General features: G+C 43.8%; 14 protein-coding genes across 16 annotated transcripts; 6 read left to right on the top strand and 8 right to left on the bottom strand.

The window, feature by feature from the left end:
• Window positions 1-1,010: 1,010 nt before the first annotated feature.
• Window positions 1,011-3,295, bottom strand: bfsp2 (beaded filament structural protein 2, phakinin; the record flags this gene model as incomplete). The annotated part of the gene is made up of 7 exons (XM_079214123.1): window positions 1,011-1,092; window positions 1,177-1,418; window positions 1,617-1,745; window positions 1,830-1,991; window positions 2,219-2,375; window positions 2,515-2,597; window positions 2,855-3,295. The coding sequence occupies 7 exons, from the start codon at window positions 3,293-3,295 to the stop codon at window positions 1,011-1,013; spliced, it is 1,296 nt and encodes a 431-aa protein (XP_079070249.1).
• Window positions 3,296-6,277: 2,982 nt separating this feature from the next.
• Window positions 6,278-8,615, bottom strand: ccr9a (chemokine (C-C motif) receptor 9a; the record flags this gene model as incomplete). The annotated part of the gene is made up of 4 exons (XM_079214110.1): window positions 6,278-8,166; window positions 8,267-8,285; window positions 8,367-8,371; window positions 8,574-8,615. The coding sequence occupies 4 exons, from the start codon at window positions 8,613-8,615 to the stop codon at window positions 7,084-7,086; spliced, it is 1,149 nt and encodes a 382-aa protein (XP_079070236.1). The 3' UTR covers window positions 6,278-7,083.
• Window positions 8,616-11,326: 2,711 nt separating this feature from the next.
• Window positions 11,327-16,182, top strand: LOC306744006 (uncharacterized protein). 3 transcript variants are annotated; one of them, XM_079226566.1, is made up of 8 exons: window positions 11,327-11,379; window positions 11,906-12,304; window positions 12,947-13,598; window positions 13,685-13,745; window positions 14,074-14,238; window positions 15,001-15,134; window positions 15,668-15,791; window positions 15,944-16,182. In XM_079226566.1, the coding sequence occupies exons 2-8, from the start codon at window positions 11,918-11,920 to the stop codon at window positions 16,101-16,103; spliced, it is 1,683 nt and encodes a 560-aa protein (XP_079082692.1). In that variant the 5' UTR covers window positions 11,327-11,379; window positions 11,906-11,917; the 3' UTR covers window positions 16,104-16,182. The 3 variants fall into 3 exon arrangements, with proteins under 3 accessions (XP_079082692.1, XP_079082691.1, XP_079082693.1); XM_079226565.1 differs by lacking the exon at window positions 11,327-11,379 and adding an exon at window positions 11,584-11,712; XM_079226567.1 differs by lacking the exon at window positions 11,327-11,379 and adding an exon at window positions 11,584-11,712 and having other exon boundaries at window positions 15,668-15,820; window positions 15,944-16,070.
• Window positions 16,183-20,462: 4,280 nt separating this feature from the next.
• On the top strand, window positions 20,463-27,840 carry LOC306732922 (protein disulfide-isomerase tmx3a-like; the record flags this gene model as incomplete). The annotated part of the gene is made up of 14 exons (XM_079214098.1): window positions 20,463-20,505; window positions 22,167-22,290; window positions 23,403-23,448; window positions 23,622-23,702; window positions 23,978-24,077; window positions 24,211-24,288; window positions 25,574-25,640; window positions 26,249-26,347; window positions 26,685-26,742; window positions 26,823-26,876; window positions 26,955-27,011; window positions 27,281-27,410; window positions 27,502-27,570; window positions 27,652-27,840. The coding sequence occupies exons 1-14, from the start codon at window positions 20,467-20,469 to the stop codon at window positions 27,838-27,840; spliced, it is 1,191 nt and encodes a 396-aa protein (XP_079070224.1). The 5' UTR covers window positions 20,463-20,466.
• Window positions 27,841-29,119: 1,279 nt separating this feature from the next.
• On the top strand, window positions 29,120-35,131 carry cdyl (chromodomain protein, Y-like). Its single transcript, XM_079223151.1, has 7 exons — window positions 29,120-29,206; window positions 29,767-30,490; window positions 30,695-30,930; window positions 31,256-31,428; window positions 33,314-33,524; window positions 33,614-33,757; window positions 33,926-35,131. Exons 1-7 carry the CDS (start codon window positions 29,183-29,185, stop codon window positions 34,082-34,084), a joined length of 1,671 nt encoding a protein of 556 aa, XP_079079277.1. The 5' UTR covers window positions 29,120-29,182; the 3' UTR covers window positions 34,085-35,131.
• Window positions 35,132-35,694: 563 nt separating this feature from the next.
• Window positions 35,695-38,675, bottom strand: rpp40 (ribonuclease P/MRP 40 subunit; the record flags this gene model as incomplete). The annotated part of the gene is made up of 8 exons (XM_079218310.1): window positions 35,695-36,409; window positions 36,647-36,781; window positions 36,861-37,038; window positions 37,159-37,281; window positions 37,469-37,564; window positions 37,639-37,707; window positions 37,822-37,966; window positions 38,559-38,675. 8 exons carry the CDS (start codon window positions 38,673-38,675, stop codon window positions 36,211-36,213), a joined length of 1,062 nt encoding a protein of 353 aa, XP_079074436.1. The 3' UTR covers window positions 35,695-36,210.
• A 609-nt stretch (window positions 38,676-39,284) lies between these two features.
• On the top strand, window positions 39,285-46,483 carry riok1 (RIO kinase 1 (yeast)). Its single transcript, XM_079219246.1, has 17 exons — window positions 39,285-39,395; window positions 40,610-40,802; window positions 40,888-40,969; window positions 42,182-42,251; window positions 42,331-42,373; window positions 42,827-42,919; window positions 43,100-43,212; window positions 43,339-43,419; window positions 43,913-43,999; window positions 44,180-44,317; window positions 44,387-44,490; window positions 44,673-44,779; window positions 44,895-44,960; window positions 45,031-45,147; window positions 45,622-45,675; window positions 46,064-46,189; window positions 46,268-46,483. The coding sequence occupies exons 1-17, from the start codon at window positions 39,343-39,345 to the stop codon at window positions 46,376-46,378; spliced, it is 1,638 nt and encodes a 545-aa protein (XP_079075372.1). The 5' UTR covers window positions 39,285-39,342; the 3' UTR covers window positions 46,379-46,483.
• Window positions 46,484-46,856: 373 nt separating this feature from the next.
• LOC306734058 (inositol monophosphatase 1-like) lies at window positions 46,857-55,446 on the top strand. Its single transcript, XM_079215388.1, has 9 exons — window positions 46,857-46,872; window positions 50,469-50,552; window positions 51,758-51,891; window positions 52,088-52,192; window positions 52,532-52,577; window positions 53,046-53,154; window positions 54,721-54,829; window positions 54,934-55,085; window positions 55,161-55,446. Exons 2-9 carry the CDS (start codon window positions 50,490-50,492, stop codon window positions 55,286-55,288), a joined length of 846 nt encoding a protein of 281 aa, XP_079071514.1. The 5' UTR covers window positions 46,857-46,872; window positions 50,469-50,489; the 3' UTR covers window positions 55,289-55,446.
• Window positions 55,447-60,783: 5,337 nt separating this feature from the next.
• Window positions 60,784-68,774, bottom strand: LOC306740131 (mitofusin-1-like). The gene is made up of 18 exons (XM_079222240.1): window positions 68,641-68,774; window positions 68,340-68,508; window positions 68,083-68,218; window positions 66,104-66,266; window positions 65,801-65,925; window positions 65,596-65,704; window positions 65,292-65,399; window positions 64,585-64,738; window positions 64,107-64,174; window positions 63,900-64,021; window positions 63,690-63,816; window positions 63,365-63,469; window positions 62,551-62,653; window positions 62,232-62,452; window positions 61,851-61,952; window positions 61,431-61,627; window positions 61,229-61,363; window positions 60,784-60,908 (listed from the first exon to the last, which is right to left on the bottom strand). Exons 2-18 carry the CDS (start codon window positions 68,452-68,454, stop codon window positions 60,842-60,844), a joined length of 2,157 nt encoding a protein of 718 aa, XP_079078366.1. The 5' UTR covers window positions 68,455-68,508; window positions 68,641-68,774; the 3' UTR covers window positions 60,784-60,841.
• A 1,705-nt stretch (window positions 68,775-70,479) lies between these two features.
• Window positions 70,480-77,033, top strand: LOC306743763 (erythroferrone). The gene is made up of 8 exons (XM_079226321.1): window positions 70,480-71,112; window positions 73,248-73,364; window positions 74,149-74,245; window positions 75,129-75,256; window positions 75,354-75,465; window positions 75,560-75,641; window positions 76,352-76,430; window positions 76,551-77,033. Exons 1-8 carry the CDS (start codon window positions 70,888-70,890, stop codon window positions 76,647-76,649), a joined length of 939 nt encoding a protein of 312 aa, XP_079082447.1. The 5' UTR covers window positions 70,480-70,887; the 3' UTR covers window positions 76,650-77,033.
• A 2,554-nt stretch (window positions 77,034-79,587) lies between these two features.
• On the bottom strand, window positions 79,588-87,716 carry cyp7b1 (cytochrome P450, family 7, subfamily B, polypeptide 1; the record flags this gene model as incomplete). The annotated part of the gene is made up of 6 exons (XM_079227509.1): window positions 79,588-80,588; window positions 81,836-82,014; window positions 82,096-82,302; window positions 83,120-83,722; window positions 83,798-83,934; window positions 87,640-87,716. 6 exons carry the CDS (start codon window positions 87,714-87,716, stop codon window positions 80,292-80,294), a joined length of 1,500 nt encoding a protein of 499 aa, XP_079083635.1. The 3' UTR covers window positions 79,588-80,291.
• A 21,291-nt stretch (window positions 87,717-109,007) lies between these two features.
• LOC306733437 (E3 ubiquitin-protein ligase TRIM39-like) lies at window positions 109,008-111,457 on the bottom strand. Its single transcript, XM_079214670.1, has 2 exons — window positions 111,329-111,457; window positions 109,008-110,799 (listed from the first exon to the last, which is right to left on the bottom strand). The coding sequence occupies exon 2, from the start codon at window positions 110,786-110,788 to the stop codon at window positions 109,142-109,144; it is 1,647 nt and encodes a 548-aa protein (XP_079070796.1). The 5' UTR covers window positions 110,789-110,799; window positions 111,329-111,457; the 3' UTR covers window positions 109,008-109,141.
• Window positions 111,458-125,302: 13,845 nt separating this feature from the next.
• LOC306733446 (E3 ubiquitin-protein ligase TRIM47-like) lies at window positions 125,303-127,553 on the bottom strand. Its single transcript, XM_079214681.1, is given in 3 exon segments — window positions 125,303-125,758; window positions 125,760-126,903; window positions 127,425-127,553. Coding segments are annotated over 2 exon segments (1,464 nt in total). The 5' UTR covers window positions 126,893-126,903; window positions 127,425-127,553; the 3' UTR covers window positions 125,303-125,427.
• A 6,140-nt stretch (window positions 127,554-133,693) lies between these two features.
• On the bottom strand, window positions 133,694-140,061 carry LOC306733464 (armadillo repeat-containing protein 1-like; the record flags this gene model as incomplete). The annotated part of the gene is made up of 6 exons (XM_079214706.1): window positions 133,694-134,008; window positions 134,508-134,582; window positions 137,216-137,332; window positions 137,713-137,896; window positions 139,721-139,812; window positions 139,900-140,061. The coding sequence occupies 6 exons, from the start codon at window positions 140,059-140,061 to the stop codon at window positions 133,817-133,819; spliced, it is 822 nt and encodes a 273-aa protein (XP_079070832.1). The 3' UTR covers window positions 133,694-133,816.
• Window positions 140,062-141,986: the final 1,925 nt, after the last annotated feature.

Genomic DNA, 141,986 nt, shown 5'->3' with positions numbered 1-141,986 from the left:
TTCCTTACGGTGGTGGTAGATGCCAGAGCGATGCCATCCAGAGAAACCATATCATCAGCTAATTCATTTCTGAGGTGTTCTGTTCCGAGTAGAATAACTTCAGTCTTGTCCGAGTTCAGCAGCAGGAAGTTGCAGGTCATCCAGGTTTTGATGTCTTTAAGACACACTTGAAGTTTAGCGACCTGGTGGGTTTCATCTGGCTTGATCGGCAGATATAGTCAGAGACAAACAGACAAAACAAACAATGGAAAGACAAAGCAAACAAAAAAAAAACAAACGGAACATTTTTGGTCACAAAAAAAAAGAAAACTGGAGAAACTGTGTGGGTCAAAGTGAAGGATAGTCATGGTCAATGGTGTCGAATGCAGCACTAAGGTCTAACAAGACAAGTACACTACTAACATATGAAGATAAGATCCTTTATTATTATTATTATTATTAATAATCATTTTATTAGCTGATCACAGAAGCAGAATCCAACCAGTGACATCACTGAGTGAACTTTGACAGGTAAGTTGACCAATAACAAGCCTCCTGCTGGACTCGATTGGCTGTCTGGGCCAAGTGTGACATTGACAAGTAGTGTGACTCTCCACCTGGTGGTGGGAGGTTGAGATTATGTAATCTTTTACGTGCGTCTAGAAAACCAGTCCAGGACAAGTGTTCGCTCATTAGCTCTGAGCAGCAGAACTCTTGAGGTCACCTGACTTCCTGCTGCGTCATCATGAGCTCCGAGGAGATCTGTGCTCCCTGAACGCACCTTTCACTCAGTTCATTGACTGTTTTTCTGGTTTCATTGAGTCCAATCTGATCCAGAACCAGAAGCTTATACACTCTGGACCCTTTCAGAGGTCCTCCGGTAAACCAGTTCCCAGAAGACCTGAGGACTTCTTCTGGTATCACACCACATTCATACTTCTGCTGCAGGTTCTCAGCATCACTCACACCTGCACAAGTCCCCAGGTAGAAAATCCTCCACTGCAGTCTGCTCCTCAGATCCTCCACTGGTATCACTGGGCTGGAGGTCCAGGAGGTCCTGCAGCAGCAGAAGCCATGGTTGCCCCCTCAGGCTCTGCATGTAGACCTGAAGACCTGGACAGGTATTTGTTGTAATTAATTAAAGGTAATTATAGGATGTATTATCTTATAACCTGGACCCTGGTCTGATGGACTCACAAGGTCTCTGTGGGCTGGAAGCGGCTCTCCTCTCCGTCCAGGATGCCGTGGTACAGGCCGATCTCCTGCTCCAGGCGCTGCTTGTTGCTTAGCAGCGCGTCGTAGTCGCGCCGCTGCTGTTCAATCTCGCCGTGCACGTCGCCGAGCTCTGCCTCCAGCTTGGCCACCACCGAGCCCAGGTTCTGCTGCTCCACGTCGTGCCAGTGCCGGGCGTCGCCAAGAGAGTTCTCCAGACCACGTCTCTGTAGGACGCAACAGACATCATGAGGCTAGTGGTGGATGCTAGTGATGGGTGGAGGCTAGTGGTGAAGGCTAGTGGTGGAGGCTGGTGGGTGATGGATGGAGGCTAGTGGTGGAGGCTGGTGATGGATGGAGGCTAGTGATGGAGGCTAGTGAAGGAGGCTAGTGATGGAGTGATGGAGGATGGAGGTTATTCTCACTAGCGCTCTGATGGACTCGTTCTCGGCCTGCAGACTCTGGATCTTGCAGCCGGTGTCGTGGCACTCGGCCTTCAGCGTCTCCACCTGCTGCTCCTCTGGACTCAGTCTGCTGCTCACACACTGCGCCTCCTGCAGCAACACACACACCATCAACACACACCTGTAAGAACCGTCCCACGTGAGAGAACACCTGTGCAGGTGAGCCGTCCTCACCTTACACTCCAGGTAGCTGTCCGTCTCAGCTCGGTTCCTCTCTGTCACCTTCTCCCAGTGGCTCCTGATGTAGGCCAGGATCTGGTCCAGACTGGTTTCTATGGGAGCATCGGGTTCGTCCACCTCAAGTCCTGCCATCTGACTGTAAAGGACTCGAACGTCCTGTAAGAACAGACGGAAATGAAGTAGACAGGTCACATGACAGACGGACAGGAAGTAGACAGGTCACATGACAGACGGACAGGAAGTAGACAGGTCACATGACAGAAGGACAGGAAGTAGACAGATAAGAGGACAGACGGTCAGGAAGTAGACAGGTCACATGACAGACGGACTGAGCTGTTGAAACGTTCTGCCCGGTGGAAGGTATAACATGCTTTTGGCGGGACCTGCTCGTGGTTGCGCTCCAGGTTGCGTAGCTCCGCCCTCATGTTCTCCATCTGCTCCTCCAGCTCGGCCTTCGTCAGGTTGGCGTCGTCGATCACTTTGTAGAGAGAGCTGATCTCCTCCTCCACCGCCTTCCTGAACGGCTGCTCGTTCTCAAACCTGCACAACCGAAGTACATGTTGCAACTTCCTCTGAACCTAGACCTGGTATAACTGATGTCTACTGAATGTACGTCAATGTAATGTCCCCTAAAGTCATGTAAACCTGGCTGTGTGTGTGTGTGTGTGTGTCCTCTGACCGGTCCTTGAAGTCCTCTGCGTTGGCCTGAACGTTCTCCGTCTGCAGCATCAGCTGAGCGTTGTCCAGGATCGCTTCGCTGACCTGCAGGAAACGCAGGAAATCGGAGAGCTGAGAGATGCTGGAGCCTGTCCTCACCTGTCTATAGACGTCCTCCTCACCTGTCTATAGACGTCCTCCTCACCTGTCCTCACCTCCCTTTAGACGTCCTCCTCACCTGTCTAAAGACGTCCTCACCTCCCTATAGACGTCCTCCCCACCTCCCTATAGACGTCCTCCCCACCTGTCTATAGACGTCCTCCTCCCCCCTCCCTTTAGACGTCCTCGTCACCTGTCCTCACCTGTCGGTAGACGTCCTCCCACTCCCTCCTGAGGGGCCCCCAGGCTCCGGCGCTGGAGGCCTTGCGGTCCAGACAGAGCCGGATCTGGTCCTCCAGCTGCTGGTTCAACTGCTCCAGCGCTCTGACCTTGTCTCTGTACTCCATGAGGCAGCTGTTGAGTCCGGCCGCTGCGGCGCCGTGACCCGCCGGCCGCTCCCCGGCCCGGGGCAGCACCGGGCCCACGCTGCTCCTCATGCCCTGCAGGAACACGCTGCTGATGCCCAGCGCCCGCCGGGACACCCGGGTGCCCAGGCAGGAGGCCCCTCCCATGGGGGGCGCAGAGCCCACGAACACACCGCGGGGGCCGGCGGTGAGGGCCGAGCCGATCCGGGGCCGATCCGAGGCCGATCGCTCGGAGGACGGCTGTCCCAGGAAGGATGAGCGGCGTCGGGGCAGAGGCATGATGGTCGGTAGCTCCGGGGGTCAAACCACCCGCAGCCGCTCGCTCCGGGATTTATGGGAGGACGGAGTTCTGGAAACATGGCCGCCTTTGTTCAGGACCCGTTTGTGTTGCTGCAGACACAAGTCTTTGTTCTCTGGAAATACAGAGTCTGATTTCAGCTGCATCAGCAGAAGGGGGGTCAGGAAGAGTCCTGAAGCTGAGAGGTCACAAGAGCGCACACACACACACACACACTTTGTGTTGGCAGACAGTGATGTTGACATGGAGGCAGATGAGGAGGGGCTTAAAGTCGCCCGTCTGAAGAGAAAGAGTAGAAGTTCTCATGCAAAGAAAGGAACAGCGGGCTCAAAAACGAACAGCGGGTTCAAAGAAGGCAGTGTTGTAAATAACCCCATGGAAGGTTTTGGGTTGATTGCCTGCTTTGTATTTGCCTTATTGGTGTTTGACGTATGCCTAGATGATATTGTATTGTATGTAGTGATGGCGAGATGAAGCTTCCTGAAGCATTGAAGCTCATGGGCCGAAGCTTCATGGAGCTTCATTTGCTCTACTGCGCCACCAAGAGGACACTACATGTAGAACAGGCAGAGTGATCATAACGACAACATGGCTTTGGTGTGTGAAACTTTAAATTGAATAAATTATGTTTGTGACGCCAATACATCAATTATTAACTTACTAATATTGTGTCTATCTTTATGATATAATGGCGGGGTAAAAATCAAAACTCGAAAGTGGTTAGAATATTCGACTTTCAGTCAGAGGATCGGTGTTTCGAGCCTCGGCTCCGCTAGTCCATGTTGACGTGTTACATTTTTTAAGTAAAAATAAGAACTTTTCCACAGTGCTGGGCTTTTTGAGACTATTTCGCCTGCTTTATGAAATACCCTTTCACAGGCACAGATGAAGCTGGGTACAGAGAGGAGGGGGAGGAATCCATTGAGTTTCGCTGCCTCTTATTTTTCAAATTGCACGGCAAACCCACGAACCATTTTCTGAATCAGTCACGTGGTGCGGCCGGCTCGCGAGGCTTCGAACGTCACCGCATACGTCATCGACACAAGCCACCAAAATCTACCTGGATTACTCGACACGCGCATCGAAGCCTCAACACGAAAGGACACATCATAAATTTGACTTTTATTTTGAAAAGGTAATAGGAATCGCAGATTTGTTTGAATGTGAGCTTGACAGTATGGTTACAGACGCTTTTATTCAAAAAGTGTAATAGTTTAATGGCCCCGTATGAGGCTAAAGCTTTACGGTGGTGATAGTTTACAAGTTTAATGGATGTATTTTGACCCGAAGGAAGGAAATAAAGGAGTAATTTAACCAGCAGTAAGTTTCATGCCACTTCATATACGGGGATCCGTTACAACTATTCTTTCTTAAACCTGATGCCATATGAACTCGTATCTATCTCCCATCAGACTGCTCGTGAGACGCCACAGGAAACTCACTCAGGACCTCAGTCGTCAAACATCCACAGAACAGAGAGTTTGGATCAGAGTTCAATTCACGTAGATTTATTTGTAACATACAGTTTACAAATAAAACAAGTTGGGTCCGGAAAATAGACAACATCCTCCTTCCACATCTGTCTTTCCCAACTCGCGAACAAACAAACAGACACATTATTTTAACGTAACATTCAGGTACAGCCCCCGTCCAACCCCTAATTTCGTTCTGTCACTCACCCTTCTCACGAACACCAGTTTATGCCGGTGACTTTTGCTGACGTCTCACACCCGGAGGGTTTCATATACACCTCCATCAGAAAGAGGACTGGGCCTTCAGTGGTGGGTTTCATATACACCTCCATCAGAAAGAGGACTGGGCCTTCAGTGGAGGGTTTTATATGAACCTCCATCAGAAAGAGGACTGGGCCTTCAGTGGTGGGTTTCATATACACCTCTATCAGAAAGAGGACTGGGCCTTCAGTGGAGGGTTTTATATGAACCTCCATCAGAAAGAGGACTGGGCCTTCAGTGGAGGATTCTAAGTGGCAGCTCCTGAACCTGGTGTACTTCCTGTCTTCAGGTCTCTGGTCAAGGCCAGAGTCTGGGTTCACTATAGTTTTTGTTAAAGCATGAACAGCATGGAGGACTTCATCCAGAATTAGTGCTATGATGCATTGTGTGTCTGGGGAGGATTTAACATGTTATGCATGTTATTGCCCTGAGACGCTGATTGTTAAATAAAGTTTTTAAAAAATCAAAATCTCTCTGGCTGTCTCTTTCTCTCTCTCCCCCCCTCTCTCTCTCTCTCTCTCTCTCTCTCTCTCCACCTCTCTCTCTCCCCCTCTCTCTCTCTGTGGTATATTGTTGTCTTTCAAGTTTCACTTCTCTTTCTGTCACATTTTGTTTTTCACTCATGAAATCAAACCACAAACATCTTGTTGACTTCTTCTTGTCGTGTCTGCTGACGTGAAAACATTAACCCAGGAGAGTCCAGAGCCAAGACTAGCAAGTCTAGAGTCGAGCCCAGCAAGTCAAGACCAGCAAGTCCAGAGTCCAGACCAGCAAGTCAAGACCAGCAAGTCTAGAGTCCAGACCAGCAAGTGTATCTTCAAAGACCTTCAAGGTTTCCAGATTGATGGTAGCAGCAGGAGATCTGGAGCTTGTGTTTATGTTTTATGTGTGTGATACAATCCGTTTATGTCTATAAGGTTTTTACAGTTTTAAATCTGAATCTATAAAATCTATCATATAATATACTAAAGAATTATATAATAATGATAATATATCTGTGTATTCTCTTTTACACAACAATCAGCGTGAGAAGAGGAAGGATGTGACAAAACAACTGTTTATCAACTTCCTGCTGTTTTATGTTCACACAAACTATGTAAGGTTTAGACACTTTAATGTTTGTCATGAAACAAAACACTTCACTTCAGTCTGAGACACGCTTCATGTTTATATTCATTCAGTCCGAGACACGCTTCATGTTTATATTTATTCAGTCTGAGACACGCTTCACGTTTATATTCATTCAGTCCGAGACACGCTTCATGTTTATATTTATTCAGTCTGAGACACGCTTCACGTTTATATTCATTCAGTCGGAGACACGCTTCATGTTTATATTCACTTGACTCCATCAAAACGCCTAATAGCATCTGTTAGCATCTGTTAGTAGCAGATACGTGTACTGATCCTTCACATTATCATAGATCACTTTCATGTCACATATGTTCTGACTCACTTTTACTTCCTGTTCAAACAGGGTGATGCAACACAGTGATCAACTGAGAGGTCACATGACCAAACCCTCTCCAACAACAGCAGCAAAGCTCACATTCAATATACAGGCCAGTGGATCCAGTTCTGCAAGTCTGCTGATGTTCAGATGATGCGTTCAAGGCATTCACTGTTGAGATCAGCTGTTTCCACTGCTTACCAGGATGAGGAACTCAGTCAGTTCAGTTCAGCAGCAACAAGACTTTAACCTTTTATCTCCCTGAAAACACACCGACATCTGAACAGAGATCTGTGTGTTTGCAGCCAGAGATCCTTCATGTGTCTTTTATTTTGAAAAATGAAACCCTTTAAGTACACCTAATTGGAAGAATCATGCATGAAAAGTTGATTTTAAAAGGGCCAGTGTGTCCGGTAACATCTAATGGTGAATGCCCCGGTCACGGTTTAGTGTGTCCGTTCTGGGCTCCTGTAAAAAGTAGATAGTTCGCCCTGAAAGCTACGCACCGTTCCTTTCAGGGCTTCATGAAGCAGTGCTGAAGATCGAAGGTCGCAGCACAAACAGGAAGCTGCGGTCGTGGCCGTCTCTACAGCGACAAAGCCTGTGAGGTGTCGCCGTCAGAAGTCACGGAGGCTCTGGTCAAGCCCGACGGACCTCTGCAGGACTTACTAAGCGAGCTCTGATTGGCCGGCCGGCAGCGGCACATGTGAAGCAGCTTCAGCAAGTCGCGGCGGAAACGCTCGCCCACGAAGGCGTAGAGGAAGGGGTTGAGGCCGGCGTGCACGTAGGCCAGACTCTTCAGCATCTGGCCCGCCTTGTCGAAGCGCTTCCTTTTCTCGCAGTCCGTCATGGACATGTTGGAGGCCTGCGCGGCCTCCGTCACCAGCACGCCGGTGTACGGCAGCTGGGTCACGAGGAACGCCGCCACCACGGCCAGGATGACGCGCATGGCCTTGTGCTTCTGGAAGTTGCGGGTCTTCAGCAACTTGGCGACGATGACGCTGTAGCAGAAGGCCATGACGACGAAGGGCAGGCAGAAGCCCATGCTCACCTGCAGCGACAGCACCAGAACCTTGGTGCGGTTCCCCAGTTGAGCTGGGAACACCATCCTGCAGTACTCCTGCGCGTCCGGCTGGGAGGTGGCGGTGGCGAACGCGAGCTCGGGCGTGGCGAGCAGCAGGGCCAGCAGCCACACCCCCAGGCACACCAGCCGGCTGCTGCGCCGGCGCTCCGCCTGCGAGTTCTGCGCCTTGGCGGTGTGCACGATGACAACGTAGCGGTCGACGCTGATGCAGGTGAGCAGCAGCGTGCTGCTGAACAGGTTCACCTTGTAGAGGGCGGAGTTCAGCCTGCAGAGGACAGTGCCAAAGCTCCAGTGGCCGCCCGCCGCCTCGGCCGCCCACAGCGGCAGAGTGACGAGGAACAGCAGGTCAGCCACCGCCAGGTTCAGCAGGTACACGTCCGTCATGGTCTTCAGCCGCCGCCGGAAGTTCAGGTAGATCCACACCACGGCCAGGTTCCCGGTCCCGCCCACAATGGCGATCAGCCAGAAGAGCGGCGGCTCAAAGTGACTCCTGAACTCCCGCACTGATGAGCGGTCGCAGAACAGGTCGTCAGTGTACTCGTACTCACCCTCAGTGGTCTGTGAGGAGTTGATGTAGAACGGGTCCTGCAAGCAGAGAAGACACACCTGAACACACCTGAACACACCTGACCACACTTGAACACACCTGACACACCTAAACACACCTGAACACTCCTGAACACACCTGACACACCTGACCGTACCTGAACACATGTGACACACATGGACACACCTGAACACACCTGACACACCTAAACACAGCTGACATACCTGACACACCTGACCATACCTGAACACATGTGACACACATGGACACACCTGAACACACCTGGACACACCTGAACATACCTGTAGCTGAAGAATTGTTCTATCATGCATTTCTATTCTGACTTCACAGACAGCAGAAAACCTTGTTTCTAATTCATGGTTCCTGTTAAATCAATCAATTATTCAGATCAATAACTGATCAGAATTATCATCTGGTGTGTTACCTCGGTGGTGGAGGTCATCATGATGTCATCTATGGAGGTCATGTACTCTTTGTTTATGGTGATGAGATCATTCAGCAACCTTTTCAGGAAACAAAAAGACAAACAGGTTCAGACAAACAGAAGCTGTGACATTACACTGTGACATCATACTGTGACATCACACTGTGACATCACACTGACACATCATACTGTGACATCACACTGTGACATCACACTGACACATCACACTGTGACATCTATGTGATATCTATGAACATGAAAGTATTCAACATGAATTAATATTATTCTAACTATTCAAATAGAACACAGCGATGGTATTATTCTAATATTATGGCCACTTCAACATGTTTCATTAATTAAATGTTTCTCATAAACCACTGTGGAAAGGTACAATATTTAGGTACTTGTACTTTACATGAGTATCTCCATTTTCTGCAACTTTATACTTCTAATCTACAACATCTCAGTGGTCGTTTTGTACTTTTTACTGTATTAATCAACTCATAAATGATGATGTAATATTATAGATTAAACTACCAGCAGTAGTCTATAAAATAAGCTCCACCTTTAGGGTGAACACACTAAATGTACATTTAAAAATTACTACTGCTGTATGTACATACAACAAACACTAGTAAAGCACAATGTACACACAACATCCAGTAAGAAGTACAAAATAAAACAAATACTAACAAGTAAATGAAACAGAAGTGGACTCACAGCGATGCGTCTTCTTCTCAGATTGACTTTCCGTCCGTTAAACCACAGAAAGACGTTCAGAGTCAAAGCAGAAGTTAATTCAGAGGGAGGAGCTGCCTGACGCGTTTACCCTCATTTAACCCTTAATTTACCCCTAATTTAACCTTTAATTTACCATTATTCAAACCTTAATTTAACCTTTAATTTTGCCCGTATTCAACCCTTAATTTACCATAATTTGACTTCTACTTTACCCTTATTTAACCTTTAATTTAACCTTGATCAACCCTAAATGTACCCCTTAATTTAACCCGTAATTTATCCTTATTGAACCCTAAATTTACCCTAATTTAACCCTTATTTAACGCTTATTTAACCCTTAATGTACCATGTAGTAGAGTAGCGATGAGGTGTCTGTAGTTGAGCACACTGAACTGTTGTTTTTGTTTGCTTCCTGTCAGTGACACACAAAAACACACACACCACATTTTTCAGCGGTAAACTGAAAAATAACCTTCTCTTGACCACTTATGTACAATAATTTGACCTCTTTTTTCCATTCCACACCTTCACTGTGCGTGTTTGTGTGTTCATGTGTGTGTGGTTGTGTGTGCGTGTGTGTGTTCATGTGTGTACGTGTATGCGTGTGTGTTTGTGTGTGTTCATGTGTGTGTGTGTGTGTGTGTGTGTGTTCATGTGTGTGTGTGTGTGTTTGTGGTTGCAGCTTGGCATGCGACACTGTGCCGTGTGAACCCGCTGGCACGCAATGTGGTTGATTCCTGTTTCGATGTCGTCACACACACACACACACACACACACACACACACACACACACACAGCTTCCTGTCTTGTCAACACAACAGTTTCATGTCCAGATTAAAGGACGTATCAGCAGACACGTGCTAATGCTAAAGTGCTAATGCTAACAAAGTCCAGATTTATAGATGTAAAGTCTGTTAGGGCGGGGCATATATATATATATATATATATATATATATATATATATATATATATATATATATATCATCTCGTGAGTAAAGAGCCTGAAGACGTTAAATCAGGAATAAAAATATAAAATAAATACCCACAATGCACCATATTGATTTATGTAGTCATGGTAACATGATATGTCGCAGCAACGGGTCCGTTCATAGCTCTACTGCGATGGCGTGGCCCAGTGCATGATGGGAAACGCCTGCTGTCCTACATCAGAGAGCTGATTGGCTCTTAGATCTGACACAAACACCACGTGTTGTAGAACATTATTATTTATGTTTGGTTTAATACTTAACGCTGGATTGTTGACTATTAGTCTCATGTTTAATATGAAGACATATCTTGTGTGGTTGATAATAATAAATAGTATTTATAACACACATTAAACCAGTAGTAATGTATTTCACATGCAGACATAACAAGAACAAAGGATGCAGCTACACACACATTTATATTAATATATATTTATAAACACATATGAATGAATCAGAACGAGGTCTGAAAACTACAAGTAGCCTACAGATCTAACAGGAAGTGGCTGTTTTCTGACTTCCTGTGTGATGTTTGAAGGAGGCAGTATTCCTTTATTAAGAAGGAATAGAAGTGAAAGTTTATGAAACACAACTCAACTCGACTTGATCGTGTTTTATTGTAATGTAACTTCATGAAGTTATGAAGAAATGTCTGCACATGTTTTAACAAAATGTTGGACAAAGATTTTGCATTATTTTATGAACATGTTATATGTGATTCTTCAGCTATGAAAGACTATTTTAGGAAATGGTGATTATCATAAATGTGAGTATCATAAATGTATTGATTATCTTTGTATGAACTTGATTTTCTTTGTATGTTTTTTCCAAAAGTTTGAAATGTAGATTAAAAACTCTTAAATGCAAACAAAAGGCATTTATGAAAGTATACACGTGCAATTATTGAATAAAGAATTATTAAAAAAATGAGAGACTTCATTTCACTCAGTAGGACCTTCCGCTTCCATTCGGAAGTACCCGGATGCACCCAGAGACGGGTGAATCTGCCGGACGTTACGTCAGCGTGGCTCGGAGGCGAAGCGGAAGTAAATAGCCGCGTCGCGTCGCAGCAGGACGAGGTGAGTTGTAGCTCCACTCACCTGCTTCCTGTTCACCTGAAGCTCACGCGCCTCATGCGCCGCGGAACCCGGAAGCAGCGATGACGCCGAAGAGCCGGCTACAAAGCTCCGGTTAGCATCACTTTTGCTCTCTGCGATGCTACTTTCGTTTTTTTTCTGGATTTATAGAGTTTGTTTGATATTTAATTAAAATATTGAATGAACTTTCTTCATAGATGAGTTAAAACAATCTACGAGTGAGATTCTGTCATCAACATGTATTTGATTTATTAAAACATCTTCATCTTCAAAGAAGACGAGGTTCAACCAGAAAGAGCAGCTGACGTTACTCAGGTACTCTGTAACTGTGGTAATATGTAACTGTGGTACTTTGTAACTGTGGTACTCTGTAACTGTGGTACTATGTAACTCAGGTACTCTGTAACTGTGGTACTATGTAACTCAGGTACTCTGTGGTCCTTGTGGTCCCATGTGATCCATGTGGAGCAGGACCTGGACTCCTCTGAAGCTCCTCTTGTGCTTGCAGGTATGTGTCCTGATGTCGTCGGTGAAGCGTTACCATGACATCAGCCCTGTGACGCTGCAGCTGGTGGGCGGGGCCGTGAGCTCCAGCCTGTACTGTGGGGAGGTGGAGGGTCTGGGGGGTCTGGCCGAGTCCTTCATGGTGGAGCTGTATCGCTGTAAGGTCTGTCAGTTCACCTGCGGCCTGAAGGCCTCCATCAGCAGCCACCTGCAGGCCAGGCACCTGGAGGAGGGCAGCGCAGGGGGCGGGGCCGACGACGGAGAGGAGGCGAGGCTCCGGAGGGGGGCGTCACCCTATCAGGACGAAGACGAGGACTTCCTGCTCTACAACATGCTGGACATGAGCCCGCCCACCTGTGACATCAGCAGCGAGGGGGGGCTGCACGTTGCTCACACCTGTGAGGTGACACACACACACACACACACCCATGTGAGGTGCACACAGAACAATTCACAAATATATTACAATGCACAAATTACGATTCATATAAATGTACAAAAAAATCAGAAAATATATTTCTGCATTTGTGTGTGGATTTTTCTATTTGTTTGTGGATCGCACTGCCTTTGTTTGTGGATGGCTCCACTTTTGTGTGTTTTTTTATTTATTTTTTTATTTATTTTTTAGACTCTCCTGATGTGGCTGGATTTGCAAATGTGTTTTTTTCAACATGGACCTATTGTAGCCAATCAGATGTCGACCTAATTTTCACCACCGCCGTCCTGCTGGTGCTGAATCAAACTGCTGCTGAAGTAGCGCTGGCCACGCCCCCTTTCCAGCACAAACGAAGCAAATCACGCGCCCATGTGATTGTTTGAAAATGAAGGCGACATCTGATTCCATGTTGAAAAAAACGCATTTGCGAATCCAGCCACGTCAGGGTTGTCTAAAAAATAAATACAAACAAATGCAGTGTGATCCACAAACAAATAGAAAAATCCACACACACACACACCTCTGATGTGGCTCCAGTGAGATCCCTCCTGGTCTGGTCTGATGTGATCCTGTGCTGGTCTCTAAAAGTCCACCTGTGTCTGTCTGCAGGTGAGCACTCTCTTCGAGGAGGAGGCCTCCATGTCCCCTCTGAAGGGGGGTTCAGGTCTGTCTGGTCCCCCCATGTCCCCTCTGAAGGGGGGTTCAAGTTCAGGTCTGTCTGGTCCCCCCGAACCCTCCGCCACCCAGGAGCAGATGGCGCAGTCCGCTCACCTCATGACGTTGGGTCTCTGTCGCACCTCTGCTGCTAAGCCCCGCTCCTCCAGACCCCCACCTGAAGACTCGCCCTGCCTGCCTCAGCCCGGCAGCCTGAAGCAGAGCGAGGCCCGGACCAGGACCAGGACCAGGACCAGGACCAGGCTGGCGTGCCTCCTGTGCCCTGCGGTGCTGCCTTCCAGGCGGCTGCTGGACGTCCATGTGCGGTCTCACCGGGCGGCCGGCGGCTTCAGCTGCGTCTGCTGCAGCCGGGCGGCCGCCAGCTGGGAGGAGCTGGAGCCGCACTGGAGGGGCCACTGTAGGAGGAAGAGGAGGAGGAGGAAGAGGAGAGAACAGGAGGAGGATAAGGAGAAGGAGAAGGAGAAGAAGAAGAAGGAGAAGAAGAAGGCAGCATCCGGGCGCTTCGTCTGTCCGGTCTGTCTGAGGAGCTTCAGGAGCGCCGCCTTACGGAGAACTCACCAGCAAACACGCCACGGAGACCAACCAGGTCTGGCCCCGCCCACTGTCGCTCTGGCCCCGCCCACTGCCGCTCTGATGACATGACCTTTGACATGTTTGATTTATTTCCGCCAGGCGGATGGAGGACCCGGCTGATTGGACGAGCAGGAGGGAAGGAGGCGGAGCTTCCAGACAGGTAGACGCTCAGAAGCTTTTATTGCGAAAGGTTTTAGCTTTTATTGTGAAAGGTTTTAGCTCAACAGCGTCACCACTGAGCTCTAGAGATGCACAACAACCGTAAAGTAAGAGATAGTCTAAAAAATCTGACAACAAATATTGAAATGAAATATTGTGTTGGATGGAAACATGTTGCCGTTATGGCAATGAAGACGAGATCTTTATATTGAATAAACGTTAAGAGGAAAGATGGCCGCTCTTATGAGTGAAAAACACCAACATGTGAACTCTCATGGCTGCGCCCTCCAGCCAATCAGAAACCAGTATGTGTGTGTGTTTGTTCCCAGTCAGACCAGCAGACGGCCGAGTGTCACGGAGACGAAGAAGACGACGACGAAGAAGAAGAAGAAGACGAAGAAGAAGAAGACGACGACGACGAAGACGACCAGGAGTAAGGAAGAAGAAGAGGGGCGGGGCCAGGAGAGGGCTTTCTGCTGCTCTCTGTGCCACAGGTGAATACATTACCCACAATCCATCACTCCACATGCTGGCATTAGGCTCGTTCGAATAAGCTGCTTCTCGCCTGGAATGCCGACGAGGGCAGCGTCAAGCCAAAAAACTGGTCAAGTCGGACAATTTTCAGATGCCTTCAAATATCACACAGGAAGTCAGAGAACAGTCACTTCCTGTTAGATCTGTAGGCTACTTGTAGTTTTCAGACCGCGTTCTGATTCATTCGTGTTTATAAATATATATTAATATAAATGTGTGTGTAGCTGCATCCTTTGTTCTTGTTATGTGTGCATGTGAAATACATTACTACTGGTTTAATATGTGTTATAAATAATCTTTATTATTATTATCAACCACACAAGATATGTCTTCATATTAAACATGAGACTAACAGTCAACAATCCAGCGTTAAGTATTAAACTACACATAAATAATAATGTTCTACAACACGTGATGTTTGTGTCAGATCTAAGAGCCAATCAGCTCTCTGATTTGGGACAGCCAGGTGTTTCCCATCATGCACTGGACCACACAGTGGTGGAGAGATACTGCGGCGCCTGGCTCTGAAACTTGCGCCGCCTTGCTCTCGTGAGATCATCGTTGACCACGTGTGCACAACGTCAGAGCAAGTCGGACACAAATCTACCCAGCATGCATTGCACGGCGATCGATTCTGATCAAGACCGGCTCATCTGGAACAAACCTTTTGTTTTCAGCAGGTGACGATTGGACGATTTACCTGTCACGTGTTTCATAAACAGGAAGTTCTCCACCAAGTTGACTCTGAGGCGTCACCTGGGGACGCACGGGGGAGCGCGACCTTTCACCTGCCCGCACTGCGCCTACTGCAGCAGGCTGAAGGCCTCACTGCTGCAGCACCTGAGGACACACACAGGTAACACTCGCCTGAGGACACACACAGGTAACACTCGCCTGAGGGGACACACAGGTAGCACTCGCCTGAAGACACACACAGGTAACACACTCACTTCGAGGACACACACACACAGGTAACACACTCACTTCGAGGACACACACACACAGGTAACACTCACCTGAAGACGCACACAGGTAACACACTCACTTCGAGGACACACACACACAGGTAACACACTCACTTCGAGGACACACACACACAGGTAACACTCACCCGAGGACACACACAGGTAACACACTCACCCGAGGACACACACAGGTAACACACTCACCCGAGGACACACACAGGTAACACTCACTTGAGGACACACACAGGTAACACACTCACCTCAGGACACACACACACACAGGTAACACACTCACCCGAGGACACACACACACACACACAGGTAACCCACTCACCCGAGGACACACACACACACAGGTAACCCACTCACCCGAGGACACACCTTTCAAGCTGTCAGCTGACTGTACATTGTGTCTCTCTCTCAGGTGAGAAGCCGTACAGGTGTACCGAGTGTCCGTATGCTTCCATAGATCGCAGCTCTCTGCTCAGACACAGTAGAACTCACAGTCAGGAGAAACCGTACAGCTGTCAACACTGTGACTACAGCAGGTAACGCCGCGCTGTGATTGGCTCCTCATGTGAGTGTCTGTGCTGTGATTGGCTCCTCATGTGAGTGTCTGTGCTGTGATTGGCTCCTCATGTGAGTGTCTGTGCTGTGATTGGCTCCTCATGTGAGTGTCTCTGCTGTGATTGGTTCCCAGTATCCAGAAGAAGAGTTTGGACCTCCACGCTCGCCGCCACCACAGCGGCGAGGCGTTCCCGTGCCAGCAGTGTGATTACTCGAGTCCAGACCGCCAGCTGCTGCTGAGGCACGTCCGCCGACACCACGCCTGTGACCTCACAGGGGAGCGGACACTATGATTGGACTGTCAGTTTGTGGGCGGGTCCACTGTGTCGCATTTGATTGTTTTTTTATCTGCTGGATTTTTACAGTAAAACATGTAAAAAAAATTTAACTGTGTTTTTATTTTTTTACTATATCCACAATGTTTCCACTGTGACTTAACAGACCGACAACCTAGAAACGTTACAAAATGACTTTGTAGAGAGAGAGACTGCTCTGATGTTTGCACTCTAGATTCAAAATGGCCGATTTCCTGTTGTGGCTCAGCTATCGAGCATTTCAAACTCTAGTTATCTGCCTCCATGAAAGTCTTTCAGGCTTCAGTAATGCTCAGTGCTCCTCCTGATGGATATAAATAATAAAGATAAAGAATATCAAAATGACCTTATATTTAGAACGCTGCAGCTCGTCCTGATGATAATAGTAATACTTAAATCTTATACTGTGCTTTTCTAAGTACCCAAAGACCTCACCTTCCTGCTAATCAATCGCTTAATGATGAAAAGCTCTTCAGGCTGATGGAGTCCTGCTGCATTCTGGGACAAAGGAGGTCGCTGTTGAGTCAATATCAGTTGCTCCACATTTGCTGAGGTTCATGATGGTTAACTAACCCTTAATTAACCATTAACTAACCCACAATGAATCATTAACTAACCCTTAATTAACCAGTCACTCCTGCAATGCTGCACAACGTTGGGGCTGATGTACGTCCGAGCTCTGTTGCTGGACGTGGAGACCTTCACAGACCCGCTGTCCCTCTTACTAAACTGCAGTGACGAAGCAGAGGCTACTCAAAGCTTTCCAAACTGTCAATCATGCAAAAGTCTTATGGGATACAAAGCTGAAACCGAGGTGCTATTTGGTGCATTTTAACATCATGAGAGCAATCAGCTGACTCGTCTTCTCTCTGACTCAAATCTGGACTTTCTCTGTCTAACCGAAACGTTAAAACCGACAACTCCCGACACTCCTGAGTTGAGTTGTGCCCGGATATCAGTGTTTTAGGCGAGATCCTGGGGCTCATCAAGGGGGGACGAGTCAGAGTACAGGACTAACCCTGACCAGGTAAACACCATTCAGAGTACAGGACTAACCCTGACCAGGTAAACACCATTCAGAGTACAGGACTAACCCTGACCAGGTAAACACCATTCAGAGTACAGGACTAACCCTGACCAGGTAAACACCATTCAGAGTACAGGACTAACCCTGACCAGGTAAACACCATTCAGAGTACAGGACTAACCCTGACCAGGTAAACACCATCCTGGCCTACGAAGAGGAGAACGACCGCATCCTCAACACAGACAAGACCAAAGAAATAATACTGGACCTCTACAGCCTCTTGTCATCAAAGGGACTGAGGTGCAGAGGGCCGACAGCTACAGATTCCTGACTGCAGGTTACATCTAACCTGAGCTGGACTCTCAACACCACGGTCACAGTGAAGAAAGGCCAAAGGCTTTATTTCATCAGGCTGCTCAGGAAAGCTGGTCTGAACCATCGCCCTCTCACCCTGGCCTACAGAGGACTGATAGAGAGCATCCTCACTGCAGGCATCACTGTCTGGTATGGGAACACCACACAGGCATATATATATATACATATACACACACACACACACAGTATGGGAACACCACACAGGCAGAGAGAAAGACTCTGCAAAGAGTCATAAAGACTGCAGAGAGGATTACAGGGACAAAACTTCCCTCCATGGACTCCATGTATGTGCAGCGCTGTAGGAAAAGAGCAGAGAATCACTCTCTGCAGCAAATGGACCCGTACTTGTAAAGCGCTTTTCTAGTCTTCCGACCACTCAAATCGCTTTAACACTACATGCCATCATTCACCCACTGATGAGAGGAGCTACATCAGATTATCAACCATTCATACATCGTAGAACAGCTACAGGAGACATGTAGGGTTAAGTGTCTTGCTCAAGGACACATCGACATGGGCTAGCCGAGCCGGGGATCGAACCGCTGATCCTCTGCTTGAAGGACGACCCTGCTCACCACTGAGCAAATTTATTATGGTTTGTATTACTTACTTTTAAAGGTTTTTATTACTTATTTTTAATGTGCTGTACTGTAAATTTGTACAGATATAATGTTGTATTGTGTCTTTTAGCACGTACAGTTTGCTCTTGTTTTATGTTTGTTATGGTCTGTCAAGGGACTACAGATGTGAATTAGCTGTAGCTAAAATCTGGTACAGTGCATCAAATGGTGACATTTATGTTTTAACTGTACATGGTCCCTTTTAAATAAAGATATATATATATATATATATATATATATATATATATATATATATATATATTAACTAACCCTTAATTACCATTAACCATAAAGTCTTTCCCATGAGTCTTCTGTTCTTCAGGGCAAATGTGGCTCAGTGGTGAGCAGAGTTGTCCTTCGGCGGTTCGATCCCCAGCTCCTCTAGTTCATGTCCTTGAGCAAGACACTTAACCCCTAATGTCTTTCGTAGCTGTTCTACGGTGTATGCATGTTAGCTACCTGATGGACAGGTGGAACCTTAGCTCCTCCCATCAGCGTATGAATGTTAGCTACCTGATGGACAGGTGTAGTGTGAAAGCGGTTTTGGGCGTAATACTAGAAATAGAAGTACAGGTCCATTGACTGTTTTTCGTAGCTGATCAGAGAACAACATACTCAGTATTCATTCTGTATCATTGGAGACTTTATTTAACATTTAATTAGTCGGTAACTTAAACCCACATTTCCCATCTGGTCTCTGATCATCTGTTGACACAACGAGGGAGTTAAAGCACATTAACTGTGAGCGTTGCTCCTGATGGATCTTAAACAATCAGGTCACATCAGTCTGAGCCGACTCTGATCCTCTTCCATGGATCCCATATGTTTCCTTCCTCCCTGTTTCCTTTACTATGTGTCTCTTGTGCGCAATGCTGCTGTAATCCTGCAATTTCCCCACTGCAGGACTAATAAAGGATTATTTTATCTTATCTTCCTCCCGGTTTCCTTCCTCCTCACTTCCTTCCTCCTGGTTTCCTTCCTCCCTGTTTCCTTCCTCCCCGTTTCCTTCCTCCCGGTTTCCTTCCACCTGGTTTCCTTCCTCCTGGTTTCCTTCCTCCTCATTTCCTACCTCCTTGTTTCCTTCCATCCTCGTTTCATTCCTCCCTGTCCGTCCTCTTGAATCGTTGTCCACAGACGACATGTTTGTGTGTTGAGGCCGATGTCAATAAAGCTTCGGTGGTTGAATGATAATCTCTCAGATTAGCGCCGCGTCAGCAGGGAGCAGATTAGCCGTTAATCCGCCTGCTGGTCCTGGTCAGGGTTCTCCATCAATCGCCATGTGGAATCGAAGAAACGCGGTCCTGCTCTCAGGTACGTCTCCCTTCTCACTCTGGTTCTGAACCAGATCGTCCAGAGGGTCCAGAGGGTTCAGGGGTTCAGGGGGTCTAGAAGGTCTAGAAGGTCTAGAGGGTCCAGAGGGTTCAGGGGTCCAGGGGATTCAGGGGTCCAGGGGGTCCAGAGGGTCTAGAGGGTCTAGAGGGTTCAGGGGTCCAGGGGGTTCAGGGGTCCAGGGGCTCCAGGGGGTTCAGGTGTCCAGGGGGTCCAGGAGTCCAGGGATATTTGAGGGTCCAGAGGGTCCAGACCAACCTTCATGAGACTATCATGATTTAATCTCAGACCACATGAGAAGCTCCATGCTGGGACGTCGTACAGGTTTTTTAAATCCTGCACCAACTTGTGTTTTATTCTGACAGTCCAGGGAGCAGCTTCCTGTCTGTTACTCAGACAGGAAGCTGCTAACTGAGACCAATCAACCAATCACAGCTCTAGTTGGTATGAAGGGAGGCGGACGAGAGTAATTGAGCCTGAAGGAGGAATCTAAATGTGTTGTTTGTTTGTTTGTTTGTTTGTGGATCAGTGCTGCTGGCTCTATCAGCGTCGGCCTTCGTGGAGGAGCTCGATGATACGTGAGTACAACGTCTTCAAAAAGATGTTCTAGTCTATTAATAAGACGAGAAGAAACCAGCGAGATGCTTTGATTTAAACAGGAACAGCTTCCTGTTTCAGTGTCAAGAGTTTCACAATAAAAGCCTCCCAGCACAAGCAGGAGGTAACTTTATCAAAGCTCTTCTTCAGACTCTTCATTCAATATTTCATATCTCAGCTTCAGTGAAGATTACAACTTAAAACAGTGAAGGCTTGTGTTAGTTCATGGAAGCTGCATGTTAACTTAGTTATTGACATAGTTATTAACACAGTTATAAACACAGTTATTACTGAAAATGAATGAACAACTCATTACCACAGTGGTGTGATTATATGTGAACATGTGAACATATGATGTCAGAACATTAACATGAAGAAACCTATTTTCAGCTTCATGGAGACAAGAGGAGACGACGACGTCTGGCTCATCAAAGTACGTCCAACACTATTATTCATTATGTATTATATATATCATATTTATTATATATATATATTATATATATCATATGTATTTCATATATATATCATATTTATTTATTATATATCATATTTATTATATATATAATAAATATGATATAAATATATATACATACACTACCGTTCAAATGTTTGGGGTCACCCAGACAAATTTTCAGTTTCTTTGCAATTTCCTGCATGGAATAGCTTTCATTTCTAAGAACAAGAACAGACTGGCAAGTTTCACATGAAAGTTCTCTTTTTCTGGCCATTTTGAGAGTATAATGGAACCCATAAATGCGATGCTCCAGATACTCAACTAGCTCAAAGGAAAGCCATTTGTATAGCTTCTCTCACCAGCATAACGGATTTCAGCTGTGCATAATTCAGCTGTGCATAATTGCACAAGGGTTTTCTAATTAAGCAATAAGGTACTCGAGGCAGTACTGTATCGTCAATAATGTACTGTTCAAGGGTGTTGTTAGGCAAACCCTTGAACAGTACATTATTGTAGATACAGTACTGCCTCGAGTACCTTATTGCTTTTATAATACGGTTTCCTGCGACTTTATAAATAGTAATAGTAAGCTCCTTTTCAGCACAAAATAGTTGTAGCCACCAAACGTTGTGTATCGCATTTCAACGACAGAGAAAATAGTCGCACATATGGGAGTATAAAACTGACTGCCTGATCAGTAAATCACAGATTTCCCACACTGATGACACTCAGCCACCGATGTAAAGAAGTGCTCTCGCTGCTTCTGTCCGTCTTTTCTCCGTCATTTTTCTCCTCCATGATGTTTAGAGAACTTGCCTCGTGTCAGGAAATTACCGACGTAATTATCTCTCACTGGAAATGATCACGATTTTGTGATCAAACCCTTTTCATTCCTCATCTTAGTTTCCGGTTAACTAGTCTGCTCTCAGAGCGTTATCAGCTCTGCTCTCCTGATGGTGAGCCGTATCAACGTTTGACTGTACAGCAGGAACAGGGACCACATATACATTAATCACTGCTGACATTCTCATCAAAAGTCATTCCCCCCAAAATATCAAAGTTTACATGAAACATGTTTGGCAAGCTTGACAGTTATGTCAAGCTTGAAATGACAACTAACGGTTGCGCAATTTAAATCTACCTGTTATTTTAAGTGCGCACTGATATGGAACGCTCTAAATGTAAACAGGCTGTACAGTACTTTATAGATGAATAAACTACACCCCGTGACTCACTCTCAACCAATCAGAATGCTTGATTTGATCTACCCATATTATAATCATCCATTAGTCTTCTATGCGATGAGCAAACACAATGTACCATTAGAACACTGGGGTGATTGTTGCTGGAAATGGGCCATTTACCACATTAACAATGTATAGTGTATTTCTGATTCCTTTAATGTTATCTTCATTTAAAAAAACAGTGCTTTTCTTTGAAAAAAAAGGACATTTCTAAGTGACCCCAAACTTTTGAACGGTAGTGTATATATCATACGTATATATAATACATACGATATATCCATCATATTTATTATATATCCATCATATTTAATATATATATATCATATGTATATATAATAAATATGATGTGAATATATGTATATATATATATCATAAAGGTTTTGTTTCTCTGTGCAGTTTTACGCCCCCTGGTGTACGTTCTGCAAACAGCTGGATCCGGTGTGGCATCAGATCGGATCAGAACTCAGGAGTCTGGGCTCTCCGGTCAACGTCGGTAAAGCAGACGCCACGGCCAGCACCGGTCAGTAAGACTACCAAAATAAAAGTACCAAAATAAAGTACCAAAGTAAAAGTACTTAAATAAAAGTACCTAAGTAATATGTACTATCGTATAAAGTACAACTGAACGCTGAATGAAGGTTGGTGAACCACCGGGAACCATCAGGAACCATCGAGAACCATCTGGAACCATCGAGAACCATCAAGAACCATCGAGAACCATCTGGAACCATCGAGAACCAGCTGGAACCACCGGGAACCATCTGGAACCATCAAGAACCACCCGGGACCATCTGGAATCACGAGAACCACCGCGAACCATTGGAAACCATCAGGAACATCGGAAACTATCGGAAAACCACCGGGAACCACCGGAAACCACCGGAAACCACAGAGAACCACCAGGAACCATCGGAAACCATCGGGAAGCACCAATACACTTGTCTGGAGACATCTGGAACCATCGGGAACCATGGGGAGACATTGGGAATCATCGGGAGACATCTGGAACCATCGGGAACCATGGGGAGACATTGGGAGACATCGGGAATCATCGGGAGACATCGGGAACCATCGGGAGCCATCGGGAACCATCGGGAGAGATCGGGAACCATCGGGAGAGATCGGGAGACATCGGGAACTATCGGGAGAGATCGGGAGACATCGGGAACCATTGGGAGACATCAGGAACCATCAGAAGACATTGGGAGACATCGGGAACCATCAGGAGACATCGGGAACCATCAGAAGACATCGGGAGCCATCGGGAGCCATCGGGAGACATTGGGAGACATCGGGAACCATCAGGAGGCATCAGAAACCATCGGGAGAAATCGGGAGACATCGGGACCATCAGGAGCCATCGGGAGCCATCAGGAGACATCGGGAGACATCGGGAGACATCAGGAGCCATCTGGAACCAACGGAAACTATTGGGAGACATCAGGAACCATCAGAAGACATCGGGAACCATCAGGAGGCATCGGGAACCATCGGGAACCATCAGGAGACATCGGGAGACATCAGAGCCTCGACTTCTCTCCTCTCAGCTTCTCTGAGGAAACACAAAATAGGAAATGAGTAAAAACCCCTGATCAGGTCAGAGGTCAGAGCTGATGTTGTGTTTCTCTGCAGGTTTGGCCAAAGAGTTCAAGGTCAGAGGTTATCCAGCCATCCTCATGTAAGCCACAACACATTCACTTCATGTTTATGATGGAACAGCTTTCACCAAATACAATCTATTGCTATATATAAATATCAGCTGATATTATTATGTTCTTATATCCTTATTGATCACGTTTCTTTATCTCTTCTTGTGACATCACGGATGTTTCTTTTTTTAACTGTTTTCAGGTTGAAGAAAAGTGTGAAATATAATTATTCAGGAGCGAGAACCAAAGACGGGATCCTGGACTTTGCACATCGGGTTGGAGGGTGAGGAACCGCCCTCTTAACTCCTCCCCTAACTCCTCCTCTTATCTCCTCCTCTATCTCCTCCTCTTATCTCCTCCACTATCTCCTCCTCTTATTTCCTCCTCTATCTCCTCCTCCTATCTCCTCCTCTATCTCCTCATCTTATCTCCTCCCCTAACTCCTCCTCTTATCTCCTCACCTAACTCCTCCTCTTATCTCCTCCTCTCATCGCCTCCCCCCTAACTCCTAACTCCTCCTCTCATCTCCTCCCCCCTAATTCCTAACTCCTCCCTCAGGCCGCTGGTTCGATCTCTCAGCAGTCTGCAGCTCTTCCAACACGCCATGAACCGCCACGATGTCATGTTTGTTTATGTTGGAGCCACATCTCAGCTGAAGGTACACACACACACACACACACACACACACACACACACACACACACACACACACACACAAGAAATAACATGTCCACAAAAATGATTAAGTACGATAAATAGGATAAATAACTCTGACCTCTGGTGTGTTTTAGGGAAACTACACATCAGCAGCAGAGACGATGATCGTTCACACCTACTTCTTCTCTTCAACCAGAGACGTCCTGCCCAAGGTTTGACTGACCGAGGGGACATCAGGGTTCACTAGAGGACGATAGAGGACATTGGAGGACATTAGAGGACGATAGAGGACGATAGAGGCCATTAGAGGACGATAGAGGACGATAGAGGACATTACGGGATGATAGAGGACGATAGAGGACATTAGAGGACGATAGAAGACATTACAGGATGATAGAGGACAATAGAGGACATTAGAGGACAATAGAGGACGATAGAGGACGATAGAGGACATTAGAGGACAATGGAGGATGATAGAGGACGATCAAGGCCATTAGAGGACGATAGAGGACATTAGAGAACATTAGAGGACATTAGAGAACGATAGAGGACGATAGAGGACATTAGAGGCCTTTAGAGGACGATAGAGGCCATTGGAGGACGATAGAGGACATTACGGGACGATAGAGGACATTAGAGGACGATAGAGGACATCAGAGGACATCAGAGGACATTAGAGGACGATAGAGGACGATAGAGGACGATAGAGGCCATTAGAGGATGATAGAGGACATTACGGGACGATAGAGGATATTAGAGGACGATAGAGGACATTAGAGGACGATAGAGGACGATAGAGGACGATAGAGGACAATGTAGGACGATAGAGGACGATAGAGGACGATAGAGGACAATGTAGGACGATAGAGGCCATTAGAGGACCATAGAGGACATTACGGGACGATACAGGGCGATAGAGGATATTAGAGAACGATAGAGGATATTAGAGGACGATAGAGGACGATAGAGGACATCAGAGGACATTAGGGGACGATAGAGAACATTAGAGGACGATAGAGGACGATAGAGAGGACGATATAGGACGATAGAGGATGATAGAGGACGATAGAGAGGACATCAGAGGACATTAGAGGACGATAGAGGACGATAGAGGACGATAGAGGACGATAGAGGACGATGTAGGACGATAGAGGACGATAGAGGACAATGTAGGACGATAGAGGCCATTAGAGGACCATAGAGGACATTACGGGACGATACAGGGCGATAGAGGATATTAGAGAACGATAGAGGATATTAGAGGACGATAGAGGACGATAGAGGACATCAGAGGACATTAGGGGACGATAGAGGACATTAGAGGACGATAGAGGACGATAGAGGACGATAGAGAGGACGATATAGGACGATAGAGGATGATAGAGGACGATAGAGAGGACATCAGAGGACATTAGAGGACGATAGAGGACGTAAAATGTCTCTAGACCTGAACTGGTGATGTTGTTCAGTGTTTCTGGTTCTGGTCCATGTGTCCAGGTGGTCTCCCTCCCATCTCTGCCGGCTGTGGTGGTTTTTAAAGACGGGACCTACTTCACTTTCGACGGTAAGAAGTTGAAGTGTGAGCACCAAAGGGAGTTGAAGTGTGAGCACCAAAGGGAGTTGAAGTGTGAGCACTAAAGGCAGTTGAAGTGTGTGCACTAAAGGGAGTTAAAGTATGAGCACTAAAGGGAGTTGAAGTGTGTGTGTGCACTAAAGGGAGTTGAAGTGTGCGCACTAAAGGGAGTTGAAGTGGGAGCACCAAAGGGAGTTGAAGTTGGTGCACTAAAGGGAGTTGAAGTGTGTGTCTGCATGAAAGGGAGTTGAAGTGTGTGTGAGCACTAAAGGGAGTTGAAGTGTGAGCACTAAAGGGAGTTAAAGTGTCTGGTTGTATGAAAACACGGATGTTGTTTAAGCAGGAGAGTAGTGAAGATAATTGAAGCGCCACTCGGTGTGTAAGTAGTGGCAGCAGCCTTAATGACAAATGAAGTCAATGTGCAGTGTGACGTTAAAGCACATTTCACAGTTAAATTGCAGTTGAAGAATAAAAAGTTCAGTGCCAAACAGATGAAACGGTTAAAAGCAGTTGGGGTGTGTCTGTTAACGAGGCAGCTGATTGGCTCTCCTGTGACAGGAAGTCTTATTGTTTAAAATGTGCCCTTTCCTGACTTTTAGAGAAACTTGACGGTGACCTGACGTCGTGGATCAACAGAGAACGTTTCCCAAACTACCTGAAGATCGACAGCTACACCCTGTACGCCATGGGAGAGTCAGGTATGGGCTGAGGCTCACCCACAGGGAGACACTCACTACAGGCTCACCAACAGGGAGACACTCACTACAGGCTGAGGCTCACCCACAGGGAGATACTCAGGCTGAGGCTCGCTCACAGGGAGACACTCACTACAGGTTGAGTCTCACCCACAGGGAGACACTATATGATCAGTAGCGCCCCTGTGTCTTATAAAACACTTATAAAACACGGCTAAATGTAATATTCACATGGTTCTGCATAATTAGATATAAACAACCAAAAACAAGTTTAAACGACATGTGAAATTCCGAAGCTGCCGATTGGTTGCTGTGACGTGACTCCGCCTTTTTCCCACAGATAAGCTGGTGGCGTTGGTGCTGGTGGAGGACAAGAGTCTCTGTGAGGACAGCGGGAGGTAAGATTGCGTCCAGCACCCTGTGACATCATCATCCGTCCTATGACCTCACTGTGAAGCGTTTCCTGTTTCCTGTTCAGGTACAAGAGTCTCATGGAGAAAGTGTCTGCAGACTACAGAGACATCTACAGCAGGTCAGAGTCTCACTGGACACAAAGGACCAGGACAAAGTACTGAGACACAAACCTGAATCTGTCTTTCTGTCTGTCCAGAGACTTCTACTTTGGTTTCATGGAAGGGAGTGACTACATTAATGGACTCGTGATGGGGTAAGACTGTGTTTCAATCATTACTGTCTCTAGTCCTCAGTGTCCTTCATGTCTTTAGTCCTTAATGTCTCTAGTCCTTAATGTGCCTAGTCCTTAACGTCCCGAAGTTTTTAGTCCCTAACGTCTCGAGTCCTTTTTATGTGTTTAAGTCTCCCATGTTGATGTGGAGACGTTCAGGACTAGAGATGTTAAGGACTAGAGATGTTTTCAGTAAACCCAGAGTCCACTTCCATACCCCTGATTGACCTGACTCTGCTTGTCGTTGTCAGTGAGGTGGTGGCGCCGTCCTTTATTGTGGTTAATCTGTCCAGCGACGGCTACTTCCTGCCTCCGGCCGCTGTAGAGACAGAGCGCCAGCTGCTTGACTTCCTGAACGGGGTTCTGGACGGCAGCGTCCAGGTCAGGACTCCAAACTAACCTGGAGGACGGAGGAGGACATTTAACAGCCTGTTTGATTACTTCTGAAATCTGATTCTTGGTCTGACCTCAGTTTCAGGGAGGAAACGGCGTCGATCAGCGAGTCAGACGTTTCATCTACGACGTCAAAGTCACGGTGACGGTAAGTCCTGTTGTTCGCTGTCCTGTCTTCCTGTCTCAGGGACGCCTCACCTCTTTGTCCTCTGTTTGTCTGTCTCTCCAGCCCATGTTCAGCCAGGCTCCGCTGCTCGGCTGCTTGCTGGTTGGCTTCCCGTTCGCCATCGTTGCCGTCTTGTTCTACCTCTGCTGTAAGAACCGACCCACCGCAACCGACGATGACGACGATAGTGTTGAGTTGCTGGCTCCGTCACTGCAGCGCCACACCAACCGGCATGACAAGAAGTCCGACTGAGGATGCGGATCAGGAGGAGGGCCGTGATCCAGACTTAGATCCAGAACTTTGCGTCATTTCATTTGTCTTTGACATGAGATCAAATAAAACACTTCAACCCCTTCTATCTCCAAGTAAAAACATTATTTCAATAACAACTTAATGTCTGTGATGTTTGATGCTAAATGTTCAGCATCCCCTGGAATTACCTGCAGGGTTTATGACATCACTATTAGTGTCTAGTGTGATGGAAAAAGTATCTCTTTGTCACTGGGGCAGAGGCAGAAGAGTTGAGAATTGTAATTTGAGCTTTCTAATGACCAGACAAAAATAGTCTTCTGGAACACAAGTTGTAAAGAGTGATTCTTTAATGCATCCAAGCGGGGAGCAGTTTAAACAGGCACGTATCACAGTGACAGTGGAAAGACTCACACGGACTTCTGTCCGTTCCTTGGTATTTAAAAGGTTCCTTCTCTATATGTCAGATGAAGTTTAAGACAACCAATGAAAATGAGCAGCACACTTAAAAGAAAACCATAATATGAGTTACACACACCCAAGTCTTATGTTTTTGTTCCAACTATTAATTCAATTTATCAGCAGGTGCAAACTTATCGATTCACCCTCGTCCTGTATCCGGCCTTGAGGAGAAAGCAGCAGTATTTCAAAAATAATTGGCTGGGAACCTGGTTTGTGTTTTCACTGGGAGTATTTGGGGCTTACAGTCTTAAACTATGGCAAGATTTATTTTGCCATTATACTAGTCAATCAGGACAGTGAAGGAGACATTGTGTGTTCAACAGTTATTGATGATTCTCATGTGACCGCCCCACAGTCATCAGTCCGCCATCAGGGGGCTCGATCCCCATCGTGCCACCTGAACGCGCGCGAACCTCAGAAAAACGCGCGGGCCGCACAAACACTAAATTTTTATGTCAAGTAGGGGGCCACAAATTATCGGCTCGAGGGCGGCGAGTTTGAGACCCCTGTTTTAAGGTATACATTAAGGGTCGTTTTTTGTGTTTGGTCAATCTTTTTTTCTTAAAAACTTGTTTGTTTCAATCCATTAATTCATACATGCATCGCCCTCATAAATCACATCAATACATCGTAATTATCGTTCATGGGAGAAATACATTCACAATTCAGCTTCACAAACTTCGTGTGCTTTTATTTTGAAGGTCAGTGAGTGAGCCCGGATGTTGCGTCATGCGGCTGCGCTGACGGCTAGCGGCTAGTGAAGTGCTCGCTGGGTGAGAACGCCGATCTTCTTCTTCTCCTCCTTCATGCGGCTCCATGTTGCTGCTGCAGTGAAGAAGAAGAAGAAGCTCCGAGAAGCTGCTCGTGCACGCGCACAGGCTCCATGGCGACGGAGGAGTTCTACGAGGTGATGCAAGCTAATGCTAACGTGCTATCAGAAGCTAACGGCGGAGTTCCGAGTAAACTTTCAAAACTTTACGAGAAAAGTAATTAGTTAGTAGTTAGTTAGCAGCTTTTAAAGTGAGTCAGAGGTTCGTCTGATACAAACTTTAGGCTGAGTTGGCATCTGTAACTAGCCTGTAATGTTAGCTCTGCGTTAGCTCAGAGTTAGCTCAGAGTTAGCTCAGAGTTAGCTCTGTGTTAGCTCTGTGTTAGCTCTGTGTTAGCCCAGTATTAGATCAGAGTTAACTCAGTATTAGCTCAGTGTTAGCTCAGAGTTAACTTGGTACTAGCTCGGAGTTAATTCAGTGTTAATTAGTATTAGCTCAGAGTTAGTTAGGTACTAACTCAGTGTTAGTTTGGTATTAGTTCAGTGTTAGCTCAATGTTAGCCCAGCGTTAACTCATTATTAGCTCAGTGTTAGCTCAGAGTTAGTTAGGTATTAACTCAGTGTTAGTTAGGTATTAGCTCAGTGTTAGCTCAGAGTTAGCTGGGTATTATCTGATGAGGTGGTGGTGTGTCCTGCAGGTGGAGAGGATCGTGGACAAGAGGAAGAACAAGAAGGGGAAGGTGGAGTACCTGGTCCGGTGGAGAGGTTACGGGTCAGAGGGAGACACCTGGGAGCCCGAGACTCACCTGTCCACCTGCATGATCTACGTCCACGACTTCAATCGCCAGGATGCCGCGTGGCAACGAGGCAGCACGCTGCTGCGCTCCACCCGCAGCCTGCCGGGCCACCGCTGCAGCCCCGCCCACCGGGCGCCCTGCAGGCCGCTGCCCAGCGACCCGGCTCGCGGCGACATCATCGGTGACCTCATCGGAGGTTTACCGGGAGGCTGTGACCCAGTAAGACCCGGTCTGGGCCCGCTCCGCTCGGCTCTCGCCGGCTCGCAGCAGCACTGCGTCGGCCGGTTCGGCAGCTTCCTCATGTCGGCGTCTCCGGCTGGCTCGGCCCGCCGCAGCGTGGACCTGTCCAAGACCGGCATCAAGATCCTGGTCCCCAAGAGTCCCATGAACAGCCGCCTGGACCCGGAGGACTCGCCCAGCGAGGCGGCCCACGGTCTGGAGGCCGGAGCTCAGGACGCTCACCTGGCCCCGCCCGAGGTCGCCCTGCTGGAGAAGCCTGCAGGGGTCCAGCTGGGGCCCGGAGAGGAGAGGGCCCGCATGGGGACCAGACCACGTGGACAGAACCCCCTGCCCCCGCCCCGGGTCCCCGTCACACCTGCTGCCATGCGCTCCCTCAGCAGCACAGGTAAGGTCAAAGGTCAAACCGCTCAGCTCGCCAGGTAATCATTGACCAGGAGGGATCCAGTGTCTTTAGTCTTTGAACTGGACCCGGTTCAAAGACCGGGTCCAGTTCGTCTTTGAACTGGACCCGGTCTTTGAGTTCAGTTAAGAGCTGATCCTCAGTTCTGGTTCCAGATAGAACCGCATGACCTGACCTCCTGTCTCCTAGGTAACGCAGCGTTGATGGAGGCCAATGGGATGTCGGGTGTGCAGAGTTCTGTTACCGGGGCAACGGGGAAGCGGCGCCTGGAGGAACGTTCCGCTTTCGACAAACGTCTGAGGTTCAGCGTGCGGCAGACGGAGAGCGCGTACCGCTACCGGGACATTGTGGTGAAGAAACAAGATGGCTTCACTCACATCCTGCTGTCCACCAAGAGCTCCGAGAACAACACGCTGAATCCTGAGGTGAGACCACGCCCACATAGGTTAGACCACGCCCCTAGCACGGTCTAAACGCTATGGTGAGGCCACGCCCCTAGATGCCAGACCACACCCCTAACACTGTCTAAATGCTATGGTGAGGCCATGCCCCCAGAGGCCAGACCACACCCCTAACATAAACTCAATGCTAAAGCCACGCCCAAAACGCACTCATCTGGTGCAATATAAATACATTGAAGTACTTTATACTTTTTATTCTGTCTTTATATTTAATTTAAAATTGCTACTATATTCTTCTCTTTACTGTTTTTTACTACTGTTTACTGTTATTTTATTACTTCCTGGTCAGGTGATGAAGGAGATCCAAAGCGCCATGGCCACCGCAGCATCAGACGACAGTAAGCTGGTGCTACTCGGCGCCGTTGGAAGCGTCTTCTGCTGCGGCCTGGACTTCCTGTACTTCATCCGACGGCTGACGGAGGACAGGAAGAAGGAGAGCATCAAGATGGCTGAAACCATCAGGTAATGCTGACTGTCAAAGCCAGGCGGCCATGTCTGACGTATCAGTAAGTGTAACCTCTGACTAGGGCTGGTTTCAGTTTTCCGTACAGTATGAATTTTTCATATACCGTCATACCGGTCGCCACTTTTTGGCAGGCAACAACATTTAATATTCACAGCTTGAAGCTGAAGGAGCAGCGGACCGAGCTTCTTACGTCTCATGTTAACTCACTTGACTCATGGTGTGCAAGAAATGACATCGCCAGAATGCATTCTAGGTAAATGACACCGTCCACAGAGGAAGACTTTTCTTGTGCAGGAAGAAGTAGGCCGTTTCTCAATCAGCGTTCTTCTCTGTACTTGTGTTCTTGTGGACTCGTAAAACGTCATCAATCGCGGCCCAAGTACTGTTCCAATTCAAAAGTTCGCTTCTCGCCAAGAAAGGTGAAAATGCCCGGATGTGACTTGATCCTCCCATTTTACCGGGGATGCATCAGAGCAGACTTGAGCGTACTTGAGAGAGCCAATATCCCAGAATGCATTTCGGACCAGCAAACGGGGAACAATGACGGATGAGAAAACTCATAACTGAAAGTTGACATTCTCTGAATACTACCGTTGTTGAGTCACAACATGTAATTTTAGGATGTTTTCAGGCGAGAAGTTAGTTGTTTAAGCATCAAATCTGTGGTCGCTTTCTCAAGAATCGGCCGACTTAAAAAGATACGCCGACGGGTTGAGGTCCTGCTCGCGGGACCGTGAGCCCCGCAGCACCGGGCTGTCAGCGCTCTGCTGCCCGCCGAGAGCAGCCTGATCTAATCTGATTTAACAAGCAATCATTATTATTTATTCACAGTCACATTAAATCATTTTGACTGATGGAAAGGTTAAGGTTTATAAGTTAAGATTTTAATTTAACTTTTACTTTGAACTACAGCGGTGTCTTACTTTTGACCGAATTGTTTGCAATTATATGTGTATATAAGTATATACATATATAATACATATTTATAAACATATAATATATACAATTATACGTGTATATAAGTATATATATAAAACACATTTATAAACACAATATATATACAATGTGATGTCTATCTCTGTGTGTGTGTGTGTGTGTGTGTGTATATATATATATATATATATATATATATATATACATATACATACATACATACATACAATGGTATGTGTATGTCTGTGAAACCAGTACAAAAAAAAGCAGGGTTGTCATATTTTGTTTCACTGTAAAAATACTTTACAGTGAAGAATCAGAGTTCCTCATGACGACAACAGCTGAGGTGGTGACGTCATCAAGTCAGCTGCTGTTCCAATTGCAGAAAGACCGTTCTGCCTCCTCCTGTCTTTGAGAGTCTGGACTCCCAAGTCCAGACTCCAAGTCCAGACTCCAAAAGTTCACAAGTCCGTACTTGTGTACTTGGGTATTGAGAAACGGCCGTATTTTCCTGTGCAGCAAAGTGGGCGGGCTTTACCCATCATGCCTTTTGGCGATGTCATTTCTTGCACACCATGAGTCAACTTCTATCCGTGAGACGTAAGTAGCTCAGACCGCTGTCCACATATCTGTGACTGTAAAAAATAAATGTTGCTGCCTGCTGTTGTCGTTATGGCTGCGCATGCGCCACTAGTATCAAGGCATTCCCCTGGGTCCTAAATCCCTCCATTTTAGCTCCCTACGTACCAATCAAAACAGTTGCGATTCAGTGATGAATAACGATGGCGGTGGCGGTCCTTTTCGGCGTCAATAAATTAATGTGTTTAATTGGAGAAAAAAATACCGTGATATACCGTCAAACCGCCAGAATCTGTGATATGAATACCGTGATATGAATTTTTGGCTATACCGCCCAGCCCTACCTCTGACCTGTCTCCTTTTCCTCAGGACCTTCGTCAACACCTTCATCCAGTTCAGGAAGCCGATTGTGGCGGCGGTGAACGGGCCGGCGCACGGCCTCGGTGCTGCCATCCTGCCGCTCTGCGACGTGGTGTGGGCCAATGAGAAGGCCTGGTTCCAGACGCCATACGCGTCCTACGGCCAGACACCAGACGCCTGCTCGTCCTTCACCTTCCCACGCATCATGGGCCTCGCCTCGGTCAGTCCACCACTTCCTCTCCCTTACTGCTCACTAACATACCACTTCCTCTCCCTTACTGCTCACTAACATACCACTTCCTGTTCCAGGCTAACGAGCTGCTTCTGAGTGGCAGGAAGTTGACGGCCCAGGAGGCGTGTACTAAAGGGTTGGTGTCTCAGGTTCTCTGGCCGGGAACCTTCACACAGGAAGTGATGCTGAGAGTCAAAGAACTGGTGTCTGTCGACTCACAGGTCAGTTACACGCAGACACAGACGCACGCACACCCATGCACAGACGCACGTGCACGCAGACACACACAGACACACGCACACACACAGACACACGCACACACTTTGTAAGTACCTGGCCATCGGTCCTCATTCCTGATGGTGACGGTGGTTCCACTTCCTGTCCTGCAGGTTCTGCGGGAGTCTAAAGCCCTGATGAGGAACACCAGTCGCAGTGCTCTGGAGCAAGCTAACGAGCGCGAGTGTGAAGCCCTGAAGAGGGTTTGGGGCTCGTTGCAGGGAACCGACTCCATCCTGCAGTACCTGCAGAGGAGCACCGAGCTCTGCTAGGACCTAGACCAGGACCAGGTCCTGAACAGCTCCTTTGACTCAACAGCTCTGAGCTGGACAGGAAACACTGAACGTTTTCTCCCTTTGTTGTAAACATTTAAGTTATAATTATAATCCTCCAGTCAGATGTTTACTCTCCTGTGGGGTTCCACAGGGTTCCACCCTGGGTCCTCTGCTGTTGAGCTCTAAAGGCCTCATGTTGGGAGGTAACATCAGGACACATGGGCTGGACTATCACAATGAAATGGTTTGTTCTAATGTGTGTTGTTCCTGCCAGACCAACAAGGGGCGTTGAGAAGAACCCGACTAGACCTGCTCAGTGGTCTACAGCTCCTGAGTTTTCCTGTACACGGGAACTGTTGAGGGATTCTGCTGAAGAAGACAATGGCCTGCAGTTCCCCTGCTTCCAGTCTTTGTGCTAAGCTAGGCCAACAGTCCCAGACCTTTGTCTGTACTGGACACAGACATGAAACTGAAGAGGATCTATCACATGTTGGACTGTTCCTTCAAACGGAGGTGACCTTTGACCTCGTCCCAGAGTGATTCTGCCAGGAGGAATGAACAGGAAGTGGATGCTGAGCAGAAACAGGATATGAACTAAACCTGATGTTTGGTTCATCAGATGATCGACACACACGAGTCGGCACCTGACACCTGCATTATGTGGGCGTGGCTTGTGAGTCATGTGATCTGAATGAACTGAGACCCTGCATTATGTGGGCGTGGCTTGTGAGTCATGTGATCTGAATGAACTGTGATGGAGTCCAGGATGTGAATCAAAGAGTTTCTCATGTGTAAAATAAACCGACTCAGTGAATCTGTTTCATTTGAATGAAATGGTGTTTTTTAGTGATGGCGAGATGAAGCTTCCTGAAGCATTTAAGCTTTCCATCCAATTGGTTCGCTCATGGGCCGAAGCTTCATGGGGCTTCATTTGCTCTACTGCGCCACCAAGTGGACAATAAATGTAAAGCGGGCAGAGCGATCCTAACGACACCATGGCTTTGGTTTGTGAAGCTTTGAATTGAATAAATGAAAGATGTTTGAAATGCCAATACATGAATTATTAACTTATTAACATTGTGTGTCTTTATGATATAATGGCGGGGTCACAAATTGAAATGGGAAACAAATTGAAAAGTGTCATGTGACTGTAGCTCAGTGGTTACCATATCCATCTCTAAGTCAGAGGCCCGGTGGATCGAGCCCTGGCTCCTCTAGTCCATGTTGATGTGTCCAGTTGATTACATTTTATAAAACTAAGAACCTTTCCAGTGCTGGGCTTTTTGAGACTATTTCGCATGCTTTATAAAATACCCTTTCACAGTCACACATGAAGCTGGGTACAGAGAGGAAGGGGGGAGTTTTGCTTGCGGTATATTCCAAATCGCACGGCAAACCCACGAACCATTTTCTGAATCAGTACGGCCGGCTCGCGAGGCTTCGAACGTCACAAACCTCGATACGCGCTTCACCAAAATCTACCTGATTACTCGACACGGAAGGACACGTCACTAGTGTTTCCATGGAGACCTTATTCCATGCAGCCAATCAGTGTCGCATTAAAGAGGAGTAGATACGCGAATAATTAGTAACTATTTAGATGAAGAACTGTTTTTATTTTAGGACAAATGAAGTAAAAAAAATATAATCTATAAAGTTAGAATTTGCACATAAACAAATGAAACAGCCGTTTCCTAAAAAAAGAACACAGACAAGTTTCCTCAATGAGACCTTTAGTCTGCAGTGGTTCACTCTGAGGCTCGAGGCCCACAAAGGGTCGCCTCAATATTAACAAACATTTCACAACCACAAATATTTACTATTTTAACTAATCATATTTTAGTTTAATTTAAATCCAAAATAGAAACCGGTTTCTACAACAAAACCTGAATAATAACTCAACCCTGAAACCACCCACTGATGACATCTTCCTGGAGGACAGGCGTCATGGTGGACAGCTGTAGTCCTGGAGGACAGGTGTCATGGTGGACAGGTGTAGTCCTGGAAGACAAGTGTCATAGTGGACAGGTGTAGTCCTGGGGGACAGGTGTAGTCCTGGGGGATAAGTGTCATGGTGGACAGGTGTAGTCCTGGAGGACAGGTGTAGTCCTGGGGGACAGGTGTCATGGCGGACAGGTGTCGTGGGCCCCCGCCGCCAGGTGCAGCTGGTAGGTGTGGTCGTGGAACATCAGCAGGCTGTAGAAGTGGTCTCCTCCCTTCAGGACTCCGTGTTCTTCACCCCCCCACGAGACCGGACTGTCAACGAAACCATGAACCGTCAGGGAGGCCCAGTTCTCCACCAGAGGCTGATCCAGGTAACACCTGCAGGACGAGGACACGGTACTGTCAGTGTGGACAGAGTAGTACTACAAGTATAGCACTATAGTACTACTGCTACTACTATATACTACTAGTACAGCAAGTACAGCAGGAATAGTACTTTTGGAAATACTACATCTTCATGTTGAATGGAGGTACCGTCCATAAGATGGACTCCCTTAATGCTCCCTTATTGAAGCTAAGTCCCTCTGAATGTCTGCTGGTCAGAGGTCAGCTGACCTGATCTGCTGGATGAGTCGGTGGACGTCTTGAGGACGCAGCAGTCCGCAGACGGAGACGCTCAGAGCACGACTCATCCTGGTCTTTGGCTCAGGACAGACCAGCGAGGACAGGAAGCTGCTCGACGAGTTCTCACTGAAACCACAGAAGAAGAGTGAACGGGAGGCCACGTCCGGTAGAAAACGACCTGTCGTCATGGCGTCCACCGTCTCACCAGCTGACGTGGGCGTCCACGGCCCCGAGCCACTCCAGCAGGCGGTGAGGGTCACATGACTGCAGGTCAGAGGTCAGCAGAGGACAGGACAGGTCTTTTAGGGCGTGGCTTCTGATCTCAGGTCTGTGCTCCGACCAATCGTAACGAGACAGGAGTGCCTGCAGAGAGGCTCCGCCCCCTACGGGACAGACAGCAGAGGGTTATGGGTAATGACTTCTGTTAGAAGTCTTGAGACGTGAGGCGTTCAGGTTGGTGGGATATTTCAGAGCTGGGTAACAAACACACAGGTGTGTCTCACCTGGAGGATGTGACAGCAGGAAGTCGGTCTTCAGTTGGAGTCGTGACCTCAGACCTGTGACGAGTCTCTGGTAGCCCCGCCCACCAGGAGCCATGGCGCTGTCAGTCAAGTCTACAGATACGACTGTAATATATATATATATATGTAATGTTATTATGATACAGAATCACAGTACTTCAGTATTTATTCAATGTTTTCATGAAGGCAGCATTAGATAAATATATATTTACAGGTGAGTAATAGTGTTTGCAGATATACACCAGGTAGACCAGGTAAACCAGACACCTGGAATGTTTCATAATAAACAAACCGAATCTGCTGTTTGATCGCTGGTTGAATCTGGACGGTTTCCCTTCAACTCCCAACACCTCAAATGAGTCTTTATCCAGAGAGAGAGACAGGTGACCTGCAGACAGACAGACAGGCAGTCAGAGGGAGACAGGTGACCTGGATGAGACACCTGTACATGAGAGTTTTTACCGTTCGGCATCAGAGCGACACAGTTGTCCTCGTCTATCCTCGTCCCGTAGGACAGACCGGAGACACGTCCTGCAGAGGCACATGGTTCAGACATCTGTGTGTACAGGTGTGTGTACAGGTGTGTGTGTACAGGTGCGTGAACAGGTGTGTGTACAGGTGTGTGTGTGTGTGTACAGGTGTTACCCTGGTGCACAGCCGTCTCCAGGAAGTGCTTGTCCAGCAGCTCGTGTATGGGCAGCTTCCTGATCAGGTAGAAACTGTCGATACTGTTCAATACAGCTTCCAGGTGAGAGGGGGCGGAGCTACACTCAGGCAGCAGCATGGACACCTGCACAGGTAAAAGAATGGGGCTCATTACAGACTGAAGACTAATTCCACAGGTGAATAACATTTATGTTGTTTATATATTTTCATGACTTAAAATGTAACAGTAAATATGCTCAGAGCTCAGGTTAACTGTTGTCTTCTGTAATATATATAATATGACATGATACAGTTAATTGTTTATTGATTTCTGCTTTTATTTTCTTATGAATCTGATCGTAATTTTCTTCATAACTTTTCATGTATTAATAGTTATATTTACCAATAAATAAACCACATCATTAGGAACAGGATGCTTTTATTCTGAAGGTCCGTGCCCTCTACGTGTAAACCCGGTGGTCATCTATGTTATTACCTGTGTTATTGCCTGTGTGTTATTACCTATGTTTCATTACCGATGTGTTATAATATGTGTTATTACCTGTGTGTTATTACCTGTGTGTTATTACCTATGTTTCATTACCGGTGTGTTATGTGTGTTATAATCTGTGTTATTACCTGTGTGTGTCCTGTGTGTTATTACCTATGTGTGTTATTACCTGGCTCACGTTGTAGTTGAAGTGCAGTGTTATTACCTGTGTTATTACCTGACTCACCTTGTAGTTGAAGTGCAGCTGCTCCACCTGAGAGCTCAGCCGGTTCTTCTCGTCCAGGAAGCTGGACCGGTCGCAGACCAGCAGGGTCCGCGGGGTTCGCTCCAGACCTCCGAACATCTTCACTGTTCACGTTCCACGAGACTGCGACCCGGAAGTTACAAGACTCTTCCGGTTCAGGGTTTTCAACATAAGAGCTTCCGACTGGAGCGGCTTCTTCGTCTTCTTCTTCCGCTGACTCGACGCTCCAGCGGCGAATTACCGCCCTCTAGCGGATGTAACACCACCTCCCACTGCTCCCACTGCTCCATCACCTCCCACTGCTCCCATTGCTCCATCACCTCCCACTGCTCCATCTGCTATACAAAATAAATTGAATTAAAATGAACTAGTATTATTAATTAGTATTATTAGGGTCCGAGCGACTGACAGAGTCAGTCCCGAGAGGACCCTATTGAAATACAAAGGGTTATTATTACTATTATTGTTATTAATATTATTATTAAGAGTATTATTTATTATCGTTATAATATTATTGTTGTTATTAAGAGTATTATTTATTATCATTAGCATAATTATGATTACACTATACAAATAAGGTAGTATTACCTCGACAGGGCAGGACTGCAGTTCGCTAAAACTCCCTCGTCTCCCGCCGTAGTCACGTGTTCAGACTCGGAAGTGAACGTATCACGCCGCCGTGTGAGAAGCTGCTCCGACGAGGTTTGGATCAGTTTGGACTAGTTTGGCCCGGGTTTGGTTCGGTTTCGAGGTTCTGTGTGACGTCATGGCGGCCGTCAGCTGCGTACCTGAACAGTTTGAGGACGCAGAGGAGGACAGGTGAGTCTTTGTTTACTAAGATAAATGAGAGCTGACTTCTTGTTCTACCTTCTTGTTCTAACAGTAGAGCCTACCTGAATAACAAGAGAACAGTATAACCTACCTGTACAACACGAGAGCAGTAGAACCTACCTGTACAACAAGAGAGCAGTAGAACCAGCCTGTACAACATCAAGAGAACAGTAGAACCTACCTGTACAACAACAAGAGAACAGTAGAACCTACCTGTACAACATCAAGAGAACAGTAGAACCTACCTGTACAACAACAAGAGAACAGTAGAACCTACCTGTACAACATCAAGAGAACAGTAGAACCTACCTGTACAACATCAAGAGAACAGTAGAACCTACCTGTACAACAACAAGAGAACAGTAGAACCTACCTGTACATCAAGAGAACAGTAGAACCTACCTGTACATCAAGAGAACATTATAACCTACCTGTACAACAACAAGAGAACATTATAACCTACCTGTACAACAACAAGAGAACATTATAACCTACCTGTACAACATCAAGAGAACAGTAGAACCTACCTGTACAACAACAAGAGAACATTATAACCTACCTGTATAACAACAAGAGAACAGTAGAACCTAGCTCTACATCCAGGAGAGAACAGTAGAACCTACCTGTACATCCAGTAGAACCTACCTGTACATCCAGTAGAGAACAGTAGAACCTACCTGAACAGCCAGTAGAACCTACCTGTACATCCAGTCGAGAACAGTAGAACCTACCTGAACATCGAGTAGAGAACCATAGATGGGTGCTCGCACTGCTAGATTCATGGTTGTGAATGGTATTAATGGGGTTGAATGGGTATCTATGAGGTTGCATGGTATTAATGAGGTTGCATTATATTAATGAGGTTGCATGGTATTAATGAGGTTGCATGGTTTTAATGAGGTTGCATGGTTTTAATGAGGTTGCATTATATTAATGAGGTTGCATGGTATTAATGAGGTTGCATGGTTTTAATGAGGTTGCATGGTTTTAATGAGGTTGCATGGTATTAATGAGGTTGCATGGTATTAATGAGGTTGCATGGTTTTAATGAGGTTGCATGGTATTAATGAGGTTGCATGGTATTAATGAGGTTGCATGGTATTAATGAGGTTGAATGGGTATTAATTGTTAATTCCACATATATATTGGAGAGCCTCACATGAAGAATGAACACCTGATGTTTCTGAGGGTTCTCTCTGCAGTGACCAATCACATCTGCTGGCTGCAGCGCTTCAGATCAGTGATGTCACTCAGCCTTCATCAGACCCACAGCAGGAGGAATACGATGATGAGTATGAAGACGATGAAGATGATGAGGAGGAGGAGGAGTGGGAGTGGCGTTCAGCAGGAGGAGATCTTACCAAAAGATACAACAGGTCAACCGTCAGCTGTCAGGTCAGCCCCTCTGAGCGATGAGTCATGGTTCTGTTCTGGTACTGATACAGTCAGCTGACCTGATCTGTTTGTTTCCATTGGTCAGGCCAACAGACAGAATCCGTCCAATAAGACGCTGCCTCCGTCTGATAAAGCTCTGAGGAAGTATGAACACAAGATCAACCTGGGTAACCACACACACACACACACACACACACACACACACACACACACTTCAATGGTCATACTCAGTCCGCCAGGGATTCGAACCCTGAACCTCTGAATCAGCAGAGCAGACATTGACATGAGACCCTGAATGTTCTGCGGACTCGGACCACCAGCTGGAACCTGTAACCGGTCACCAGGGTTCTGGTTGTATAGAACATAACGAGACCCTTCCAGAACTCCTGTCAGAATCAGCTTCATTGGCCGTGTGTCTCTACACATACATGGACTCCGGTTTCACGTTGCTCTCAGCGTACATGAATACATGTTTTATACAATAACTATAAGAGACCTTAGAGACAGCAGAGTATCAGATGAGGAGTCTGTTGTTCACTAGAGAGTATTTCATCTTTATACTTTTAGCTCTAATGAGAGTATTTCATCTTTATACTTTTAGCTCTAATGAGAGTATTTCATCTTTATACTTTTAGCTCTGAGAGTATTTCATCTTTATACTTTTAGCTCTAATGAGAGTATTTCATCTTTATACTTTTAGCTCTGAGAGTATTTCATCTTTATACTTTTAGCTCTAATGAGAGTATTTCATCTTTATACTTTTAGCTCTAATGAGAGTATTTCATCTTTATACTCTAATGAGAGTATTTCATCTTTATACTTTATGCTCTAATGAGTGTATTTCATCTTTATACTTTATGCTCTAATGAGTGTATTTCATCTTTATACTTTTAGCTCTAATGAGAGTATTTCATCTTTATACTCTAATGAGAGTATTTCATCTTTATACTTTATGCTCTAATGAGTGTATTTCATCTTTATACTTTATGCTCTAATGAGTGTATTTCATCTTTATACTTTTAGCTCTGAGAGTATTTCATCTTTATACTTTGTGCTCTAATGAGAGTATTTCATCTTTATGCTTTATGCTCTAATGAGAGTATTTCATCTTTATACTTTATGCTCTAATGAGAGTATTTCATCTTTATACGTTATACTCTAATGAGAGTATTTCATCTTTATACTCTGAGTGTTTTTCATCTTTATACTTTCAGCTTCAGTAAGTGTTTTTCATCTTTATACTTTTAGCTTTAATGAGAGTATTTCATCTTTATACTTTATGCTCTAATGAGAGTATTTCATCTTTATACGTGGAAAAGATTAAAAGGTCTTCAATAATCAAACGTTTTGATTGACCAGTTTGTTTGTTGTCGTTTCAGATAAACTAAATTATGCCGACTCGGTGATCAACAAAGTGACGACGATGCAGAAACAGAAGGAAGCCGCCAAGTACGTGTGACCTCTGGTGTTGTGACCTCAGAGGTCTTGTGACCGTGTGACTAATAATCTGATTGGCTGTTCTCCTTAGGTACCGAGTGAAGGACAAAGCCGACCGAGCTACGGTGGAACAGGTGAGCTGCTGCTGCTCATGCAGATGCTTTTATTTTGAAAAGCCTCATTACCAATTCATCTCACTGGTAGTTTATTGATTACTTGAATGATTACATGAACCGGTAGAACAGGTTGTCTTCTGACCACAGGATCGGGGGTTTGATCCCACCTCCTTAGAACATGATGAAACCTCATGAAGGTTCCTCTCCTCCTCACTAGACCTACTTTACTTTAGAACATGATGAAACCTCATGAAGGTTCCTCTCCTCCTCACTAGACCTACTTTACTTTAGAACATGATGAAACCTCATGAAGGTTCCTCTCCTCCTCACTAGACCTACTTTACTTTAGAACATGATGAAACCTCATGAAGGTTCCTCTCCTCCTCACTAGACCTACTTTACTTTAGAACATGATGGAACCTCATGAAGGTTCCTCTCCTCATTGTGATCGTTGCTCTTCTTCTTCTGCAGGTTTTAGATCCTCGAACTCGAATGATTCTCTTTAAGATGTTAAGTCGAGGAGTCATCTGTGAAATTAATGGCTGCATCAGCACAGGGAAGGAGGTCAGATCAATACACTGATTTATACTCATCAATACACTGATAGATAGATAGATATATATATATATATATATATATATATATATATATATATATATATATATATATATATATATATATATATATATATATAAAAAAAAAATATATATATATATAAAAATAAATAAATATAATGTGTTTCAGGCTAACGTTTATCACGCCAGCACCTCTGCAGGAGAAAGCAGAGCCATCAAGATCTACAAGACCTCCATCCTGCTGTTCAAAGACCGGGACAAATACGTCAGTGGAGAGTTCAGGTAGAGAGACATAGAGAGAGCGAGTTTGGGTTGAGAGAGTGAGAGAGATCAGCAGACCGTTTATTAGCTGCTCTCAGTCATCATGAGGTTCTAGCTGTTTCAAGTTCTTCTTCTGTGGTTCTGCAGGTTCCGTCATGGTTACTGTAAAGGAAACCCCAGGAAGATGGTGAGAACCTGGGCAGAGAAGGAGATGAGGAACCTCATCAGGTCAGAACTGTTCTCCTGACACATAACCTTATCCGACCAGCTTATGAAACCCAGTAAAACCTCATCCAACAAGCTGATAGAACCCATTAGAACCTTTTCCGACCAGCTGATAGAACCCAGTAGAACCTTATCCAACCAGCTAATAGAACCCAGTACAACCTGAACCAGTATAACCTTATCCAACCAGCCAATAGAACCCAGTACAACCTGAACCAGTAGAACCTTATCCAACCAGCCAATAGAACCCAGTACAACCTGAACCAGTAGAACCTTTTCAGACCAGCTGACAGTATCCAGTAGAACCTAATCAGACCAGCTGATAGAACCCAGTAGAACCTGAACCAGTAGAACCTTATCCAACCAGCTCATATAACCCAGTAGAACCTGATCAGAACAGCTGATAGAACCCAGTAGAACCTTTTCCAACCAGCTCATAGAACCCAGTAGAACCTTATCCAACCAGCTCATAGAACTTACAATTTGTGGTTTTCAGGCTACAGACGGCAGGAATCCCGAGTCCAGAACCAAAGCTGCTCAGAAGTCACGTTCTGCTGATGAGCTTCATCGGAAAAGACGACATGTAAGAACCACAGACCCTGTACTGGTCTGTCCTGGTCCCTCCTGTACTGACCCGTTTACTGGTCCCTCCTGTATTGGTCTTTACTGGTCCCTCCTGTACTGGTCTTTACTGGTCCCTCTTGTACTGACCCGTTGTGTACTGGTCCCTCCTGTACTGACCCGTGTACTGGTCCCTCCTCAGGCCGGCTCCTCTGCTGAAGAACGCAGCGCTGTCGGAGTTGAAGGCCCGTGAGCTCTACCTGCAGGTTCTGCAGAACATGAGGAAGATGTTCCAGGAGGCTCGACTGGTCCACGCTGACCTCAGCGAGTTCAACATGCTGTAAGACACGCCCCCTACACACAACCCCTTCAAAATAAAAGCCTCTAAAACTCACCAGCCTGTCTGTAGGTATCACGACGGAGACGCTTACATCATCGACGTGTCGCAGTCGGTGGAGCACGACCATCCTCACGCGCTGGAGTTCCTCAGGAAGGACTGCAGCAACGTCAACGGTGAGCCGGCGTTGAGTCGTCATTTATATATACTTCTATACAATCAGGAGTCGCCCCCTGGTGGTCAGGAGAGATAATGCAGCTTTAACACATGAAACATAGACTTCTATACAACCTGAGGAGTTTGCTCTGAACTGTACCAGCAGGTTCAGATCTGTCAGCTGATCTGATTGTTTTTCCAGAGTTCTTCATGAAGCGAGGCGTCGCGGTGATGACGGTCAGAGAGCTGTTTGACTTCATCACCGACCCGTCGATCACCTGCCACAACATCGACCAATACCTGGAGAAGGTCTGAACCCTCCCTGGAAAAAACTATATTCATGAAAACATGCTCAAAACAAACAAGTAAAAAACACTAGAAACAAGATCTAAATATTTGTATTATTCTGCCGTTGGTCGTCCAGGCGATGGTGATCTCGGCTGAGCGGACGTCGGAGCAGCGGTCGGATCAGGACGGAGTGGACGAGGAGGTGACGGAGAGCACCACCATGCTCATGTCCAGCTGGTAACGACCTCTGACCTCTTACCTCTGACCCTCAGGTGTTCATGAAGGCCTACATCCCCCGCACTCTGACAGAGGTGAGTCACTACGAGCGAGACGTCGACCTGATGAGGACGAAGGAGGAGGAGTCGGCCTTCTGTGGACACGACGACAACGTAAGAGACACGAGACGGACGAGTAACGCACTGGAGAGGAATGATAAAATAACCAAATGAATAAATATGCAGGCAGAGACGCGTCGTCAAGTTGGATCCTTAAAATGGAAACACGTTTGGTATTATTTTCGTTGACACGCCTTTATAAGATTCAGTTCAATTACATTGGTTTCTATAGTCCAAAATCACAAACTCTCCTCAGAGGGCTTTACCAGAGGACAATAGATGTCATGTGACCAGAAGGACAACATAACAATAGTTATAACACATTCAATGTATATGACATAATGATTCATATGACAGTAGTAGCATGATGAAGAGGTTCTAACACATTGAATTACCTGTGTGTCTGTGTTACCTGTGTTAGTACCTGTAGTACCTGTGTTAGTACCTGTAGTACCTGTGTTAGTACCTGTAGTACCTGTGTTAGTACCTGTAGTTCCGGTTAACAACATGAGTGTTTGTATTGGTCAGGTTCTGTACCAGACGCTGACCGGACTGAGGAAGGATCTGTCTGGAGTTCAAACGGTACGACCACCTCTCACTGACTGATGGTAGTGTTAGCTTAGCTTCATATTGCACATTTAGATAAGGTCTTATTTACCTCACCTGCAGAGAAAACCACACGGGGAACGTTTGCAAAAACCAAATGAAACAAGGAAAAAAGTTGAAGAGCTGCAGTGTATTAAATATAAATTAATAAATTCTAATCCTGTTCTGAATTTGGTTTTGAAATTCTACGAATGTTTTAGAAGCAATTATTTGGTCATGAAGAAGAGCAGAATATTGATCGCTTCAATACTACTCGTCATTCATACTGGTGGGAGGAGCGACCATGTGATATATCCATTTGAAGGAAACCCGTCTTCAGGCTCATGGTTCTAGAGCAACAGCTTCACTGTGTTTGATCCTCCAGGTTCCTGCTCTGCTGGAGGAAGACCAGTCTTCATCCTCGGAAGAGGAGGACGACGAGGAGGATGATGAAGAAGAAGAAAAAGGTGTTCAGCAGGAGCAGAGTGAGGAAGCCCAGGTGGACAAAAAGGTATTGAACTCTGTTTATAAGGGAGAAGCGGTCCGTAAGACAGAGTTTGTCTCCTGATGATTTCATTGGTTCTTTCAGGAGAAGAAGAAGATGGTGAAAGAAGCTCAGAGAGAAAAAAGAACGCAGAAAGTTCCAAAACACGTGAAGAAGAGGAAAGAGAAAGTGTCCAAGATGAAGAAGGGCAAATGAAGACACGTCTGTCTGGACCCCCGTGTATCTGACCCCATGACCCTTCCGCAGCACAACAAACAGACTTTAAACTTCACAAACTGTTTGCAGTGAAACTTTTAATAAAATGTTTTATCATCAAGTGTGTGTCAGTCAGCTGCACCTCATGTATCCTCCTTCCTGTGTGAGAGGGGGGGAGAACGTGCAGAAGGACCACCTCTATATTTCAAATATTATTTCCGTGAGGTCTCCTGTTATTTGAGACACATGCAGATATTTGTTATCTCTCACGTTCCTAGAGAGACTTCATTAGGTAATAAAACTCAAGACCGATGTAACAAAATTATATTAATACAATATTAAAATAACATTTTCAGCTGTAGATAATGGTTTTGATAGTGTGCGTGTGCGCGCGTGCGCTGCAGGAGGCAGCAGCGCTCTGCTTCATGAGGAAGTAGAACAAGAAACCCGGAAGTTTGCGCAGCCGCAGACCCTCCGCGCATCCTCAGCAGACGGTAAGCAGGGCAGACTGTAATGTTGTTTATGGGATGTTTTCATGCTGGCTCTTCCTTTATGTCCTACGTCACGGAGCTTTAGCTCTCCTTCCGGTCCTGTGTTTGTCCTCCGTCTCCAGACCAGTTCAGAGGCTGCGGTCGAATAGTCCATTTCGGTTAGGAATCTTCTTAACTGAGTGAAATGACCCGGAAGTACCCAAGTGGCCGCCATGATAAGTGCCGGTCGAATTGTCCAAACGCAAAGGAGCTTCAATGCTTCCTAACTTAGCTCCTTTAACATAGGAACCTCTGGGATAATGCCGACCCACAATTCCTTGCGGCGGCAACATTTAAAGTGACGTATCATTCGGCCGTTCACGAGAACAGACGATCATGACCGACAAACGCAGATCATGTAAAATTAACAGTTGCTATAATTTGGGAATACTTTCAATAATCTGTTAAATCGGCTGGAAAACTACAAACGTAACGTTGCTGAAAACTGCTGTAAAGTGATCAAACTGACGTATTTGATATTCTCTCTGGTGTTGAACTGCAGCGTCAGCCCTCACTCTTATTTGACTTCAGTTACAGAAGCTTTAATGAAAGAGTTAAACTGGACGAGCTCTTCAGTCTGAGTCGTGTTTCTGATTATCATCTTTTTAATCAACTATTGTCACTTTACAATAAAACATCAAGTCAACAGGAGTTGTCTGGTGTTTCATAAACTGTTGTCTGCATATTTGTATGATCAGATTATAAATCTGCATATAGATAAACCATAACAACAAAAAGGGATATGAGACACACAACATCGTTTGTGGGATAACGTCTTTAATTCAGCATGTTTGAAGCCATACAAAGACAGTTAGGTAATTATTTGACTATTCGACCGCAGCCAGAGACTGGTGTTTATAAGCCGCTTCATGTGTAAAGACAGCGGGAGAGCCCGGACCGCTTACGGTGTGACACTCCACCAGAGACAGCGGCCCGGACCGCTTCCGGTGTGACACTCCCACCAGAGACAGCGGCCCGGACCGCTTCCAGTGTGACACTCCCACCAGAGACAGCGGCCCGGACCGCTTCCGGTGTGACACTCCCACCAGAGACAGCGGCCCGGACCGCTTCCGGTGTGACACTCCCACCAGAGACAGCGGCCCGGACCGCTTCCGGTGTGACACTCCACCAGATTATTTTTTTTAATAAATATATATATATATATATATAAATAAAGGAGCTTTTAACAAAACGTTCACCAAATGTCAGTAACAACCCAAGTGATCAATAAATACCAAGAACACCAAACAATAAGCTCAGAAACTAAGTTATGTGTAATAAAATGAAATGACGGAAATAGTATTGAAAACGCTACGTATTTAATACTTAGTACAAAAGCCTTTGTTGGTTCAAGACGCCTCTTGTATACATATAATGCATATACATTACATATGTATATTGCATAATACTAAATATGCATATTACAATTTGCATATGCACGTACACACACGTGTATGTATCAGAGGTGTCAAGTAATGAAGTACAAATACTTTGTTACTTTACCAGGGCTCTCAAGTTTTTAAGACAGGTAAGAGTGACATATCCTCCCCCTCATCCTCCCTCCACCTCCCCCCGGCCACACCTCCGCCCATGCCGTATGCCCACAGACCAGCCCCCTTCCATCCCCATATTATTATTAGCTTTATTTTCATTGGTTGCTGGATTACATTTCACCCAGATACAGATACGTTTTTCTGATTGGCTATTTGTGTAGCCCATTTCTTTTTTGATTGGCTGATGAGTGGCACCTCGCGGCAGAACTCCAGGGGATTCGGGGGAGACGTGTTTGATTCCTCCATGGTGAGGGCAGCGCAACCAGGTCATGTTTGTGCGCTGCGGCACATTAAATAGCCTAGAGTTTTTTTTCAGCGTGAGAAATACGATGTGTGGCGGGAGGGCATGACTTAAGACCGAAATGCGTGACAATCCCGCTCAATGCGTGACACTTGAGAGCCCTGCTTTACTTAAGTAGAAATTTTGGGTATCTATACTTTACTGGAGCATTTATTTTTCAGCCGACTTTTTACTTCTACTCCTTACATTTTCACGCAACTATCTGTACTTTCTACTCCCTACATTTCAAAAATAGCCTCGTTACTATTTTATAGGCAACTAGTTATCATGTCTTCCGCTCCATGAAACGCATGTTAATGCTCAGTAGTACACATTCTTAACGTTCTGCCGTCCCGCGGGCGTCCTTTACTGTACACTGTACCCCCTATTTATAGTTCGGTATGAGTGCCACATGTTTCTGGAAACCTCTTCTACAAGATTCTTGTGATTCCAGCTATGTAACCCGTTTCAAGATCAGACCACCACAGCAGCTACAAACGAGACTTGTCAGACAACAAAACAAAATCCAGGCAACTCACCAATGACGCCTCATATTTATCCATAAATCCATAACATTCCAACAAAAACGGCGTTGTTGCGTCGTAAAGGTCCAATAAAAAAAATTTAAAAAAATCCCATGAAAGATTTAGTCCAAAACACGTGATTACATCCATAAATATCCACCAACTGGTGTTGCATCATTTCATATCAGCTGGAAGATATGAAAGAACGTTTTGTTTTTAGAAAAAGCAAGTTTGCAGTGTGCGCTTGCACACAGTGTTGGGGTAACGAGTTACAAAGTAACGCAATTACTTTTATAGGTAACGAAGTAAAGTAACGCACTACACTCAAAATATTGGTAACTACACTACTTTACTAGACCTCAGTAACGCTACAATCCTACGTTGTTTTGTGGATTTTAAAGTGAGGCATATTTCTTTGGTCAGACAGTGTGAACAGGGTTAATGTTCGTTCAAGTTAATGGCTGAGTTTTATATGCCATTGTGTTTTACATGTTTACAATACACTATGTGGAAAGGCTAAGAGATGCCCTTTATTGAACATTGAAAATAAAGTGATGAAAATTAACATACCTGAAATTCCAATTTACACAAAAACACAACCATTATCAAACAACTTAAATTCAAAGAGCCATCAACTGAATTAAATATCAAACGGCAGTGTCACGGGTTGTCCCTCTGGCCGGCAAGGGTGCGGCAGTGCAAAGAGCTGAAAACGGGCACAATCAGACGGTATAAATGAAAGTAAAGGTTTATTTTCCACCCCGTTGACAATTGCTTTAAATCAAAAAAGTCCATTAATAAAAACAAAGAGTCCCGGAGAAGAAAGTGGTTTCAAAACAATTGAAAAAATAAACTCAACACTGCAAAGTCCATGTGACGAGGTCCTCCTCTTAGTAGTCCTTTGAGCCCTTGCTCCTCCACAGTTGTCGGTCCTCTTGCTCGTCAGCTCCTTCCCTCCTTGTGCTCCCCTCTGGCCTAAAATTAACAAACATCTCTCAAATCATGTTTACACTCATGTATTGAAAGTAACCTTTGTACACAGTCTGGCAGTGACTTTGCGTTAGCTCTGTAAATGGTCTGCATTATTTTATAATATACCAAATCATTACATAACATGATTTAACTGGTAGAACATTATTGGCATTCATTGTTTAAGGGGTAGAACAGGTTCCTTCTCCACTGATGTAATTTCTCTCCTTTTAGAGAAGGAGCCATTCCTCCAAGATGGCCGATCTCTGGCAGAACGCTATGGATCATGCTGTCGCCCTCGCAAGAAGAGCCGGAGAGGTGTGTGTGTGTGTATGTCATCCCTTTTTAAAAAAGGACAACGAGGAGTATATATTTCATTTCATTTCATTTAGCTGATGCCACCAGGTTCTGGTATAGTGGAAATGTAAATGTATTGTCCAAAAAACAGGCTTCAACAATACTAACTTAAACAGAGAGGTTGGTAGGCGTACCAAAAAAACAAGAACAGGCTTACTCACACGGACAGCGGGACAAGCAGTAAGACACAGTTCACCTCACGGGACATCCAACAGGGGTAACAGCAGACAAACAGGGTTAAATACAAGAGGCACAGGTGGAAACAATGAGGGCAGCACAGGTGAAGGGAATACACAATCAGGGACAAGGCTGACAGACAATCACAGACAATCACAGGGGGAGGAAGTGCAGGAACACAGAGGACACACAAGGCAAGGACTTCACAATAAAACAGGAAACAAGACAAACCACATCACAGCAGACGCTTTTATCCAAAGTTACTTACAATAAGTGCATCAACCATGAGGACAAACTCAGAACTACAAGAATAAAGAAAGTACAATTTCTTCAACAAAGTTAAACCACAAAGTGCTATCAGTAAGAGACATTTAAGTGCTACTAAAGTGCTACCTTCCTTATTCAAGGTGTAGTGTGTGTATTGATCAGGTGGTGTGTGTATTGATCAGTGTATTGACCTGGCTCAACAAAGTCGAGCAAATGTCCTATTATCCAGCTTAAATTAGCGAGATGATTGACATCAGGCTAGCTGAAGCGGTCTCGTTAATTCTATCCAGACATAAGTCATCTGGATAAGTGCGCGTGCCTGTTTCTCTTCAGAAGGGATAATAATGGAGCACTGACACCATGATGCTCTAACAGTACAATGCCAAATAAACTCAGAGGAACCTCTTTTTATTTCTCTGCTGAGAAGCAGGAGATGAACATGAACGCATATGAGGAATTCATTAGAATGGGAGTGGCCATCTTATCCAGTCAATTTCAGTAAGCCTGCCCGGGAGCAGGTTTACATTTTTGGCTGTGTTGCTATGGTGATTTATCTAAGCTTGCTTCGAGGTGGTGTGTGTATTGATCAGGTGGTGGTGTGTGTATTGATCAGGTGGTGCGTGTATTGATCAGGTGGTGGTGTGTGTATTGATCAGGTGGTGGTGCGTGTATTGATCAGATGGTGGTGTGTGTATTGATCAGGTGGTGTGTGTATTGATCAGGTGGTGCGTGAGGCTCTGCAGGATGACAGGAAGGTGATGACGAAGAGTTCGTCGGTCGATCTGGTGACACAAACCGACCAGAAGGTGGAGCAACTCATCATCCAGTCAGTGAAGGAGAAATTCCCCACTCACAGGTGGGAAGCTCCGCCTCCCGCAGTGTTAAAGGGTTACCCCCCCCCCCCTCCCCCCCCCCCCACACACACACACACATACTAACCCAAGCTCGTAAATAAACGTATTACATGTACCGTGTATGTATAAACAACATGTTTTATTCACAGTAACAATAAGAGTTGTGTGTGTGTGTGTGTGTGTGTGTGTGTGTGTCAGCTTCATAGGGGAGGAGTCTGTCGCTGCAGGTGAAGCTTGTGACCTCACTAACGCTCCCACCTGGATCATCGACCCCATCGACGGGACGACAAACTTTGTTCACGCGTGAGTTTTCCCTATATCTTCATCATCTTCATCGTCGATGATGATGTCATACATCATGATCATGTATACCCATATATACTGTATGTATATATATACACGTGTATATATTATAACCGCACTAAACATGTCTTTGGTCATAACTCAAGACATCATATGACATATTAACACTAATGTCTAATGGCACAAAATGATGAAGTGATGACATTTTCAATGGAGATGGATGGAATGTGCCACTTGACTGGAGACAATTTATTTCTGGTTACTATTATTATTATTATTATTATTATTATTAATAAAAATGTATTACCTCCATTAAATTTATAATTGTCGCTTCCACAGATTTCCTTTTGTTGCTGTGTCCATTGGCTTTTCTGTCAACAAACAGGTGAATTCAACTAAACCAAGTCAAGACCTACTAACTATAGACCTGAACCAGTCCTAACTATAGACCTGAACCAGTCCTAACTATAGACCTGAACCAGTCCTAACTCTAAACCTGAACCAGTCCTAACTATAGACCTGAACCAGTCCTAACTATAGACCTGAACCAGTCCTAACTCTAAACCTGAACCAGTCCTAACTCTAAACCTGAACCAGTCCTAACTATAGACCTGAACCAGTCCTAACTATAGACCTGAACCAGTCCTAACTCTAAACCTGAACCAGTCCTAACTATAGACCTGAACCAGTCCTAACTATAGACCCGAACCAGTCCTAACTCTAAACCTGAACCAGTCCTAACTATAGACCTGAACCAGTCCTAACTATAGACCTGAACCAGTCCTAACTATAGACCTGAACCAGTCCTAACTGTACTATGTCCTCCCTCTTTCTGCCCTCCATCTCCTCTCAGATGGAGTTCGGTGTGGTCTTCAGTTGTTTGGAAGATAAGATGTACACAGCGAGGAGGGGCAAGGGGGCCTTTTGTAACGGAGTCCCACTGCAGGTTTCTGATCAGGAAGGTCCGTAATCAATAACACAACAATGAGCCATAAGGACGAGTCATATCTGGAAATCATATTTAACCCAGAGACTTTAATCAAAGGACACAACTGAAATCATGAAGACTTTTGTTTAACACCTCTTAACGTTCTGCCATCCCGCGGGCGTCCTTTACTGTACATTATATTGTTCACTGTGCCTCTTATTTATAGTTCGGTACGAGTTCGGTATGCAACCCGTTTCAAGATCAGACCACCACAGCAGCTACAAACAAGACTTTTGTCAGACAACAACAAACAAACAAACGATAGTAAAAGCCAGGCAACTCACCAATGACGCCTCATATTGATCCATTAATCCATAACATTCCAACAACAACGGCGTTGTTACGTCGTAAAGGTCCAATAAAAAAAATCCCATAAAAGATTTAGTTCAAAACACGTGATTACATCCATGAATATCCACGAACTGGCGTTGTATCATTTCATATCAGCTGGAAGATATGAAAGAATATATTTTTGTTTTTAGAAGAAAAGCAAGTTTGCATGAGAGCACAGTGGAAAACGACGCATCAAAATGACCGCTGAAACCTAACTTTTCCAATGAAACGTCACTTGAACCAATAGGAGCTTCATGTCCTGACTGACAGGCTACATTACCCAACCAGAAGCTACGTTGAAGAACAGAGTCAACCTCTGTCTCCTTACATGGATCAAGCCTGGCACGTCGTAGCCTGGCCCGTCGTGACAGGCGTTTCGTACAGCCAATGAAATTGCCTGAAAAACGAATACCAGGAAGAGGGGGGCAGATAATCACAACAGGCTTCAGCTTGATGAGAAGAGATTTCTTTGGCATTGAATTAGCATGAAAATGCATGTATTCTTCATTTTCTCTGTGTCAGCAATACTGGTAGTAAATATGAATAGTACCTCTATTAGTTTGCAAGACTTTAAGCCTTTTTAATAGGTATATAGTATATATATCATGAATATTTTCAGTCTCAAAATGGAAAAACGTCTAGACATTTCAATAGAAAAACATGTGTAAAATATTCATTTTCTGTAATATTGTTATCTACTTTTTACTTAGACTAGATAAGACTTCAGGCTATGGTCCCATTGTGTTTTCCAGTCCCATTTATAGTCATCTCCAGGCATCTATTTACAAAGAAATGTTCAGGCGGAAATAAAAACCTTATACTTTAGTGTGTTCAAACTTATATAACTCAGCAACACTTAAAGTGATTCTGACTATTAAGGGAAAAAAAGCTTCAGAGTGTTGCCTTTCAAAAGAGACGAAGACCATGCATTTACTCCAAATAATTCAAGTACAGCTTGCAATTTACTTTGGGTATACCTGGATAGGTGTTTTTCTGCTAATTTTACAGGAACGCTAAGAGGTTAAATGTGTAACCTCTCTGCAGTAACCGCTGGTTCCTGTTATGACCTTTTCTTGTTTATTCCTCTGTAACTCATCTCTTCATTAGATGTATCTAGTAGTAATCTGGTACAGAACCACCATGTGATGTCATGCTACTCTGATCCAATCAGAGGCCCTGATCTCACCGGTTTCTGTTTCCCTGTCAGACATCAAACAGTCGATCATCACCACGGAGTTTGGATCCAGCAGAGACCCTGAAGCTGTGGAGAAGATCTTCTCCAGCCTGAGAAGTATTCTCTGCATCCCTGTACACGGGTAATACTACTGATACTGCAGTAATGCTACTGATACTACGGTAATACTACTGATACTGCGGTAATACTACTGATACTGCAGTAATGCTACTGATATGCTTCCAGGGTGCGCGGTGCAGGAACTGCAGCCATCAACATGTGCCATGTGGCGGCCGGGTGTGTTGAGGCGTACTATGAGATTGGGATCCATGTGTGGGATATCGCTGCCGGCTCCCTGCTGGTCTCCGAGGCCGGAGGAGTCCTCATGGACGTTGAGGGTAAAGTCACATAGAGGCTCACTGCTTCTGCTGCTGGTTGAAATGAGCCGTTTGTCATTAACACCCTGTGTCCAGGAGGAGCCGTGGACCTGATGTCCAGGAGAGTGGTCGCTGCTAACAGCAGAACCATCGCGGAGAGGATCGTCCAAGAGATCCACAGCTTCAGTCCAGCCAGAGACGACGCTGCACCACCAGCAGTGTAGTCCACCTCCACCCTAACCCAGAGATGCTGCAGCACCACCAGCAGTCTACCCTAGCCCACCTCCACCCTAACCCACTGTGGAACCAACAACAGAGTTTATATGTGAGACAGATGTTCACTTTGTTAAGCTTGTGAGAAATAAAGTTTGTCATGAAAACAACCACGAAACAAGGTTTTCTGACTCTTGGACATCTTTTTTATATATACATATATATCTGTCACTTTGGGACGACAAATGTAAAATCACACTATGACTCTTTATGAATCACATTTCACTGACGCTTTTATCCAAAGCAACTTAAATTTTGTTCTATATACCGTTGACAATGCAGGGTTAGGTGTCATGCTCAAGGACACATCGATATGGACTAGCGGAGCCCGGGATCAAACCACTGATCTTCTGAATGAAAGACGGGCATGCTAACCACTGAGCCACAGTCACCCTCTATTTGTGCCATACACGACATACTATTCATGACATACTATATTCACAACATACTATGCATCAAGATTAAAGTGCTAGCACACAAGGATCGAGTAGAATTCCTGAAAGCAAAGGGAATATGCTTTGGATGTTTAACACGAGGACATCTTAGCAAAACATGCAAGAAGAGGATGGTGTGCACACAGTGCTCACAGAAACACCCAGATATCCTTCACATAGCGAGAGAAGCCAATACTAATATTTCATATAAAGTGGCGAGTGAGGACAGCAATTCAAAGGAAGAGGTCTCAGGAGCCCAGAACTCTGTTAAACAGGAAATAGTAAATTCTACTATGCTGGGACAGGAAACACAGAGTGCGTGCTATTGATTGTGCCAGTGAAGGGGAGATCCTGTAAAGGTGGAAGGTGTATAGAGACATATGCTTTTATGGATCCTGGAAGTACAGCTACGTTCTGTACAGACGGGCTTCGAAAGAGATTGAACATTAAAGGAAAACCGACTCAGATATTATTGACACTTTGGCTCAAGATAAACCTGGTGAGCAGAAGCTAGTCAACAGTCACATGCTCTCAGAACTGGAAGTGTGCGGCCTTGAGGACATAGGGTATGTCCAGCTACCCAAAGTCTTCACACACAGCAGTATCCCGGTTCAAAAGAAAGAATATAATTAATCCCCTTGGGGAAATTCTTCTCTGCATTTGACCCATCCTTGGTTGGGGGTCAATGGGCTGCCTGGTGGGGCTGTTGAGGGGTTGGGTGTCTTGCTCAAGGACATGAGACATGTGAACTATGGGGATCGAACCTGCTACCTTGTGGTAAGTTAAGGTGGACAAAATGCTACAAGAAGAGATGCAAATTCCACTTCAGCCGTCCATCTACTGGACTGACAGTACGACAGTTCTGAAATACATTGACAATCGTACGGCTCGCTTCAAAACCTTTGTGGCAAACAGGATTGATCTCATTCAAGAGGCTACCAAACCGTCACAGTGGAGATATGTCAGAACATCACAAAATCCTGCTGATCAAGCCACCAGGGGCAGGAAAGATAAGAGCTTCATAGAAGACGATATGTGGATAAAAGGACCACAGTTTCTGTTATGGCCAGAAAGTGAATGGCCACAGAGTGCTGACCCTGTGAACAAACTGCTTTTTTTGCAACAGTCACTTTTGGCTCAACGACGTTGTCTTGTGGCTTTCCGACGACTGAGCAAATTTCTTCCGGCCGGCGTCAATATCGAACGCGACTCCTTGCGACTGTGACGTCAACTGTTGTTGTCGATGATATTTTGTACATGCAAGACGTAGCCGCCGGCGCCACCATCGCCGCTGCTGCCGGCGTCGTCGTCCCCTGCTGGGTAAAGAAAGTGTCACCGCTTGCCTCCTTCTCACAACACAAATGATCCACGACAAAAAAGTAACGCCAAAGGCAGAATTAACTATTCAGGCGATCTTTAACGATCCAGCCAAAAACCCACATGAATTATTAGTTTCAATCACCTTTTCGACGACGAGAGTAGTCAGACAAACGTTTCTTTATTTGTATTATTCTGGACATTTAGGGCAGTAGGAACGGGCACATGTTCCACATAGAGGTTCTGAACAACCGGTGCATGCATTGTTTTTATTCTTTCCGCAAACTCGTCATGTCCTGCATTTCTATTTTCGCCGGTGCCGTATAAGATTTATATCTTATGTGTTTCTAAATTCCTTTGTTATAACTACGATGTTGACAAATTTTCCAAAAAAGGAAAACTCACGTTGAAATTATTGGATTTCTGTGTTTGTTATCGGGGAGCGGAGTTCCCGAAGCCGACATGAACATGTGAAATGATGTGTTGAACGTCATGGAGTAAAAAACTCTTTACAGTTCAGTGTCACTAATCCCTATTACTATAAATTATTATACTAATCAGACAACTAAAACAATTTTACCACAATTCAATCAGAATTAATATTTTTTTTTTTTAATGACTGAGTGGCTGTATTACGGTTCGTAGGCCTAGTGACCTCCGTGTCGCGGCCCGTCCCTTTTTCCTCACAGAGTTTGCTCGGTGCAGATACTTTTGTATAGGCGATCTGCTTACCTCTCTTTTGGGGGGACATATCGTTTACTGGGTTGGTCGTGACCTTGCAACTGCACTATTATGGCAGTTGGAGTTGGAGTTTTTTTTTCCGGTATTGATCTTAGTGGTGTTGGCGATAAGCGGCCTCTCGTTGTCCTCGGGGTCAAAATGACTCGTCTGTATGTATGTATGTATGTATGTATGTATGTATGTATGTACCCACGTACGAGTTTACATCTCCCCAAACCTAGCTCTTGTCCCGCGAGTCAAAATAACCCCCGTACGAGTGCATATATGTATGTATATCCCTCCCGTTTTCTTGGGGTCAAAAGTTCTGCTGGAAACTTGTTGATTTGTATTGCTATTTAACAAGTATTTTAAGAGTTATTCTGCTGAGAAGCACTGGTGTGTGCATTATCCAATAAACATAATAAAGAGTAAATAGTTATAAAATAATGAAGAAGTGATTACATTAAAAGCTGAGCAAAACTCATCTTGTGATTGTTGACGGGGTGAATTTGTATGAGATCTGACCGGAGGTCCAGCGGGGCTGTGTGCTGGTGACGCTGGTGTGATAGTGGAGGAGAAAATATGCCTTTTCTCTGGTTTATATACAGTTAAAGTGATTTATGGAGTTTCCTCATAACTGTGTGAAGAGGCCATAGAAGGGTTAAATGGTTCACAGCTGTCTTGTGTCGGATAGATGCGAAACGTTTTTTTCCCACTAAATTATAAAATGCTCTGGTTGAAATTTTGACTTTTGTGTTGTTAGGGTCGGTTTCGACCTAGTTATAAAAATAAGATTTGCTTGATTAGTTGTTGTTTGTTTGACCTTGCAAATCTATATTTTGTGTTATGACTTGTTCTGCTTTTCATTTTGTGTTTGTGTTAAAGTTCTATTGCTGAAAAAAATACTTTTTATCCTTTTTCTTGAAGTAAATATACATGGGTCAAAATTGATCCGTAACACCATAGATGTACTATAATTAATAATATTAAAATGAAAACATAAATGAAACTAATGTATTGAAGAGATGTGTTCTAATACCCCTCAGTAATAGTCAGGTAACACAACAACCTTTTATTTATTTATATGATTCTCTTGAGGTTCATTTTAACATTTCTTTAATTGAAATCAAGGTATCCTGACAAAGAAAAGGCCCAGATGCCCACACCAAGAATATTAAAATGCACAACAATATTTTCATGGATAAGGAAGCCTAGCAAGGTAACCAAGAGATGAGAAACAAATTGGATGATAGATAATTGTTTTTAGTGTATTTTACAGCTGATTTAAGACATGGGTCAAAACCGACCCATTAACACGATATGCTAACAGAAAGCTAACAGAAGAGGAAGGTCAACTCTTTGTTCTCACATGCTCTCATGCTGCTGCTTCATTAAGTAGTCCAGCTTTTCTTGGAGCCATGTATTGATGATTGATTGATTAATAAGTCTGATTCTTCCTTCAGTTCAGCTTTTCTTTACGTCTATTTTTGAGTTGTGAATGTTTCTCCTGTAAACGACTGTACAGACAATAATCATGTAAACTTATGATATTTTAGAAATTAAACAACTCATACTGAATGTAAAAACGTCTGATCGTTTCCTTTGATCTGAGACTTATGAATCGGTAATAAAGGAAACAGGTTTCAGCCACCAGAGGGCCTCATACTTCTCTTTAGTGTTTCAGACGGAGCACATGATCCATGATGATAACATGATCATGTTATGGATGAAAGATGCATATGTGTATATATATATATATATATATATATATATATATATATATATATATATATATATATATATATATATATATATATATATATACACATATACATATGTTTTCAACCTATTCCTTCAGTGCCATGTGTCTACATCAGGTGTGTCCCGGGAGTTACTGTCAGACCGACCCACTCAATGCGACGTGCTGCCGTGCGGCGCGTTCATACAGACTGTCATGTGTGGACAGCAGACGCTCACTCAGCTATATGGACGATTATTTTGCACTATTACGGCATGGAGATCACATAGGGTGTGGACCGACCTGCGGAGCTATTTTAACCACTTTGACGACATTTTTTATTTTTTTAAACCATTGGTGTCTTCTCACAAGGGTTACGGTATTGTAGCAATTGAAGTTAAACAACCATGTGGATAATTAAGGAAACGTTTTTAAAAATTTGGGGCGCAGAAGGTTAACAGGACACTCCGTGAAGCAAGCCTCCAAACTCGCCGTTGCTGCGTCATTAAGTCCAAATCAACAACCAGTCACATTTAGTCATAACAAAACAATCCAACAAAACTACGGCACTAAAACTCTGCACACACAAGACATCTCCAGCAGCTGCTGCACCTTGGAGAGGGGAGAGGCGGGACCAGCTCCGGCTCGACCAGCAGCAACAACAGCGCTGTGGCTTGTTTATGATTAAATACGACGGCTGATGTAAAAACAGTAACACAACCAGCAGCTCACTCACCAGATGCACATAACCCCCCAGACAGTGAGATAGATTTACTGTTCAGAATATTTTAAACTACATTTCATGAGAAATGTTATAGTGTTCACTTTTCTCACTTATTTATTTATTACCTCCTATTTCAACAATGAAAGACAAAGTTATTAATGTCAATAACAACAACATAACAATAGGAACAAGTTGATTATAACTCATAACAATAAGAACCAGTTAATAATAATAACAATAAAAACAAGTTAATAGTAATTAATAACAACAATCAATCATAGCAATAAGAAGCAGTTAATAATAATAAATCATAACAATAATAATAATAACTCATAACAATAATAACCAGTTAATAATAATACATCATAACAATAATAACCAGTTAATAATAACTCATAATATTAATAACTCATAACAATAAGAACCACTTAATAATAACTCATATTAACAAAAATCCTAACAACAAGAACCAGTTCATAATAATAACTCATAATAACAATAAATCCTAACAATAAGAACCAGTTCATAATAATAACTCATAATAACAATAAATCATAACAATAAGAAGCAGTCAGAGTCCCTGTAGGTTCTGAACCGAGAAGACCTCCAGCTGAGTCTCCAGCTCCGTGGCTCTGTTCCTGAAGACACAAAAAAAGACTCAGGACAGGAAGTATTGTGTGCTGTTATGTGGTCTCTGATCATGTGACTTTGTAAACAACCAATCAGTGTTTAGACTAGCAGGAGGAGAGCTAGCAACGTTAGCAGCACCGCTAACAGAGAACCAGCAGGAGAGCTCCTTCTAACAAAGTAAAAATACAACATTTATCATTTTTGATGGTTAACAGACTTCAGAGTGTTGAAATTATTAATAAATAATCTGGATCCTTGTGGACCAGCTGATCAAACATCAAAGAGATCATTTATTGGACCTCCTCCCCCTCCCCCCGTGACCTCTGACCTGAAGGCCTTGGACCTCCTCTGGATGTTCTCCAGTCTCTGGATCCTGAAGCTCAGCTGCCGGACGCTCCCCTCTAGCTCCGCCTCCTTCAGGTCCACGCGCTGCACCAGCCGGCTGAAGGTGGACCCCAGCTCCCTGCAATGCGGGCAGCAGGTAAGCGACCAGGTGAGCACTCAGGTGTGACTGTGTGGGCGGGGCTTACTTGTGCACCTGCTGGCTGCAGGCGGAGCTGATGACGGACACAACGGCCCTCAGGCGGCCGGCGACGTGCGCCGCCAGCTGCTGCTTCAGGGCGCGCTCCCGGCTGGCGTCGGTCCAGCTGAGCCACTCGTACAGGAAGAGGAGGCCGTACAGGGACAGGGATAGGAAGAGGAGGGGCCAGCCAGCAGAGCGCCACAGCTGCAGGCGCACACACACACACACACACACACACACACACACACACACACACACACACACACACACACACACACATATACACACACACACACACACATATACACACAGAGACAAAATCAAATCATAACTTATAATAAAACAAAGACGAACAGAAGAGACGAGGAGATGAAGAGATGAGGAGAAGAGATGAAAAGATAAGGAGATGACGGAGGAACCGACGCACCACTCCACCGACCACCAGCACCGTCATGGACGCCCGGGAGGTGACGGAGACCAGACCTGTCGCCATAGAAACCACCATCTGGTCCTTGAAGGTGGAGCTCTCCTGCAGAGATAATGGAAATGAGATATGAGATAATGGAGACGAGATATGAGATGATGGAAATGAGATTTGAAATGATGGAGACGAGATATGAGATAATGGAGATGAGATTTGAAATGATGGAGACGAGATATGAGATAATGGAGATGAGATATGAGATAATGGAGATGAGATATGAGATAATGGAGATGAGATATGAGATAATGGAGATGAGATATGAGCAGTGGAGATGATGGAGATGAGATATGAATGACATGAATCATAAAGCAATGATGGAAGCACCTGCAGCTGGGCCTCGGCGCCGCTCAGCGCCCGCTTGGCGTTGGCGGCGCCGATGAAGCGGCTGACGAGGGCCGTCCAGCCCAGAGAGAACTGGAACTCGATGTTCTCACGGAAATCTGCACAGACGGTGGCGAGGCCGAGGTCGAAGGTCAAATTGAAGGGGGCGGCGGGGACGTAGAGCTGCTCGTGGGGGGGCGGAGTCAGCAGGGGACGGACGCTGTCTAAGGACAGAGGACACACAGGTCACAGGTGTGTGTGTGTGTGTGTGTGTGTGTGTGTGTGTGTGTGTGTGTGTGTGTGTGTGTGTGTGTGCGTGTACCGATCATGTGTCTCTGAGCGTCTCTGATGTCTCTGAGGACGCTCACTGAGCAGCGGTGAGACAAACAGCCGACCAGCCTCTCATCCACGTGCTGCAGCAGCTTCTGAGGACACGAAGCAGCCAGAGACTCACATCATCTCTACCATCTCTATTTCTATCATCTCTACTTCTATCATCTCTATTTCTATCATCTCTACTTCTATAATCTCTATTTCTATAATCTCTATTCCTATCATCTCTATTTCTATCATCTCTACTTCTATCATCTCTACTTCTATAATCTCTATTTCTATCATCTCTATTCCTATCATCTGTATTTCTATCATCTCTACTTCTATCATCTCTACTTCTATAATCTCTATTTCTATAATCTCTATTCCTATCATCTCTACTTCTATCATCTCTTTTTCTATCATCTCTAATTCTATCATCTCTATTATCAATTCTACTTCTATCAACTCTACTTTTATAATATATTTTTCTATCATCTCTACTTCTATCATCTCTATTCCTATCATCTCTACTTCTATCATCTCTATTTCTATAATCTCTACTTCTATCATCTCTACTTCTATCATCTCTATTTCTATCATCTCTACTTCTATAATCTCTATTTCTATCATCTCTACTTCTATCATCTATAGTCCTATCATCTTGTTTTCTATCATCTCTACTTCTATCTCCTTTTTTATTATTATTATTATTTATATTCTAATTTTTAGAGGACATACCATGAGAAAAACACATCTGTGTTGTGGGGGTTTGACTGAACATGACTGAGGTTGTGTACTTGTACTTGTACTGCTGTACTCACAGTTTTGTAGAGCTCCAGAGTTTCTTGTGTGGGGTTGAAATCGGCTCTGAACTCGTCCACCAGAACAGAGAGTGAGCGGATCTGATCCAACAGAGCGGCAGCAACCTGACACACAACATACACACTGTTACTGTACATCTACACAACAGACACACACTGTTACTGTATATCTACACAACAGACACACACTGTTACTGTACATCTACACAACAGACACACACTATTACTGTACATCTACACAACATACACACTGGTACTGTACATCTACACAACAGACACACTGGTACTGTACATCTACACAACAGACACACAACAACAGACGCACCCTGGCTGACACATCCTCGGTCAGAGTCCTGATCTGCTCCCTGACGTTGTCGGTCTGTCGGTTGATTTGTCCTCTGATGAAGTCCAGCCGGTCCCTCTGGTCCTCGCGCTCCTCCAGGCAGCATACCCTGTCAGAGGTCAGAGGTTAAAGGTCAAAGGTCAGAGGTCAGAGCTGAAGAGACTAGAAGAAGTCTAAGTGAGTTTCCCTGACTTCCTGTCAGCGGAGGCGACGTTGATGTTGTCCATCACGTCCTTGACGGCCCCGGTGATCTGCCACGCCGTCACGGTGTGCTGCTCGAACTTCGTCCTCACCGCGGACTGAGAGATGAACTCCTGCGGGGTCGAAGGTCACGCGGTCACATCTCACGGATCCCTTCAGGTGTCTGCGGTCCACACGAGGACGCAACACTGAACGTACCTCAAACGTCCTCTCAAACATCTGGAACTCTCTCAGTCTCTCGTGGAAACCTTCAGCCAGAGCGCCCCCTGCAGGAAGACACAGGTCCAACAATCCATGAATCCATAAATCCATTGATCATTTAGTCAAAAATCAGAAAACAGTGAACATGTCCATCTTAGTTTGTCTTGTTTAATGTGGAACACAACCACAGTTAATTTATTATGTTTATGATGAAAGGAACACTTTGTTTATCTGTTTACTGTGAATGTTTTTAACAACACGTTTTTCTCATCATGTTTACATTTTTACACACGTTCCTTTCTACGCTCATCAGACTTACTTTAACTGTCTCATGTGTCTACTGTGGTAATAACTATTAGAATGAAAAGAGAAATTAATTTAAAAACAATATCCCGATGGATAATTCATTGTAAAATCATCTCTTGACCATTTGAGGTATCCGGTGCACCTGTCTCCCCCGTCTCACCCGTCTCACCTGTCTCTGGCATGCCCTGTGCTCGCTGCATCCTGGAGCTCAGGACTTCTTTGGCCGAGACGAAGAAGATCCTCCCCGGAGCCTCGTCCAGGCCAACCACCTTCAGCTCCTCAGCCAGGAACCTCACACAGCGGTCCAGGTGCTGCTTCCTCACCTGGGCAGCAAGGAGAGGAGACATCCTCGTTCCCTTAGCTGGACACATCCTAGTTCCATAGCTGGGTGCATACTAGACCCTTTAGCTGGACACATCCTAGTTCCCATAGCTGTGTCCATCCCAGTTCTCTTAGATGTGTCCATCATTGTTCCCTTAGCTGGGTGCATCCTAGTTCCCCTAGCTGGATCATCCTTGTCCCTTTAGCTTGGTGCATTCTAGTTCCCTTAGCTGGAATCATCCTTGTTCCCTTAGCTTGGTGCATCCTATAGTGCATCTTATAGTTCCCCTAGCTTGGGTCACCACAGTTCTCTTAGCTGTGTCTATCCTAGTTCCCTTAGCTGGGTGCATCCTTGTTCCCTTAGCTGGGTGCATCCTAGTTCCCTCAGCTGTGTCTATCCTAGTTCCCTTAGCTTGGTGCATCCTAGTTCCCTTAGCTGGACACATCCTAGTTCCCTTAGCTGAGTGCATCCTAGTTCCCTTAGCTGAGTGCATCCTAGTTCCCTTAGCTGGATGCATCCTTATTCCCTTAGCTGGGTGCATCTTAGACACTAACCTCCTCGATGTATTCAGGCTCACTCACTGAAGCGTCCCATCTGTTGTGCAGGATGAAGATATTCGGTTTGGAGATTCTCTCGCTGACTTTGTGGAAGAAAAGTTTCTCCTGCAGACCGAATACACACATGTACACATATATATATATATATATATATATATATATATATATATATATATATATATATATATATATATATATAGATATATAGATATATATATATATATATATATATATATATATATATATATATAAATATATATATATAAATGTAGTATATATTATTAACTTGTGGTTCCCTCACCGTGTTCATAAGTGTGGACTCAGCGTTTCCCACCAGAACAAAGACGTCGGCGTCCAGACAGAACTTATCGATCCAGCTGTCTAACTCCAGAGTGACATCAGTGCCGGGGCTGAGTCAAGGTCAGGGGTCAGGGGTCATCATTATTTGTTATTCCTGGTACATTTTGATTTACTGTGTGTGTATGTGTGTGTGCGTGTGTCTGTACCTGTCCATCAGCACCAGGTCGTCTCTTAGCAGAGCACAGCGGCTTTTAGGCCACATTACCTTCACCAGACTGCCAGAGTCCAGAGTGGGATCCATGTGGAGGGCATGAGCCAGCTGGTTCACCGTCTGAGGTGGAGGAGGAGTAGCAAGAGGAGGATGTAATCACAGAGCCTTCTGATTGGTAGACAGAAAAATGATCCCAGTTAAAGGGACAGTAACATGTTTCTGAACCCTCAGCTCAGTTCCATCTGAAGGCCTTCAATCATGTGTGACTGTCCCTTTATGGACTCAGGGCGGGCCATACGGTGACGCTCCTCCTGTCATTGGACGCCTCGGTGGTCAGGTACGCCTCGTCCCCGTCGGTTCCCTCCACCCTCAGGAAGCAGTTGGTGGTGTGACCAATGCCGCTAGGCAGCACGCGGTCCCTCAGCATGGCGTTGATCACCGTACTCTTCCCGTTACTGGTCCTACAGAACAGATACACATCACGTTATAAGATATGATTGGAACGATCGCATATGTCTGCTTCTGTTACGGCACAGGTAAAGGAGAACATGTTTGTCTATTTTCTTTTACACTTTTAGTGCTGTACTGGCAATGTTATCAGCGGCCTGAAGGAACACAGGTTTAAATGGGATCGTTTATTATTTTTAGCCCTTGCTGGCATCGCCACACTTTATGTTCTCCTGCGGGCTTAATAATAATCATAGTCCCACAAAACTTTGGCAAGTAACTCCTCCTGCGGCATTGCCAGCATATGTGTCAAAATAAATCAAAATGTGCGGCCTGATCGGGAATCGTGTGCTGTGACTTTTCTAAGAGATTCGACCGGCCGTTTCCTCGAAAAACGCAAAATCCGGCCCGCCACGTCATTGTATGTGGCCCGCGACGGCTTGAAAGGCATGAAATCACGGAGGCGTTTTCAGTCGTACACGGTCATGTTTCGTTGTTCATTCTGGTCACATGACATTTATTGCTTCGGTCCATCCGGGGAGAGGGATCCTCCTCTGTTGCTCTCCTGGAGGCTTCTTCCTTTTTTCCCTGTGAAAGGGTTTTTACTATCTTTATTTGAGGAGTTTTTCCTGATCTGATGTGAGGCCCGGGACAGGATGTTATTTGTACAGATTGCACTTTTTTATTTGTGATTTTGGGCTATATAAAATAAACTGAATTGAATTGAATATTCACACACTCCTCAATGCTGCGTTTACAACACACTTTACTAGCGTGAGTTTACACATCGGACTATTTGTGATAGTTCGCTTCATTCCCAACCTTTTTTTTATTCATGTTATGTTAAAAAAGGCTGAAGTTATAAAATTATTATGTGTGTTGTATTACCTTGTGTCCTTAAGATGCACTTTTTTTTAATTGAGTGTAAAGGGGAATATTACTGTGTTTGGCATACTGTGAGACTATCTCAGGTTCAAACGGTACCATATTTTCATTAAATCAAATTGAGAAGTTGAAAATGTTCCTCGCCGGGGAAGACCGAGGACACGCTGGAGGGATTATATCTCCCGGCTGGCCTTGGAACGCCTCGAAAGTGTTGGAAAGCTGGAAAGTGTTGCGGGTGAGAGGGAAGCCTGGGTCGGCCTGCTGAACCTGCTGCCACCGCAACCCGACCCCGGATAAGCGGTTGAAAATGGATGGATGGATGGATGGCAAAATCATATTTAAATGTTGAGATGCTCAGCAGCTTTGGGCTCCATGAATAAATAAAATGAGAATATTTCCAAATAAAATCAACAGAAACTATTTTAATACTAAAATGTGTGAATTCATTTCATTCACGCAGCTTTACGAGAGTTATTACTACAGTTATTACATCATCTGTTACAGTTATTACATCATCCATTACTACAGTTATTACATCATCTGTTACAGTTATTACATCATCCATTACTACAGTTATTACATCATCTGTTACAGTTATTACATCATCCATAACTACAGTCTCCCCCTTCCTCCTCCTCCTCTCCTCTCCTCTCCTCCTCCTCTTCCTCCTCCTCCTCTTCATCATGTCTTCAGTTCACATTGTGAATGTTTCAGCAGTTTGTGAAGAGAGATAAAAGTTTATCTGCGTTGACAGTTGGTTTCTCAGAAACTCCACTGAACTGCTGTTAGAGAAATGTAGTACTCTGTACTGCTCTGTAGTACTATCTAGTACTCTCAGGTACTCTGTACTGCTCTGTACTGCTCTGTCATCATTAAATGATGTTGATGATGATGTTTGTTGTTGTTGTGTCCACGTCACCATAACAACCAGCAGGCGGTCCCTACCTGCCGAAGAAGGCCACCTTCATGTGTCTGCGGACCAGAACCTCCCTGATGGTCCACAGCTTGGTGGCACAGCTCTGCAGCTCCAGACTCTGTTCCTCCAGGACCACCTGGCCCGGGTCGTCTGCTCCCCAGGCCTCTGCATCACAACAACAACAACAAATAAACAACAAAAAAACACAATAAAAAACAACACACACGTGTATATATGTGGTGTGTGTGTGTGTGTGTGTGTGTGTGTGTGTGTGTGTATTTCTGACCGTCCACAAAGGCAGAGCCATCCTTCACAAAGTCCAGCAGCTGATCAAAGATGGAGGTGATGGAACGCTTCGCAACGACGAAACGCCGAAGAGGAGACGGATCCACAGCCTCCATGACACCTGAGACACACACACACACACACACACACACACACGCACACACGCACACCTACACACACACACACACACACACACACACACACACTGTTGGTCCACAGATACACAGAGACGCACACACACAAAGACACAAAGACACACACACACACACACACACACACACACACACTAACACACAGTTTACCGTGTTCAACGTGTCTTGGGTTCAGAGGTCAGTCGTGATTCGTTCCCAAAGAGTCGCCGTCAGCTCCCATGATCCTCTCTGTTCACCACCACGACCATCAGACTTTGATTCTCAGCACACAAAGCTCAGCTTACAGTGTGCGTGTGTGTGTGTGTGTGTGTGTGTGTGTGTGTGTGTGTGTGTGTGTGTGTGTGTGTGTGTGTGTGTGTGTGTGTGTGCAGACAGACAGACAGATCCTCTTAGCAGGACTTAGAGCTGCTTCACCTCAACAAGCTGCCGACTCGCTCAGGTGGTTTATTAGTGTTTCATCCTCATTATTATGGACATTATATTCTATAACATCACATCTTAATCACACACTTCACCACTTGGAGAGCGTCCTTGCAGCTCCATCACAGTGTGGTATGGTAGCTGCACTCCAGGGTAGGAAGGCACTCCAGCGTGTAATCGCACAGTTTGTCTCAGGAGCAGCCTTTCCCTCTCTACAGGACATTTACCCTACCAGAGGAACCTGGGCCCTGTTTCTCGTACCTGGCTAAACAAAGTCAAGCAAATGTCCTAATCTCCAGCTTAAATTAGCGAGATGATTGACATCAGGCTATCTGGGTTTCTTCACGGCTGATCCGCGCTGAAACGGTCTCGTTAATTCTAGCCAGACGTCAGTCATCTGGATAAATGCGCCCGCTCCTCTTCAGAAGGGATAATAATGGAGCACTGACACCACGATGCTCGAACAGTACAATGGACAATAAACTGTGTTATCTGTGCATATGACAATAAAAATATCTGGAATCTGGAATCTTGAATCACTTCAATCGTTCATGTGTTTCAATATTAAAATAAAATGAACCTTCTGGGCGATCAGTCGGATGTTTCATGTGTTAAAAAGCTACGAGGAACTTTAACTCTGTGTTGGTTCTGGTGCCCCCTGTGGACTAAAGAGGTAATGTTGGTTCTGACGCCCCCTGTGGACTAAAGTAGTAGTGTTGGTTCTGGTGCCCCCTGTGGACTAAAGTAGTAGTGTTGGTTCTGGTGCCCCCTGTGGACTAAAGAGGTAGTGTTGGTTCTGACGCCCCTGTGGACTAAAGAGGTAGTGTTGGTTCTGGCGCCCCCTGTGGACTAAAGAGGTAGTGTTGGTTCTGACACCCCCTGTGGACTAAAGAGGTTGTGTTGGTTCTGGCGCCCCGTGACGGGACGTCAAATTATAATGTTTTCATCCAGTAAACTTTAAGTCAGAAGAAGCAATCTGAGTAATACAGCCGTGTGTGTGTGTGTGTGCGTGTGTGTGTGTGTGTGTGTGTGTGTGTGTGTGTGTGTGTGTGTGTGTGTGTGTGTGTGTGTGTGTGTCTCTATCAGCTTTGGTCAGATTCAGAGGAAACTGTCGCTGCTGTTTGATCAACATCCAAACCAACTTTCATCATCTTGTCAGACCACACACCCCTTATCTGTGAGGGTGTGTGTGTGTGTGTGTGTGTGTGTGTGTGTGTGTGTGTGTGTGTGTGTGTGTGTGTGTGTGTGTGCATGTGAGTGAGGAGGAGAAGGAAAAGGATAATAATGTCTGGAGGCAAAGAAAGACAAACGATGGGCGTTGAGACAGACGCTGAGGGAACATTTAGAAACAGACTGCAGACAGACGGAATGACAGCTTCAGATCCACAGACAGATAGAGGAAGAGGATGAGGAGGAGGAGGAAGAGGAGGAGGAGGAGCAGGAGGAAGAGGAAGAGAGAGATAAAAAAAACGACTCAGCAGATCAGAGAGGGCCCAACTGAAGAGGATCAGAGAGGAAGAATGCCGTCACTCGTCTGCAGAGTAAACGACTGACAGACGAGAGAAGAGGAGGAGGAGGAGGAGGAGGAAGAGGAGGAGGAGGAGGAGAAGGAGGGACCAAACCACCCACAGAGAGAGTTTCCTCACACAGACTGTTTTATGTTGTAGCAGCTTCGACTCACTGGCAACAAAACGTTCCTCCTGAACAGACAGGAAACAAAGCGCAGAAGAAGAAGAAGAAGAAGAAGAAGAAGAAGAAGAAGAAGAAGAAGAAGAAAAAGAAAAAGAAAAAGAAGAAGAAGAAGAAGAAGAAGAAGAAGAAACTCTGACTGAAAACTCACTTTCCTACAAACCTACCTAAAGGGGACCAGACTCACCAGAGTGCATCATGGGACCATCTTAAATCCCTGAAGACCCCTGAAGACCTGAAGACCTGAAGACCTGACCCGTCCTCCTCCGGTTCCTGCTCCACCCCAGCATGTGGGCCAGGCCGACCCGGGGCCGGAGCTCCCTTGGTGGGTCAGGAGGGCCGCCGCTGCTGCCTCTGTTGCTGGGCCTGACGATGACAACGATGACGATGATGATGATGATGATGATGATGGTGACGGAGGCAGCGAGCGTTGAGGAGGTGGAGAGCGAGGAGAGCGAGGAGGGCCTGGAGGAGGGCCTGGAGGAGGACGAGGCCGTCAGCGCCGAGGTCCTGGTGAGAAGCACAAGTCTACCTGATCCCTACTGAGCATGTGCAGATGTTTACCTGATCCCTACTGAGCATGTGCAGATGTTTACCTGATCCCTACTGAGCATGTGCAGCTGTCAATGGAGACCCGTTTGATAGACGTCCTCACCCCGTCATGGGGAGAGCTGCACATGCTCAGTAGAGACCGGGCAGGCATGTTAGTTAGCCAGAGCTAACACAACATTAGCAATATGTTATTTTACACTTAAGCGACATGTTCAGTGTGCTTCAGTTTGGATCGTTACATTGTTAGATAATAAACAAGTTTAGTTGTCTAAACCTAACTGAGTAGTTTAGTTGTCTAAACCTAACTGAGTAGTTTAGTTGTTTAAACCTAACTGAGTAGTTAAGTTGTTTAAACCTGAGTAGTTTAGTTGTTTAAACCTAACTGAGTTGTTTAGTTGTCTAAACCTAACTAGTAGTTACGTTGTCTAAACCTAACTGAGTAGTTTAGTTGTTTAAACCTAACTGAGTAGTTTAGTTGTCTAAACCTAACTGAGTAGTTTAGTTGTTTAAACCTAACTAGTAGTTAAGTTGTTTAAACCTAACTGAGTAGTTTAGTTGTCTAAACCTAACTAGTAGTTAAGTTGTTTAAACCTAACTGAGTAGTTTAGTTGTCTAAACCTAACTGAGTAGTTAAGTTGTTTAAACCTAACTGAGTAATTTAGTTGTTTAAACCTAACTAGTAGTTACGTTGTCTAAACCTAACTGAGTGGTTTAGTTGTTTAAACCTAACTGAGTAGTTTAGTTGTCTAAACCTAACTGAGTAGTTAAGTTGTCTAAACCTAACTGAGTAATTTAGTTGTTTAAACCTAACTAGTAGTTACGTTGTCTAAACCTAACTGAGTGGTTTAGTTGTTTAAACCTAACTGAGTAGTTTAGTTGTCTAAACCTAACTAGTAGTTAAGTTGTTTAAACCTAACTGAGTAGTTTAGTTGTCTAAACCTAACTGAGTAGTTAAGTTGTTTAAACCTAACTGAGTAGTTTAGTCGTCTAAACCTAACTAGTAGTTAAGTTGTTTAAACCTAACTGAGTAGTTTAGTTGTCTAAACCTAACTGAGTAGTTAAGTTGTTTAAACCTAACTGAGTAGTTTAGTCGTCTAAACCTAACTAGTAGTTTAGTTGTCTAAACCTAACTGAGTAGTTTAGTTGTCTAAAGCAAACTGAGTAGTTTAGTTGTCTAAACCTAACTGAGTAGTTAAGTTGTTTAAACCTAACTGAGTAGTTTAGTCGTCTAAACCTAACTGAGTAGTTTAGTTGTTTAAACCTAACTAGTAGTTAAGTTGTTTAAACCTTACTGAGTAGTTTAGTTGTCTAAACCTAACTGAGTAGTTAAGTTGTTTAAACCTAACTGAGTAGTTTAGTTGTCTAAACCTAACTGAGTTGTTTAGTTGTCTAAACCTAACTAGTAGTTACGTTGTCTAAACCTAACTGAGTAGTTTAGTTGTTTAAACCTAACTAGTAGTTTAGTTGTCTAAACCTAACTGAGTAGTTTAGTTGTTTAAACCTAACTAGTAGTTTAGTCGTCTAAACCTAACTGAGTAGTTTAGTTGTCTAAACCTAACTGAGTAGTTTAGTTGTTTAAACCTAACTGCGTAGTTTAGTTGTCTAAACCTAACTGAGTAGTTTAGTTGTTTAAACCTAACTAGTAGTTTAGTCGTCTAAACCTAACTGAGTAGTTTAGTTGTCTAAACCTAACTGAGTAGTTTAGTTGTTTAAACCTAACTGCGTAGTTTAGTTGTCTAAACCTAACTAGTAGTTTAGTCGTCTAAACCTAACTGAGTAGTTTAGTTGTCCAATGTGATGATGATGATGTTCATCATTTGTAGTTCATTAATCTTCATTTGTAGTTCATTAATCTTCATTTTTAGTTATTTAATCTTCATTTGTAGTTCATTAATGTTCATCATTTTTAGTTCATTAATAGTCATCATTTGTAGTTCATTAATCTTCATTTGTAGGTATTTAATCTTAATTTCTCGTTCATTAATCTTCATCATTTGTAGTTATTTAATCTTTATTTGTAGTTCATTAATCTTCATCATTGTAGTTTGTAGTTTGTAGTTCTTTAATCTTAAACTCATGAACCTTGTGTCCGCCAGGAGCCGCTGTCATCCGATCTGTCCAGAGTTTCTCCGCTCAGCTCCTGGATCATCTTCAGAAGAAACTCCAACAAGGGGGACAACCGAAGAACCAAAGGGCCCCGGAAACCCTCCAAGGTCTGAAAACAAACACACAGTCACAACGTCACATGATGTCCACTGGACAGGAAGTCCTCTGGTCCGACCCCGCCAGTCCTCTTAGAATCAGGTTTAAGTCTGCGTCACACAGGTGAATCTACCTGGAGAACCAGAGATCACCTGCAGCATGTTTTCTGCTAATTCAATAAATAAATCCCTTCTATACAAATAACCACATGGCAGGGGTTTACACTGTAAATTAAATACTTAAGTATTTTCTCATTAAATTCATAATTTTCCTGAGCACCACCTGTACAGCGAAGTTACAACAACTTCCTGTTTCATGGCGCAAGGCCCTCCTCTCTTTCGGAGCGACGGCAACAAAAAGACAAACGATTGATAACTTTTCATTACAGAGGTCTTTAGATTGTTCTGATCAGATCTGTAGCAGCTCGTTAAAGAACAGTTCCTTTAATAACAGCTCATTAAAGAACAGCGCCTGTAAAAGGCAAAAGAAATGCTAAAATTACACACTGCCGATCACATCTCCTGCATGAAGGTGAAACCTCAACTTAATTTAACAACTTGGTACGCTATCGAGAGATTTACCAGATTCTCCAATTTAATGAGTTTATTGTTAATTTAGACGACATTATGATATTATGGCGAGGCAAAATGAATTGAATTTCACTGAATGCATCTCGATGTGATTCAACTGACAAGACAATCAATGATCATATCATGAATTGATCAGGCCTAATTCTTCATGAAGTTCATTCGTCACCTGGATCAATAACAGACTGTATTCCATGTGTCTCTGCAGCATGGCCTTCCAGGACCTCCAGGACCTCCAGGACCCCGGGGGCCTCCGGGACCCCAGCAGGAGGAGCTCCTCCAGGAGCTGCAGCTCAAACTGAGATGTGGGAGATGCACACTCGACATCCTGTCAATCACCTTGTAGCCCCGCCCTAAAGCCTCCCCTGTTAATCACCTTGTAGCTCCGCCCCCTAAAGCATCCCCTGTCAATCACCCTGTAGCCCCGCCCTAAAGCCCCTGCTTTATGGTCTGTTGTCTCTAAATGACCATCATGCTGTGTTGAAGAAGACTTGAAACATAAACTTGTTTTTAATGGACTGAAACATCTCAAAGCAACAGACTTCTGTCTTGTCCTGCTAGCAGTTTCCCCCTGCTTCCAGTTTTTGTGCTAAGCTAGGCTAACACGTCTTGGAAAAGTGTGTTCAGTTTGTTTAGTTACTACAGACACTGTTCAGTCTCACGCAGTGTTTTCTGTATGGAGGTTATATAAACACAGCTCTGTGAGTGAGTGAGTGAGTGTGTGTGCGTCTGTGTGTGTGCGTCTGTGTGTGTGTGTGTGTGTGTGTGTGTGTGTGTGTGTGTGTGTGTGTGTGTGTGTGTGGAGGCAGCCTGTCTGAGTCCTTAATAGTGGTAATTTTGTGGATGTGACTTGGCTCAGCAGAAGGATTCCTGACATTCCTGCTGACTGATGATGTGTCTCTGTTACTTTCTCTGTGTGTGTGTGTGTGTGTGTGTGTGTGTGTGTGTTTTCATAGTTTACAGTTTGAATGTTTACTTTATAGTTAATAACACTTTATTTCATTATGTTGAAGAGAGAAAAAGATTAACTAAGTAATGTGACATGAACCACGTCTCAGGCTGTTGACACAACTAAACTACTAGTTATGTTTAAACAACTAAACTACTCAGTTAGGTTTAAACAACTAAACTACTCATGCACAGTCTCCATCTTAGTTTACATGTGATATCATCATCTCTCTCTCTCAGACATGGCAGGAGGAGTGTGTGCTCAGTGTGACGGTCCTCCTCGTGTCTCCACATCCTTCCTCAGTCGCCTGCTGCAAGCCGTCATCATCCCTCGACGCAGCCTGCTGGAGCTGCAGCCATTCAGCCAGGTGAGAGACACACACACACACACGCACAAACACACACGCACAAACACACACACACACACACACGTGGACCCTAGTGTTTGACCTCTGACCCCTGCAGCCCTCAGACTCGGAGCAGCGCCTCCAGAGGGGGCGGAGCTTCAACAGCAGCAGCGGTCGCTTCACGGCCGGCGTCTCCGGGTTCTACCAGCTGACCGCCAGCCTGCTGATAGGTAAGAGCTGCCGGTCACATGACTCAGCCGACCAATAACAGCCGAGCCACGCTCGGGGCGGTGTGCGTTAACTCTACATCTCTTTGTGTGTCAGAGACGGGAGAGCGAGTCCAGCTGAGGCTCAGAGACAGTCTGAGAGCAGCCATCTGCATCCAGTCCCTCTGCCAGAGCAACCTGTGAGCACCTCATCATTCTGGGCCTCCTCTTCGTCTTCTTATTCTTCTTCTCCTTTTTCTTCCTCCTCTTCCTCTTCTACTTCTTCATAACAGAGTTACAGCACATTCAATGACAGAAAGTATTCATATAATGAGTAGTATACGCATGGTACACAATCAAGGAGGCAGGAGGAAGGAGGCAGGAGACAGGAGGCAAGAGAGGCAGGAGACAGGAGGTAGGAGGTAGGAGGCAGGAGACAGGAGGAAGAGACAGGAGGTAGGAGGTTGGAGACAGGACACAGGAGGTAGGAGGCAGGAGAAAAGAGGCAAGAGGCAGGATACAGGAGGTAGGAGGTAAGAGACAGGACACAGGAGGTAGGAGGCAGGAGAAAAGAGGCAAGAGGCAGGATACAGGAGGTAGGAGGTAGGAGACAGGAGGCAGGAGAGAGGAGGCAGGAGACAGGAGGTAGGAGGCAAGAGACAGGAGGCAAGAGGCAGGAGACAGGAGGTAGGAGGTAGGAGACAGGAGGCAAGAGGCAGGAGGCAGGAGACAGGAGACAGGAGACAGGAGGCAGAAGGCAGGAGGCAGGAGGCAGGAGGCAGGAGACAGAAGGCAGGGACAAAGGATTGTGGGTTTTTTAGTGCTGAGGATACACACAGGCCTCCTTTAAGGACTGCGTGACTGAAGCGTGACCTTGTGTCCTTGTGTCCTTGCGTCCTTGTGTCCTCAGCTCTGTGGAGTCGGTGATGGGCGTCGCAGCAGCCGGAGGAACGTTCAGCATCTTACTGACGGGAACTCTTTACCTTCAGGTACGACAGCGCCGTCTGGTGATGATTGATTTTATTAATCTATTAGATATAGATTCATGTGTGTGCGTGTGTGCGTGTGTTTGTGTGTGTGTGTGTGTGTGTGTGTGTGTGTGTGTGCAGGATGGAGAGTACGTGTCCGTGTTCCTGGATAACTCCAGCGGTTCCTCCGTCAGCGTTCTGCAGGACTCTCTGTTCTCTGGGATTCTGTTTGGAGTCTGAACTCTTCATCAGCTGATGCTATCCTCGTCATCCTCACACGTCTTCATCAGCTGAGAGCGCCACCTGATCCGCACGGTTCCAACATGTGACCTCAGGTCACAGGATCCCCTGAGAACCGATCCCGTTGGCTTTGATGCAGCAGTGTTTGCTGCAGCGCCGCCTGGTGGACAGTTGAGGAACGTCATGATGTCTGGATGCTTTATTTTACATTTTATTTAATCTTTATATTCAAGTTTGCTAACACGATGAAGTCCTTCTCTGAGGATCTGAAGCAGAAGATTTAATGATTGTATCATGTGACTTTCATGTTAATATTTATGCTCTGGCTGTCATAAACAAGTTGTGAATATTTCAAATAATAAATCCATTTCTGTTAGAACTTCACTTGAATTTACCTGCCAGATAATAAACTGAGTTAAAATATTATAAAATTAAGTAAAATCAGCAACACTGCTGAAGTAGATCCTAGATGTGTGTAGCCTAGCTTAGCACAATGACTGGGAGCAGAGGGAAACTGCTAGCCTAGCTAAACATCTCAGTTTTTTGTGTGTTTAATGCATAAAAGAGTCCTGGTCCCCGTTCCTCGTACCTGTAACGGAGTTAGCCGGATCATTTGCAGGACAAGATTACACAAGTCAGGCTTTTCCGTTCCACGAATCAAGTTTGGCAAAACCACCATAGCAACACATCCATAAACTTGAACCTGCTCCAGAGAAGGTAACTTAAGTTAGCGCTGAAGAAACTTCTTGATGTGTTCATTACATTCCCTGACCTACCCCCAGTACTCCCACCTCTCCAAAGGAGCTGCCCAGCTATGCCCTCCACTATGGGCCTTCTCCCAGTACTCCCACCTCTCCAGAGGAGCTGCCCAGCTATGCCCTCCACTATGGGTCTACCCCGATGGTGCTGGAGGGCCAGCTCCTCAGCAGCAGTACAGTGGAGTCTTAGCTCCTCCCCGTCTGGACCATATCAGCCTCTTTTTGTTTGTAAGATATGAAGGATATGACCCTGACAGCTGTTCATACATTACCATAGCACATATTGTATTGTTATCCATTCTGAATAATGTTTTTGGGACGTCACATCGGATCAGGAAAAACTCCCCCAAATAAAGATAGTAAAAACCCTTTCACAGGGAAAAAGGGAAGAAACCTGAGGGAGAGCAACAGAGCAGGATCCCTCTCCCCGGATGGACAGAAGCAATAGATGTCATGTGACCAGAATGAATAACGTAACGGAGTTACAGCAAATTACATGTATATGACAGAAATTATTCATATAATGAGTAGTAGGCATGGTCCATGATCCAGATAACCACGATCCATGAAGCAGAAGGAGGTAGAGAGGAGGGAGCAGGCAGGGCCATGGCAGCTGGCAGGACCGGTTCCAGGCCAGTTCCATCAGCAGGGCCATGGCAGCAGGCAGGACCGGTTCCAGGCCAGTTCCATCAGCAGGGCCATGGCAGCAGGCAAGACCGGTTCCAGGCAGCCATGAATCCATGGAAAAAGAAAGTAGAGTTAGTAATGTGCATTAAAGAGACAATAAGTTATCCAGAAAGAGAGAAAGAAGAGGAGAAGAAGAGAAGAGGAGCGAAAGAGGAAGAGAAGAGGAGAAGAGGAGCTCGGTGTATCCTAAGATGTCCCCCAGCAGTCTAGGCCTATAGCAGCATATCTAGGGGCTGGACCAGGGCTGGACCCCTAGATGCTATGTTATGTTCGATGATGCGTTCCATGAAGCCTACTGCCAGCATTACATTTAGATCAATATAATCTGATGGATTTGGGTGACGAGGCATTTAAAATTAGCCGATACATTTCCCCAACACATACATTTAACTTTGGACTTCCTCATATGCGTTCATCTCCCGCTCGTCAGCGGAGGAAATTCTTCCTTTGAGTTTATTTACCATTGTGTTAGAACATCATGGATTAATTGTTCTGTTAGAACATCATGGATTCAATGTACTGTTAGAACATCATGTACTGTTAGAACATCATGGATTCATTGTTCTTTTAGAACATCATGGATTCATTGTACTGTTAGAACATCATGTACTGTTAGAACATCATGGATTCAATGTACTGTTAGAACATCATGTACTGTTAGAACATCATGGATTCAATGTACTGTTAGAACATCATGGATTCATTGTTCTTTTAGAACATCATGGATTCATTGTACTGTTAGAACATCATGGTTTCTTTTGAAGAGGAACGGCGTGCGCAATTATCCTGATCACTGAAGTCTGGTTCCAGTTAACCAGACTGTTTGAGCGGATCAGCCTTTGAGGAACCAGATAGCCTGACCCCCCCCCCCCCCCCGCCCCCCGCAGGGACCAGCCCCCCTGCCCCCCATATTATTATTAGCTTTATATTCATTGGTTGCTGGATTACATTTCACCCAGATACAACAGATACGTTTTTCTGATTGGCTATTCGTGTAGCCCATTTCTTTTTTTTGATTGGCAGGGGATTCGGGGGAGATGTGCTTGATTCCTCCATGGTGAGGGCAGCGCGACCAGATCATGTTTGTGCGCTGCGGCACATTAAATAGCCTAGAGTTTTTTTTCAGCGTGAGAAATACGATGTGTGGCAGGAGGGCGTGACTTAAGGCCGAAATGCGTGACAGTCACGCTCAATGCGTGACACTTGAGAGCCCTGCCTCTGATTGAAAGACGGGCATGCTAACCACTTATCCACTGTCGTTCATTATTGTAGATTCTCATTCGAAGCCTTTTGGTGAAAACATCTGCTGTATGACGTCTGAATAACTTCTGAATAACTGTCCTCCCAACATTAATAACAACCAGAGAAACTAGAGACTAAAGGTGAAAGCTAGCAGCTAACGGTGCTAACTTGATGTTATTAAATATAGAAAATCTTTAATGATTAAAAGTATAAACAAATTCAGTTTAGATTTTAAGTGTTTATTATTCAAGATGGTGACACGTGAATCACTTTATAGGCTACATACAATCTTACATACAAAGCTTCATTATAATATGTATTATTTTATATCCAGATCAGCTGACTACTTCCTCCTGTCGTTAGCTAGTTTAGCCCCGATGCTAACTGCTGCTAACGCCACCTTACTTTACTGTCTGAACTCAGTTCTGTGTTAAACAGCATTAATAATAATAATAATAATAAAGTATTAGTAATAAATCAACGGTGTAAAGTCTCGGTTTTAAACCTGAGCTAACGCTACACGTCTAGTGGTTGTCATTAAATAGACGCTAACAAATGTAGTTGGAGGGTGGATGTTTTCTTTATTCATGCTAAACTATGCTAGCAGTTTCCCCCAACTTTCAGTTTTTGTGCTAAGCTAGGCTACTCATGTCCAGATCCTGAATGCACATCATGTTGAATCAGAGACAGAAAACAAGTTTCCTTTAAACATTAAATCAACAGAAGTAAAAACTAAACAAATTAGAAAAATATGTATATAATCAATATAATACAATAATAATAAATGTATAGTTCATCATCAGAGCTCAGTTTCATATTTACGAGTCTGTACAGTGAAGAAAGTGCACCACTGGACGGTTTACAGGGAAAGACTCTAAATACATCAAAGCTTCTGGTGATCCTCAGCGCACGTCTACCGCCGCTTCAGGCTCTCTTCTGATTGGACGAGGGAGCGTTAGACAGCCGATCTCGGCCGGTAGCGGAAGCGTACGTCGGTGGCCGGCGGCAGGATCCCCAGTCCGGCTCTGTTGGAGTCCAGCGTGGCCGCGCTCTGGCCCTCCTCCAGCTGCAGGTCCATGTAGAGCAGCAGGAGGCTCAGGAACTGTTTGATCTCGTTGAGGGCGAAGTGTCGGCCGGGACACCGAGAGGAGCCGGACCCGAACGGCATGAGGTAGTACTTCAGCCGGAGGCCGTCCTTAAAGAAGTCGGTCTTCTCCTGGCCGTCCTGCACGAAGCGGTCGAGACGGAACGACTGAAGGACACAACAACAGAGGAGGAGGGCCGTTAAAGCTTTAACACATGAAGCATAGACTTCGATACAACCAGAGGAGTCGCCCCCTGGTGGCCAGGAGAGAGAATGCAGCTTTAACACATGAAGCATAGACTTCTACAGGACTGTCTCAGAAAATTAGAATATTGTGATAAAGTTCTTTATTTTCTGTAATGCAATTAAAAAAAAAAAAAAAAAAAATGTGATGCATTCTGGATTCATTACAAATCAACTGAAATATTGCAAGCCTTTTATTGTTTTAATATTGCTGATTAAACTCAAAAATCCTATCTCAAAAAATTAGAATATCATGAAAAAGTATACTAGTAGGGTATTCAACTAATCACTTGAATCGTCTAATTAAGTCGGTTATCAGGTTATAAAAGTAATTGGACTAAATCAGCTCTTTTACCTTTAAATCAATATTTAACACCAAGTTCCCTACCTTCTAATATCCCTATAAACATTTCAAATACCTTGGCATTGACATCTTCAAATCCATAAATATAACCATCTCAAAAAACTACTTGGACATATATAAACGTATTGAATCTGACCTTAACAGATGGACTGAGAGTTCAAAATTGTTACAGACTCGGGTTTCAATTGTTAAGATGGATGTTCTACCAAGAGCAGTAGTTCCAAACTTTAAATACTATTTTTGGTCTTTTGTTTTGAGACCACTCTCAATTTGGTTGAATCCAGAGGCATCGGTATCCTGGAAGCCAATTGAAGACAATCTGGCCGCACCACACAGGTTAGAGGACCTGGTCTATTCCAATATTTCCAATATTCCAATATAATATATGTAGATGTATGAGGGGGGAGGATGTCGCTAATAGTGGGAGGGGTTAATTAAAACTGTGTGTATATATATATATATATATATATATATATATATATATATATATATATATATATATATATATATATATATATATATATATATATATATATATATATATATATATATATATGTGTGTGTGTGTGTGTGTGTGTGTGTGTATACGTGTACATGTATGAGGGTGTGTGTATATGCGGGTATACTCCTATGTATTGTTATTTTTATTTGTATGATTATATGCATGTGTATCTTTTATAAACATGTATTGTACACAACTTCTTCTTTATATGCATATCTAGAAAATCAATAAAATAAAAAAAAGTATCAAAAAAAATTAAGCATAGAATTCTATACAACCAGAGGAGTCGCCCCCTGGTGGTCGTACCTGTGGGTCATTGTAGATCTTGGGGTCCATGTGCATGGTCTGAGGGTAGAGGGCGATGAAGTCTCCTTTCCTGACGGCCACCGAGCGCTCGCTGTCCAGCCGCAGATCGAAGTCCTCCTGAGCGACGCGGATGTTCATGGAGGCCGAGGACAGGCGGAGGCTCTCGTTGATGGCGCTCCCTGTGGACGGAGGACAGGTGTTCCTGAACACACCTCACCATCGCATCAGAACTGAGAATACGTTTGAGGAGGCGGACTCACCCAGATACACAAGCTTCTCCAACTGGTCCCGGTCGAGCCTCACATCCCGGTCCCTGCTAAATTGGACTCTGCTCAGGCTCAGAATGGACTGGAGCTCCTGGCGGACCACCTGCAGGGCCTCAGGGTGACTCAACAGGTAGTACAGGGCCCAGAAGGTGGCAGGGACGGTGTTCCCCACGGACGCCCACAGGATGGTCAGGTGATGAGCTGAGGAGTAATAATATCCATCACATACACACATACAACATGCTCACTAATATTCTGAATACTACAAAATATGTGAACGTAAACATCATATTGTGTTTGAATATTGTGAAGTGTAATAATGAGCTTTAGGAAGTAAAACATTATAATTCATCTCTAATATCTATTTTATATTCATGTGAAAATGTCTGGATTTATTCTAGTTCATCACCAACACTTGATTTTACTAGATTACATCTGAACGCATCATGAGAACGTTATCATTTACCTTCAGCTAGTACTCATTTTCACTGAGCAGAGCCTGAACGCAGCATGAGAACGTTATCATTTACCTTCAGCTAGAAATCATTTTCACTGAGCAGAGCCTGAACGCAGCATGAGAACGTTATCATTTACCTTCAGCTAGTACTCATTTTCACTGAGCGGAGCCTGAACGCAGCATGAGAACCTTTGGTTCTCCGTTAGCTAACATTACTAGCTCTCTTCTTGCTGGTTCTCTGTTAGCGGTGCTGCTAACGTTACTAGCTCTCCTGTTGGCTATCCGTTAGCGGTGCTGCTAACGTTACTAGCTCGCCTCCTACTGGTTCTCCGTTAGTGGTGCTGCTAACGTTACTAGCTCGCCTCCTACTGGTTCTCCGTTAGCGGTGATGCTAATGTTACTAGCTCTCCTCCTGCTGGTTCTCCGTTAGCGGTGCTGCTAATGTTACTAGCTCTCCTCCTGCTGGTTTAAACGCTTCCTGACCACTAAGGAGACAGAAAGTGTGTACCGATACTTGCGGTTGAGCATCAGAACTCGTGAAGGTTGAAAGCGTCCGTCTACCTCCTTTGTCGACGTCCTTCAGAGCCTCGTACTGGTCGAGCAGCTCCGACCGCGTCCTGATGAACAGCGAGGTGTTGGACCAGGACGACAGCTTGTGCGGCAGGAAGTAGTCGATCAGCTTGTCTCGCGTGGCCTTGGTCTGCCCCAGCAGCCAGATGGGGATCTGAGCGATGAGCAGTGGGAACATGGTGTCGAACCGGCCGAAGTCCCGCCGCAGCTGGCCCATGTCGGCGTGCCGGCTGTCGGCCGCCGGCCGGCCGAACATAGTGAGGAAGGTGGCCTCGAACATGACCGCGTTGCAGAACTCGTACATGCTGACGCTTGTCCAGCCGCCACCTTCCTCGCCCAGGTGGTCCTGCCGGAGCACCAGCATGAGGTTATCCATCATGCTCTCTGTCAGCGCAGAGAGCCCGTCTCCCTGCAGGAGCTTGTAGCAGCGGTGGATCTGCTCGTGCATGCCGGGGAACTTCCCCGCGAGGACCGGCGGGTAGCCGAAGGTCTCGGGCGCCACCTTGTCGGAGAACTCGTGGAAGTCCAGCTGCCGGCCGTGTCTGGTGATGCTGGGGTACAGCAGCGGGTCCATGATGAAGGTCATGTATTTACCTGCAGGAGGAGACAGAACCATTAAAGACCACTGGCAGCAGGACCGGTCTCGTGGTCACCAGCGTGAACACCAACCTGCTATCCGCACGGTGAACACGTCCCCGAACTTCTTCTTCTGCTCGTCCAGGAACTGATGGGCGTCTCGTCTGAACTCCAGAGCTTTGCCCACGAACGGGATCCAGCCGCTGATGAGGGGAGGCTCCCCGTCCCGCCTGCAGCACATGAGTCATTCCATGAGTCATTCCACTAGAGAGTCATTCCACGAGAGTCATTCAAGTCATCCCACAGGAGTCATCCCACAAGAGAGTCATCCCACAAGAGAGTTATTCCACTAGAGAGTTATTCCACTAGAGTCATTGCTGGAACCAAATTCACACCCCTCCGCACTCCCACTTCCCGTGCTAAAACCCCTCCAGTTAGACCTCCGCCACTGGTTCTAAGTGCTTTGACACAAACAACAAAGTTAAAGCGCCGTGCCCCTCTCCCGCCTCCACAACGTCTCCACAACCATCCTGTATCTCCCCTACCTGATAAAGACACAAATGTATATCTTTTGGGTCCGGACTACAAGGTTAATGACACCACTGATTATCTCCAGGAATAGTCGGGGCCCTGTATGAAGTTAGCCTTCTTAATTCCTGTCCTGACTGGTGAGGCTGCGAAGAAACATTAGTAAATCTGCAAATTTATCCAATTTAACATTCATTCCTCGTCAGCCTGTCCAAAGATATAGGGCAAATAGAGTTTGAAACACATTAAACTTAGCTTTATTAAATGTCAGGTCTCTGTCAGGAAACACATTTTTAATCAATGATTTCATTATTAGGCACAAACTTGATTTTTTGTTTTTAACTGAAAACGTGGTTAGACCAAGATAACAGTGCAGCTGTTCTTATTGAAGCAACACCTCCCAACTTCAGTTTCATGAGTGAAACAAGAGTGCATAATAAAGGAGGTGGAGTTGCTATTTTATATAATGAGTCTCTTCAATGCAAGCAGATGTCTTTTGGCCATTTTACTTCCTTTGCTCTCAATTCCACTCAGGTTTTATTCCTCAACATTTACAGACCACCTAAATACTGTGCCACCTTCTTTGATGAGTTTACTGAACTGCTGTCTATAATCTGTATTGATTGTGTTGTCATTGTTGGTGATTTTAATATCCATGTTGATAATCCCCAGGACAGAGGGTCTATAGAGCTATGTGGTGTCCTTGATAACTATGACCTGACTCAGCATGTAACAGGTCCAACCCACAACAAGGGGCACACTCTAGACCTAATCATCACCAAAGGTCTGGACATTTCCATGGTTGCTGTGACGGATGTTGCACTCTCTGGTCATTCCTGTGTTTTCTTTGAGAGAGCAATCTCTCTACACACAAATGTCCAAACCAAGGTTGTGACAAAGTGTTACATCACTGAAAACACCAGTGAACTATTTATTCAGAAGTTCTGCTCCACACCAGGCCTCTCTTGCATCTCAGTCAATGAGCTTGTGGATGGCTTCAATTCTAAAAATGTTATTGATGCCATTGCACCCACTAAGGTGAAGGTTGTCTCGGGAAAGAAAAGATCCCCTTGGAGAAAAGAGAGTGTCGGAAAGCTGAACGCAGGTGGGGAAAAACTCATCTCCAGGTTCACTGTGGTATCTATAAAGAGAGACTTCACAATTATAATTTGGAACTTAGAAATGCAAGACAGGCCTTCTTCTCTGACATCATAACCAAAAACAATAACAATACACGCGCCTTATTTGCTACCGTGGACAGGCTAACAAACCCTCCGGTGTCGGTAACGGCTACGCTCCAATCCACCTGGGCATGCAATCAATTTGCCTCCTATTTAGCTGACAAAATTCATAGAATTAGACAAGCAGTCGGTGGCTCCACACCAACCACAGAATATGTGTTGCCTCATCTTTAAATAGCATCCATTCAAATATCATGACACAATTTCACTCAATTAACCAAAGAAGCCTAGAAGACATTATACAACATCTGAACACATCCTCCTGCTGCTTGGATATTCTACCAACACACAAAAAAATATTTACCACTGCATGACCGCTGATCTTTTACAAATTGTAAACACATCCCTTCTCTCAGGTGTCTTCCCACAAGCCCTAAAAACTGCAGTTATTAAACCACTCCTAAAGAAGGCTAGTTTAGATCCCGAAATAATGAAAAACTATAGACCAATATCAAACCTCCCATTCTTAAGTAAGATAATGGAAAAAGTGTTTTTTCAACAGCTGAACAACTTCCTGGCCGAAAATAACTGTTTTGATGTCTTCCAGTCCGGCTTTCGTCTGCACCACAGTACTGAAACTGCTCTTGTTAAGGTTTTCAACGACATCCACACAGACAGTGGCAGAACCTCAGTCTTAGTGTTACTGGATCTCAGTGCTGCATTCGACACGGTTTATCATGACATACTACTAGACAGACTGAAAGTCTGGGTAGGACTCTCTGGCGCAGCACTAAACTGGTTTGAATCCTACTTGAAGGACCGACAATACTTTGTGTCGGTAGCTAATTACACATCAGAGCTGACTAGGATGACATGTGGTGTTCCCCAAGGCTCAATACTGGGGCCTCTTCTGTTCAACATCTACATGCTTCCACTGGCTCAGATTATGAAAAACAACAAAGTGTGTTATCATAATTATGCAGATGCCACACAAATCTACATAACTATACCACATGGGGACTATAGTCCCAAACAAGGGCTGACTAAATGCATTGAAGAAATCAATAACTGGATGTGCCAGAATTTTCTTCAATTAAATCAAGATAAACAGAAGTAATTGTTTTTGGTCCCAAGGACGAACGATTGAAAGTGAGCTCACTTTAAATATTTGAATAAAGTGTCGATACTAAAAATATGCAAAATCATATCGCTTTTAACGTACGGGTACCGCGCTACCTTTTTAGTATTGTGCAACATTACACAGTAGTGTAAAAGAAGTATTTAAATCGGCTCAGGCACAGAAAGAAATCTGCATTGCTTTTCGGACTGGTGGTCGGTTGATCTGGCACCAGGTGTTTTACCTGTAGTTTCTCAGCCAAAGGTCTTCTCTCAAACAGGTGTTGGAAGAGAGATTATACAGAGTTAGTGTTTGGTTTTCTTTGAAGAGCAATGGCTCCTGCTCGCTGCTGTCATGTTGTTATCATGGGTGGCGCGCGCCTCGTCTGCCCGAGGAGACAGAGACACGGGAACGCGCAGCCTTGGGCTTGATGAGAATAGCCCTCCCAGAAGTCTTTTTTAGGGCGCTGATTGGATGAATTGTATGTCCTTCATGAATTTCTTTAATCAGTGATTGGCTAAACTGCGTATTAGACCCGTCTTCCTTGGGCAAGCCCACGTGCATGAGCAGAGCAGGACAAGCAGGAAAAGCATATATTTGGCGCAGATATCCTATTTTAAAAATATTACTGGGTATGTTCCATAGCTCAAAAACACAAATATAGACAATTTGTATAATTTCTTAATATTTTTATAATTATTATGAAAAACAAATTCTTCAAATTCGTCATTCCACTAGAGAGTCATTTCACAAGAGCTGTCGGTCTGTACCTGTCTGTGTGTAGCAACATGTCTGGGGGCGGAGTAATAACACCCCAGTCAATAATTCATCAATGAATATTTGACCTCTGAAGAACCTTTAGAACAGAACAAAGTACTACTTGTAGCAGCATAAAGTACTACGTGCAGCAGTATAAAGTACTACGTGTAGAAGTATAAAGTACGTGTAGCACTATAAAGTACTACGTGTAGCAGCATAAAGTACTACGTGTAGCAGTATAAAGTAGTACGTGTAGCAGTATAAAGTAGTACGTGTAGCAGTATAAAGTACTACGTGTAGCAGTATTAAGTACTACATGTAGTAGTAATAAAGTACTACATGTAGGGTACCTGGTCCTGGCGCGCTGCGCGCGCAGCAGCAACAGCAACAGCAGCAACGCGAGCAGCAGCAGCAGCAGCGGGAACATGTTAACTTCTGTCCGGGTCGCGAGCGTCTCACAGCAACACCGCGTCACAAATACGCGCGCACACGCACCACATCCGGCTGCGGCCTTCAGAATAAGATCCCTCGAGTTTGATGATAATAAAAAGTGATTTACGTCCAAACATCCGGATTATTGTTGCTTTGACTCACAGAAACTAACCACTGGACTACACATATTAATGTAATTATAATATTTATTTAGTACTATTTAACAGTTTATTATTGGTCATGTGTAATACTTGTTTGTTTTTACTTTGCATCTGACTCCTTATATGTTCCACTTCATCCATCACTCAACAGATATCACTTCAGTGTGTCCGCGTCATCTCAGACTGACTCACATGGTTGTAACGTCCTGACGTTTAGGAGCTTTAATTATGAAGGCCGATCATCTTCATTTCCGGTCCCAGTGTCTGGCTGCGACCGCTCCTTTCTGCGCAGACTCACGATGTCTCAATAGGCTCGTTTGAGATGAGCCAGTTCTGCGGGAAACGCCTGGCTCTCGCCACATCAGAGAGCTGATTGGCTCTTAGATCTGACAGCAAACACGACGTGTTGTAGAAAATCCTTATTTTATGTTTAGTTGTAATAATTAACCCTCGATTATTGACTATTCATCTCATGTTTAATCTAAAAACACATCTTGTGTGGTTGATAATACAAAATCTTATTTTCATAACACATATCTAAACACATATCACAGGCAGACATAAAAATACCAGAGGATGCAGCTACACAGTCATTTCTACATAAATATATATATTTATAAACACATATAATAAATCCAAACGTGATCTGTAAACTACAAGTAAACAAAAGTTCGGAACTAACAGGAAGTACTTTTTTCCGTGACTTCCTGTGTATACTTTGAAGGCAGCTGACAACTGTCCGACTTGATTGCAGTTTTTTGTCAACGCCTCCTGCTGCGCGGCTCTAACGAACGAGCCTAATAAGATCAATACAATAAATGAAGCCGGTCGATTTGATTGTGGACGTGACGTCATTTGAGGCTTTAAATTATCTTGATATTTTATTTACAATCATAAATATATTTTTTATTCATGAAGCACGTTTGAAAAACAAATAGAAAACAAGATTAAACATGTAAATAATGAAAAGATACTATAAATAATACACTGTTGTGATGGTGTCGTGAGGGTTCATACTAAATATAAATGTTATTTGTTATATATGTTTTATATATATATATACATAAATAAATAAATATATATATATATACATAAATATATATATATACATAAATATATATATATATATATATATATATATATATATATACATAAATATATATATATATATATATATATATATATATATATATACATAAATATATATATATATATATTTATATATATATATACATAAATATATATATATATAAATATATATATATATATATATATATATATACATAAATATATATATATATATAAATATATATATATACATAAATATATGTATATATATATTTATGTATATATATATATATATATATATATATATATATATATATATATATATATATATATATATTAGCTCCGCCCACATCAAAGCCTCCTGGTTTTATTCAGCCTCCTCTTCTTCCTCTGCTTTCAGTCCCGAACACAAACCTTCCGTGGAGTTCAGGAAGTCGGTTCTCTTTCACTAGAACACTAGAACCCTGCAGACGGTGGAACCTTTTCCCTGAATGGGCCTCAGAGACGTCCCGTGTTCTAAAGAGGACAATGAAAGCCTTGCCGGGTTAATGACCGTGTTGATTCTTCTTCAGTTTCAGACAAACTTCTTAAAGTTGTTGAAATCGTAAACACTTTCAATATTCACTTAAATTAAGTTTAACATAATTTAAAACAAACATCTCAGGGGTTTTAACTATAAACTACATTTAGATTCAGAACACTTAAGATGGCCGTCTTGCATACCTGAATGTAAGACGGCCATCTTGGATATTGTAAAACTTATAAATGGTATTTCTTTATAGTACTTTTTTACTATCACAAAATGAATCAAATGAGGTCAATTATGCATATATATATATATTTATTTTTAAATATATTGTATATATATTTAAAAAATCACATCAGAGGAAATTTGGCCTTTTCCAAGCTCCAGTAGAAGTCGGAAAGAAGATAAACTGAAGCTGGTTCTTCAGAGAATCATCACTGCATGTCCATCAGCTCTAGTTCAGACTCTCTTCACTTCTTCTGCATCATCAGGAAGGGAGTCGAGAACAGCTTGACTTCTTTCTCAATGCCAGAAAGATCTTGGAAGCGCTGACTGAGTTCTGTCATTTGATGTGATGACAGACACATATTTTCTCTTTTTCTCAGAAAGGTTGACCTCTGGAAAAGCTGCTTTGATTTCAGACAGCGTGGGGAAGAGCGCAGCGTTGACGATACGTAGTTGTGTCTCAAAGAGCTGAAGCTTCACACAGAACGGGTTCATGTGTGCGTGAGGTTTGGTACCTGGGCTTTGCTTGCAGGCGCTTGTTCAGTGTGAGATGATGATAAGATCAACTAGAGGCCAGGTCTGCCAACCATAGTGTGTCACTCAGCTCATGAAGAGGTCGGTCCTTCTCTTTCAAAAACTGGTCAGCTCAGTGCTGCGCCGGAGCAGCAGCGCACCTCAGAGAGAGAGAGAGAGAGAGAGAGAGAGAGAGAGAGAGAGAGAGAGAGAGAGGAGGTCCTGTTCAGCTTCACTTTTAGTTAGTTCGCGCTCTGTGTTATGATGTCTCGTCTGAGAGGTTTTTGTGTCGCGCTGTGAGCTGAGCGACCTCGTAGCTGTTATGAGGCATTTTCTCGTGTTTTGTTCGGACAGCAAAAATGTGTATATAAATATATATACAGATAAAAATATGTATTACAAGTGATCAAAAGCTTGAGGTTTCATGGAACGGCGTGGAAGTGGTGTGCAACTATTTCATATGGTTCTTGATCATACAGCAAGTTGTTGTAACTCAACTGTACTTTGTCAAAACTGTTCCAAAGTTAACATGCTTTATGAAAGTCATGGCTTGAAGGCTTCTGCATGCCAATATTAACTCAGTCAGAGCGCCACCTACTGGGAAACTATGGCAATTTGAACTAGAAATGAACGAAGAAAATGAAATTGGCCGACTTCTGGTACGGTTTAGAGCATGGTCCCAAGAGAGTTATTTTTAAGTTTATATGTGGTACATACGCCTACCAAATGTTGTATATCTATGTTGAACGTACTGCAAGGGCTGCTCTGTTGAATTTAGTTGAATTTTCTCCTTAGAAGTTCATTGGTGCTTTTCTTCTGAACACAATGAGATATAAACAAGCTTTTGATATATTGTGATGAAATTGAACCTGTAATGATCCACAGAGAATTTTGTATAAATCGAACCCAGCATTTAGGAAGACTTGAGGAAAAAAAAGTTTTCACAGAATTCAAAATGGCGGAAATTCTAAGTAGGCGGAGCTTAATGCTCCCTCTTACTTTTTTGTAGAGCAGACACAACCGGACATGTGTGCCAAATTTCAGGTCAATTGGTGATAAGGGGCAAAAGCTGTGGGCTTTCACAACTCACGGGTTGTCAATATTTTTTGAAGAATTCAAATCACATCAGGTAACTACATCTTTGCCTTTAATTGTGCCTGCCAAGCAGGGGCGGTTTTGGGCACAGGCGACCCGGGCAGTCGCCCGGGGCGGCACTTTTTCATGACACGTGGGGGGCGGCACGACCACTTAAAAAAAAAAAAACGCGGCGGCGTGCGGATCCACTGTGGGCTATGGGGCCGTACTCTAATGCAGTGGTACCCAACCTTGTTTGAGCCGGACCGGTTTTGTGTCAGACAATATTTTCACGGACCGGCCTTCACGGTGTAGACGAAAAATATGACGTAATAAATATGACGTAATACGACCGGCATAAATACAATTATAAAATGCATAAAGATACAACTCACCATGACGCTGCATTAATGACCAGATGTTTCCACCTAGAATAGTCATTTACCACATGAACAATGTATAGTGTATTTCTGATTAATTTAATGTTATCTTCATTGAAAAAAAACAGTGCTTTTCTCTGAAAAATAAGGAAATTTCTAAGTGACCCCAAACTTTTGAACGGTAGTGTGTGTATATATATTTTGTAGACTTAATACTTACAATATGCAATACTGCTGTACTATACTGAATATTGTTTTGCTACTACTACATTTCACTTCATAATATTACACTTATGTGCCATGATATGTATAATGTACCAGCCTTTTTATTTGACCATATTATGTCATACTGTTATACCACTTTACTTTGAGGAGACGTCACTGTTAGTCTAGAACACTGAATAATGTTTCCACCAGTAAACCTGAACATGCACACCTCTCTCTGTGTGACAGCGATTATAACCGCATAACTCAATAGATTATAATTAACTAGAGGATACACTTTTTCCTACACGTAGATCTTAAACCCTAAAATATAAACAGGAGCCCGGCCACCCTACGGAGGAAACTCATTTCGTTTTTTTATTAAAATAAAAGTTGGATAAAATCTCCACTGGTCCTCTCCTTATATGTAGTCAGGTGTCGGTAGGTAGAACTGCAGTGCCGCTGACTCTCCGCCAATGCTCCCTCAAATTTTTTTCAGCAAATTTTTTTTTTTCTGAGCACACATTTCAGCATTGTGAGCAATTCACAACCACGCGATCTGCCGAAAATGACCACAAGCCTGCGTTAGCCATAATGGATTCAAAGAGATGACAGCAAATTCATCAATATGTATACAAGGTTGATATTTATTCAATATCCTTTATAATGGCTGGACTTTTGGAACATTTTAATGATGGTGTTTTACCCGTCAGTTTAGTTGAACTTAAAGGATCTTTGTTGAACTTCAATAAGGGGAGGTTATGACTGGTTCACTGGTTATGACTGATAATGATATATATAAAAAATAAAAGTATCAAAGGTGTTTAGTCATTTCTCAGTAGGTACAACATTTAAGTGGAACTTCATTGAAAGAAAAATGCTCATGCAGTGCTTAACAATAATTATAGGCCTATTAAATTGACATGGTGTCATTTTTCCTAAAGGTAGCCTATATAAACAATTTAATAACTTCATATTTAAATATGTCTGAAAGTTCCATCCTACCTGTGTCAGTTTGGACTATTTCATCTAGCTCCTCATGTTTGAACGTTAGACAGACCTTTTTCTGGGGCACCTGCTCTGCCTTTCTTTTCGCCATAGTAGCCTATAGCTGCTGGAGCAGGGCCCGCCAAGAGGAGCCTAAACAGCGCCGTCCCGAGTTCATGTGGCGCTCTGGGCGAGCTTCACTCCTGGCGCCCGGAGGACAGCGGGGGTGGGGGGTGCTAACGGAGGCAGAGCGCTAGCAGAGGTACAGAGAGCGCATGTCGAGAAACGGGACGCTGATTGGCCAAGAAGACTCGACATGTCACATCAAAGATCTTATTATTGAGGAGATGGCTCACTCCTATCTCAGAAACACTGGCGCAAAAAATATTTTTAACCCCTGAAAAAAATCATTTGTGCGGTCAGAAAAATGTGCGCCGTCTGAAAAATGTATTGCGCGGCCACTTCGACTGGCCTGCGCGGCCGCGCACGTGCGCAGCTTAGAGGGAACACTGCTCGCCGCTCTCCTGTCTGACGTCACACGCTGCCACGGACTCTCCGCTGCCAGTAATCTCACTCGCTGTCTCTCCAACAACGTTAGCTAACGTGTTAGCAAGCTGACTAGCTTGCTATTATTAAACTGGTGGGAGGGAAATGAATCCGCTGTAGACATCTTAACGCTGATTGGCCAAGACTCGCGACGTCAAAGATCTTCTAATGCTAAGATGATCACGACCTCAGTTTTTTTTCCGTGTCCCACTCCAATCTCAGAAACAGCGGACAGTTGACCTCCCCCCTCTCCCAAAAACAAAAACTCTTCGGATCTACGTGATTCACGTGGATGACATATTTTGGTTTCAAAACGGCGAATTTCGCCGAAAGGTGAGAGATTTTCATGTCTGAGACACATGTCTGGTCGGTCTGACAGAACAGCTCCAGAGGTTTATCGTGCTTCGTACACATCCTGCCTTCCAGGTTCTCCACAGGCTCGATCAGCTGATGTCTCTTCAGGCGTGAAGCTGTCAGATGAGGCTCCAGGTGAGTCTCACAGTAGGAGGTCAGACACACCAGGCAGGACTTCAGGGCCTTCAGTCTGGTTCCAGTGCAGACGTCACAGGGAACTTCTCCTGGTTTGGACTCTTGTTGCTCTGAGCTGCTGCTGCTGGCTTTCTGTTGAGCCGACTGTCTGACATGAGAAACCATCTCAGAGACCAAAGTGTTGACGAGCAGCTCAGGTCTTGAGGTGAAAACCTTTTTACACATTGGACACGTGTTCTGGTCGTTTGTATTCCAGTTGTCATTGATGCACTTTTTGCAGAAGTTGTGTCCACATGGTGTGCTGACTGGATCAGTGAACACATCCAGACAGACGGAGCACAGGAACTGATCTTCAGATGGCAGATAGTTTGCAGCAGCCATATCTACACACACTGTGGAAGAAAAGAAAAACATTTTATGGAAAACAAAGTTAAATTATTTGTTGATCAAGCAACCAAGATCAAAGTCGGGCCGACAGACTCAACCTTGCTTCTATAAATAAATAAATCCAATGTGCATTAAAGAACAGCACTGACATAAAGCTCTGCTCACCTGATGACAAACACATCACATTTCCTCCAGCGGCTTCACAATAAAAGCCTCCCGCTGGTAGAACAATTTTATTGTGAAACAACCAGAGGAAATAGAGGAAGTGATCAATGAACAGTAACAATAGCAGGAATGTCGCAGTGAGACTAAACTTAAAACCAGAGATTCAGTTACAAGTTACTAAAGTCCTCCTGAGACACTTTAAAGCTGTTAAAGTGAGTTTCTGTGTAGTGGACTTTGGACAGACAGCCATAGTTATATTGTTTATAATTCATCAGGTATGTTATACTTCCTGCCTGCGTAAAGCTAAAGTTCAGAGTTAATCCTGGTGATTAAAGGTGTAAATATGATCAGATGTACTCACCAGTGTTTGGAAGAGACTCTGTTGTGTTGTTGAGGAAAACCTGATGAAGTCACTTTGAATTGTCTTTGAGAGAAAAGCAGAGACTTGTCTCGACTGCAGTGTTTCTGTCTCTGAGGAACTTAACTTTCGTTTCTGGAGTGTGACGTAGGAGCTCTCCTTTCCAGTGTAGCTCCGCCTCTTACCTGCAGCTCTGTGGGTGAACACCTCACCTTTACCTTCCTGTGACTCACATGGAGTAGTCTGGTTTAAATCTGAGGAGATTAATGCCATATTTACCAATTATTACAAATACTATTTACATCAGAAATACATAAAACTGACTCTCAAATAAACGGCCAATTGGAACATTTAAACTCGTAAAACGGTGATAGTTTGGACTCTGACTGTATGTGTTGTTTGTTTTTTGTGTTGCAGGGCGGAGAAAGCAGAAGGCAGTCAAAGAGAGGCCGGGGCATAGCAAAGGTGAGCTCAAACCTGTTGGAACACTTCCTGATATCACCTGTCAATCAACTCAAAGCAGATTAGTGAGCTGTGTGGTGCGGGCAGGAAACTGACTACATTTGAAAATAGTCAAATATTTCTCAGCGACTCTTATTATATTTATATATTTTTATTATTGTGAGCGCACAGAGTCTGAGCGAGGACGATATAGAATGAGAGGAACAGGAGGAGACAACCCCAACCCTTCCTCTTCCTCCCCTCTTCCTCATGTGGACCTTCCATGACGACCCTGCCAACGCCTCGGCCTCCATCACTCCGGCCGACGTCCATCACTTCCTGAAGTGGAATTAGTTTTTTATTCCAGGTTCATCCATGACAGTAGTGTGTTGTAGTTTTTTAACTTAACCTTCCTCTTGTGTTTGGGTTGGCACCGACCCGTTTTAGGATTTAAATGCATAAAAGAACCATATAAAATGTGGTTATTGCATCAAGGCTTTTTGACTTTGTGAGGAACCTCTATTTCAACAAAATAAAGCAAAACAAAAATGTTTCACTAAATTATAAAATGCTCTGGTTGAAATTATGACCTTTGTGTTGTTAGGGTCGGTTTAGACCCAGTTATAAAAATAAGATTTGCTTGATTGGTTGTTGTTTTTTGACCTTGCAAATCGATTTGTTGTGTTATGACTTGTTCTGCTTTTCATTTTGTGTTTGTATTAAAGTCTTATTGCTGAAAAAAATATTTTTTAGCCTTTTTCTTGAAGTAAATATGGGTCGAAATTGACCTGTAACACCATAGATTGTACTGTAGTTAATAATTATAAAATGTAAAAAAAATATATAAGAGATGTGTTCTAATACCCCTCAGTAATAGTCAGGTAACACAACCTTTTATTTATTTATATGATTCTCTTGAGGTTCATTTTACCATTTTTTTAAATTGGAATCGAGGTATCCTGACAAAGAAAAGGCCCAGAGGCCCACACCAAAAATATTAAAACATGTAAAACAATATTTTCATGGATAAGGAAGCCTAACAAGGTAACCAAGAAATGAGAAACAAATTGGATGATAGATAATTGTTTTTAGTGTATTTTACAGCTGATTTAAGACATGGGTCAAAACCGACCCGTTCACACAAGAGATGCTACTATAAAGCTGACACAAGAGATGCTACTATAAAGCTAACACAAGAGGAAGGTTAGATGACCCGTTTTGGGGTATTAAGAGTATCTGGATCCTAACGGCCAGAGAAATACAAGAGCCCATCCCCACTCCACCGTCATGAGCTGTGTACTCATTGAGTGGACCGGGTGTTGACGTGGATCCGCTCCTTCCTTCAGGGTGGTGCAGCACACGTCCCGCCAGCATCCTGTACCAGGGTTACACCGCCCGACATGTTTGTACCAACCGTCTCCATGGTTCCTTTATCAGTCGTGGAAAGTTCCAGAAACAGGAATCTTCTCTCCGCTCGGATGCTCCACAAAGTATTCATTGTTTGTTTTTTTGTTATCAGTTGTCTTTCTGTTCTGAAAAAGAGATGACATTTTTGGGAAATAAAAGATGTGAACAAACTATTAATGTCTTGTGAGATTATTTTATTTTAAATTCATTTACGCATCCTCCTCGCTCTGCACGTGTCATCACTGTTTAGAAAGTAGCTTCTCGTTAGCAAACATTTAAAAAAAAGCTTCCTGCAACGTTTTACAGCAGGTCGTGTCTTTATTTCTGTACCTGTGAACTTGGAGGACGAACAAAAGAGACATCCTCGAAACTCCAGTGAAGATCTGGAGTCGGAGTCAGAGGAGTCTCTGTACTGAGAAGAAGCCATCTCCACGCTCTGCTTCGCTTCTTCAGGGGCTTGCAGGCATCTGAGATCTCACTGGCTCCTAGAGGATCACCAAAGAAAAGGACAAAAAAAGATGGATTTCACTTTTGTGTGTCATGGGAGTTTCCACAGCAGAGGTTTCAAAAAGGAGCCATGACAAACGGATGCCCTACCTTTCTGTGGACTCAGCGTGGTCTCAGGAGCCATCTCAGCCTGTGAGGGTTAAACGAGGAGGTGTAGATCATCGTGGTTTTATTCAGGTAGCAGAAGGTTAGTTTGGGGGAATTACGACATTAACGCTACATCAAATGTACATTCGCCCAAACACACAGGCGGTAGATTAGTCTGTAAAGAGCGGGAAACATTATTACTGCCGTTTACCTGAGAACTGATTCTTTCTCGGAGTGGACTTCAGTCGACAGCAAACATCGTCACTCCGCTTTCATTTAATTTAACTGGGACTAGTAAAATAAAAAATGTTTGAAACGAAGAGCAGAGTTCAAGTTTATGCCATTGACTTGTGTGTTGAAAGGAGAAATGAATGAGTGGTGAGCTCATATTTCATGAGCTAATTACAGTAAATTGAATTACTGTATACATCAGTTAAACATAATTAAATACAAGTATAATCCTGATGGATTATCTGAAGGAAACAAAGGCTTGTTTTTGTGCTCATCCTTTTTCTTTTTTTAGGACAGTGTAAGAAAGGAGTGACAAGTCATCCGACATCTTCCTGACACTAGTGTTGTTTTCGTTAGGATGGGTTTAGACAGTTTGGTTATTAAAAAAAACTGTGACCAAGATGTGCGCTCAACTGGATATTTGGCAGTTGATAATAGACTGTTGTGGACAGACTTTGGAATGGAGTTATTGTTTGTAAAGCACACAAATACACCTCTTGCATCCACTTCAAAATAGTTTATAAAGACAAATGAATGCTTCTGAATTTGAACATTTAGACAAGCGTCAGTGTCACAGAAAAAATGGTGGTCTTATGAAACACAAGCAGTGTAAACTCCCACAGTTTCTCAATGAGCTCCATAAAGCCACATCAGCAGTCTTTACTGACCCTTGTCCCTGAGCAAAATATTATCCTTTCTATAAAGTGCCTCCACAACTTTCACTCACAGTACATATGTTATAAATATTGAAATACTGGTAAAGATACTGCTGAGTATCCTGCAGCTTCGGTCTGTCTAAAACCTGACATGGAGGCCAACCTGCTGAACCTGCACCCTCCTCTTCCGGGTAAGCTACATATTTAAAAGCTGCTCTTTAATTGCATAGATTTAAGTGTTATTGTCGTGTTTTTATGAAGACAATATTAAACGCACGGCCTCTGACGAAGCACTGGCCGAGGCTAACAAGCTAGCATGAAGTCCCTGTGTTGTAGAAACTATATGTTAGCCGACAGCGCTAAGCTAAGCTAAGCAACATCTGTCAAACAAGACATCTGGCCCCGTTTCCCCGTCGTCGTTGGTTTGTAGTCCATGTCGTATCCATGGAGATGGAATGCGTCATTATGGAACGTTTTAGGGAAAGTCCCTGTGGCTTTGAACTGTTAGTGATGCGATATCGCTCAACGTGGCATTGATGTTTAGTCCATAAGTCAAGCCGCTTGGGAGAGATTCTTTGCTTACGTATTGAACTCGTCATACATTGTCCGCACGACCCACACAACCCTTCGCAACCTTCGCAGTTTAGCAGTTTCTCCCCCGTATTGAACTTGTCGTACACCACCCCATAGAGTTTATCTCTCGTATTGAACTTGTCATACACCACCCCATAGAGTTTCTCTCGTATTGAACTTGTCATACACCACCCCATAGAGTTTTTCTCTAGTATTGAACTTGTCATACACCACCCCATAGAGTTTCTCTCGTATTGAACTTGTCATACACCACCCCATAGAGTTTCTCTCGTATTGAACTTGTCATACACCACCCCATAGAGTTTCTCTAGTATTGAACTTGTCATACACCACCCCATAGAGTTTTTCTCTAGTATTGAACTTGTCATACACCACCCCATAGAGTTTCTCTAGTATTGAACTTGTCATACAACACCCCATAGAGTTTATCTCTAGTATCGAACTCGTCATACAAGTGCACAAACTGCTAAACATATCCCGTGCGAAGATGACTTCCAAGTCTTTTGATAGACAGAACCAACATGCCAATCCGCAACAAGCCATATTTGGTGCGGTGGATATACGTAAGAAGGAGGGTTTCAAGTGTGCTCCACAGAACCAACATGCCAATCCACCACGGGCTATAGTTGGTGCGGTGGACGTACGTGAAAAGGAGGGTTTCAAGTCTGCACGAATTTCCCCTCAGGATTTCCCACAAACTGCAATGGGTTATAAGGACTATCACATCTCCTGGCTAAATGCCAAACAAAGCGAGATGTTAAAGAGACTTGCCAAAGCTGATATTGAAAAGTGGAATCTCATCCAACGAGTTCACGAAGGGGAAGTGAAATATAGCCGCCTGGAGAGAAGTCTAGCGCGCAATGTGGACAAAGACCTGGAAATTGCCAAGCCCAAGAAAGAATTGGAGGAAGCTGAGCGCCAAAAGCCTGCAAAACCGAAGCAGAGTCACCAAGCTAAATTAGAGCTTCTTCGCCTTAAAGCAATAGAGAGGGAAGAAGAATTGGCCTCTGCAGACCTGAACTGGCATTGTCGCGTCCTTCTTGAAGAGACGCAGAAAAGTCATCAGGAGGAAGTAAAGCTACTTCTCGCCATAGCGAGTGAATCAGAATGGGCAACTAGCTCGAGTCAAATCCAAACACTCACTGAGAGGCTGGGGAATAACCAGTCTGAATTAGAGCAGCTGAAAGGCAAAGCCAAAGTGAGTGAATCAGAATGGGCAACTCAAGAACACAGCCTGAGGACTCAGGTCAAAACGCTGGAAGAGACACTGTGGGGTTATCAGTCCGAAATAGAGCAGCTGAAAATCAAAGCCAAAGCCAGTGAATCAGAATGGGCAACTCAAGAACACATCCTGAGGACTCAGGTTGAAACGCTGAAAGAGACACTGAGGGGTAATCACTTTGAATTAGAGCTGAAAATCGAAGGCAAAGCGAGTGAATCAGAATTGGAAACTCAACTCCAAACGCTCGCTGAGATGCTGTGGGGTAATCACTCTGAAATAGAGCAGCTGAAAGGCAAAGCCAAAGCGAGTGAATCAGAATGGGCAACTCAAGAACACATCCTGAGGACTCAGGTTCAAACGCTGGAAGAGACACTGAGGGGTAATCACTCTGAAATAGAGCAGCTGAAAGGCAAAGCCAAAGAGAGTGAATCAGAATGGGCAACTCAAGAACACATCCTGAGGACTCAGGTTCAAATGCTAGAAGAGACACTGAGGGGTAATCACTCTGAAATAGAGCAGCTGAAAGGCAAAGCCAAAGAGAGTGAATCAGAATGGGCAACTCAAGAACAAAGCCTGAGGACTCAGGTTCAAACTCTGGAAGAGACACTGAGGGGCAATCACTCTGAATTAGAGCAGCTGAAAGGCAAAGCCAAAGTGAGTGAATCAGAATGGGCAACTCAAGAACACATCCTGAGGACTCAGGTTCAAATGCTAGAAGAGACACTGAGGGGTAATCACTCTGAAATAGAGCAGCTGAAAGGCAAAGCCAAAGAGAGTGAATCAGAATGGGCAACTCAAGAACACATCCTGAGGACTCAGGTTCAAACGCTGGAAGAGACACTGAGGGGTAATCACTCTGAAATAGAGCAGCTGAAAGGCAAAGCCAAAGAGAGTGAATCAGAATGGGCAACTCAAGAACAAAGCCTGAGGACTCAGGTTCAAACTCTGGAAGAGACACTGAGGGGCAATCACTCTGAATTAGAGCAGCTGAAAGGCAAAGCCAAAGTGAGTGAATCAGAATGGGCAACTCAAGAACACATCCTGAGGACTCAGGTTCAAACGCTGGTAGAGCCACTGAGGAGTAAGGAGTCTGAAATCCATAATCTAACCGAAGAGAACAAGGACCTCGCAGACGTCTGCCTTGCGCAGAAGAAGAAAATCAGAGGTCTATTTGGAAAGAAGCTCGTGGATAGAACGACAGAGCTTCAAAAGATGGTGAAAAAAAACAAGGAGAAGGAAGAGAAAAAGAAGGAAAAGGTGAAGACGGGGTTTTTCGGCCGACTTGGCAGAAAGTCAACACGCGATGGTGGTGGACAGGCGGAAGAGGTTACAGCTGATGTAGATCAGCAGTGACCTCTTTCTCCCCCTCCCTCCCTCCATCTCCCTCCCGTCCCCTTTCCCCAAAGACAGTCAGCAGTGATTTAATTGATCACTACAGCCTCACAGAGACATCTCCACCTTTGTCTCTGTGTGAAGTTTGGAACCTGCCGTAACAGCGACAGGCCTAATGGGAGGTGATGTTTTCTAGATCTCTGCAGTGAACACATTTTAGATGGAGCTGAAAACACCTGTGTATCCCTTATCTTTATTGAATGCACTCAATTTAGATATGTGGAGTTGACACGAGTGCGAACAGTTTCCGCCAGTTACCTGCAACCGACGTACCAGAAGTAAACCCACGTGTTCTTTGATTATGTGGGAGGAAACCTGAGTACCAGGAGTAAACCCACGTGAACACAGGGAGAATGTTGAAACTCCACACAGAGAGAAGGGTGGAGGTGTCTCTGTGAGGCTGCAGTGTTAAATCACTGCAGCCACTGTGCTGGCCTTGATTGGTTCCAGCTGTTTGCAGCACACCTGCCTGAATAGACTGACCTGGGTAATTGGACCGTGCCATGCTACCTCAGCCAGAGGGGTGTCTTCAGCAGCTAGGCTATTCTGCACCACTAGAGAGAGAGGTCTTCTCTCCCCTTTCAATTGACATGGACTCACCGACTGCTATATACCATGCTTGGGATATGGCTCGGGAGTGTCTCCTGCTTCCTGGGAGACCTCATTATGTCTGTCTTGAATTCTAGTTTGTTGTTATTTATCACTTTGTTAAGCTTTTGTTCCCCATCTTAACCTGTACATATCATTGGGGCAACAAAATCTTAACCAACTGACAAATAACAACAAACTACAATTCAAAACATACATAATGAGTGTCTCCTGATTTCACGGAGACCTCATTATGTCTGTCTTGATTTCTGGTTTGTTGTTATTTATCACTTTGCTAAGCTTTTGTTCCCCATCTTAACCTGTACATATCATTGGGGAAACAAAATCTTAACAAAGTGACAAATAACAACAAACTAGAATACAGGACAGACATAATGAGGTCTCCGTGATTGCAAGAGACACTCCCGAGCCATCGCCCACTGCATGGTATGTAGCAGTCGGTGAGTCCATGTTAATTGAATGGGGAGAGGAGACCGCTCTCCCTAGTGGCGCAGAACAGCCTGGCTGCTGAGGACACCCCTCTGGTTGAGGTAGCATGGCACGGTTCAATTACCCAGGTCAGTCTATTCAGGCAGGTGTGGGGCAGACAGCTGGAACCAATCAAGGACAGTAGAGTGGCTGCAGTGATTTAACACTGCAGCCTCACAGAGACACCTCCACCCTTGTCTCTGAGTGGAGTTTGCATATTCTCCCTGTGTTTGCGTGGGTTTACTCCAGGTACTCAGGTTTCCTCCCACATAATCAAAAAACACTATGGACTACTACTGATGGGTCTACTACAGGTCCTCCCCTTGATTGAATAATAAAAAAAATTAAAAGTATATCTATGTTTCCTTCTCTCTTATTAAATATATAGAGTATTAATACAATTGTATAACATGATGGTGACTTCAAAGAAGAAGTACTGGAATCTGTTTAAGTTGTGATTTTCATAAAATGATCAATGTTATAAAATAAGTATTTTAGGTTAACGACAGGAGCTCGTTCTGTAATCAATGATATTCGACAGTAAAAAACATAGGACCTTCATTACTGACGCCTTTATGGATATCTTTTATATTCACATTATTTACCGGTTTTATAATTGAATCATTCACAGAGTTGTAAACTAATTGAACATGTTTTCTTTGTGAATGTGAACCACTGGATACACGAAGCTAATAATAATTAGTATTAATATGATAGAGACCTGTCAATCACAGTAATCCCCGCCCCTAAAGCATACTCTGCAAAATCCCTAAACCCTCAAACCCTGAACCCTCAGGGACTCACTGACGTCAGCTGCTAAGTGGTTGAGTGTGAGAGTCTGTGAGGGCTTGATGGTGTAAATATGAATGGGACAGCACTTTGCTGCAACACATCACGTGACTACATAACCAAATATTGTGTACAATTGTGTATTTATTTTATACTTTTTATTCACTGATTTGAACGTCTTCCTCACGAGATGAGAAGTCATTTTAAATGATCTGTTTACTCGTGTTGTCAAAACGAAATGTTTGATGAATGTAAATAAATATTATAAATATAATTTCTGCTTGCATTCCTCTGATTAAATGTATTTTATCGGGCTAAACGCCCACGTGTCTCTTTGTTTACCTTTTTTTTTTACGTCTCCATTCTTCCTTTTGGAACTACGTGTTTTACATAACATTGCTATGAACTGTGGGTAATTCCCTTATGCAAAGTCGGCATCTATAATAATGATTAATTGCGTTATTTCTACCACGCTTCGAAGCAACATTTCAATCTATCTTAATGTGTTGCATTTTTATTTCAAAGTAGTTGACTGAATGCGTTCAAATGAATCCCATGCAGCGAGAGCCTTTCACCGAGACAGAGTACAGCTTCATTAAAGTCAAACTGCAGGCATGTCTGAACTCTTCAAACTCAACTTTTGAATGAAAAGGGACAGAATCAATACGCTCAAATAAAAAGACAGTCATGTACAAAAAGAGTGTCGTCTCAACAGTCACACACATTTAGAAGCAGAACTGTACAGGCAAAAAAAGAAGTATGCCACTATTTACAAGTTCTTCAACAATATGCAGTATGCAGTAACACAGGAACAAGTAATCAACGTGGTATTTTGTGTTCATCCACATTTTAATCAAAGCAACACCTAGAGAGATAGATATGACCCCAGTTAGAGTTACTGTAAGTAAAATACAGTCATCCAGGAAAAAGCCAGGCGATGTTTTTGTGTATCGACATGCCTGGAAAGTGATCCCTTGCCCTTTCTCGCCAAGAGAGTAAAGAGAAGTCTATGTGGTAAACATGCAGCTTCAGACAGAATGTGGTTTACAACTGGGTCTTTTTGGGGTAAAATCAGATTTGCATTCAGCAAAGAACGACCATCTTTGTACAAGAAAATAATTATTTCTACACAACAGGAACACCAGACAATATGATGTACAATACTAAACTTAAAAGCAGAGATTCAGTTACAAGTTACTAAAGTCCTCAGGCTGTTTAAAGCTGTTAGAGTAAGTTACTGTAATATATTTCACGTCTCCATCACTAATGTCATTCAATACATGCAAATAAAGCAGTTTTTATCTTTTTGAAATCTCAACAAGACTTCTTTTCCCGTTCCAAAAATAACCACACAAATCAACTGAATGTTGAATCCAAACGGAGCAGATTTACTTTTAGAAAACTGCAAACATTTCCTTCACAATGCAAATTAAAAACATATAAAACAAATAAACTATTTACATTATTTACACAATTGGATTTTTTAAACTGTAAAAATACACAAACCAAATTGTCCATTTACTTGCACCCGTCCATCAGGAAGTCACTGTGCATCGTGCCACAGCTGGTAGCAGTTCTTTTTGGAGTTGGAGCAGAGAGGAGCATTACACTTCCTGTAAATTACGGATGTCTTCACCCTGGGCATTCCAGCATCAAGGCACCTCTTGCAATGCTTCCTAACCTGTGTTTCCTCGCTGCCGATATACACGGGCATCAAGTGGTGGAGGGTGGGGCAAACTCCAGCATCTCCTTGGCCAACTGCTCCCTGAAGGCCTTGTGGGTGAAGGGCTTGGTCTGGGTGGGGTCCTGCCTCAACGTGAACAGCTGTGCAAGAGATAACTGTTCACGGCGCCGATGTCCACAAAGTGTGCGCCAAACAGCATCCCGTCGTGCGCGTATTTATGTATACGATATCAGACAGCAGGCCTAGGTAAAAAATACACGGCCCGCCACTGAATTGCGATACTCAATATCTGCCTTTACGTTGTATGTGCTCGGCCAATTATATTATGCTTTCTTATAATTTACCATTCTTTATCCATGTAATATTGGTTTTGCCTGTATTCTTCTCAACATGTCACTTTGTGGTTTCCTGTATTGTTGTGCTGGTGCCTCATCTTTTTTGGCATTGTCAGTTCTCCAAAATGTTATGGAAAAATGTCCCACAATGTATTAGCAATGTTTTGTACAAAGATGTTATATTATTTAATGAACATGTTGTATTTGGATTTGATAGCTATGACAGAAAATTTGAGGAAAAGACAAATCATGAATGTATTAATCATCTTTGCTAAGTTTTATATTCACAAATGTAAATTTACAAACCAAAAACCTATTTTTTTTGTGTTTTTTACAAAGAATTTGAATTATGTATTAAAAACTCTGAAAGGCTGTTCCAAAAAAAAAAGGAACTGTAGTTCATGCGTTGCCAGTAATATATGTTTGTAATTACACAATCGTGCTTAGTTTCCTCTTTTTTATTTAATTGTATGCCTTGTCTTTTTTTTCTTCCTCTCTGCAGTTGCCCCTGACTTGTTGGATTAACGATGTATTTTGCCATTTGCTACTGTCAATTTATGAAATTGTACTTGTGCAAATTATTGAATAAATGTTTAATAAAAGAAGAAGAAGAAAACTCTGTAAGTACTGCAACTTACTGGGAGATGGTGATGTTTAAAACTTTAAAATAACAAAGAATTCTCCGCTGTAGAAATCATTGTTTGTACCGAGTTCACTTGTACATTTCCTGCGTAGATCATCATGGACAACGGACCGGCCCATCGCAACGGGAACGCTGCTCAGTGGCAGAAAGGTCAGAAAACTATAGAGAGCCGTTTAACGGTGAAAGCTCATTTTTATGCCTCCACGACTGTCATGGCCGGAGGCGTCCGGTCTATTCTCGTGAACACAGTACCTCCAGAACGCCTCGGGGGGGATTCTTCAAATTTGGCCCAAATGTCCCCCTGGACTGAACATTATTTTCCACCCATGTCTCTACACATCTTGGATAGTCTTTGTATAACTGCAGTAACTCTGGCTGCCCAGCAGATGTCGCCATTTTGACTTGTAAAACAGTAAATAAGTTCCAGCACGACTGCTTCATGGTGATTTGAGGCTTTATTTCTTCCACCAACAACTAACTCTTGGTCTTCGTCCGCTCTTGTGCAGCTGGAGAGGCGCTGGGCGACGTGTTCGAGGTGTCCAGCGTCAGACGAGAGGACTACGCCTTCCACAAGGGAAAGTCTGAGTACGAGGACATTCTGCAGAGCAACGACCTGCCGTCCACCATGACACCTCGAGGACATCAGGCCCCTGCAGCGTTCCTCATCCTGGCCGCGGGGCTCGACAAGGTGCTCGCATATTGTCAGACTGAGCTGTTATTTATCTGTAAGTGTGAACAATAGAACCTGGACTGCCTGTGACTAACTTTTATTTCTTAATTTCGACGCAGCATGGCGTGGATTCTAACGCCCCTCTGCCGTACTCCCACATTGACATCGCTGGGTCCAGTGGGCCGTTCCCCGGTGTCCCAACAGGAGCTCCCGCCCTCGCCATGGCAACAAACTACTTCCTGTCTGATAGTTTCGAAACGGATACCCCCAGTTTATATTCAAAAAATGTAAAAACACGGCCTCTGCAATCAATGCCAATTACAATTTGGAACCGTCTAAATACCAATGAAATCCCTGCCACAACACATCATGGAGCAATGTGTACGTCTGACATTCCTTCATCCCTCAGATTGCTTTTCTGCCGCGATGTCCCTGCTCTCTTTTCTAAGATGTCGTGACACTCGTCCTGCCTGCAGCCGGTGTCAAAGGACCCTGTTCTTAAGTGGCCTGAACCAACATATATACTCTCAGGTGTACAATGGCAGTATGAAATTACCATTCTGTTTTTATGAGTGTATGTGTGCGACAAACCGGGAACATGGTTGTGTGATTAGAGATGTTGTGTGTCAGTCAAACCTCTCGTTGATCAATAAAAAAACTAAATTTAAAACGCTCACTGTGGTCTTTGCATATCATTATTTTTGTGTATTACACATAAGTGATCAGAGGGGAATAATAATAATAAATATTGTCTCTTATACGTACATTTCTGCTAAACTCACCTACTACATTCAGTGTTATTCCTTAATATAGGCTCATAATACATTCAGTGTTACTACTTTAATATAATTGTGTACATTCAGTGTTAATCCTTTGGCTTGACCTTTAACCTGTAAACACATTGTAATACATGCTAGCTACCACTAGGGACGCTATTTAAACAAACCGTAAAAGTCGGGTTACAAGCTGCTTCTACATTCGGTGGGTGTCCCCGCTGTAGCGAGCTAGCGCTGCTGCTAGCTAACGCTGCTGCTAGTGTATAGCATGCCACATATGAATATATGTGAATGCATACAAATGTCACAAATGAAATGACAAAAATGACAATATGAACATGTTTATTGAACTTTAACAAAATTGCAAAGTGTAAATGTAAAACAAATCTTTTTTGGGGCATTTAGTCCGGTGCTTCTTTAATGTGTCTTGTCCATATATTAAAGCAATAATGATAACAAATAAAAAACCAGATGTGCAGTCCATTGATCTGTAGCTGTTGTGATGCTTTATTGTATGAAAAGCAAGGGTACCCTCTGCAGCCGTAACAGAAGTGTCTGTTTTACTCACAAAAAAGTCTGTCACTTTACTGGATGAGCTCTCTCCTCTTGCTGCAGTTTTGTGTTTTGCAGAGTGCACGTGAGCTTCCAAATCGCTGCCACCTTTATTTGCCACTGACACGTGAGTGCCTGCTCTGCATGTCATGCACTCAGCTTCCGAAGCATCACGGCCGAGGCGAAAACATGGGTATTTTTTTCTCAGTTCGTCCGTGAACTTACATTTAGGTTTCGGCAGATGTCATGTGCTGTTGTAAACAATGCAACTAGTGGAGGTGGCAAGGTGCTCAGTGATGCCAGATTGGAAATGGCCAAGTATCGTATCAAAGGCTCAAAATGGTGGTATTTGGAGGATAATTATCGTGCATCTGGCAACACTGAGATCGGTCGACCAATGACAGTCAGAGCTCGCGCAAGAAGGTGGAACATAAGGGAGATACCATTTCCAAAACTTGTAAGGGCGTAATAACTAGTTTGTGAAAGACCCAGAGGAACACAAATATCCAACGAGGCAAAATCCCCGGACGTTTTTGGAATCCCTGCCGGACGCATTTTTTAGGTCTCGAAAAGAGGACATGTCTGGTGACGTCTGGTCACCCTATGATAACAAGTGAAATAACAATACAGTCTATAGTCCAAAAAATACATAACGATTATCTTTTTTTAATTGTCCGTAAACTCCACATCCATCTCACCAATATTCACAAAACAAATCAAAGTTGGCCAAAGTGACGAATAGTTATTCAAACCACTTTTCACACCAAAAAAACATTTGCATCTATTCTATTTATTAACTTTCATCACCCAATAACACATACTGTATTCTGTAAATGTAATAGGCCTCACTCTTAAATGAAGCTTTATGACAAAACTATTAATCAACATGTTTTCTGTGGTTGCACATCAGATATAATTAATTTACCGGATTTACTCAAAGTCAGACTTCAGCTTCATGTATTTGGTGTCTTTAAAGAAGGCGCTTTCTTCTGGAAGTGGAAATAAATGTCTGTGGATTTAACAAAGGTTGAAATGGATATTCTCCATATAATGTGTCAAGATGCAGAGTTTAAGAGATGAACGCGTCCCACGAATGTGTTTCTATGTAACGGGATACATTTAATAAAATGTCTTAATGACGTGAAAATCAATCACCACAGTAAACAGACTCTGTATGAAATAAGATGTAAAGTTAAACTGCTTGATATTCACACAGAATATGTACAGTTATTCTCTTCAATGAATAAAATCATTACAATGAACAAAAAGAGTGATTAGTTTACTCTGACAGGAGTGATGATCAGAGGTGCAGAGTTTGTACCACCGTAATTAGGTTCAGGACTTAAGTATGGGAAGAGTTTCTTCTTGAAGCAGCAGCCAGTAAAGGAGTAGATAAGAGCTGCAGCTTCTACGTCATAGAAGGAGACCAGACCCTCCTCATAGTCCACAAACACCCCCACCTTCTGAGGCCCAGACTTCAGGGAGAGAACAACTTCAGGGTCGTCATTAGCTTCATACTTGTTTCCATTTGTCAAACTTATAGTCCAGTAACCCTTCTGAGGACTCGGTGTGATGTCTCCCTTCCTGTTGATCGACTCTCTGGCCACTCCTAAAGCCCATTCAATCTTTCCTTTAACTTGAACCTCAAAGTAAAATCTGCCTGAAGAGAAACTCTGCTTTGCTAAGACACAAGCACAAGAAGAAAATCTCTCTGGGTTGTTTGGGAGATTCTTCCTCACATCACCATGATGTACTTGTTTCCCGTCATCAGACAGGATGAGGTCAGGATGAGCTGTATCAGGATCAAGAGTCACTTCCACTGCAAACTTCTGGACCGTCTTTAGCTCAACTTCAACCAGCTTCTTCATCTTTCCACTGAGAGTCTCCTCCAGCTGAGACACAGCTCTCCTCACAGTCCCCTCATATGAAGCTGGAGGAACTCTGACCTTTGTCCAGTCCTTGGTGGGTGGTGGGAGGTGGATGTTTAGGGACTGGAAGCTCTGGAGAAGGTGGAGGTGGTCTTCAGAGAGGGAGAGCTTCTCCACCTCAGTGCTCCTCTTCATCAGCTCAGAGATTTCCTGTTCCAGCTCTTTGATGGAGTCTTCAGCCTGTTTTTTTGTTGCTCTCTGCTTCTCTTCTATGGTATTGATGAGCTCGTTCAGTTTTCTCTCAACAGACTCCTTCAGATCAGTGAAGACCTGAACACCTTCTGCTTTCTCTCTGTCTGCATCTTCCTCACTGAGCTCCACTATGTGTTTGACCTCCTGAATCTTCAGTCGTCTCTTCTGGATCATCTCCTGAATTTCAGCCTCTGTCTTCTCCAGCTCGACCTTCTTTCCTTCACATTCTTCTTTCAGAGGAACAACATCATGCATCTTGTGGTCTAACACAGTGCAGAGCATGCAGACACATGCCTGGTCGGTCTGACAGAACAGCTCCAGAGGTTTATCGTGCTTCGTACACATCCTGCCTTCCAGGTTCTCCACAGGCTCGATCAGCTGATGTCTCTTCAGGCCTGACATTGTCAGATGAGGCTCCAGGTGAGTCTCACAGTAGGAGGCCAGACACACCAGGCAGGACTTCAGGGCCTTCAGTCTGGTTCCAGTGCAGACGTCACAGGGAACTTCTCCTGGTTTGGACTCTTGTTGCTCTGAGCTGCTGCTGCTGGCTTTCTGTTGAGCCGACTGTCTGACATGAGAAATCATCTCAGAGAACAAAGTGTTGACGAGCAGCTCAGGTCTTGAGGTGAAAACCTTTTTACACATTGGACACGTGTTCTGGTCGTTGGTATTCCAGTAGTCATTGATGCACTTTTTGCAGAAGTTGTGTCCACATGGTGTGCTGACTGGATCAGTGAACACATCCAGACAGACGGAGCACAGGAACTGATCTTCAGATGGCAGATAGTTTGCAGCAGCCATATCTACACACACTGTGGAAGAAAAGAAAAACATTTTATGGAAAACAAAGTTAAATTATTTGTTGATCAAGCAACCAAGATCAAAGTCGGGCCGACAGACTCAACCTTGCTTCTATAAATAAATAAATCCAATGTGCATTAAAGAACAGCACTGACATAAAGCTCTGCTCACCTGATGACAAACACATCACATTTCCTCCAGCGGCTTCACAATAAAAGCCTCCCGCTGGTTCGCTGGTAGAACAATTTTATTGTGAATCAACCAGAGGAAATAGAGGAAGTGATCAATGAACAGTAACAATAGCAGGAATGTCGCAGTGAGACTAAACTTAAAACCAGAGATTCAGTTACAAGTTACTAAAGTCCTCCTGAGACACTTTAAAGCTGTTAAAGTGAGTTTCTGTGTAGTGGACTTTGGACAGACAGCCATAGTTATATTGTTTATAATTCATCAGGTATGTTATACTTCCTGCCTGCGTAAAGCTAAAGTTCAGAGTTAATCCTGGTGATTAAAGGTGTAAATATGATCAGATGTACTCACCAGTGTTTGGAAGAGACTCTGTTGTGTTGTTGAGGAAAACCTGATGAAGTCACTTTGAATTGTCTTTGAGAGAAAAGCAGAGACTTGTCTCGACTGCAGTGTTTCTGTCTCTGAGGAACTTAACTTTCGTTTCTGGAGTGTGACGTAGGAGCTCTCCTTTCCAGTGTAGCTCCGCCTCTTACCTGCAGCTCTGTGGGTGAACACCTCACCTTTACCTCCCTGTGACTCACATGGAGTAGTCTGGTTTAAATCTGAGGAGATTAATGCCATATTTACCAATTATTACAAATACTATTTACATCAGAAATACATAAAACTGACTCTCAAATAAACGGCCAATTGGAACATTTAAACTCGTAAAACGGTGATAGTTTGGACTCTGACTGTATGTGTTGTTTGTTTTTTGTGTTGCAGGGCGGAGAAAGCAGAAGGCAGTCAAAGAGAGGCCGGGGCATAGCAAAGGTGAGCTCAAACCTGTTGGAACACTTCCTGATATCACCTGTCAATCAACTCAAAGCAGATTAGTGAGCTGTGTGGTGTGGGCAGGAAACTGACTACATTTGAAAATAGTCAAATATTTCTCAGCGACTCTTATTATATTTATATATTTTTATTATTGTGAGCGCACAGAGTCTGAGCGAGGACGATATAGAATGAGAGGAACAGGAGGAGACAACCCCAACCCTTCCTCTTCCTCCCCTCTTCCTCATGTGGACCTTCCATGACGACCCTGCCAACGCCTCGGCCTCCATCACTCCGGCCGACATCCATCACTTCCTGAAGTGGAATTAGTTTTTTATTCCAGGTTCATCCATGACAGTAGTGTGTTGTAGTTTTTTAACTTAACCTTCCTCTTGTGTTTGGGTTGGCACCGACCCGTTTTAGGATTTAAATGCATAAAAGAACCATATAAAATGTGGTTATTGCATCAAGGCTTTTTGACTTTGTGAGGAACCTCTATTTCAACAAAATAAAGCAAAACAAAAATGTTTCACTAAATTATAAAATGCTCTGGTTGAAATTATGACCTTTGTGTTGTTAGGGTCGGTTTAGACCCAGTTATAAAAATAAGATTTGCTTGATTGGTTGTTGTTTTTTGACCTTGCAAATCGATTTGCTGTGTTATGACTTGTTCTGCTTTTCATTTTGTGTTTGTATTAAAGTCTTATTGCTGAAAAAAATACTTTTTAGCCTTTTTCTTGAAGTAAATATGGGTCGAAATTGACCTGTAACACCATAGATTGTACTGTAGTTAATAATTAGAAAATGTAAAAAAAATATATAAGAGATGTGTTCTAATACCCCTCAGTAATAGTCAGGTAACACAACCTTTTATTTATTTATATGATTCTTTTGAGGTTCATTTTACCATTTTTTTAAATTGGAATCGAGGTATCCTGACAAAGAAAAGGCCCAAAGGCCCACACCAAAAATATTAAAACATGTAAAACAATATTTTCATGGATAAGGAAGCCTAGCAAGGTAACCAAGAAATGAGAAACAAATTGGATGATAGATAATTGTTTTTAGTGTATTTTACAGCTGATTTAAGACATGGGTCAAAACCGACCCGTTAACACAAGAGATGCTACTATAAAGCTGACACAAGAGATGCTACTATAAAGCTAACACAAGAGGAAGGTTAGATGACCCGTTTTGGGGTATTAAGAGTATCTGGATCCTAACGGCCAGAGAAATACAAGAGCCCATCCTCACTCCACCGTCATGAGCTGTGTACTCATTGAGTGGACCGGGTGTTGACGTGGATCCGCTCCTTCCTTCAGGGTGGTGCAGCACACGTCCCGCCAGCATCCTGTACCAGGGTTACACCGCCCGACATGTTTGTACCAACCGTCTCCATGGTTCCTTTATCAGTCGTGGAAAGTTCCAGAAACAGGAATCTTCTCTCCGCTCGGATGCTCCAGAAAGTATTCATTGTTTGTTTTTTTGTTATCAGTCGTCTTTCTGTTCTGAAAAAGAGATGACGTTTTTGGGAAAATAAAAGATGTGAACAAACTATTAAGTTGTCTTGTGAGATTATTTTATTTTAAATTCATTTACGCATCCTCCTCGCTCTGCACGTGTCATCACTGTTTAGAAAGTAGCTTCTCGTTAGCAAACATTTAAAAAAAAGCTTCCTGCAACGTTTTACAGCAGGTCGTGTCTTTATTTCTGTACCTGTGAACTTGGAGGACGAACAAAAGAGACATCCTCGAAACTCCAGTGAAGATCTGGAGTCGGAGTCAGAGGAGTCTCTGTACTGAGAAGAAGCCATCTCCACGCTCTGCTTCGCTTCTTCAGGGGCTTGCAGGCATCTGAGATCTCACTGGCTCCTAGAGGATCACCAAAGAAAAGGACAAAAAAAGATGGATTTCACTTTTGTGTGTCATGGGAGTTTCCACAGCAGAGGTTTCAAAAAGGAGCCATGACAAACGGATGCCCTACCTTTCTGTGGACTCAGCGTGGTCTCAGGAGCCATCTCAGCCTGTGAGGGTTAAACGAGGAGGTGTAGATCATCGTGGTTTTATTCAGGTAGCAGAAGGTTAGTTTGGGGGAATTACGACATTAACGCTACATCAAATGTACATTCGCCCAAACACACAGGCGGTAGATTAGTCTGTAAAGAGCGGGAAACATTATTACTGCCGTTTACCTGAGAACTGATTCTTTCTCGGAGTGGACTTCAGTCGACAGCAAACATCGTCACTCCGCTTTCATTTAATTTAACTGGGACTAGTAAAATAAAAAATGTTTGAAACGAAGAGCAGAGTTCAAGTTTATGCCATTGACTTGTGTGTTGAAAGGAGAAATGAATGAGTGGTGAGCTCATATTTCATGAGCTAATTACAGTAAATTGAATTACTGTATACATCAGTTAAACATAATTAAATACAAGTATAATCCTGATGGATTATCTGAAGGAAACAAAGGCTTGTTTTTGTGCTCATCCTTTTTCTTTTTTTAGGACAGTGTAAGAAAGGAGTGACAAGTCATCCGACATCTTCCTGACACTAGTGTTGTTTTCGTTAGGATGGGTTTAGACAGTTTGGTTATTAAAAAAAACTGTGACCAAGATGTGCGCTCAACTGGATATTTGGCAGTTGATAATAGACTGTTGTGGACAGACTTTGGAATGGAGTTATTGTTTGTAAAGCACACAAATACACCTCTTGCATCCACTTCAAAATAGTTTGTAAAGACAAATGAATGCTTCTGAATTTGAACATTTAGACAAGCGTCAGTGTCACAGAAAAAATGGTGGTCTTATGAAACACAAGCAGTGTAAACTCCCACAGTTTCTCAATGAGCTCCATAAAGCCACATCAGCAGTCTTTACTGACCCTTGTCCCTGAGCAAAATATTATCCTTTCTATAAAGTGCCTCCACAACTTTCACTCACAGTACATATGTTATAAATATTGAAATACTGGTAAAGATACTGCTGAGTATCCTGCAGCTTCGGTCTGTCTAAAACCTGACATGGAGGCCAACCTGCTGAACCTGCACCCTCCTCTTCCGGGTAAGCTACATATTTAAAAGCTGCTCTTTAATTGCATAGATTTAAGTGTTATTGTCGTGTTTTTATGAAGACAATATTAAACGCACGGCCTCTGACGAAGCACTGGCCGAGGCTAACAAGCTAGCATGAAGTCCCTGTGTTGTAGAAACTATATGTTAGCCGACAGCGCTAAGCTAAGCTAAGCAACATCTGTCAAACAAGACATCTGGCCCCGTTTCCCCGTCGTCGTTGGTTTGTAGTCCATGTCGTATCCATGGAGATGGAATGCGTCATTATGGAACGTTTTAGGGAAAGTCCCTGTGGCTTTGAACTGTTAGTGATGCGATATCGCTCAACGTGGCATTGATGTTTAGTCCATAAGTCAAGCCGCTTGGGAGAGATTCTTTGCTTACGTATTGAACTCGTCATACATTGTCCGCACGACCCACACAACCCTTCGCAACCTTCGCAGTTTAGCAGTTTCTCCCCCGTATTGAACTTGTCGTACACCACCCCATAGAGTTTTTCTCTAGTATTGAACTTGTCATACACCACCCCATAGAGTTTCTCTCGTATTGAACTTGTCATACACCACCCCATAGAGTTTTTCTCTAGTATTGAACTTGTCATACACCACCCCATAGAGTTTCTCTCGTATTGAACTTGTCATACACCACCCCATAGAGTTTCTCTCGTATTGAACTTGTCATACACCACCCCATAGAGTTTCTCTAGTATTGAACTTGTCATACACCACCCCATAGAGTTTTTCTCTAGTATTGAACTTGTCATACACCACCCCATAGAGTTTCTCTAGTATTGAACTTGTCATACAACACCCCATAGAGTTTATCTCTAGTATCGAACTCGTCATACAAGTGCACAAACTGCTAAACATATCCCGTGCGAAGATGACTTCCAAGTCTTTTGATAGACAGAACCAACATGCCAATCCGCAACAAGCCATATTTGGTGCGGTGGATATACGTAAGAAGGAGGGTTTCAAGTGTGCTCCACAGAACCAACATGCCAATCCACCACGGGCTATAGTTGGTGCGGTGGACGTACGTGAAAAGGAGGGTTTCAAGTCTGCACGAATTTCCCCTCAGGATTTCCCACAAACTGCAATGGGTTATAAGGACTATCACATCTCCTGGCTAAATGCCAAACAAAGCGAGATGTTAAAGAGACTTGCCAAAGCTGATATTGAAAAGTGGAATCTCATCCAACGAGTTCACGAAGGGGAAGTGAAATATAGCCGCCTGGAGAGAAGTCTAGCGCGCAATGTGGACAAAGACCTGGAAATTGCCAAGCCCAAGAAAGAATTGGAGGAAGCTGAGCGCCAAAAGCCTGCAAAACCGAAGCAGAGTCACCAAGCTAAATTAGAGCTTCTTCGCCTTAAAGCAATAGAGAGGGAAGAAGAATTGGCCTCTGCAGACCTGAACTGGCATTGTCGCGTCCTTCTTGAAGAGACGCAGAAAAGTCATCAGGAGGAAGTAAAGCTACTTCTCGCCATAGCGAGTGAATCAGAATGGGCAACTAGCTCGAGTCAAATCCAAACACTCACTGAGAGGCTGGGGAATAACCAGTCTGAATTAGAGCAGCTGAAAGGCAAAGCCAAAGTGAGTGAATCAGAATGGGCAACTCAAGAACACAGCCTGAGGACTCAGGTCAAAACGCTGGAAGAGACACTGTGGGGTTATCAGTCCGAAATAGAGCAGCTGAAAATCAAAGCCAAAGCCAGTGAATCAGAATGGGCAACTCAAGAACACATCCTGAGGACTCAGGTTGAAACGCTGAAAGAGACACTGAGGGGTAATCACTTTGAAATAGAGCTGAAAATCGAAGGCAAAGCGAGTGAATCAGAATTGGAAACTCAACTCCAAACGCTCGCTGAGATGCTGTGGGGTAATCACTCTGAAATAGAGCAGCTGAAAGGCAAAGCCAAAGAGAGTGAATCAGAATGGGCAACTCAAGAACACATCCTGAGGACTCAGGTTCAAACGCTTGAAGAGACACTGAGGGGTAATCACTCTGAAATAGAGCAGCTGAAAGGCAAAGCCAAAGAGAGTGAATCAGAATGGGCAACTCAAGAACACTTCCTGAGGACTCAGGTTCAAACGCTGGAAGAGACACTGAGGGGTAATCACTCTGAATTAGAGCAGCTGAAAGGCAAAGCCAAAGTGAGTGAATCAGAATGGGCAACTCAAGAACACATCCTGAGGACTCAGGTTCAAATGCTAGAAGAGACACTGAGGGGTAATCACTCTGAAATAGAGCAGCTGAAAGGCAAAGCCAAAGAGAGTGAATCAGAATGGGCAACTCAAGAACACATCCTGAGGACTCAGGTTCAAACGCTGGTAGAGCCACTGAGGAGTAAGGAGTCTGAAATCCATAATCTAACCGAAGAGAACAAGGACCTCGCAGACGTCTGCCTTGCGCAGAAGAAGAAAATCAGAGGTCTATTTGGAAAGAAGCTCGTGGATAGAACGACAGAGCTTCAAAAGATGGTGAAAAAAAACAAGGAGAAGGAAGAGAAAAAGAAGGAAAAGGTGAAGACGGGGTTTTTCGGCCGACTTGGCAGAAAGTCAACACGCGATGGTGGTGGACAGGCGGAAGAGGTTACAGCTGATGTAGATCAGCAGTGACCTCTTTCTCCCCCTCCCTCCCTCCATCTCCCTCCCGTCCCCTTTCCCCAAAGACAGTCAGCAGTGATTTAATTGATCACTACAGCCTCACAGAGACATCTCCACCTTTGTCTCTGTGTGAAGTTTGGAACCTGCCGTAACAGCGACAGGCCTAATGGGAGGTGATGTTTTCTAGATCTCTGCAGTGAACACATTTTAGATGGAGCTGAAAACACCTGTGTATCCCTTATCTTTATTGAATGCACTCAATTTAGATATGTGGAGTTGACACGAGTGCGAACAGTTTCCGCCAGTTACCTGCAACCGACGTACCAGAAGTAAACCCACGTGTTCTTTGATTATGTGGGAGGAAAGCTGAGTACCAGGAGTAAACCCACGTGAACACAGGGAGAATGTTGAAACTCCACACAGAGAGAAGGGTGGAGGTGTCTCTGTGAGGCTGCAGTGTTAAATCACTGCAGCCACTGTGCTGGCCTTGATTGGTTCCAGCTGTTTGCAGCACACCTGACTGAATAGACTGACCTGGGTAATTGGACCGTGCCATGCTACCTCAGCCAGAGGGGTGTCTTCAGCAGCTAGGCTATTCTGCACCACTAGAGAGAGAGGTCTTCTCTCCCCTTTCAATTGACATGGACTCACCGACTGCTATATACCATGCTTGGGATATGGCTCGGGAGTGTCTCCTGCTTCCTGGGAGACCTCATTATGTCTGTCTTGAATTCTAGTTTGTTGTTATTTATCACTTTGTTAAGCTTTTGTTCCCCATCTTAACCTGTACATATCATTGGGGCAACAAAATCTTAACCAACTGACAAATAACAACAAACTACAATTCAAAACATACATAATGAGTGTCTCCTGATTTCACGGAGACCTCATTATGTCTGTCTTGATTTCTGGTTTGTTGTTATTTATCACTTTGCTAAGCTTTTGTTCCCCATCTTAACCTGTACATATCATTGGGGAAACAAAATCTTAACAAAGTGACAAATAACAACAAACTAGAATACAGGACAGACATAATGAGGTCTCCGTGATTGCAAGAGACACTCCCGAGCCATCGCCCACTGCATGGTATGTAGCAGTCGGTGAGTCCATGTTAATTGAATGGGGAGAGGAGACCGCTCTCTCTAGTGGCGCAGAACAGCCTGGCTGCTGAGGACACCCCTCTGGTTGAGGTAGCATGGCACGGTTCAATTACCCAGGTCAGTCTATTCAGGCAGGTGTGGGGCAGACAGCTGGAACCAATCAAGGACAGTAGAGTGGCTGCAGTGATTTAACACTGCAGCCTCACAGAGACACCTCCACCCTTGTCTCTGAGTGGAGTTTGCATATTCTCCCTGTGTTTGCGTGGGTTTACTCCTGGTACTCAGGTTTCCTCCCACATAATCAAAAAACACTATGGACTACTACTGATGGGTCTACTACAGGTCCTCCCCTTGATTGAATAATAAAAAAAATTAAAAGTATATCTATGTTTCCTTCTCTCTTATTAAATATATAGAGTATTAATACAATTGTATGACATGATGGTGACTTCAAAGAAGAAGTACTGGAATCTGTTTAAGTTGTGATTTTCATAAAATGATCAATGTTATAAAATAAGTATTTTAGGTTAACGACAGGAGCTCGTTCTGTAATCAATGATATTCGACAGTAAAAAACATAGGACCTTCATTACTGACGCCTTTATGGATATCTTTTATATTCACATTATTTACCGGTTTTATAATTGAATCATTCACAGAGTTGTAAACTAATTGAACATGTTTTCTTTGTGAATGTGAACCACTGGATACACGAAGCTAATAATAATTAGTATTAATATGATAGAGACCTGTCAATCACAGTAATCCCCGCCCCTAAAGCATACTCTGCATTATGGTCTGTTTGACTCTAAATGGACCATAATTTACTAAATGAACTTCATGCTGTATTGAAGAAGACTTAAAACTAGAGATTGAGACATTGGACAATCCCAATGTCCCCTAAACCCTCAAACCCTGAACCCTCAGGGACTCACTGACGTCAGCTGCTAAGTGGTTGAGTGTGAGAGTCTGTGAGGGCTTGATGGTGTAAATATGAATGGGACAGCACTTTGCTGCAACACATCACGTGACTACATAACCAAATATTGTGTACAATTGTGTATTTATTTTATACTTTTTATTCACTGATTTGAACGTCTTCCTCACGAGATGAGAAGTCATTTTAAATGATCTGTTTACTCGTGTTGTCAAAACGAAATGTTTGATGAATGTAAATAAATATTATAAATATAATTTCTGCTTGCATTCCTCTGATTAAATGTATTTTATCGGGCTAAACGCCCACGTGTCTCTTTGTTTACCTTTTTTTTTTACGTCTCCATTCTTCCTTTTGGAACTACGTGTTTTACATAACATTGCTATGAACTGTGGGTAATTCCCTTATGCAAAGTCGGCATCTATAATAATGATTAATTGCGTTATTTCTACCACGCTTCGAAGCAACATTTCAATCTATCTTAATGTGTTGCATTTTTATTTCAAAGTAGTTGACTGAATGCGTTCAAATGAATCCCATGCAGCGAGAGCCTTTCACCGAGACAGAGTACAGCTTCATTAAAGTCAAACTGCAGGCATGTCTGAACTCTTCAAACTCAACTTTTGAATGAAAAGGGACAGAATCAATACGCTCAAATAAAAAGACAGTCATGTACAAAAAGAGTGTCGTCTCAACAGTCACACACATTTAGAAGCAGAACTGTACAGGCAAAAAAAGAAGTATGCCACTATTTACAAGTTCTTCAACAATATGCAGTATGCAGTAACACAGGAACAAGTAATCAACGTGGTATTTTGTGTTCATCCACATTTTAATCAAAGCAACACCTAGAGAGATAGATATGACCCCAGTTAGAGTTACTGTAAGTAAAATACAGTCATCCAGGAAAAAGCCAGGCGATGTTTTTGTGTATCGACATGCCTGGAAAGTGATCCCTTGCCCTTTCTCGCCAAGAGAGTAAAGAGAAGTCTATGTGGTAAACATGCAGCTTCAGACAGAATGTGGTTTACAACTGGGTCTTTTTGGGGTAAAATCAGATTTGCATTCAGCAAAGAACGACCATCTTTGTACAAGAAAATAATTATTTCTACACAACAGGAACACCAGACAATATGATGTACAATACTAAACTTAAAAGCAGAGATTCAGTTACAAGTTACTAAAGTCCTCAGGCTGTTTAAAGCTGTTAGAGTAAGTTACTGTAATATATTTCACGTCTCCATCACTAATGTCATTCAATACATGCAAATAAAGCAGTTTTTATCTTTTTGAAATCTCAACAAGACTTCTTTTCCCGTTCCAAAAATAACCACACAAATCAACTGAATGTTGAATCCAAACGGAGCAGATTTACTTTTAGAAAACTGCAAACATTTCCTTCACAATGCAAATTAAAAACATATAAAACAAATAAACTATTTACATTATTTACACAATTGGATTTTTTAAACTGTAAAAATACACAAACCAAATTGTCCATTTATTGGCACACGTCCATCAGGAAGTCACTGTGCATCGTGCCACAGCTGGTAGCAGTTCTTTTTGGAGTTGGAGCAGAGAGAAACATTACACTTCCTGTAAATCACGGAAGTCTTCACCCTGGGCATTCCAGCATCAAGGCACCTCTTGCAATGCTTCCTAACCTGTGTTTCCTCGCTGCCGATATACACGGGCATCAAGTGGTGGAGGGTGGGGCAAACTCCAGCATCTCCTTGGCCAACTGCTCCCTGAAGGCCTTGTGGGTGAAGGGCTTGGTCTGGGTGGGGTCCTGCCTCAACGTGAACAGCTGTGCAAGAGATAACTGTTCACGGCGCCGATGTCCACAAAGTGTGCGCCAAACAGCATCCCGTCGTGCGCGTATTTATGTATACGATATCAGACAGCAGGCCTAGGTAAAAAATACACGGCCCGCCACTGAATTGCGATACTCAATATCTGCCTTTACGTTGTATGTGCTCGGCCAATTATATCATGCTTTCTTATAATTTACCATTCTTTATCCATGTAATATTGCTTTTGCCTGTATTCTTCTCAACATGTCACTTTGTGGTTTCCTGTATTGTTGTGCTGGTGCCTCATCTTTTTTGGCATTGTCAGTTCTCCAAAATGTTATGGAAAAATGTCCCACAATGTATTAGCAATGTTTTGTACAAAGATGTTATATTATTTAATGAACATGTTGTATTTGGATTTGATAGCTATGACAGAAAATTTGAGGAAAAGACAAATCATGAATGTATTAATCATCTTTGCTAAGTTTTAGATTCACAAATGTAAATTTACAAACCAAAAACCTATTTTTTTTGTGTTTTTTACAAAGAATTTGAATTATGTATTAAAAACTCTGAAAGGCTGTTCCAAAAAAAAAAGGAACTGTAGTTCATGCGTTGCCAGTAATATATGTTTGTAATTACACAATCGTGCTTAGTTTCCTCTTTTTTATTTAATTGTATGCCTTGTCTTTTTTTTCTTCCTCTCTGCAGTTGCCCCTGACTTGTTGGATTAACGATGTATTTTGCCATTTGCTACTGTCAATTTATGAAATTGTACTTGTGCAAATTATTGAATAAATGTTTAATAAAAGAAGAAGAAGAAAACTCTGTAAGTACTGCAACTTACTGGGAGATGGTGATGTTTAAAACTTTAAAATAACAAAGAATTCTCCGCTGTAGAAATCATTGTTTGTACCGAGTTCACTTGTACATTTCCTGCGTAGATCATCATGGACAACGGACCGGCCCATCGCAACGGGAACGCTGCTCAGTGGCAGAAAGGTGAGAAAACTATAGAGAGCCGTTTAACGGTGAAAGCTCATTGTTATGCCTCCACGACTGTCATGGCCGGAGGCGTCCGGTCTATTCTCGTGAACACAGTATCTCCAGAACGCCTCGGGGGGGATTCTTCAAATTTGGCCCAAATGTCCCCCTGGACTGAACATTATTTTCCACCCATGTCTCTACACATCTTGGATAGTCTTTGTATAACTGCAGTAACTCTGGCTGCCCAGCAGATGTCGCCATTTTGACTTGTAAAACAGTAAATAAGTTCCAGCACGACTGCTTCATGGTGATTTGAGGCTTTATTTCTTCCACCAACAACTAACTCTTGGTCTTCGTCCGCTCTCGTGCAGCTGGAGAGGCGCTGGGCGACGTGTTCGAGGTGTCCAGCATCAGACGAGAGGACTACGCCTTCCACAAGGGAAAGTCTGAGTACGAGGACATTCTGCAGAGCAACGACCTGCCGTCCACCATGACACCTCGAGGACATCAGGCCCCTGCAGCGTTCCTCATCCTGGCCGCGGGGCTCGACAAGGTGCTCGCATATTGTCAGACTGAGCTGTTATTTATCTGTAAGTGTGAACAATAGAACCTGGACTGCCTGTGACTAACTTTTATTTCTTCATTTCCGACGCAGCATGGCGTGGATTCTAACGCCCCTCTGCCGTACTCCCACATTGACATCGCTGGGTCCAGTGGGCCGTTCCCCGGTGTCCCAACAGGAGCTCCCATCCTCGCCACGGCAACAAACTACTTACTGTCTGATAGTTTCGAAACGGATACCCCCCAGTTTATATTAAAAAAATGTAAAAACACGGCCTCTGCAATCAATGCCAATTACAATTTGGAACCGTCTAAATACCAATGAAATCCCTGCCACAACACATCATGGAGCAATGTGTACGTCTGACATTCCCTCATCCCTCAGATTGCTTTTCTGCCACGATGTCCCTGCTCTCTTTTCTAAGATGTCGTGACACTCGTCCTGCCTGCAGCCGGTGTCAAAGGACCCTGTTCTTAAGTGGCCTGAACCAACATATATACTCTCAGGTGTACAATGGCAGTATGAAATTACCATTCTGTTTTTATGAGTGTATGTGTGCGACAAACCGGGAACACGGTTGTGTGATTAGAGATGTTGTGTGTCAGTCAAACCTCTCATTGATCAATAAAAAAACTAAATTTAAAACGCTCACTGTGGTCTTTGCATATCATTATTTTTGTGTATTACACATAAGTGATCAGAGGGGAATAATAATAATAAATATTGTCTCTTATACGTACATTTCTGCTAAACTCACCTACTACATTCAGTGTTATTCCTTAATATAGGCTCATAATACATTCAGTGTTACTACTTTAATATAATTGTGTACATTCAGTGTTAATCCTTTGGCTTGACCTTTAACCTGTAAACACATTGTAATACATGCTAGCTACCACTAGGTACGCTATTTAAACAAACCGTAAAAGTCGGGTTACAAGCCGCTTCTACATTCGGTGGGTGTCCCCGCTGTAGCGAGCTAGCGCTGCTGCTAGCTAATGCTGCTGCTAGTGTATAGCATGCCACATATGAATATATGTGAATGCATACAAATGTCACAAATGAAATGACAAAAATGACTATATGAACATGTTTATTGAACTTTAACAAAATTGCAAAGTGTAAATGTAAAACAAATCTTTTTTGGGGCATTTAGTCCGGTGCTTCTTTAATGTGTCTTGTCCATATAGTAAAGCAATAATGATAACAAATAAAAAACCAGATGTGCAGCCCATTGATCTGTAGCTGTTGTGATGCTTTATTGTATGAAAAGCAAGGGTACCCTCTGCAGCCGTAACAGAAGTGTCTGTTTTACTCACAAAAAAGTCTGTCACTTTACTGGATGAGCTCTCTCCTCTTGCTGCAGTTTTGTGTTTTGCAGAGTGCACGTGAGCTTCCAAATCGCTGCCACCTTTATTTGCCACTGACACGTGAGTGCCTGCTCTGCATGTCATGCACTCAGCTTCCGAAGCATCACGGCCGAGGCGAAAACATGGGTATTTTTTTCTCAGTTCGTCCGTGAACTTACATTTAGGTTTCGGCAGATGTCATGTGCTGTTGTAAACAATGCAACTAGTGGAGGTGGCAAGGTGCTCAGTGATGCCAGATTGGAAATGGCCAAGTATCGTACCAAAGGCTCAAAATGGTGGTATTTGGAGGATAATTATCGTGCATCTGGCAACACTGAGATCGGTCGACCAATGACAGTCAGAGCTCGCGCAAGAAGGTGGAACATAAGGGAGATACCATTTCCAAAACTTGTAAGGGCGTAATAACTAGTTTGTGAAAGACCCAGAGGAACACAAATATCCAACGAGGCAAAATCCCCGGACGTTTTTGGAATCCCTGCCAGACGCATTTTTTAGGTCTCGAAAAGAGGACATGTCCGGGAAAAAGAGGACGTCTGGTCACCCTATGATAACAAGTGTAATAACAATACAGTCTATAGTCTAAAAAATACATAACGATTATCTTTTTTTAATTGTCCGTAAACTCCACATCCATCTCACCAATATTCACAAAACAAATCAAAGTTGGCCAAAGTGACGAATAGTTATTCAAACCACTTTTCACACCAAAAAAACATTTGCATCTATTCTATTTATTAACTTTCATCACCCAATAACACATACTGTATTCTGTAAATGTAATAGGCCTCACTCTTAAATGAAGCTTTATGACAAAACTATTAATCAACATGTTTTCTGTGGTTGCACATCAGATATAATTAATTTACCGGATTTACTCAAAGTCAGACTTCAGCTTCATGTATTTGGTGTCTTTAAAGAAGGCGCTTTCTTCTGGAAGTGGAAATAAATGTCTGTGGATTTAACAAAGGTTGAAATGAATATTCTCCATATAATGTGTCAAGATGCAGAGTTTAAGAGATGAACGCGTCCCACGAATGTGTTTGTATGTAACGGGATACATTTAATAAAATGTCTTAATGACGTGAAAATCAATCACCACAGTAAACAGACTCTGTATGAAATAAGATGTAAAGTTAAACTGCTTGATATTCACACAGAATATGTACAGTTATTCTCTTCAATGAATAAAATCATTACAATGAACAAAAAGAGTGATTAGTTTACTCTGACAGGAGTGATGATCAGAGGTGCAGAGTTTGTACCACCGTAATTAGGTTCAGGACTTAAGTATGGGAAGAGTTTCTCCTTGAAGCAGCAGCCAGTAAAGGAGTAGATAAGAGCTGCAGCTTCTACGTCATAGAAGGAGACCAGACCCTCCTCATAGTCCACAAACACCCCCACCTTCTGAGACCCAGGCTTCAGGGAGAGAACAACTTCAGGGTCGTCATTAGCTTCATACTCGTCTCCATTTGTCAAACCTATAGTCCAGTAACCCTTCTGAGGACTCGGTGTGATGTCTCCCTTCCTGTTGATCGACTCTCTGTAGCTGAGCTGTATCAGGATCAAGAGTCACTTCCACTGCAAACTTCTGGACCGTCTTTAGCTCAACTTCAACCAGCTTCTTCATCTTTCCACTGAGAGTCTCCTCCAGCTGAGACACAGCTCTCCTCACAGTCCCCTCATATGAAGCTGGAGGAACTCTGACCTTTGTCCAGTCCTTGGTGGGAGGTGGGAGGTGGATGTCTAGGGACTGGAAGCTCTGGAGAAGGTGGAGGTGGTCTTCAGAGAGGGAGAGCTTCTCCACCTCAGTGCTCCTCTTCATCAGCTCAGAGATTTCCTGTTCCAGCTCTTTGATGGAGTCTTCAGCCTGTTTTTTTGTTGCTCTCTGCTTCTCTTCTATGGTATTGATGAGCTCGTTCAGTTTTCTCTCAACAGACTCCTTCAGATCAGTGAAGACCTGAACACCTTCTGCTTTCTCTCTGTCTGCATCTTCCTCACTGAGCTCCACTATGTGTTTGACCTCCTGAATCTTCAGTCGTCTCTTCTGGATCATCTCCTGAATTTCAGCCTCTGTCTTCTCCAGCTCGACCTTCTTTCCTTCACATTCTTCTTTCAGAGGAACAAACTTGTGCGTAATGTGGTCTAACACAGTGCAGAGCATGCAGACACATGCCTGGTCGGTCTGACAGAACAGCTCCAGAGGTTTATCGTGCTTCGTACACATCCTGCCTTCCAGGTTCTCCACAGGCTCGATCAGCTGATGTCTCTTCAGGCGTGAAGCTGTCAAATGAGGCTCCAGGTGAGTCTCACAGTAGGAGGCCAGACACACCAGGCAGGACTTCAGGGCCTTCAGTCTGGTTCCAGTGCAGACGTCACAGGGAACTTCTCCTGGTTTGGACTCTTGTTGCTCTGAGCTGCTGCTGCTGGCTTTCTGTTGAGCCGACTGTCTGACATGAGAAACCATCTCAGAGACCAAAGTGTTGACGAGCAGCTCAGGTCTTGAGGTGAAAACCTTTTTACACATTGGACACGTGTTCTGGTCGTTTGTATTCCAGTAGTCATTGATGCACTTTTTGCAGAAGTTGTGTCCACATGGTGTGCTGACTGGATCAGTGAACACATCCAGACAGACGGAGCACAGGAACTGATCTTCAGATGGCAGATAGTTTGCAGCAGCCATATCTACACACACTGTGGAAGAAAAGAAAAACATTTTATGGAAAACAAAGTTAAATTATTTGTTGATCAAGCAACCAAGATCAAAGTCGGGCCGACAGACTCAACCTTGCTTCTATAAATAAATAAATCCAATGTGCATTAAAGAACAGCACTGACATAAAGCTCTGCTCACCTGATGACAAACACATCACATTTCCTCCAGCGGCTTCACAATAAAAGCCTCCCGCTGGTAGAACAATTTTATTGTGAAACAACCAGAGGAAATAGAGGAAGTGATCAATGAACAGTAACAATAGCAGGAATGTCGCAGTGAGACTAAACTTAAAACCAGAGATTCAGTTACAAGTTACTAAAGTCCTCCTGAGACACTTTAAAGCTGTTAAAGTGAGTTTATTTGTAGTGGACTTTGGACAGACAACCATAGTTATATTGTTAATAATTCATCAGGTATGTTATACTTCCTGCCTGCGTAAAGCTAAAGTTCAGAGTTAATCCTGGTGATTAAAGGTGTAAATATGATCAGATGTACTCACCAGTGTTTGGAAGAGACTCTGTTGTGTTGTTGAGGAAAACCTGATGAAGTCACTTTGAATTGTCTTTGAGAGAAAAGCAGAGACTTGTCTCGACTGCAGTGTTTCTGTCTCTGAGGAACTTAACTTTCGTTTCTGGAGTGTGACGTAGGAGCTCTCCTTTCCAGTGTAGCTCCGCCTCTTACCTGCAGCTCTGTGGGTGAACACCTCACCTTTACCTCCCTGTGACTCACATGGAGTAGTCTGGTTTAAATCTGAGGAGATTAATGCCATATTTACCAATTATTACAAATACTATTTACATCAGAAATACATAAAACTGACTCTCAAATAAACGGCCAATTGGAACATTTAAACTCGTAAAACGGTGATAGTTTGGACTCTGACTGTATGTGTTGTTTGTTTTTTGTGTTGCAGGGCGGAGAAAGCAGAAGGCAGTCAGAGAGAGGCCGGGGCATAGCAAAGGTGAGCTCAAACCTGTTGGAACACTTCCTTATATCAACTGTCAATCAACTCAAAGCAGATTAGTGAGCTGTGTGGTGTGGGCAGGAAACTGACTACATTTGGAAATAGTCAAATATTTCTCAGCGACTCTTATTATATTTATATATTTTTATTATTGTGAGCGCACAGAGTCTGAGCGAGGACGATATAGAATGAGAGGAACAGGAGGAGACAACCCCAACCCCTCCTCTTCCTCCCCTCTTCCTCATGTGGACCTTCCATGACGACCCTGCCAACGCCTCGGCCTCCATCACTCCGGCCGACATCCATCACTTCCTGAAGTGGAATTAGTTTTTTATTCCAGGTTCATCCATGACAGTAGTGTGTTGTAGTTTATTAACTTAACCTTCCTCTTGTGTTTGGGTCGGCACCGACCCGTTTTGTTTTAGGATTTAAATGCATAAAAGAACCATATAAAATGTGGTTATTGCATCAAGGCTTTTTGACTTTGTCAGGAACCTCTATTTCAACAAAATAAAGCAAAACAAAAACGTTTCACTAAATTATAAAATGCTCTGGTTGAAATTATGACCTTTGTGTTGTTCAGGCATGAAAACGGGTCAGGGGTGAAAAAGGTGAGAAGGATATAACCCCTCTAGGGGGGGTCCGGGGGCATGCTCCCCCGTAAGAAAAATTTAAATATTCCATATTTTAAAGCATCAATCTGATGCATTTTGAGATGCTTTTTTTGCCAACCTGGGGAGAGCTGGAGAAACTTCAGCCATGAGTCAAAAATGATTATGGCATCCTTACTAAGTATTATGCAAGCCATTTCATGCTGTCACTGGGTCTAACATTTATAGGGGGGGGGGGGGGGGGGGGGGGGCAGTGACGGGCGAGTCAGTGCCGAACAGCGTCACTCGTCGAGAAGCTGACAAACTATGATCATTATGGGTTTGAATTATTCTTTTGTCAATACCCAAGTGTACATATTTATATACATATACACACATACACTACTGTTCAAAAGTTTGGGGTCACCCAGGCAAATGTTCAGCAATTTCTCACATGGAATAGCCTTCATCTCTAAGAACAAGAACAGACTGGCGAGTTTCACATGAAAGTTCTCTTTTTCTGGCCATTTTGAGAGTATAATAGAACCCACACATGTGATGCTATGCATTGGGAAGGCCAGTTGTAAAGCTTCTCTCACCAGCATAACTGTTTTAAGTTGTGCTAACATAATTGCACAAGGGTTTACTAATCATCCATTAGTCTTCTATGCAATGAACAAACACAATGTCCCATTAGAACACTGAGTGATAGTTGCTGGAAATGGCCTCTATACACCTATGTAGATATTTCATTAAAAACCAGACGTTTCCACCTAGAATAGTCATTTACCACATTAACAATGTATAGTGTATTTCTGACTAATTTAATGTTATCTTCATTGAAAAAAACAGTGCTTTTCTCTGAAAAATAAGTACATTTCTAAGTGACCCCAAACTTTTGAACGGTAGTGTGTGTGTGTATATATATTTTGTAGACTTAATACTTACAATATGCAATACTGCTGTACTATACTGAATATTGTTTTGCTACTACTACATTTCACTTCATAATATTACACTTATATGCCATAATATGTATAATGTACCAGCCTTTTTATTTGACCATATTATGTCATACTGACACTAAAATAAAAGTTGGATAACATCTCCATTGTCCTCTCCTTATATGTAGTGAGGTGTCGGTAGGTAGAACTGCAGAGCCGCTGACTCGCCGCTCTCCTGTCTGACGTCACACGCTGCCACGGACTCTCCGCTGCCAGTAATCTCACTCGCTGTCTCTCCAACAACGTTAGCTAATGTGTTAGCAAGCTGATTAGCTTGCTATTATTAAACTGGTGGGAGGGAAATGAAGCCGCTGTAGACATCTTAACGCTGATTGGCCAAGACTCGACACGTCAAAGATCTTCTATTGCTAAGATGATCACGACCTCAGTTTTTTTTCCGTGTCCCACTCCAATCTCAGAAACGGCGGACAGTTGACCCCCCCACCCCCCCCTCCCAAAAACAAAAACTCTTCGGATCTACACGATCCACGTAGGTCACCTATTTTGGTTTCAAAACGGCGAATTTCGCCGAAAGGTGAGGGATTTTCATGTCTGGTAGTTACGTGTCGAGCATGCTTAGTCCCTCAAAAGTACCTTCGTTGTTGACCGCGAAGGATGGGTCGCCACGGCAACAGCGACTCACGAATCATCAAAAGCTTTGGGGGCTGGCATCATGAAAGTCGTATGTTTGTGAAGAAGTAATTTGATGTCTACTAAGAGAAGCATGGCAAAGTATACAAACTTTTACTTTCTGTTGCCATTAGCTGGCGCTATGACTAATAAAGAATTAGACAGCACATGTCTTCAGGCCTGAAGTCTCATCAAACATGTGAAACCTGGAAAGGATCTTAGCATGTGGAGTCGAGTTACATCGGTTTATTCGGTCACGGCAAAGGATCAAACTTCTGCAATTGCTCCGACATGACACCGTTCAATGGATCCTTACAATCTTCAAGGTGATGCATTACCAATGTCTTAAGTCTCTTCCGACGCAGTTTGAGAGTGATCTGAATAATCTGTGAGGAGCACGGTATACAAGTAGAAAACATGTAACTTTCTGTTGCCTCTAGGTGACGCTATGACTAGGATGAAAAATGAGCATATGGATGTCTTCAGGGTCAGGAGGTCATGACATATGAGAAATATGGAGCAGGTTACATTATGTTCGGCCGAGTTAAAGCAACTTCCATTTTCATGGAAAATGGTGTCTCTTTGCCGCTGCTCTGTGCTCGCATAGTTCGATATTTTTAAAATCCTAACTTTTCCCTGCAAAGGTCTCAACATCATATTGCCCGAATATGAAATCAATCGTGTTTAATCTCTAGGAGGAGTTTGTTAGAATACATTGCCTGAAAACAAGGAAAATGCCAAAATTGAGCGGTTCACTGCAGCGCCCCCTGGTGTTTGAATATTATGAAAACATGTGGGTACGTTAAAGGACACGATGTTGACATATGCTACAAAGTTTGTGAAGAAAGGCCAAGTAATTTGAAAGTTATGTGTATTGACATATTGAGCCACGCACCTAAGAGGTTAATTCGTTAATAACTTCTAAACGCAATGAGATATCAACAAAGTTGAAAGTATCGTTTGATCACATTGAACCAATGATGATCCACAGAAAGTATTGCAAGAAATGGACCTAGCGTTTAGGAGGAGTTGACAAGAATGTGTTTTTACAAAATTAAAAATGGCAGAAAATCTAAGTAGGCGGAGCTTAAGGGTCTCAATTTGTTTTTTGTAGAGCAGTCCCACCTGGACATGTGTGCCAAATCTCAGGTCAAGGGGTCTTAGGTGGCAAAAATGTATAGCTTTTACATCCACAGGGGGCGCTATTGAGCTATTTTTTCGACTTTTGTCCGACACCCAAATTAAATTGGCATTTTTGCCGAGTCGGATGGGTGTGCACATTTTGAAGAATGTAGGTTTAGCCCAAGCACCTCTTTTCCCTGCGCAATGACAAACAAAAAGAATAAACATTTGAATAACAACAGGGTCCTCGACTCTGACTACGTCAGTGCTCGGGCCCTAAAAAGTAATTCCACTTGAATAAAACCTGTGTTCAGATCAGTTCATAGTGATTAAATATTAAGACGTTTAGTAATGTAACATGTTTGTTCAGAAGGGAACTGGACCTTTAAATAATGATAAATATTGTTGCTCCTGTTCAAACTGAATCAGTCATAACAATCAGTTTTCTGACATTCAGACCAATACTGAATCCAGATCAAAGCGTGACGCTGACGTCTGACAACCGGCTCCTAGAACGTGATTGGACAGAGTGTGGTGTGGGCGGAGCTATGAGCACACCTGGAACTCACAGGTGGACAAACAACAGCATCACATCAGGAAACACTGCTGCAATAAAATACAATAACAAGAAGATCTTCATGTGATTGACTTCTCCTGTGAAATAAATAACAATAAGCCAGTTCATTTTGTCTTTAAGAAGGCATAAATAAATAAATAATAAATACATAGTTTCATGATAAATAGTTCTGAAGCTCAGACCGTCAGCAGCTTAAAAACATGAACCTCAGATTAAACTGTGCAAAGCGCTCGCAAAACCTCAGCCGTCCACCTTCTGATGTAGAAGACAACAGGAGAAACGCAAATTCCAGCAGGATTTAAAGAAAACAGTGGAGGGTAAATAGAGAACATCTCTGCAGCTAACGGGTAACGAGGTAGCGGTCAGATGCAGCTAACGAGTTAGCGGTTAGCTGCAGCAAACGGGTAACGAGTAATCAGTTAGCTGCAGCTAACCGGCAGTGGTTCCCAAACTCTGCTTGGAGCAAGAACAATGTTCGCGCCCCACCGCCCCAACAACATTGTAACAAAATGGTCCAACTTTTTGTGACTCCTCCATCTGTGCTTTTTCAAATAATAGAAAAAAGAAAATGTGAATCCCTTTCAAGTAAACCAGATTGCTCCATCAGACAGAAACTAATAACATTTGCAACAATGCAAATAAAGTCTGTACAAAAAATAACTAATATTTGGCAAAAAACAACAACTATTGTGGCTGCAATTAACCTGTTTTACACTGAATATATTTTCAAGATAAAAACAATAACGTTCAACCTGTGAAAACAGAATGAGTGAGATGTGTGAGCATCAGGTTGTATCAGTATTAGTGGCTGCAGTGAGCTGCTCTACAACTCTTTTATAAACGGAGTTGTAGATTTGATACGGCTCTCAATTAATGCTCAATGTTGAGCTGAGATCTGTTTTCTGTTTTGAGAGCCAACAGCAGAAAAGACTTCACGGAGATGTCACAGAGCTTTTAGCAAAACACCTAGAGTCGTTGAGTCATGCATGCGCAGCGTAACCTGTTAACAGAGTAACTAAACATGTACATGAAATACAGGTATTTCTCCATTTATTTATTATGACGTTTTATGTCCGTGTACTTTGTACTTTTGTACTATGTAAAGTTATCATGTTCATGGAGTGTTCATCCTGAAACCACAAGGTAGCGGTTCATCCCATGTCTCCATAGTTTCATGTTGAAGTGTCCTTGAAGCCTTGAGCAAGACAATGAAGCCCCAGTGCTTCGCAGCAGCTCACTGCTCCTTCATTACAAAGGATGTAACATGCAGAGTATAATTTCCCCACTGTGGGATTAATAAAGGATTATTTAATTTTTTTAAGAATCTGCATCTCCCACTACCGCGCCCCACTAGAGGGTCGCGACGCACAGTTTGAGAACCACTGAGCTAACGGGTAATGAGTTAGCGGTCAGCTGCAGCTAACAGGTGACGAGTTAGCTGTCAGCTGCAGATAAAAAGCTAACGGGTAACGAGCTAGCGGTTAGCTGCAGCTAAAGTCCTTCATGTTGTCACATGTCACCAGCAGAGATGTCCACTTGTTGAACTGGAACACTGAAAACAAATGTGAAGTCACTGTTTGGTGAAACCAACCAGCTAGGTGGTGAAAGACGAGGATTTAAATTCGACTGACCGATGAGAACACCGAGGAACCGAAGCAGCAGCCGGTTCCGCCTCAGAGGAAACGGAGGCGCCTCTAAAACACTCAGTCTGCTGATCAGATTAATGAGGAGGAAAAGGCCGAAGGGAGGGACGTCCTGTTCGGTCCTCTTGTTCATGTCGCTGCAGGCACTTCCTGTCTGTAGAGAGAACGTGGTCTCACAGAAAGCTCAAACTGAAACCACAAGTCCGTTATGTGTCATTATGATCCGCTGTAAGGGCATTAAGGTGCTGCTCGTTCAGTTCCCACACTCACTATTGGAGGATCGGTTTCCGTCTCCCCAGCTGAGACGGACAGCAGTGACATTTGGCAGCTGGTGGATTTTGGCGGGAGGTTTAACGGAGGGTTACCAGTAGAAGGAGCGGGACAGGAAGTTGGTGGCGGTTCCCAGCCAGCCGTTCCCGTCCGGGCCGGAACCCACGCGGCTCATCGCTTTGTCGGGCTCCTGAGATGGACTCTCTTCCTCCGGCAAGTAGTCCGGCAGGTCCATGTTCTGCTCCGCCTCCACCGAGCCGTCCTCCGCCAGAGGGATCAGAACCTGCAGACGACAACCTTTGTTGAGCTATTGCTGATGGAGTCCCACAGGGTACACTGCTGGGTCCTCTGGTGGTTCTCTACCGAGCTCTCGTTACGGCAAAGAGGTTCTTCACCGGTAATACGTCGCTTAGCAGAAGATGACCGATCTTTACGACCAATAAAAAGCCTGGGACTTTTAAAATGATTTCCTAGATAAGAGATACATATTTCGCTGACACGTTCAGAAAATCATTCTTCCCCTCCAAAATGCCCATAAACATTAATAAACACTTCAAAATGTCCCTTTATCTGCATACACCTACAGTATTGTGTGTAATAACCCATTTAAAAATGTAAGTCGCTTTGGATTAAAGCATCAGCTAAATGAAATGTAATGTAATAATGTAATTTATTAAGTGCTGGTTGATTATGACATTACGGACAGAGTCCTTAATTGAGCTTCATCAATCCTGAATCTATTTTAAACGTTCATTAATGTAAACAGTCAAATCAATCCCGACCTCCTCTCCGCTGTCTGCTTTCAGCACCTGCTGAGCCGTCATCACCTGAGTGGACGCGATCGCAGACGCCAGAGCCTGAAACACAGTTATTGACTTTAATTCATTCGTCAGCGATGTAAGCGTTTCTCTTCAAATATGATGCATGAATACATAATTTCAATCTAACGACACATGAAGCTGCAGCTGAAAGGATTCTTTTTGATCTTTGAGGTCAGAAGTCAAGTCAACAGTTGTATCTGGAGACCAGTGTCTGTTCTTTCACTATTATTAGTTCATACTGTCTGTTGTGTTGCATCAGTAGAAGTCTTTAAGTCAGTGGTTCTCAAACTGTTTTTGTCACGCCCCACTTTGAAGGAAGAAAAATGTAAAAAAAAAAAGAAGAAATGTAACGAAATGTTCCATGCTGAATTTTTATTGAAATAACTTTTTGTGACTCCATCCGTGGATTTGATACGGCCGCTCTCAACTAATGCTCAGTGTTCAGTTTTCTGTTCTGAGAGACGCAAGAGCAGTGCCATTCATCCATCCATTAATTTATTTATTCATCCATCCATTCATGTATTCATCTATTCATCCATGCATTTATTTATGTATTCATCCATCCATTCATTTATTCATCCATGCATCCATTCATTTATTTATCCATCCATTCATGTATTCATCCATGCATCCATTCATTTATTTATCCATTCATGTATTAATTTATCCATCAATTCATTCCTCCATTCATTTAATTATCCATTAATTAATTAATTAATGCATTCATCCGTCCATTCATCCATCCATTCATCTATTGATTCCTCTATTCATCCATCCATTCATTCATCTATCCATTTATTCATCCATCTATTCCTCCATTCATTCATCCATCCATCAGTCTCACAGAGACAACTCTGTGAGAAAGGTGATCTCATAGAGATCGGCTTTTTTGCAAAACGGCAAGAATCGGCGAGTCGCGCAAACGTAGCCTGTTAACGGCGTAACGGCAACATTTACAAGAAGGTACAGCATTTCTCCATGTATTTATTATTCATGATGTTTTATGTCTGTGTACTTTGTAAAGTTCTCATGTAGCTCATGGGGAGTGAAACCACAAGCCGGTTCATCCCTGTTCTCTCCATAGTTTGTTGAAGCGTCCTTGAACAAGACCCTGAAACTTAAATTAAAAAGGATGGTAAAATGCAGAGAATAATTTCCCCACTGTGGGAGTAAAAAATTACTATAATAAATATCGCCGCGCTCCACTAGAGCAGCGGTTCCCAAATGTTTTAGGCCACGCACCCCCTTCTACATCCCGACCGGTTTCACGCACCCCCAATCTCCCACACCTTAAAAAAAAACGCAACAGAGCCTATTTATAGCCGCATAAAATCGGACCAATGCGAGAACTGTTTGCTCGCGCGTGGCGTTTGTTACAAGATTTAGTCCGCTGTATACATGTCAGTTACACAAGGCGTCACTTTTAAAGAGCAATAAGGATGGCGAGGACACATGCACAGGCTCAGAGGCAGATTGCATTTCGCATTTATTTACTTAAACACAGTAAGCCACGTAAAGAACAAAGAGTGACACATGCATAGGCTCAGAAACAGATATAAATAAAAAAAAGGCTCCAGGGGTGCGCGCACCACACTTTGGGAATCCCTGGTGTAGACCCAACACATGAATGAGACTGCAATAGTTTTTGGCTGTTTTGTAACTCTTCCAATTTTGATCAAAAAAATGTAAGGGGCTTCTGACTTGCACTGGCATGCTGGTGTTCAGGTGGCGGCACAAATAAGAGGCTTCAGACAGCTGTTAGCCAGAACCTCACTGCACAACACGCACTGTGGCTTCGGGCAATCTGCATTGCCAATCCAAGTGAAGCCCAGACCCAGATAATTGTCATCATATTTCCTCTTTTTTTTCCCAGTCTGATGCTCACTCTCGTTTCCTCTTTTTTCACCTTGACTCCGCGATGGGCCTCTGTGCTCCCGGTTTATCTGTGATGTCCCTTCCTCCTTCTCCGTCTCCTCCGTCTCCTCTTTCTCTGACTCCCGGTCGATTTCTTCTCCTGGTCTCTCCCCAACGCACCTCTCCGTTTCTCTCCCTCCGGTTCCTCCCTCTCTCTCTGTCCCTCTCCTCTTTTATTACTGATAGCTTTAGATGTCCCACCTGACAGCTTCCCCGATTTCAGCCAGTTTAACATATTTCCATGGATGTTGCTGAATGAATGAAATGACGTTAGGTGCACAAGCTAGGCTAGCTAGTGTGTACGTAAAAGACAGTCTGGCGGCCGGACCGGAAGTGCATCTATTTATTAAATTGTACGTTTTTAATTTTAAATTTAAATCTTACAAAGGGAATTTTTATAATTAAAAAAATCCTACTTAATTTTTGTTAAATTATGTTTAATATTAATTATTACACCATTAGACCACCATTAAATTTTTCCTCTCGCGCACCCCCTAGAGGCAGCTCACACTTTGGGAATCCCTACACTAGAAGATGGCGCCTCACAGATTGAGAACCACTGCTTTAAGTCAACATTTAGTGAACAAACATGAATGTTTTGATCTAACAGAATAATCAGCTTTATTCCATATTTGTTGGCGTTTAAAAAACTACATTTTTCAGACAACGTTTCCAGAACCACGAGAACACAAACTCTACCGATGACGTCATCAGCAGCCAATCAGAGCTGAGAATGAGACTTTGAGCGGGCTCACCTCGGCCTTCAGGTCCGACCGGACCCGGACGATGCATCTCTTCAGGCTCATCTGGAAGGTGAAGCTGATGACGCCTCGGATCCTCAGCAGGGCCTCCTCACACTGACCCCTCCGGCTCTGAGGGGGGAAGGAGGAAAACCTGAACCTCTGAGGAGGACCTGGACCTCTGAGGAAGAATGGTGGCTGGATGATGGATGGATGTATGAATGATGGATGGATAAATGGATGGATGAATAAATTAATGGGTGGATGAATGGAGGAATGGATGAATAAATGTATGTATGGACGAATGGATAGATGAATGAATGGACGGATGAATTAATGAATGGATGAATTAATTAATTCATTAATGAATGGATGAATAGTTGAATAGATGGATGGATGAATAAATTAATGGTTGAATGAATGGATGAATGAATGAATAAATTAATACATGAATAAATGAATGGAGGTATGGATAGATGACTACATGAATGAACAGATGAAGTCTGGCTCACGTAGTCGTCCAGCCCGTCGATGTGCAGCACCACGGTCTTGGCCCTCTTGTTGGTGGTTCCCATGAAGAACTGGGCTCTGCGGCGGCTGCTGACGGCCTCGTCCGGCCCGGAGCCGCCGCTGGAGGCCTGCAGCAGCTCGTAGACCTCAGAGGCCAGCAGCCTGGTCTCTCCGGGGGTCGTAGATCTGGAGGACCAGAGGAGAGAATCCTCGTTAGGGTGTCGATGACCCTCCAGCTTCTCAGGACTCTCTACTTCAGTTCTCTCTCGTGGACAAAGAACTTACAAACGGGTTAAATTAAACAAATGATCCCTCAAAGGCATACAAACCTAACTTTACTAAAAAGAACGAAATACATTGTCAATTCCCTGCAGTCCTGATTGATGAAACTCCGAGAGGGAACAGTTATTTATTATTACTTTATTATTGATAATCTGACATCCCGTCAGAGCCTGTGATGTTGTTGTATCTTGTTGTGATAGTGGGTGAGCTGTACCCAGCATGCAGTTCGGCAGTGTAATTTCATAAATGTACAATTATTAGTGTTACAAATTGTTTATGTGCCACCTTTACCTGTTAACCTCTTAACGTTCTGCTGTCACGCGGGCGTCCATTTCAACTATACACTGTACATTCCGTTGTACATTCCATTGTACATCTATTTATAGTTCGGTACGAGTGCCATATGTTTCTGGAAACCTACGATTCTTGTGATTCCAGCTGTCCACTCCGTTGCATCATTTTATCATTCCATTGCAGCGGAAAGTTATGAACGAAAGCGTTTTTTTTTTTAGCATAAAGTCATGTTTGCATGGGAGCACAGCTACAAACTCGCTATCAAAATGTCCGCCGAAATCTAACGTTTCCAATGAAACCCCACTTGAACCAATAGGAGCTTCATGTCCTGACTGACAAGCTACATTACCCAACCAGAAGCTACGTTGAAGTTTAGGCTCAGCCTCTATTTTCTTACGTGGCTCAATCCTGTCACGTGGTTTCGGACAGCCAATGAAATTCCCTAAACAAAGATAGGCAGGAAGAGGGGGGGCAAATAATCCCAACAGCCTTCAATTTGATGAGAAGAGACAGCTGCTGTAGAGCTTCAGTCTGAAGTGTAAATTAGCATAAAAATGCATTTATACTTAATTTTCTCTGTGTCAGCAATACTGGTAGTATATATGAATAGTACCTATATAAGTTTGCAAGACTATAAGCCTTTTTAATAGGTATATATAATATATATCGTGAATATTTTCAATCTCAAAATGGAAAAACGCCTAGACATTTCATTAGAAGAACATGTGTAAAATATTCATTTTCTGTGATATTGTTATCAACTTTTTACTTAGACTAGAAAAGGCTTCAGGCTATGGTCCCATTGTGTTTTCCAGTCCATAAGTCCCATTTATAGTCATCTACAGGCATCTATTTACAAAGAAATGTTCAGACGGAAATAAAAACCTTATACTTTAGTGTGTTCAAACTCATATAACTCAGTGTCAGCAGCACTTAAAGTGATTCTGACTATTGAGGGAAAAAAGCTTCAGAGTGTTACATTTCAAAAGAGACCAAGACCGGCATTTACTCCAAATAGTTCAAGTACAGCTTGCAATTTACTTTGGGTATACCTGGATAGGCATTTTTCGTCAAATTTTACAGGAATGTTAAGAGGTTAAAGAGTGTTAATTGTGGGTTATTAATTGTTGATATGAAGTTATAACCATGACTAAAGTTACAAACATGACTAAAGATATAAATGAATAAAGTAATAACATGACTCAAGTTATAACCATGACACGTAACCGGTATACAGGACACGTAAGACAAACAGCTCCGACTTGTCTTAGGTGCCCTGTATACCGGTTACCGGCCCTACTCACCTGTGCGTGACGCCCTGGAGGCTCACCTGTGCGTGACGCCCTGGAGGCTCACCTGTGCATGATGCTCTGGATGTTCACCTGTGCGTGACGCTCTGGAGGCTCACCTGTGCGTGACGCTCTGGAGGCTCACCTGTGCGTGACGCTCTGGAGGCTCAGCAGCATCCCCAGCTCCGCCTTCAGCTTCTCCTGGTTGGCTCGGCATTCTGCCAGGTACCGGATCGCCTGGGACCAAACAACCAATCACAGTTAGACTGGTGACGGCTGGAGGCGGAGCCAACTGGTGTGTGTGTGGGTGCTGGGGCGGCTCACCAGGAGGGCGGAGTAGACCACCTGAGGGTTGGGGTTGTCCAGAAACAGGATGAGTCCCGGCAGGCAGCCCCGGTCCTGGACGATGGCCCTGCGGTTCATGGGGTCCGCCGCCAGGTCCCTCAGCTGGTTGACCACCAGCAGGGCGTCCGGCTCCGCACTCATGGCCGCCTCTCACACACCAGTGCAGTGAGCACGGCTGCAACGACACATCACACCATCTGAGTACAGGTCTGAGGGTTTGAGGATCTGAAGGTTCAGGGTCCACAGGGGAGCCGAGGGACCGGCCACCACCGGTCTCCACCGGTAGAGACCGGTAGAGGAGACCGGTCTCCATTATTATTATTATCATTATAATTATCATTATTATTATTATTATTATTATTAACATCAGTATTATTATAGTTATTGACATCATTATTATAATTAACATTATCATCATTATTAACAAGATTATTATAATTAACATGGATGTCAGCCTCACGTCACGTGACAACATGGTCAACGGGACCCTGTACCGCGGCTCGAGGAGGGGGAGCTGCCGCCGCCCCAGCCCGCTCCTCGGGTGACAACAGCCGGGAGAGCTCACCTGTCGACCGGCAGCTGAGCTACCTGTCCGCTAGCTTCTCTTCCCGCGCGAGACGCAGCTGGAGGCGGACACGTGACCAAACCGCGGATGTTTGTGGAGTAAACAAACGCTGCGACGCTTCCTACTGGAGGCACTTCCTGCTGGAAAGCGGCCGGCGAGCCACGTGTCAACATGCAGAATCGTGATTGGACGGCTAGCCACGTGTCAACATGCAGGCTCGTGATTGGACGGCTAGCCTGCCGCCTGATCCTGCTGACCAATGAGCTTCATTAAAGGGCCCGCGCGCTGTAGCTGCTCTCAGACTGATGCAGGATCAGTTTGACTTCCTGGTTGATGGTGAAACCAAAACCAACAGTGGACACTTGTTACTTAGGGACCCTATTGAAGTTGCCGGGATTCTTAGAATTAGGGTCCGAGCGACTGACGTACTTAGTCCGAGACTCGGCTTGTTGGAACAAAGCTCTCCCAGTTGATATTATGATATATATTAAATTATTATATATTAAATATATACCTCAGTCCAGTCAAGAAAGAAGAGTCCAGTTTAGAAGGCAGCCCTGTTACTCTGTCCTACAAATACTCCAAACAAGCAACATGCAGGAAAACCACCAGAGTTCCTCATGTTAATCTCAGGGTTTAACGTTACAACAAAAACTGAATCTCTGACATCCGACACAAGGTTCATTCCTGAACTGTCAGAAGAAAAGCATCGTGTGGATCTGCAGATCTCCTCTGCTGCAGTGACAGACTCTGCAGTGTACTACTGTGCTGTGAGGCCCACAGTGACAGGAAACACCACAACTCTGTACAAAAACACCAGCTGACACTGACAAGCTGCTGGAAGCATTTCTTCCACATGTTGCATGAACGTTTAGCTCCTCTAGAGGGCGATGTTATCAAGTAGGCGGTGCAGTACTTCTGCAGCGTGTTCAAGCATTCAGTCCATAAGAAGTGCTGCTGTGAAGAGAACAACTGTCAGACTGCATGTTGAACATCAGCTAGTTTCTGCTGCTGGTTTAAACCTGCTTGAAGAGATGGAACATTGGCTGTGCATCATTCTTGCTGCTCTGTTCTCTGGTAAGATAGAAAGAACAACATGTTCCTCTCTCAACACTTTCCACCACAAACCAGCTGTGAGTGTTTTTAATGTTCATCATACAGAAAAGCAAAAGCTCCTTTCTGTTGGTATCTAGTGCCTTCTAAATAACTCCTTGTGTGGTTCAATGTGACATCAGACAGCAGTCAGTGGAACCAGACTATTCTAAATGTCTGTGTGTGACTGTCTGGCTAAAGAACTCTTTAACCTACTGACACTTCTTCTTTAATCAATCATCTGTATTGATCGTCTCTTCTTCTGCATTCTTCCTCAGAGTGTAAAGGAGAAGACAGAGTGACCCAGTCAACAGGAGATGTCATCGCTACTGAAGGACAGACTGTTACACTCCACTGTACCTTTGAGACAACAAGCGCAAGTCCCACTTTGTTCTGGTACAAACAAGAA

Source organism: Taurulus bubalis (genome assembly GCF_910589615.1).
Source record: "Taurulus bubalis genome assembly, chromosome: 1".
NCBI lineage: Eukaryota > Metazoa > Chordata > Actinopteri > Perciformes > Cottidae > Taurulus > Taurulus bubalis.
This window is presented reverse-complemented; position numbering and strand designations above follow the sequence as displayed.

Excerpts from the sequence above, each read along its gene's own strand:
- LOC306734058 (XM_079215388.1), top strand. The coding sequence starts at position 50,490 with ATGGCCGATCTCTGGCAGAACGCTATGGATCATGCTGTCGCCCTCGCA. Across the intron at positions 51,892-52,087 it reads GAGAAATTCCCCACTCACAG|CTTCATAGGGGAGGAGTCTG; the intron begins GTGGGAAGCTCC and ends TGTGTGTGTCAG. Across the intron at positions 54,830-54,933 it reads CTCTGCATCCCTGTACACGG|GGTGCGCGGTGCAGGAACTG; the intron begins GTAATACTACTG and ends ATATGCTTCCAG.
- LOC306740131 (XM_079222240.1), bottom strand. The coding sequence starts at position 68,454 with ATGGAGGCTGTGGATCCGTCTCCTCTTCGGCGTTTCGTCGTTGCGAAG. Across the intron at positions 65,926-66,103 it reads ATGACAGGAGGAGCGTCACC|ACGGTGAACCAGCTGGCTCA; the intron begins GTATGGCCCGCC and ends CCTCCACCTCAG. Across the intron at positions 64,175-64,584 it reads ACAGGGCATGCCAGAGACAG|GGGGCGCTCTGGCTGAAGGT; the intron begins GTGAGACGGGTG and ends GTCTTCCTGCAG.
- LOC306743763 (XM_079226321.1), top strand. The coding sequence starts at position 70,888 with ATGTGGGCCAGGCCGACCCGGGGCCGGAGCTCCCTTGGTGGGTCAGGA. Across the intron at positions 74,246-75,128 it reads GCTGCAGCTCAAACTGAGAT|ACATGGCAGGAGGAGTGTGT; the intron begins GTGGGAGATGCA and ends TCTCTCTCTCAG. Across the intron at positions 76,431-76,550 it reads CGGGAACTCTTTACCTTCAG|GATGGAGAGTACGTGTCCGT; the intron begins GTACGACAGCGC and ends GTGTGTGTGCAG.
- LOC306733437 (XM_079214670.1), bottom strand. The coding sequence starts at position 110,788 with ATGGCTGCTGCAAACTATCTGCCATCTGAAGATCAGTTCCTGTGCTCC.
- riok1 (XM_079219246.1), top strand. The coding sequence starts at position 39,343 with ATGGCGGCCGTCAGCTGCGTACCTGAACAGTTTGAGGACGCAGAGGAG. Across the intron at positions 43,213-43,338 it reads TACGTCAGTGGAGAGTTCAG|GTTCCGTCATGGTTACTGTA; the intron begins GTAGAGAGACAT and ends GTGGTTCTGCAG. Across the intron at positions 44,491-44,672 it reads GGACTGCAGCAACGTCAACG|AGTTCTTCATGAAGCGAGGC; the intron begins GTGAGCCGGCGT and ends TTGTTTTTCCAG.
- cdyl (XM_079223151.1), top strand. The coding sequence starts at position 29,183 with ATGGCGACGGAGGAGTTCTACGAG. Across the intron at positions 30,931-31,255 it reads ACAACACGCTGAATCCTGAG|GTGATGAAGGAGATCCAAAG; the intron begins GTGAGACCACGC and ends CTTCCTGGTCAG. Across the intron at positions 33,758-33,925 it reads TGGTGTCTGTCGACTCACAG|GTTCTGCGGGAGTCTAAAGC; the intron begins GTCAGTTACACG and ends CCTGTCCTGCAG.
- LOC306744006 (XM_079226566.1), top strand. The coding sequence starts at position 11,918 with ATGTCGTCGGTGAAGCGTTACCATGACATCAGCCCTGTGACGCTGCAG. Across the intron at positions 13,599-13,684 it reads ACGCCACGGAGACCAACCAG|GCGGATGGAGGACCCGGCTG; the intron begins GTCTGGCCCCGC and ends TATTTCCGCCAG. Across the intron at positions 13,746-14,073 it reads GAGGCGGAGCTTCCAGACAG|TCAGACCAGCAGACGGCCGA; the intron begins GTAGACGCTCAG and ends GTTTGTTCCCAG.